General features: G+C 42.6%; 3 protein-coding genes and 1 long non-coding RNA gene across 10 annotated transcripts; 1 reads left to right on the forward strand and 3 right to left on the reverse strand.

Moving 5' to 3' along the window:
* Nucleotides 1-4364: 4364 nt before the first annotated feature.
* Nucleotides 4365-29105, reverse strand: NCMAP (non-compact myelin associated protein). 2 transcript variants are annotated; one of them, XM_032227120.1, is made up of 4 exons: nt 28938-29105; nt 9621-9716; nt 7962-8046; nt 4365-4625 (listed from the first exon to the last, which is right to left on the reverse strand). In XM_032227120.1, the coding sequence occupies exons 2-4, from the start codon at nt 9703-9705 to the stop codon at nt 4478-4480; spliced, it is 318 nt and encodes a 105-aa protein (XP_032083011.1). In that variant the 5' UTR covers nt 9706-9716; nt 28938-29105; the 3' UTR covers nt 4365-4477. The 2 variants fall into 2 exon arrangements, with proteins under 2 accessions (XP_032083011.1, XP_032083012.1); XM_032227121.1 differs by lacking the exon at nt 28938-29105 and adding an exon at nt 10357-11057.
* A 3319-nt stretch (nt 29106-32424) lies between these two features.
* On the forward strand, nt 32425-33032 carry LOC116515877. The gene is made up of 2 exons (XR_004256282.1): nt 32425-32716; nt 32956-33032. It is a non-coding gene; the product is annotated as an uncharacterized LOC116515877 (long non-coding RNA).
* Nucleotides 33033-37288: 4256 nt separating this feature from the next.
* RCAN3 (RCAN family member 3) lies at nt 37289-65143 on the reverse strand. The gene is made up of 5 exons (XM_032228213.1): nt 64897-65143; nt 53082-53328; nt 42386-42559; nt 40458-40629; nt 37289-38869 (listed from the first exon to the last, which is right to left on the reverse strand). The coding sequence occupies exons 1-5, from the start codon at nt 65121-65123 to the stop codon at nt 38661-38663; spliced, it is 1029 nt and encodes a 342-aa protein (XP_032084104.1). The 5' UTR covers nt 65124-65143; the 3' UTR covers nt 37289-38660.
* Nucleotides 65144-74859: 9716 nt separating this feature from the next.
* On the reverse strand, nt 74860-100403 carry NIPAL3 (NIPA like domain containing 3). Of its 6 annotated transcripts, none has more exons than XM_032227910.1 (13): nt 100267-100403; nt 99771-100101; nt 92565-92774; nt 90621-90689; nt 89836-90007; nt 87318-87377; nt 84764-84885; nt 80375-80471; nt 79342-79477; nt 78447-78535; nt 77130-77193; nt 76451-76545; nt 74860-75274 (listed from the first exon to the last, which is right to left on the reverse strand). In XM_032227910.1, exons 3-13 carry the CDS (start codon nt 92655-92657, stop codon nt 75096-75098), a joined length of 1176 nt encoding a protein of 391 aa, XP_032083801.1. In that variant the 5' UTR covers nt 92658-92774; nt 99771-100101; nt 100267-100403; the 3' UTR covers nt 74860-75095. The 6 variants fall into 6 exon arrangements, with proteins under 6 accessions (XP_032083801.1, XP_032083799.1, XP_032083796.1 ...); XM_032227908.1 differs by having other exon boundaries at nt 84764-84909; nt 99809-100101; nt 100267-100402; XM_032227905.1 differs by having other exon boundaries at nt 84764-84909; nt 100267-100402.
* Between the last annotated feature and the right edge of the window lie 13982 nt (nt 100404-114385).

Here is a 114385-nt window from a genome sequence, read left to right on the forward strand (position 1 = left end):
TACAGCCCTGTGCGCAGACTCGCACATACAAACACAAATAGAGTTACAACAGTGGATTACATGGGCAGCCCAGAGTTGAATTATGGAATTCATGGTGTTTCCTGCAAACATTTCTTGCAAACAATTCATTCCCAAACTAGATAAAATCTCAGTACTCTTACATGGTTTGTTGGCTGGCTACATTGGGATGGATGGTTGTGTGGGTGGGTGAATGGAGCTTGTTCTGCTAGCCTTGTGTAGGTTTTGGACAGAATATGTGGAATGAGGCTACTGTCTGGAGCTTATGGTGGTGATCAGTGGTGGTTTTTGCTCATCTGGGTGTTGGTTAAAAGATGTGGGACCTTTGGTTGCTGCTTCTGGATACTTCATAAATAAAGTTAATTTCTATATGCTACTGATGGCTAAAATTTGGCAATGTAACAAGCTTCTAGAAATTCCCTTGCATTCTTAGATTAAAATCTCTACAGCTTCCCAGTTGAAATGGTGATTGAACCTGACAAAGATCTGTGCAGAACACGTGCAAAATCCTCGTTACGCCCCAACACAAACATGGCAAAACTGCAAAACATTTTTTGCTAGTTAATTCATTTTGGAAACCAAGATTAGGGTTAGGTTGGTTTGGCAGAAGGATTTTTCAGATTCTATTATGGAAAACAGAACAGAAAGTCTGGAGTAGTTCTCCCAATTTCTGTTTTGACAATGCAACTTTGGAGATATTTTTAAACTAAGGGAATAACCAGTTTCTTTTCAGTTATTCTCTTAGAAAGAAGGAAAGGAAACCAACCACATTATATATTAAAGGAAGAATTGGATCCCAAAAAATCAGAAGTCTTCCTATTTCCACAGCATATCCCAGTGGAAAAATCTAGGAAATATCTATCCAACAAATATTTTGCAGAATCCTTCCCCTGCCATGCCCATCAAGCCACACCCATCAAGCCACAACACACCCACCAAGCCATGCCCACAGAACCAGTAGGGAAAAAAATGAATTTCACCACTGATCTAAAGAATACTGTATTTATAATTGTTTTTATTGCACTTGAATGCCTTTGCAAACTGCTTTGGACATTTGGTTGAAGGACCGGGTTGGATTCTGGGAAATATGGTCAAAACTTTTTACCACGTCTTCAGATTTGTTTGGGTCCCACAACTCCCTCTACGTGAGTCCCTCAGCCTAGAGAAGAACAATTAATGACACAACATAAGGGACAATGCCACCACTGTGCACTTTGTGAAAAGAATTGAGTTGGATTATTGCACACCCACTCCTGTAATACCAAACATGTGTAGTCTGCCAACATAGTTCCTATTTTCTGAGTTTGTTGTGCAAAGAAGAGCTTTTTTAATGAGCTTTTTTTCTTTTCCTAAGAGCAATGAACGTAGTTGTAGTAGTTATGAAAATCACTTTTCAGCTTTTTACCAGCTGGTTTGGACACATTACACCATCTGCAATACGGTGAGTGAACCTAAAACAGAAGTGGATATTGCCTTGAATCTTACAAATTACTTTATGCCATACCATTTTGCCTGCCCAGGAGATACAATTTTGTACTGCAATCAGAATTAGAATTGAGCTGGAAGGGACCTTGGAGGTCTTCTAGTCCAGCCCTCTGCTTAAGCAGGAGATCATATACCATTTCAGACAAGTGACTGTCCAGTCTCTTCTTAAAAACCTCCAGTGATGAAGCACCTACAACTTCTGAAGGCAAGCTGTTCCACTGGTTAATTGTCCTGTTAGGAAGTTTCTCTTTAATTCCAAGTTGCTTCTTTCCTTGACTAGTGTCCATCCATTGTTTCTTGTTCTACCCTCTGATGCTTTGGAAAATATATTGACCCCCCCCCCTCTTCTTTGTGGCAGCCGCTCAAATACTTGAATATTGGTACCATGTTCTCCCTCCCAGTCCTACCCATTTCTTCTTCATCATCATATTTTTTTCATCAAAAGCTGCTTCAAAAGAGTGAGAAGAACAGAGCACATAACATTAAAAAAAATCAATTGAAGGTGTCTGAAGAATCAGGCAACTTCATCAGAGCAGTTAAAACCACCAGGGTGGAGAGTTTCCTAAGGGGGAATTAAGCTGGTAATTAAATCATCTCCTTCAATTCAGACTGTCACCCTAAACCTGCTTATCAGGTAGTGAATTCCATTGAATTTGAATAGGGATGTGATACCTGCATAAATTCGGCTATGATTGAGCTATGAGGTGGGACAATGCTTTCCTGTGCATTTCTGTGGCTTTTTTTAGGTACAAGGATTTTGTGCTGCTTGAAAAACACGTGGCTTTCTTGAGTCATCTGGTATTTCAGTTCTGAAATTTTGATGAACATCCCATCTTTTGCCATTGTATAACTGCATTTTGGGCATTCAGCAACTGGCTCACATTTACACAACCGTATAAACAGTGACTGTGTTTTACACTTTCGCCCAAACCCAGCATGGAAATGGTTACTGGACTAACCATCTTCCTCCTGTGTTTCCTGTTCCCGCTCCGCCTATCTTTTAATTCATATTACAGTATTGCAAATTTATTGATTATTGTCATTGCTTCATTGCTTTGTTCTTGTTATGTTTGCATTTAATCTTTTTTTTTCTTCTGTTTTACTCTTGTGAACCATCCAGAGTAACCCTAGGACAAGATGGGCAGCAAATAAATTTAACAAATAATTAAATAAATTTACTTTCGGATTTTCTGGAAAAGTGGCCTTTAATGAACAATTAGTTCACTTAATGTACACTGTAAAAAAGGTCATAAAATTAGATCAGTCAGGAGACAATTCATTTTACAACTTTCATGACTTACAACCTTAATGGGCAGGCTCCATTATAGTCATGAGTCTAGGATAGCTTATATGAAATACTACTATCATATTACATTGATATAATAAAATCTTGATATTTTATTACTGTATTTTGAAAAAATTAACATTTTCTCATAGAAAGCTACTAATATTCTGGTCGGGTTAGAAACTGTACTATAATCAAATGCTGGATACTTAATTTGAATTTTTATCAATGGTGATTTGTTCTTGTTGCTTTTGCAACTTTTACCAAATTTCTAAAAATTGTCTTTGGAATAGAGCCGTGATGGCGAACCTATGGCACATGTGTCAGAGGTGGCATACAATGCCCTCTCTGTGGGCACACGGGCCGTCATCCCAGCTCAGCTCTGCCACGCATGCGCTCATGCCTCCCGGTGGCCAGCTGATCTTTGGGTCTCTGATGCGCAGGGGCAGGGCACATGCAGGGGTGCACATGCACATGCATGTAGGGTGTGGGGGCGTGCATGCATGGGAGATGGAGCACATGTGCAGGACCACATGCATTGTAGTTTGGGGGTTGAGGCATGCACTTGCACTTTGGGCACTCGGTCTGGAGAAGGTTAGCCATCACTGTCCTAGTGGTCTCCATCTATCTTCTGTCCTGACAAGGCAGCCTAAAATTCTATCTTTGATCCATTTAATGTTATCAACTCATTTGTCACTTAGGTGAAGATTGGACTTGGAGAATACACACTCATTCTCAAAAAAAAAAAAAAATGAGGCTGGTTAAAATCAACCTTAACAAAACATGATTGTCGAAATCCAGTTCTTTGCTTGCCTGGGTAAACTGTTTCTCAATTTGAGCAAATTTAAGAGGTTTAAGACTTCAGCTTCCAGAAATATCCAGCCAGCACATCTTAAAGCAGCCGAAGTTGAGAAATACTGCCCTAAACTATGGAAAGACAGCAACTCTGCCAACAAAAAAAGGAACTCCTAACTTTGAAAGTTGACCATTGGTAGAAGAGGGTTGCAATTGGTGATAATGGTTGCTTCTGCTTTTTTAGAACGCAAAAATGAAAGAATATTGATCCTTTATTATCTGCTACCAACCAAGATGAAGACTAAGTCCTCTGACGTCTTCAGCACCTTCATCCAGCAGAAGGTTCATTTTCATTTACAGGACAATAGGAAGCGGGCCTAAATTAAAGAGCAAGAAAATATGAAGGACACGATTGATTCCAAGAATGATGGTAGCTGTGCTTCTCACCATCCCTTCTGATAAGCAGTTGGAAAGTTTATCTATATATTATTTCTACAACCTGGTTGCCCCTAGAGGTCAGAGCCAAGGTGGTGCAGTGGTTAAATGCAGCACTGCAGGCTACTGCTAGATCAGCAGTTCAGCGGTTCAAATCTCACCGGCTCAGGGTTGACTCAGCCTTCCATCCTTCCGAGGTGGGTAAAATGAGGACCCAGATTGTTGGGGGCAATATGCTGACTCTCTGTAAACCGCTTAGAGAGGCCTGAAAGGCCTATGAAGCGGTATATAAGTCTACTGCTATTGCTATTGCTATTGCTAGAGGTCATCTTTTGTCTTCTATGAAGAAAAAAATTGGTGACCAGCAGACCACTGAAACATGGACGATGGGAGCCACTCCATTCCTCACGAATCTGCAGAGTTCACTTCTTGCTGATTATTCCTCCCCTTGCTGCCTCTTCAGAGTCTTCTTTGGGGCGTGTGAATGTCTATAGGGAGAAAAGTGACTGCACTGTTCCTGGCAGAGGTGCTACTGTCCTGTCCAAAAACGGGGGGGATGTTGGTTTTTGCATTCTTGGGCTCCAGCTCTCGTTTGGTCCTCATGTGCCTACAAAAAAATCAAGCCGACTTTGTGTTAGTGTGCTTGTGGTAGAAAAGACAAAAAGCTGTGGCCCCTGAAAGCTAAACCCCCCTGTTGTAGAGAAGTGTTTGCAAATCGCAGTCCTGATGCACAAGCCATTCTCTATTCAGGAGAATATTCCTGAAATTATTTTTTGGGGGGAATACACTTTACAATGTTCAAAATCAAATTAAACGAGACAAGGTAGGGGAAGGGGGATTGTAGGACATTTCCTATCTCTTACATGCATTCCTCCCCAAATTCTCCGCAGGTCTAAAAATATATAGGTACTTCTCTCAACTTACATCCATAATTGGGATCAAAATTTCTGTTGCTAAGCAAAATGGATTTTACAACTTTTTTTTTGTGCCAAGGTGATTAAGCAAACCACTGTACTTAAGTGAATCATATGGTTGTTAAAGACATTTGGTTTCTTCCATTGACTTTGCTTGTTGGAAGCCAGCTGGGAAGGTTGCAAATGTGATCACGTGACACCCCCCTCCCCCCCGAGGATGCTGCAACCATTGCAAATACACGACAGTTGCCAAGCGCCTGAATTTTGATCGTGTGACCATGGAGATGCTGTGTGAACCAGACATAAGTCACTTTTTATAGTGCTCTTGTAACTTCGAACGGTCATTAAATGAACAATTGCGAATTGAGGACTGTACAGTAAGAATGCACAGGAGGTCCTGACGTTGCTACTTTAATTTATTAGTTTCTTTTAAATTTGGGGTGGTGGCTCAGTGGCTAAGACGCTCAGTGGCTAAGAAAGGTCAGCAGTTCGGTGATTTGAATCCCTAGTGCCGTGTAATGGAGTGAGCTCCCGTTACTTGTCCCAGCTTCTGCCAACCTAGCAGTTCGAAAGCACGTAAAAATGCAAGTAGAAAAATAGGAACCACCTTTGGTGGGAAGGTAACAGCGCTCCGTGCGCCTTCGGCATTTAGTTATGCCGGTCACATGATCACAGAGATGTCTTCGGAGCTAGGGGACGGTGCTTCAGAGCACCGTCCCCTAGAGTCACAAACGACTAGCACATATGTGCAAGGCAGTGGTGGGATTCAGCCAGTTCGCACCTATTCAGGAGAACCGGTTGTTAATTTTCTAAGCAGTTCGGAGAACCGGTTGTTGGAAGAAATCTCCTTTTGTCCCCCCCCCCCCCTTTACAGGGCTAATCCTGTAAGGAAGGGCAGGAAGGAAACATTCTGGTGTTGCTTCTAGCCTAATATTTATTGCCCTGCTTACAGAAACTGCCTCTTCGGTTAAGCCTTATTACATTGCAACAGCTAAGGCAAAGCGCCCATCGATGTAAGTGATGTTGAGTTGACCACGCCTACCCAGTCACATGACCACCAAGTCCTGCCTACTCAGCTGGTCATTAGGGCACAGATTCAAATTATTTGAATCCCAGCACTGGTGCAAGGGGAATCTTTACCTTACCTTACAATATTAAGAAACAGATTATAAAAAAGAATTTGGGATGGAGCACTATATTAGAAACAGACTATAAATAGCAATTAACAACATGTCAGAGTTTGAGTAATTGTCAGAGATTAATTGTTGCTAGAAGTGCTCATGGTTTATTTAATCAATCAATTGGATTTATGTACAGGGCTTTTAGTCTGCTTTGGTCAGAAGCAACTCTTGGCCGGCTTCTCTCTCTACAGGTAGCCCTTGACTTATAACAGTTGATTTAATGACTGGACCATTTGAAGTGATGACCGTTTTTCACACTTGGGACCACTGCAGCATTCCCATAGTTATATGATCAAAATTTGGATACTTGGCAACCGGCATGTATTTATGATGGTTGCAATGTCCCAGGGTCGTGTGATCACCTTTTGCAATCTTCTAACAAGCAAATCAATGGAGAAGCTTAACAAATTAAATTATTCCCTTAACAGCTGTGTTACTAACTTAACGATTGTAGCGATTCACTTAACTACTGAGGCAAGAAAAGTCATATAATGGGGTAAAATTCACTTAATGTCTCACTGAAGAATAGAAATTTTGGACTCAAATGTGGTTGTTAGTTGAGGGTGACCTCCATTTGTGTTTTTAATAAACAAAAATGGCACCTGAGCTTGCAACCTCCCACAAAAAGAAAACGGCAGAGAGACCTTGAATGTAAAAATGTGACAATAGCAGAATTTATGAGGTAAAAAAAAACCGTTCACAGAACACATAACCAGAGTAGCAGCTTTCCTCAGACCCAACGGCCTCAAAATAAGTACATTCACCTCAAGATGTCATTTGTGTAATGATGTCATTACATATGTGATGTCACTGCTCCCCCTCCCCCCACAGCTCAGCAGCCTATGAACGGCATGATTGCCTCTGAGTAGGTATTCAGCTAGTTCGGACCAGTTCTGGAGAACCGGTAGCGGAAATTTTGAGTAGTTTGGAGAACCAGTAAATATCACCTCTGACTGGCCCCGCCCCCATCTATTATCTGCCTCCCAAGTCCCAGCTGATCGGGAGGGAATGGGGATTTTGTAGTATCCTTCCCCTGGAGTGGAGAGGGAATGGGTATTTTGCGTGACCCGACAAATGCACGCACGACGAAAGCCCGCCGACAAAACCGCGGTGCGAAAACCACAATGTCATCAACGCGCCGACAACAGCACGCCAACAGAAGCACGATTTAAGTTAAGGTAAGAGTTAGGGTCAGGGTCAGGGTTAGGGTCAGGGTTAGGGTCAGGGTTAGGTTTAGGGTTAGGTTTAAGGTTAGGTTTAGGGTTAGGCTTAGAGCGCGCTTCTGTCGGCGCGCTGTTGTCGGTGCGCTTCAGCGCTCATTCGTCAGCGCAGTTTAGAACTCACAGTTTTGTCACCGCGGTTTCGTCGGGCGCCCTTTTGTCGGGTGCCCTTTTGTCGGTGAAACGGTATTTTGCAGTATCCTTCCCCTAGAGTCGGAAGGCAATGGGGATTTTGCAGTATCCTTCCCCTGGAGTGGGGATGGAATGGAGATTTTACAGTATCCTTCCCCTGGAGTGGGGAGTGGGGATTTTGCAGTGTCCTTTCCCTGGAGTGGGGTGGGAATGGAGATTTTACAGTATCCTTTCCCTGAAGTAGTTGGGCTATGGGGATTTTGCAGTATCCTTCTCCTGGAGTTGGGAGGGAATGGAGATTTTGCAGTGTCCTTCCCCTGGAGTAGGGAGGGAATGGAGATTTTACAGTATCCTTCACCTGCCATGCCCACCAAGGCACACCCACAGAACCGGTAGTACAATTTTTGAATCCCCCCACTGGATTGCCTCCAGTCAGTAGCTTGTTCTCCTAAAGAATGAAAGGAATTGGAAAGAAAAGAAAAATCAAATGACTAACCTGTTATACGTTTTAAGGATGAGCAGAACTGTTGTAAATATTACTATGATGCCCACGACAATCGCTGCTACTATTGCTCCAGAGCCTAATGAGGAGAAAGAAAGAAAAACAGCAACATGTATGTGCAGGCTTTTAAATACACTTCAATTGCCAGCTTAGAATAAAATATAACTCCCATGTTCTAGGATATGTACAAAAATATCCCTAAATTTTATCTTATTCTTAGCTGTTTTCTTAGAAGCATTAGCATTATTTATTATAGGTTCAATTAAGAGCCAAGTAGTCCTCGATTTATGACCATTCATTTAATTAGTGTAATTAAGGCAGTGATGGCCTTAAAGGTTTTTTGGGGGAGAAGGGCCAGGGGAGAATGTCCTTGTGTCACCCATGGAAGACCTCCTTTTACAACTTTTTAGTAATTTTATTTATTTGTGCCTTTGAGTCAATGTCAATTCATGCCAACTGCCAGACTAACTCCTGCAAATATTTGGCAATATTTTGGAAGCAATTTGCCATTGCTTCCTTCTTAGGGCCGAGAGGCAGGCATTGCTCAAGGTCACCCAGCTGGCTTTGTGCCTAAGACAGGACTAGAACTCTCGGTCTTCAGGTTTGTAGCCTTAACCACTACACCCAAGTGTCTTTTTCCTGATAAATCAGTAACTTATCAGTTCGGACATATCTGATTTTGTTTTTTTAATGCCTGGTCTAATGACAATTCAGATATTGTGTATTATGATAACTGTACTTTTGAGGGTTTTGTTATGGATTTAAAAATGTATCATAAAAGGAAAGCAAACAAAAAGGGTTAAATTTTATTCCTCACTGTATCGCTTAATTCCATTTTTATACACCACCATCTGACACCATAAACTAAAACTTATGGATATACTTTACTGAAATGAAACCTTTAACTCAGGGGTGGGATTCAAAATTTTTAACAACCGGTTCTCTCCCCGGTTGCTGGGTGGGCGTTGCCATGGTGGGCGTGGCCTACTCAGCCTCCTGCACCACAGCGAGGCCCTCCAGAGGCCCGAAACGGGGCCCTTTCCTAACTTCTGGAACTGGAGGCCCATTTTTCATTCCCCTCCCCCCGGAGCCTTCATACGGGCCCTGCACTTACCTGCCATCAAAACAGGCTGCGTGAAGACTCCTGGGAGGGTGGGGCGGGAGGCCGGCTAGTCCTTGCAACTACTGGTTCAGTGAACCAGATGTAAAATTAGCATCTGCTTCGCCCAAACCAATCAGAACCGGCTGAATCTCACCCCTGCTTTAACTCCTTTAGGATTAAAAATATGTTCTAACTCCTACCAATACTCCCATATACACTGACAGGGTGAGCCACCTGTATATAAACAGAGAGCAAACCCGACTCCCTTCTAGCATTGATGTTCCTTAGTTGGGTAATGAAACATCTGCAAGAAAACAACCAAGCTCAGAGAACCCCAAGGATCCCACATGCATATTTCCAATTAAGTTTCCAGTTGAAAGAATTTCTAATCCAGCTCTTCAGATCCCGTCATCTCTGCAGCAACTGGGACTTTGTCAGAGCAAATCCAGAGCTGTGTCATTCAGAGCCTGAAGATGTTTCTTTTTGGCCATTCACACCTTAGTGGTGAAAAGCCCATAAAATCTCCCAATGCCACCTTTGCCCTTTCTTACTCTGATAAAGGATTTGCTCTCGAGACTTTGTGGTCACATTCTTCCAAGGCAGGGAATATTCAGGCGTTGGGGCAGCTGTAGTCATCTTGATTCCAACTAGGCGCAAAAACAAAACAACATTAGAATCAGGGGTGGGCTGCTATGGGAGAACCCGTAGCTAATGTTATGTCTGGTTCAGAGAACCTCCAAATCCCATCCCTGGCTCGCCAAGTGCTTATTTCGGGGGTCAAAAGAAAATAAGGCCCTGTCTTATTTTCAGGGAAACACGGTAGTAGTAGTATAGTATAGCCTTTATAGTAATTGTACATGATGTATACAACAAAATTGGTTTTAGCCTCACTGGTGCAATACATGGCAAAAAATACAAACAACATAAATAGTATAAAGAATAATCCCTATGAAGGTACCATATTTTTCGGAGTATAAGACGCACCCAGTTTTCTAGCCTCTTTTTTGAGGGAAAATGATGCGTCTTATACTCTGAAAAATACAGTAATTAGGAAAAAGAAAAAAAGAAAGAAAAAGAATCAATTGTGGTTCTACCCCCACAAAACCCTTTGCCAAGGTTTACCAGGGGCAAAAATGGAATAAGTGATCATGATATATAGATAATAAACAGCAAGTGCTTTTTCAAACATGTTAGTTATCTAAAAACAACTTTATTCTCTATTTCCAGCTTCTGTGTTGTAATTGCAGGAAATTCATGCCAATTAGCAAACGTTGTCACATTTCCTACCTTAAATAGACAGGAGAGGTCTTGTTTAAAACTTGAAAATAAAAACAGCGGTTATCTGGCTCTTCCCATGGCTGAAGAAATGGTTAGAAAAATCACTGCTGGCTGTAAAGGCTGGTGAATGGAGCCCAGCACCTACTATGCATGTAATACGGAAACTTATAACTCTGCTCCATAATGCAACTTTGCTAAATGAAATTTCGGTAGCACAAGTAAAAACTAACAGGGAACTTGAGCTCATTGCTGGCAACATGCCTCCCCCACCACCACCACTGCCCCTTGCCCCACTGGTGTCTCTTGAGAGTTTTGCCCCAAGCTTTCAATGCTTTGAATTGCAAAGTTGTTTGCACTGTGTACTGCGGTCTCAGAGTTTCCAGCCAAAACGGGCAGCAGCAAACATGAAAATAACTCTGGATCTGAACCTATAACGGCCGTCATTCTCCTCCAAGTGAATGGTGCCTTTGTGGACCCAACGATGACCTACTTTTGTAACCCAATCATCTAATGTGGTCAGGGATCCTCTTTCTCCAACTTCTCCTTTTTTTTTTGGTTGAAAGAATCTTGTTCCAAAGTTCTCCTTTGCAGCTCAACCAGCCCCTCCCTCCCTCTCTGTCTCTCAGCTGGCTATCAATTTCTAATGCAGGATCCTTTCACCATCCTAGGCATCATATCCATGCCCCCTAAAGGCCTCCATGGAACATCTCACTGCCGTTTCATGAGGCTATGAACGGTCAAAATGGAGTGGGGTGGGTGGGTTGTCCCTCTTTCGGGAGGGGGGGCAGCAAAGCTGAGTCAATATTGTCTTAAAGCAGGGGTTAAGGGCCAAGCGACACACAAGCTAGAAGACATTTGCATTTTTAGAAGGCGTTTGCCTCTGGCTGATCCTTTCAGCAGGGAGAGATTCTGCTAGCTATTATTTTGTCAACAGTGGCCCAAAAAAACCCTCTCCTCAATATTCTGCCCTTTGAACTGCAACAAAGATTTACAGATTTACAGATTAACAGAGTTGGAAGGGACCTTGTAGGTCATCTAATCCAACCCCCCACCCAAGCAGGAGACCCTACACCATTTCTGACCGATGGCAGTCCAGTCTCTTCTTGAAAGTCTCCAGTGATGAAGCTCCCATCACTTCTGAAAGCAACTTCTGTTCCACTGGATGATTGTTCTCACTGTTAGAAAATTTACCCTTACTTCCAGGTTGAATCTCTTCTTGATCAGCTTCCATTCATTATTCCTTGTCTAGCAAACGGGGTAAAATTCACTTAACAAATGTCTCACTTAATAACAGAAATTTTGGACTCAATTGTGTTCATAAGACAAGGACTACATTTATAGTCTACTCTAATCCAATGTTTTAACAGTTTACAAATTGTGGCCACTCACCCAATATGGCTTGTGGATTAGAGCTACTCAACAACTTTCTTTTTCTCTATGCATATGACTGACCCCTAAACTAGACAAGCTTTGTATAACACACTACACACAAATGAGATTAGCTGGTTGGTCATTCAGGATGACATGCAAAAAGCATCAAAACGTGGCTTTTGAGATTTTTTTAAAAAAATTCATTTCATATTAAAATATTGGACACCGTGCAACCATCCTGATATTATCTCTGCCATACACACTAAAATATAGCACAAATATAATATATACTCATCAAACCTTACTAATTATAAAAAAAATTTCTGCCCATTATACTTATATTTACACATACTACATCACATTTCAGTTCTACAAATCCTGCTTATTTCCTGTTCCAACTTCCACCTCTTAGTTCCACCCACTGGTAAAATCTATTCCATATATCATGTTATTCTGTCTCTCCTTTATTCTTTAATTCTAACGTCAATCTATCCATTTCAGCGCAAATCAATATTTTCTTTATTATCTCTTTTTCTGAAGGTATATTTTCACTTTTCCATACCATTCTTGCTGCTGTTATAATATGTAATATTAAATATGTTGACCCTTTATATGACCTTCTGTTATAATTTCTAATAAAAATAATTCTGGTTTAGATTCTAATCTCTGTCCAACCATTTTTTCTAACCACATCTGAATCCGTCACCATGGCTTTCAAGATTTTGAAAGCGATGGAGATCATTCACAGGTAATCCTTGACATACAACTATTTGTTTAACAACCGTTTGAAGTTACAACAGCATTGGAAAAAAGTGGCTTACGGCTGGTCCTCACACTTACAGCAGTCACAGCATTCCCCATAGTCACATGATCAAAATGCAGGCACTTGGTAACCAGCATGTATTTAGGATAGTTGCAGTATCCTGGAGTCATGTGATCACCATTTGCAACCTTCCCAGCCATCTTTGAACAAGCAAAAATCAGTGGGGGGAAAGCTGGATTTGTTTAATGACTACATGATTCACTTAATGACTGCAGTAATTGGCTGAACCACTATTGCAAAAAAAAAAGGTTATAAAATCAGGCATGACTCATTTAATAACCTCCCTGCTTAACAGTAGACATTCTGATCCCAAATATGGTTGTAAGAGAAGGACCATCTGTACCCTGGAACAATCCTGTTTCGGAGTAGCAGTTTTCCCACTATGTTCCTGCAGCCCAATTAATGTTACTGTTAGGGTTCCAAATTGCATCCAAAATTAAATCAGAGTCTGAGGCAAAGGATTCTCAAAGTTCCAATGTATTAAGAGAGCCATGTTGGCACATCTGGGAAAGCCTGAATCTGAAAGCTTCCCGGTTTTCTCACCCAGGTGAAAGCTCAAGATTTTTCCCCACACCCACGAATGCATCACATGGTCCAATCTTACACTGTCATGCAGGCCGTTCCACCCATCCTGTTCCGGTCAGGTGCAGAGGTGCAAAGACAAAGGATGACCTTGGCTTTCTAGAAAGAATTTTGTTGTGGCTACATATCATCTAACTCCATACAATTCCCCCTCCCATTTTCCCACAATAGAAAATGCAAAGCAGAATAATAGAAAGTGTGGCAGGCCAAAGATCCAAAAGAAAAGATGGCTGCAGGCCTGACAATTACAGGGAGAACAGGAAGAAGTCCAATCCTTGTTTTCAGAGAGAGCCATACCACCCAGCAGCTGCACTCCGTTCTTCCTCACCCTGAATATTAAAGCTCTTTCTTTTTCTCTCTAGGGCTGGGCACATCTGCTTTTCAATCTTGCACCTTTATTTTTGATTGGGGAGGATGGGCAAACAAAAGAGCTTTCTTTCAATGTGCTGGCTGCTGTGTTGGCCAATCTAAAGGGAACAGAGAAGCCACTTCTCTGGGTAGGTGCTGACTCGATCCTTGCTTTCCACAGGATTCTGCTTCTGTGCTGACTTTGCAAAGCCAGGAAGAGTGTTACCAAAACACAAACAGGAAGGCCTCAACTCACCACAGTTCACTTCGCGACCATTCAAAGTTACAGCGGCACTGAAAAAAGTGAGTTCTGACCGTTTTTCATACTTACAACCAGGGGTGAAATGCTACCGGTTCGCCTGAATTGGTTGTAAAAAATGCTACTGGTTTGCCTGAACTGGTAGTAAAAAATGCTACCAGTTCACCTGAATTGGTAGTAAAAAATGCTACCGGTTCGCCCAAACTGGTAGTAAAAAATGCTACCGGTTCGCCTGAATTGGTAGTAAAAAATGCTACTGATTCGCCTAAATTGGCAGTAAAAAAATGCTACCAGTTCACCCGAATTGGTAGTAAAAAATGCTACCGGTTCGCCCAAACTGGTAGTAAAAAAATGCTACCAGTTCAGGCAAACGGTATTTCCGACTATCAACTGTGATGCGCGATTTATATTAGCTAGAATCGTCAGATTTCCTGCTTTCTAGCTAATTTAAATCGCGTGGCACAGTGGATCCCCCCCCCGCTGTTCTATTTACCTTTGCAGACTCAGAAGGCTTCAAAATGTTCCTTTTTAACTGCTGTGCAGGTGCGCCTCAGGCGCACATGCACACAAAGCATGTGCTTGGTAGCAGACTCACCGAACCGGTAGCAGACTTCAGAGGATTTTACCGCTGCATACGACTGTTGCAAATATGCCCATGGTCATGTGATCAAAATTCAGGTGCTTGGCAACTGGTTCACACTTATAACTGTTACAGTCCCCAGTTCATGTGATCACCTTTTGCGACCTTTGGACAAGGAAGATCAATGGAGAAGATGGATTCCCTTAACAACTATTTTATTTACTTATCAACTGCAATGTTTCACTTAACAACTGGGGCAAGAAAGGTCATAAAACGGGCCACAAAGTCCCTATGGGAGTTTTCAATGGCATGGGGGGGGGGATTCAAATCTGGGCTTCTCCGGAGGCAGTCTAACACTTACTGTACACCTCTCCACCACATACGCTCCTCTCCCTCCTCCCTGACTTTTATGGCAGATGACGCACATTCAACAGGGAAGTCTAACTGGTCCAGTTCAAATTCCACATGGAACAGAATGAGTTGACATGTAAAAGCTCATAGGTAAAGGTAAAAGTAAAGATGCCCTTCGCACATATGTGCTAGTTGTTCCTGACTCTAGGGGGTGATGCTCATCTCCATTTCAAAGCTGAAGAGCCAGCGCTGTCCAAAGACGTCTGCATGGTCATGTGGCTGGCATGACTAAATGCTGAAGGCGCACGGAATGCTGTTACCTTCTTACCAAAGGTGGTTCCTATTTTTCTACTTGCATTTTTACATGCTTTCGAACTGCTAGGTTGGCAGAAGCTGGCACAAGTAATGGGAGCTCACTCTGTTACGCAGCGCTAGGGATTTGAACCACCAACCTGCCAACCTTCTGATCGACAAGCTCAGCATCTTAGCAGTGCAAGAACACATGCTACCTACAAGCAGCTACCTGGGAAACAGTGAGAGCATATATAGAAAACCAGATAATTAGGCCATTTCTAAGTTATTTATAATGCTAAATACGGTTGCTTTCTACAGAAAGCATCTCATTGACTCAAGACCTTGACAAAAAGAGCGCGGCTAGAGAGAGAGACACGCTGAGTTTCTAGGGAAAGAAATATTGTGATGGACTGGGAGCAGCTCAGGACATGGATTCAAGCTTGGATCAAGAACACCCAATTTCCCTCCAGCCAAGGGCATCCAGGATTCGTGAGAGTTGGGGTCCAAACTCTAGAAAAGGGGCAAAGAAAGTTATTCCAAATTGGAAGGAAATTTGAACGCTTAGATGGTAACAAGAAGAATCTCACCTTAAAACTCAGAAGATGGACTTGGAGGTGCAATTGCAACTTTTGAGCACCTATTGATTCCAGGTTCTAGCCAGGAGGCACAACTGAATAGCCCCTAGTTGTAAACTGACTCCCAAATAATCTGTTTCTTACCTAAACACAGAACAATTCCCTATTTCTCAAATAGTAGTAGTAGTAGTAGTAGTAGTAGTAGTAGTAGTAGTAGTAGTAGTAGGCAATTTGCTTGTTCAAAGCTGGGATGGCTAGCAACTTTTAATGATCACTAGGAAATTTGTGACCTGTTGGGTCATCCTTAGGGAGAAAGGTAGTACAGTTTGATGTGACTAGAATGAACCTCACGTTTTCTGGAATGATACTGCCATCATTTTGCTTTGAAAATGAGCACAGGCAGGCAAAAAAGCAGCACAAGCGGAAGTGACTTCCGAATTCCTGCAGACTTCCTGCTGAGTTTGCTTGTGGGAAGCTGGCAGGGAGTGTTGGAAATCACAAACACGTGACCACATGGATGCTGGAACAGCCACAACTTTGCAAATAAAACTGGTTTGAACATCATAACAACAAATATACAAGGATGTGCTGGCTGGGGAATTCTGGGAATTGAAGTCACCACATCTTAATGTTGGTGAAGTTGAGAAACACTGCCATAGACCCTGGCTAGATGCTGCACCCTCCATGGTTGCCCTCCTCTCTAAACAGTGGTGGGATTCAATTTTCTTTTACTACCGGTTCTGTTGGCGTGGCTTTGTGGACGTGGCAGGGCAGTGGTGGGTTGCAACTTTTTCCCTACTGGTGCGGGTGCGCTCCCAAGCGTGATGCTTTTGCGCATGCGCAGAAGCATCTGAGCGGGTGGGCAGAGCTTCCTCCTGCTGCTACTACCAGTTTGGCTGAACCGGGAGCAACCCACCACTGTGGCAAGGGAAGGATACTACAAAATCCCTATTCCCTCCCCACTCTCAAAATTTCCGCTACCAGTTTTCCAGAACATGTCAGAACTGGCTGAGTACCACCTCTGTCTCTAAGGCTGGTGATGTGGTGGGCAAGCAGAAAAAAGACATTGTGTAAGGTTGGATCTTTTCAGATAGAGCCTTTTCATGTAAAGAAAATATTAAGTGTTCCATCTCTATGCACATGGAGCAATTCATTTATACAGAGAAGAATAGGATTGGGCAAGAGAGAACTCCGTTTGTGGTGAAATTTTGAATGCTGCAATTTCAAACCGAAGCACGAGCCCAAACATGTCTCAAGTCACAGTTTCCCAAATTTTGCAAGCCAGGACATTTGTTTGAAAGAACAATAGGGAAAAGCCTACATAGAAATATTTTTGTTTATGACACTTATGCAGACACGCATGCCATTCAAACGACTGTTTGCAAAACATGCATAAAGCAGGAAGAGAGCAAACAGAAATCCCTGGGTTTGGAGAACTCATATCAATCCCGTTGCAAGCTTCAAAAGAAGACTCTAAGTTTGGCAATTCAACTTAAGTCATATACAGTAAAGAGAAGGAGGAGCTTAAATTGAAAATGACAAGACCCCACAATTCTCTGATTAGCCCATTTTTACATGTAGATCATATCCTTGCAAAACTTATGGCAGCAGAGTTGGACAGCGAGGAGGTTGGGAAGAAACATGGGCCAGTCCTGGGGGCTGAGGAAAGCTCAGACAAGGGTTCTGTGTCAGAGGCAGAGAGGGAATTAGACAGAAGTGAGGCAGAGGAACAGCTGGAGCCTGTTCCCAGTGTGCCCATGCACAGAGCTGCCAGAAGACAAGAACAATTAAGAAAGCAACGTTGACTTGGGAGTAAAGCCATACCTTGGAGGTGATTGGTCCCTCCCATAGGAAACAGAAGAGGAGTGAAAGGGGAGTGGGCTTTTGCAGGAAACCATTTGTTCATTCGGTCGTTTCAAGAGTGGAAAGGTCTGTTTGTGACTATAAGAGACTCTGTGCCAAGTTTTGTCTTGCCCTGCTTTTGGAAACTAGTTATCTGGCAGCTCTCCAAATGAGATAAGGTGCGTGTAGATAAACATTCCTCTGAAAGACTGTTTGCCAAGCCTTGCTGACTGTGAATGAAAGGAATTCACAGTTGTGTAAATAAAAGAGGTTTTGCTGGGACCAAGACTCGGCTTCATGCTTTTTAAAGAAGCCTGGGTCAGAACAACATGTTCCCCCATTATCGATGAAAAGGCCTTCCTGTTTATGCATAGGATGGCACTTAGACAAGCAAAAAGACTCAACCAGTAGATGTAAATTTTAAAAACCCAGTTTTAAAACACCAGAACAATTCAGTTGCTGAAATTCTTATAACCCTATTGCTATCCTACTGCAATAAATCTTGCTAAAGAAAACTCTGGGGGATTTTGCCAGGAAAGAATCATTTTTGATTTTAAGTATCTGGCAAAGAGGAAGAATTAAATTCCTCCTATCTTTTAACTCAGAAAAGGACCCCAAACAGTCTGTATGTATGTATGTGTGTGTATGTGTGTGTGTGTGTGTGTGTGTGTGTATACATATATACATATATGCATATATGCATATATGCATACATACATACATACATACATACATACATACATACATATGTTTAATGTCAATGTGCAATAAAAATCACGTCCCCTATAAACCTTAAGCAACCAGGCTGAAAAAGGAAGGCCATATTAGGGGCTGTTTCTTTCTCTGTCCACAAATCCCTTTTGCTGTTTTGAAACAGCGGAATTCCACACAATGGACTCCCTACCAGCCTCCAATAATGAAGAAGAGAAGCCATCAGCAAAGGACAAAGAAAAATTTCCTCAAAGAAAAATGAAGAACTCAGCAATTCCTGCAGAGCAAAATGAATTTCCTGAATTAATTCCTCTGCAGGCTTTCCTGAATTCCAAGAAACAATCACCAACTAATGTAACAACCCCCCCCCCTCAACAAATAAATAGCAGCCTTTGACCTGTTTACACTGCTCTGTTTCTTTCCTGTCCAAAGGAGGTGATGGCAGCAAATTCTGATATATCACAGAGAGTGCAGCAGGGGTTTCTCAGTTCCCCCCAATGCTGTAAAAATTGCTGCAGCTATGCCACTGCCACTGGGACAGTGGTGAGATTCACTTACCTTTCCTACCAGTTCGCAAATGTGAGCAGGCGCAGTGCTCGCGCATTATGTCGGGGTGGTGGTGGTAGGCAGAGTCTCCCGCAGCTACCGCTACCGGTTTGCCCAAACCGGAGAGAACCGGCTGAATACCACCTCTGCACTGGGATGAGAACATCTACACATGGAAATGAAAGACATACTTCCAGAGCGAAATGGGACAACTCGCTATGCCCAACCCTTGGTGGCTAACTGGCCACTGTCAACTTGCCAAGGCCAACTCGTCATGGCTAACTCACCATTCAACAATTCAATTTCATTATTTAAAATAATTAAAATAGTATTGTGATTTTTGTCATTCACATTTCATTTTGCCCCTCCTTTCGCATCCTTTCTTTAATGATTCTATTCCACCATTTCTTTGATATTGGTGTAATTCTTGTCCCACGGTGAGTTATCCTGGAGACTCTGGTTGCTGCCTGGAACTCAGCAGCGATGGAGTCTCTTGACCGGATCGCGCCACTACGGCCGCTCCGAGGCAGTGGATTCCGGAGGCCTCCTTGGTTTACCGAGGAGCTCCGGGAGAGGAAGCGCCGGAAGCGACGCCTAGAGCATGCATGGAGGTCCAATAAGTCTGAATCGAACCGAGCACTTTTAACATCTTGCATCAAGGAGTACATCAGGGCAATTAGGACGGCGAAAAGATCTTATATTGCCACCTTGATTGCGTCCGCTGAGTCGCGCCCAGCCGCCCTGTTCAGGATAACCCGCTCCCCTAAATAGGAGGGATACGGGGGACCCCCTGCAGGGTAGGGCTGAGGATTACGTCCAGTTCTTGGCGGACAAAGTTGCTCGGTTTCGGTCGGACTTGGACTCCGATTCTGCAGATCCAGCCGAGGCACAGGGGAATAATCTGATAGACCATCGCTGGGTTGAGTTTCAGGATGTTGCCCCGGACAATGTGGACAAGGCCATGAGAGCTGTGAGTGCCTCCACTTGCGTACTGGACCCGTGTCCCTCCTGGCTGGTTGCTAACAGCAGTGAGGTGACATGGGGCTGGATCCAGGCGGTTATTACCGCCTCCCTTCGGGAGGGGGTCTTTCCCTCCGCACTTAAAGCGGCGGTGGTGAGACCCCTCCTGAAGAAACCATCCTTAGATCCAGCTGTTCTTAATAATTATCGTCCAGTCTCCAACCTCCCCTTTGTGGGGAAGGTTGTTGAGAAGGTGGTGGCCTTCCAGCTCCAGCGGTCCTTGGAGGAAGCTAGTTATCTCGACCCATTCCAGTCCGGCTTCAGGCCTGGTTACAGCACTGAAACCGCTTTGGTCGCATTGACCGATGACCTCTGGAGAGCCAGGGATGGAGGCCACGCCTCCATCCTGGTTCTCCTTGACCTCTCAGCGGCTTTCGATACCATCGACCATGGTATCCTTCTGCGACGACTGCGGGAGGTGGGGGTGGGAGGCACTGTTTTGCAGTGGTTCTCCTCTTACCTCTCGGACAGGTCGCAGTCGGTGTTAGTTGGAGGGCAGAGATCGACCCCTAGGCCCCTAACATATGGGGTGCCGCAGGGTTCGGTCTTATCCCCCCTACTATTTAACATCTACATGAAACCGCTGGGCGAGATCATTCGGTGGCACGGGATAAGATATCATCAATATGCGGACGATACCCAGTTGTATCTATCCGTCCCGTGCCAACTCAATGAAGCGGTGGACGTGATGAACCGGGGCCTTGAAGCTGTTAGGGACTGGATGAGGGCTAACAAGCTTGTGCTCAACCCGGATAAGACCGAGTGGCTGTTGTGTTTCCCTCCCACTAATCTGGCAAGTGTTCCATCTCTCAGGCTGGGGGGTCAAATACTACACCCCTCAGACAGGGTTCGCAACTTGGGAGTCCTCCTGGACCCACAGCTGACCTTTGACCACCATTTGTCAGCTGTGACCAGGGGGGCATTTGCCCAGGTTCACCTGGTGCGCCAGTTGCGACCCTACCTGAACCGGGAGGCCCTCACAACAGTCACTTGTGCCCTTGTGACCTCTAGGCTGGAATACTGCAACGTGCTCTACATGGGGCTGCCCTTGAAGAGCATCCGGCGACTTCAGCTAGTCCAGAATGCGGCCGCGCGAGTGATTGTGGGTGCACCTCGGTTCACCCACATAACACCTATCCTCCGCGAGCTGCGCTGGCTACCTGTCGATCTCCGGGTGCGCTTCAAGGTGCTACTTGCCACCCATAAAGCCCTTCATGGTAGTGGATCTGGATACTTGAGAGACCGCCTCCTGCCAATTACCTCCTCGCGACCAATTAGATCACACAGATTAGGCCTCCTCCGGATTCCATCTGCCAGTCAGTGTCGACTGGCAACCACGCGGAGGAGAGCCTTCTCGGTAGTAGCTCCGACCCTTTGGAACGATCTCCCCGTGGAGATTCGTACCCTCACCACCCTCCAGACCTTCTGCGCAGCCCTTAAAATCTGGCTATCCCGTCAGGCCTGGGGCTAAAGATTGTAATCCATCCCCACCCGAATGGTATGAATGTTGTGTTCTTTTTAATTATGTATTGTGCCTATGTGACATTGTTTGTATCCCCTTTCCCTATGAGTTGTAAGCCGCCCTGAGTCCCCCCAGGGAAAAGGGCGGCCTATAAATAAACTTTTCCAATTCCAATTCCAATTCCTGCAGTGAGTTGACCCACGGCGAATTGCCACAACAAATTGCCTGTGACAAGTTTCTCTATGGCTAGTTCCCTGTGGTGTTGGAAGAAAAATTGAAGTCCAGTTCCAAGCCGGGAATAAAATGGAGGCTGATTGGAAAGTTTATTGATGAACAAAACTGCCACGCATACAGTGTGCAGTTCTGGGACAGCTGACAAAATGGAGTTGAGAGTGGGTGGGTTTTATACAGTGGGTTTCTACCGGTTCTCACCAGTTCAGGGGAACCAGTAGTGGAAATGGCGACTGGGTCGCTGAACCGGTAGGAACAGCAGGCTCACCATGCCCCTGAACCAGTTTCCCGGTCGCCACAGCATGGTTTTTTGTCATTTTTAATGTTCTGCGCATGTGCAGATCTATTTAAAAGCAACTGCACATGTGCGCACCAAACTGGCAGTAACACCAACAGAAACCCATCCCTGGTTTTATTCCTTCTGGATTTCCATGTGATCATGTAGGGGTCATGTCTGGCTCTTAGACAAAAGGGGAAATGAAAATCCTAGGTGTTTGTCTGAGCTAATCTTGTCTTGCCTAATTGCTTATTTGGAATATCCGTCTGACCCAATCTTTCTGAACGGATGACCAAATTTGCATTTCTAAAAGCTGCCCACCTCAGTTTCTGCTTGGGGCAGAAAGACTGGTGCTAATTTCTGCCTCCCTTAATATTTTTTTTCCATTTCTTCTTTAGGGGAAATATTCTATCCTACCTTTTTAATATTCCCCAAAATATTTCATTCTCGGGGGGGGGGGTGCTGACTTTCTACTGTGGTGCATTGGCTGCAGTGAGTTGTCCCAGATTCCTTCCAGAGAGATGCAGATTCTACAGGGACCCACACCAGAGTTGCTGTCAAACAGAAAGAGCCACCTGCATCTGGAGTAGTGGAACAAGGCAGTACTCGAGGTTGAAAACCCAGCTGTACTTCTCACTTTCTGCCTCTGGTGTAGCATCTAAAGAGGTTCTTTCTGTCCTGTCAGGGAAGATTCAACTGCTGATCTGGTGGGTTCCTAATGCTAGGAGGAGGAACAGCTGCCTTGAGCTGGCCAGGAACATCCACTATCTGCAACAGTATTCAAGTGTCACTTCCTACATATATGTAGCAGAGGTGGTATTCAGTCAGTTCTGACAGGTTCTGGAGAACCAGTAGCAGAAATTTTGAGTAGTTCGGAAAACCGGCAAATAGGCTGACCCCGCTCCTGCTGCCTCCCAGCTGATCTTCTTTTGTTGCCCTGAACAGGAGAACGGAGCTGGAAAGCAGGTTAGTGGGATGAGTTGGGAATGGGGATTTTGCAGTATCCTTCCCCTGCCACGCCCACAAAGCCATGCCACGCCCACAAAGCCACTCCCACAGAACCGGTAGTAAAAGAAAATAGAATCTCACCACTGATATGTAGTCTGCAATGTAGGTCAGCAGAGCTGGTCTGGGGACATAGAACATTTGGTAGCTCAGGAATAAAAATAGGTTTTCTGTTCAACCGTTGAAATAGAAGGACAAGCCTTCAGGAGAACTGAGAAGGAGACCTCACAAGAAGGAGGATTAAGGTCTGTTGATGGCGTCATAGGAGGAAGGAAAGCAAAGAAGCAAGGACTCGGAGAAAAGGATAAGATAATTTTTTAAAAGAACAAGGAGAATGAAGAGTATAGAATGAAGTAAAGGGCTCCAACACTCTGTGGCTTAACAATAGGCAGCCTTCAACTTACTATCATTTCTTTAGCAACCATTTGGAGTTACCATGGCACTATAGAAAGTAACTTACAAGCAATTCTTGCACTTGTCCATGGTCAACTACAGATTCGGGAGATTATGAAGGTTGCAACATCCCAGAGTCACATGGTCTTCATTTGTGACCTTCCCAGCTATTTTCCAACAAGCAAAGTCAACGGGAGAAGTTGGATTTGCTTAACAGCCAACTGCATGCTTCACTTAACAACTGCAATGATTTGTATAACAAGCATGGCAAAAAGTATTGTAACATTGGGCACACCACTTACTTAATAACTGTCTCTCTTGGCAATGGAAATTCTAGTCCCAATTGGTTGTAAGTTGAGGACGACCTGTATGGCTTCTCCCCTATAAACAAGGCAACTAGAAGGAAGCGAGGAAATACGTGATGGAAAAACTAGATGTGGCATTTTGTGTGAAGAGATCAAGGGCTAAAAATGTCATTAAGGCCAAAGCTTTTGAAAGGCTGCTCTATGAAACACGCCAAGTATACAGAGAAGAATATTTATCTTCTTCAGCAAAGCAAACACTCAAAGTGTCTGAATGTTGACATTTTCAAAGTATAACTGTCACTTTACATTGATTAAATAGCCCTTAGGCACAGACCTGGCAACAAAAATATGCCCGCTGTTGTTTTTTTACTTGCACCAGGATAAAAAGAAGAACTGAATCAACAATATGAAAAGCAAAAACTTGTAGGAGGAGAGCGGGCAGAACTAGGAGGTGGAGTTAAACATGTCATCAGCATAGAGCAGTGATGGTGCATCTTTTTGGCACTGAGTGCTGAAAAGGGAGCGTGTGAACGCTCGTCTGGGCCGTGACCCAGAAGAGGAGCTGCCCAGGGGGCATGCGCATGCTGGAAAATGAACTTCCAGTTTCCGGTGCACACATTTGCCGGCCAGCAAGTCTTCCAGTTACTGGCGCACATGTTCATATGACAATCAGCTGGCCGGCGCACATGTTCACACCAGAAAACAGAAGACCAGCTCTTCCAGTCTCCAGCACTGCCACAAAGGTCAGCTGATTGTTGCTTGTGCATGCATGCCAGAAACCCGGAAGAGGAACGGGCGACATGGCTCCGCGTGCCACTTCGGGCATATGTGCCATAGGTTCGCCATGACAGTTCTAGGAGACCCTTTTCTGCGCTTGGAGCTTCTGTGCTTGGTTATTTCTTTGCAAATGTTGCATTACCCAACTGTTCTGACCCCCATCACCCCACACCAAAACACACACTCCGAGCCAAAGATAAGTTACGGCATTTAATTAACAGACAGACAGGTCCTTGGCAGCAAACCGGCACAGATAAGGCTTGGCAGCAATCCAGCCTGCCAAGCTCACCATAATGTTCTCCAACATTAGTTCCTGCGTTGACTTCTGCAAAGAGGGCCGTGTGCACAAGGAGTCTTTTTATAGTCTGGAGAGGAGCCTAATGACCACCAGCTGAGTACAATCACATTGCTCCAGTGGTGGGTTGCAGGAGGTATGCTGCAATACAGGCGTACTGGAGTCTGCCGGGGTACCGTTCCGGTAGGGTGCTCCGGAGGGCCCACCCACCCACCCTAGTTCCTTTCCTGTCTTTAAAGTCTTCGGTGTTTCTGAGCACGCACATGGCACGTACAGCTTCTGCGCAACACTGAGCATCTGGAATGTCGCGGAGGCTCACAGAGGCGTCACTGGACAGTAAGACGCCTGTGCGTGCTGTGCGCATCCATGTGGATGATGCCAGGCCGTTTCAACCGTACCGGTTGGACCGGGATCCGGAACCCACCATTGCATTGCTCCTGCCCTCCAGAACATCATGTATCCCCCAGGTGAAATCCAACCCCACCTTCTTGGCCTTGCGAAAGTGTCTGAGCAGCTGGCTCCACCAATTGGTCTGAGGTTCATTCTAGAGGATTAAGATAAGACCCCACCCCCACCTCCTCTCTGTGTGCATTTTGCTCCCTTCCTCCACATCTTTGTCAATTTTTAATCCAACATACTGTGACTATTTTCTGTTTTAGCGTCTTATTGTGCTTTTTATTGATTGTAAGCTGTCTAAAGTCTCTCTAGGCAAGAGAAGAGGGGCAGATAGGTCAAATAAATAAATAAATACACAAATAGCACTTTCCGAAGATGTAGAAGGTACTGAAAAGTGACTGAAGAGAGTTCAGTTGCTCGACGATAAAGGAAAAACACTCCAAGTGTATTTAGAGATCCTCTGTGTCATCATGACAACGTAGAATGGAATTGCTGCCCTAATTCAAACTGACAAGTCATTTTTTCAGAGTGAAGGCGAGGATGTCATAGGCCATTTCCCCGGCAATAAGTTACAGCATCCTCGACTCATCTCCACCACAATCTATCACCAGGAGAGGGATTCTAAATCTCTCTAAATTGCTGAATGAGGTTGTAAATCACCAGTGTGGAAATGACAGTGCTGGGCTGATTGTAAAACAGGAATCTCCAACCTCGGCAACTTTTAAGACTTGTGGACTTCAACTTCCAGTTGAAGCTTTGCTGGCTGAGGAACTCTGGGAGTTGAAGTCCACAAATCTTAAAAGTTGCCGAGTTTGGAGACCCCTGCTCTAAAAGACATAAATGGCCAAATTCTAATTCTGCCGAGATTTCTGCTAGTTGTATCTCCTTCAACTTGGTGCCCAGGAGACGTGTCGCATTCCAGCCAGTTCTTTATTTGCACCACTGTTCCAGCCTGTTTGATCCACGAAAGAGATGGTTTTTTAAAAATAGCTCTCTTTTTTTTAATTCCCCCCTAAAAATTAAGTCATTTCTTTATTTTATTGTGCACACAATTTACCTAACTCAGACCACATTAGATGAAATAGTTCCTTCTACATAGCCACTGAAGGTTTTAGTGACCTGGTCATTTTAATTTATTTAAAAACTATCTTTAAAAAACCCTACAGCTCTCAGGCTTAAAGGAAAAACAAACTGCTTAAGTATCAATTATTAATGTAAATCTTTATTTGGTGTTTCTCTAACCAATTTTGTTCTATACATGATGTACAATGACAATAAAGGCTATACAACTATAACCCCACATTAATCTCACACTATGTAAATGTAAGCCATAGGTACTGATTAATAGTAAGAAAATAATTATTGACACGTCATACAAAGGCTGCCTTAACAATTCAGATTAATATTGATAAAATGCTTTAAACACTGCACCCCCCCCGCCCCATAAAAAGTATACTCTTTCCTAGGTCAGTGGCTGCTGCGCATCTCCCCTTCTTAAATTTAAAATCTGTACTCCGCTTTATTCGGGATATAATTTTCTATATCTTTGCTCACAACTAAGTTGTGGGCCTTATCTGGTTTAGTTACTTAAATCATATCAATACCCACTTGGAAAAGTTCTCAAACAAGGTGACAAAACCCTAACTCCCAAGGAAAGCAATTCTGCCCACTCCAGAAAGGGGTATGTGTGTGGATAATTAACCCAGCCAGCTAGTCAAAAAGTACTTTTGGCTTTCACTTCCTACAGAAATTCCAATTTTTAAATCACCTCCTTCCTTTAAGACTATAAGCCTGTGTTTGTGTGTGCGTGTGTGTGTGTGTGTGTTTGTGTGTGTGTGTGTGTGAGAGAGAGAGAGAGAGAGAGAATGAGAGAAAGAAGAGACTGTGTGTGAGAGAGACTGTGTGTGAGAGAGAGACTGTGTGTGTGTGTGTGAGAGAGAGAGACTGTGTGTGAGAGAGTGTGAGTGAGAAAGACAGTGTGTGTGTGTGTCTGAGAGAGACAGACTGTGTGAGAGAGACAGTGTGTGAGAGAGGGTGTGAGTGAGAAAGACAGTGTGTGTGTGTCTGAGAGAGAGAGAGAGAGAGAGACTGTGTGTGAGAGAGACTGTGAGAGAAAGACAAAGTGTGTTTGTGAGAGAGAGAGAGAGAGAGAATGAGAGAAAGAAGAGACTGTGTGTGAGAGAGACTTTGTGTGTGAGAGAGAGACTGTGTGTGTGTGTGAGAGAGAGAGAGACTGTGTGTGAGAGAGTGTGAGTGAGAAAGACAGTGTGTGTGTGTCTGAGAGAGAGACTGTGTGAGAGAGACTGTGTGTGTGTGACTGTGTGAGAGAGACTGTGTGTGGGAGAGGGTGTGAGTGAGAAAGACAGTGTGTGTGTGTCTGAGAGAGAGAGAGAGAGAGAGAGACTGTGTGTGAGAGAGACTGAGAGAAAGACAAAGTGTGTTTGTGAGAGAGAGAGAGAGAATGAGAGAAAGAAGAGACTGTGTGTGAGAGAGACTTTGTGTGTGAGAGAGAGAGACTGTGTGTGTGTGTGTGAGAGAGAGAGACTGTGTGTGAGAGAGTGTGAGTGAGAAAGACAGTGTGTGTGTGTGTCTGAGAGAGAGAGACTGCGTGAGAGAGACTGTGTGTGAGAGAGGGTGTGAGTGAGAAAGACAGTGTGTGTGTGTCTGAGAGAGAGAGAGAGAGAGAGAGACTGTGTGTGAGAGAGACTGAGAGAAAGACAAAGTGTGTTTGTGAGAGAGAGAGAGAGAAAGAAGAGACTGTGTGTGAGAGAGACTTTGTGTGTGAGAGAGAGAGACTGTGTGTGTGTGTGTGAGAGAGAGACTGTGTGTGAGAGAGTGTGAGTGAGAAAGACAGTGTGTGTGTGTGTCTGAGAGAGAGAGACTGTGTGAGAGAGACTGTGTGTGTGTGACTGCGTGAGAGAGACTGTGTGTGAGAGAGGGTGTGAGTGAGAAAGACAGTGTGTGTGTGTCTGAGAGAGAGAGAGAGAGAGAGAGACTGTGTGTGAGAGAGACTGAGAGAAAGACAAAGTGTGTTTGTGAGAGAGAGAGAGAGAATGAGAGAAAGAAGAGACTGTGTGTGAGAGAGACTTTGTGTGTGAGAGAGAGAGACTGTGTGTGTGTGTGTGAGAGAGAGAGACTGTGTGTGAGAGAGTGTGAGTGAGAAAGACAGTGTGTGTGTGTGTCTGAGAGAGAGAGACTGTGTGAGAGAGACTGTGTGTGTGTGACTGCGTGAGAGAGACTGTGTGTGAGAGAGGGTGTGAGTGAGAAAGACAGTGTGTGTGTGTCTGAGAGAGAGAGAGAGAGAGAGAGAGAGAGAGAGAGAGAGAGAGAGAGAGAGAGAGAGACTGTGTGTGAGAGAGACTGTGAGAGAAAGACAAAGTGTGTGTGTGTGAGAGAGAGAGGGAGGGGGAGTCTTAAGGACGCCGTTGGGCGCTTTAAGGCCACCCCAACCTCTCCGAAAGCCGCGACCTGCACCGAGGGAAGAATTCAGATTCGAAGAAGGAGGAACAGTTTTAATCGGCGCCCAATTTGCCTAATGATTTTGCGCTACGCAAGACCGAGGGAAACCAAAACACTGGCGGAGAACCAACGGGCTCAGCGGAGGGTCTCTTTCGGGGATCCGCTTTCAAAGATTTGGAAAAGCGGGAAAGCGGCGGGGCCTTTATTTATTCCCGGGGTGCCTGGGTGTAGAAGCCTGTGTAAAGCTTTCTTCAGTGGGAGCCTGCAGGTGTTGGGAGTCGCAGTCCAAAGTCCTCCGGGAGTTCCAAATAAGGATCGCAACGTCCTCCGACCCACCTGAGGGACCCAGATGGAGAAGGGCGGCAGCGGGATGTCCGCGCTCCCAGCACCCCTCGCAGAAGGCAGGACCATCGGCCTCGCCAGCCCAGCACCGGGGAGCCTCTCAGGTCCCGCTGCTCCCGCGCCCCTTCTCCGGGAAACCCACCAGCAAAGGGGCGGCGGAGAATGGAAAGGCGTGGAGCCACGTCGGGAGGCAGCTCCACGCGGGCAGCGAGCGGCTGAGCGTTTCGACAACCGCGGTGCCCCTCGGAGGAGGTGGGCGCGCTTCCCGGCGGCGCTGGCCCCTCTGACCCCGCCGTCCTCGGGGATGCCCGGCCCTCCCCTGTCCCGATCCGCGGCGCCCACTCACCTTCTCCCGGACAGGACTCTTAGCGGGGAGCCCTGGAGCGTCTTCTAGCCTTGCTCGCCGCCATCGGTCGCCGTGCTGCTCAGGGTGCGCACGAGCCGGCCGGCCCCTCCCCGGGCGTCCTGCTTCAGGTGATGCGGCGGGCTGGGCTGGCCCAGGCGGGGACAAGCCCGCTTCCTCCTCCGCCCCGGCAGCTGATCGAGGATGAGGCAGCCTCAGCGCCTCCTTTTTCTCCCAAGAGAAGGACGAGGGAGCTGGTCCTGCGCCCCTTTTTATCTTTGGGCCCGGGGGGGGGGGGGGCGTGGTGGACAGGGAAAAGAGCGCTCTGAAGCATGTGCAGAGCGCGCTTCTCTACCTTTCGCTTTGATAGGGCTGCATCAAGGCAGCTTGTGTTTTCCTTCTCCCTCCCCGCCCCTTGGTAGTGTTTAACTCAGTGTTTTTCAACCTTTTTTGTGCAAAGGCACACTTTTTTCATGAAAAAAATCACGAGGCACACCACCATTAGAAAATGTTAAAAAAATTTAACTCTGTGCCTATATTGACTATATATAAAGTGTTTTTCCCACGGCACACCTTACACTATGTCACGGCACACTAGTGTGCCGCGGCACAATGGTTGAAAAACACTGGTTTACCTTACTAAAATGTATCCAGAGCATTTGCTTTTCGAAATTACTAATAGCCTATGTATAGGCAGAGAGACAATAGACCTCACTGTGTAAAAACTGAGTTACACTTCATGAAGCACAAAATACACCTGGTGCCCTGAAGCCTTATCATTTTGGTTTTACCCAAATAGCTTTTTCTGGTGTGTTTTTAAAAAGTATTTTATTTTGCATGTCATCTTGAGGACTAGTCTTGTCAATGACCAGAAAAAATTAAAATACATACATCCACACAAGTAAATTTTCCTTTCCAAATAAGAGAGCCAGTTCTGGAGTGGGTGAAGAGATGAAATGGGACTATAAAAGTATCTATAACAGAGTTAGTTAGGCACTTCTCTGTTGTAGTTTCTGGTGCAGGAGTTCCCAAACATTTGCAGCAGAGGAGATAATAAGTCACTTCCCAGTTTCCCAGATTAACCTGCAAGGAAATAAATCATCTGCTTTGTCCATTGAACAGGTAGAGGAAACGTCCCTCGCTTCCAGTTCAGGTGTGGCTGGAGGCAAAGTTCCTAGATAGCCTTGGAAGTTTGGTTGAGGCTGCACAGTAGTAGTTGGTACCTCAGCTTGGTAGTCACATGCTGAGCTGACTTGATATAACTTAAAGAGAAGCCACATTTCCCACATTTCTCTAGTGGTACCTAGATAAATAGGCACCACTTTTTCCATGTGCCTCAGCATATAATCATAGCAATAGCAGTAGCACTTAGACTTATATACCCCTTCACGGTGCTTTACAGCCCTCTCTAGGTGGTTTACAGAGTCAGCCTTTTGCCCCCAACAACTTGGGTCCTCATTTTACCCTCCTTGGAAGGATGGAAGGCAGAGTCAACCTTGAGCCTGGTGAGATTCGATCTGCCAAACTGCTGGCAGCCGGTGATCAGCAGGAGCCTGCAGTACTGCACTCTAACCACTGCACCACTGTGCTCATGCTGGCCACATGACCACGGAAAGGGTCTTTGGACAATCCTGGCTCCCTCAGCTGACAAATGTAGAGGAGTACTGCCTCCCCACCCCAAATTGGTAACAAGTGGACAGGGGAAATCTTTACTTTTACTCTTATAACCATCTCCAATTTGGTGTCCAGCACTGGCGAGGATGAGGCCTCGTGTCATTCATGGGCGACATTCCTGTTGCTTTTGTGTGTGTGTGGAATGATGTCATTTCACCATTGATGCCATTTCCCTTGGGGAGGCTTTGCCCTCTTGGAAGGGGATTTTAGTAAACGATGTGTTGGCTAAGAATTCCAGGAATTGAAATCAATACATTGGGAAGATATTGGTTCCAGCCCCGATTGTGGGAGGTGGGCTTAAAGAGGTTCCAGCTCACGATCTCTTTGCGTGGTGGGAGACTTCATGTTTTTCTGTTTAGCTTATATTCATGATTTGCAAGTATATGTGCAGGTAGCCTTGACTTATGAACAGAAATAGAGCTTGCTCATAACGTTGCGATGCTTGTGAAGTGGATCATCATGCAAAAGGCTCAATTTTACAACTTTTTGTTGCAGCAGTCATTAAGCGAATGTATTGTTCACTGTGGAACATTTTTACCAAACACGGAAAAACACCGTAATTGCAGAGTCCCCAAAATGCAGTCAAATAACCATGAGGTGGGAGTGGTTGCGGCCATCAGAACTTTGGAACCAATCGTAACTACATTTTCGGGGTGGTGGTCCTGCTCCCTCCTAGAAGTGACCTGTGATGGGCATCCATGTTCTTCTGGTGGCCTTTCAAACATGGCTTCTCTTGGAAATTGACCTTGGTCTTCTTTAACATTTTTTTGGCACTCAAACAAGCAGGACCTTCTCCCCACACCCTGCCCCGTGCCTAAAAGGACAGAATTGGATTTTCTTTCCTTAAAACAATGATTAAAATGCACTTCAAAACACTCATCCTGGCAATTCTTCTGAGAAACTATTGTAATGTAGGACAACTATTGTAATGTAGGACAATATTGTAATGTAGGAGGAGGGAGCAGGTTGGTTTATTTATCCAAACGTTTGAAGGAATCTGCTCCCCCCCCTTTTTCCCCCAGATGGACAAATCTTATTAAAAGCGCAACTTTTGCTTCTGGGTTACTTTCAACATGGGCTCGTTTTGAAGAAAGGAAGGGCTGCAGGGCACGCAATATTAGTTTCTTCGCCTTCTGACTCCCTCCTACACAAGCCGAGTCCTGCACAAGCAGTTTTAACTCTCTGCAGGCTTGCCGCCTTCCTATCAAAGGGTCACTTTCTACATTTACATGAATCGGCCTATTGATTGAGCTTCTCTTCTCTCGGCCTAAAACTGAAGCTGGAGGGACCACATGGCCAAATTCTCTTTTCCTTCATTGCTGAACTAATGGCCCTTCCTGCAGATTTAAAACAAGCATGTTTGCCCACAAGCTATTTTTACTCCCTGCGTAGGGAGCTTTTTCTTTTTCCACACAGGGCTGCATTCCACATACTGTACCATCTCTCCCCCCTCCCCACCCCCCCCCACCCCAAAGGTCATCTAATCCAGCAAAAGCTTTTTAGTTGATTTTGTGGAACATTTATAAAAACAGAATGGGGGTCTGTGTCTCATTTCAGTTTAGTTTTTCATTTTTCTCTTCTTGAATGGAAATGAAAGATCTCCCATAAGTCAAGCTCAAAATCCTATTGTGGGCATGTCAATGATTTTTTAAATTTAAAACAAAAACTAACTGAGATTTTTTTGTTGCTTTTCTGGTCCCCACCCTGAAATTTCCAGTCTACTTTAGTTTCCCGGTAGTCCATGTTAATGTTTTGCAAATTTAGAAACTTTAAAGATGTGTGGACTCCCAGAATTCCCCAGTTGGCACAGCAAACACTGGTAGTCTCTCACATCAAATAACAAATATTGAAACCTATTGAAAAGTTTCCTCGTTGGCATGCAAGTCCAAAGTTTATTTGGAGCTGTGCAGGGATATTCAATTCTGATCCTCCTCCAGGTGGCCTGTGCAGTTCCATTTCACAAAAGACTCTTCCACCTTCTTTATTCTCACAAACATGAATACGGCCATTTATTATTATTTTTAACTGCAGAAGAGGATTAGCAGTTTGCTGGCGAGATAATAGCATTATACCCTGGAAATGCAACAAGAGCTATGCGTGAGTAAACTGTAAGTAAATATTTGCAGTTCTGGAAGAAAGAACTGTCATGGTAAAGTGTGGGAGGGGGAGGCAAAGCTTGTTAAGATTTATATAAGGCAGAATAGGCCTAAATTAGCCCTGTCTGTTTAATGATTCGCAAGACTGCTGCTCCTTATCCCTTTTAATTGAATTGTGTTAACTGGGGAAACAATTACGTTTCACAATGGCAGACTCCACATCTGGATGATTTTGTCATTTGTTCATTCAGATTCTCTTTATATACTCTAATGGCTGTACAATGAAACACTACGAACACACAGAAGCAAAGCTATGCAATATTTTTTTTTAAAATATCCAAAAGCATTTTTTCACAGATTGAACATTTTTCCTGCTGCCACTGTTAAAGACAGAATTTTATTTACCGATATTACCTTATGGAGACTGGATCCCTTCCTTCTATTGACCTTGAAACATGCAAAATACTGGACTAATTAATCAACCACCGCTTCAATAGCACTGATAATTCTGTTTCCTGGTCAGCTTAAATAGAAATAAAAAGATCAGAGAGTTTGTTGAAAGATAATACAGATCACGTCACATCACCTGATGAGAAGAGTAATAGGGATGATGAGGGGACTGGAGGCTAAAACATAGGATGAACGGTTGCGGGAACTGGCCATGGCTAGTCTAGTGAAGAGAAAGACCAGGGGAGACAGGATAGCAGTCTTCCAATATTTGAGAGAGGGGCTGCCACAGAGAGGAGGGGGCCAAGCTATTCTCCAAAGCACTTTTGAAGGCCACACAAGGAATAATGGATGGAAGCTGACCAAGGAGAGATTCAACCTGGAAATAAGGAGGAATTTTCTGACAGTAAGAACAATCAACCAATGGAACAGAAGTTGCTTTCAGAGGTTGTGGGAGCTTCATCCCTGGAGGCTTTCAAGAAGAGATTGGAGATTGTCTGAAATGGTATAGAGTCTGCTTGGTCAGGGGGTTGGACTAGATGACCTCCAAAGTACCTTCCAACTCTGTTAATCTATAATATGTGGCACCTGGCTGCAAATATTACGTAAGGCAAGCCATGGACTATGTTAAGTCCTCACAAAGCATGGGAAGGGCAGACAGAGAATATCCAAAATTGTGTCCAATCAGTCTCAAAGCCAGTTCTGTTTTCAAAATGGCCCATCAGGTGCCTATGAGATTCTAACGAGGCAAATCACAAATTTGGTGCTGTGGGTGGAAAAAAGTATTAAAACATGCCCTTATCTATATAATACTAAAACTCTCATGTGTGTAACCTCAGGTGGGTGAAATGGGGTACCATAGGGAAAAACTTTTCAACCAAGGTACTTCAAATGGGTGAAATTATAGAAATGTGTCCAAATGGAATTGAAGTGGAGCTGGAGGCAGTCTCAGAGAGAGGTTGGGGAGGAACATGGGCCAGTCTGGAGTCTGGAAAAGGCTCTGATGAGGACTTTGTGTAGGAGGCAGAGATGGGGCCAAGATCGTATGCCAGATATCAGCTGCCTTCGGAGTCAAAGGGCAAAAGAACAGCTGGAGCCTATTCCTGATGTGCGCATGCGCAGAGCTATCAGGAGAAGGGAACAGAGTTAAGGAACAAGGGCCAACTCGGGAGTAAAGGCACAGGTGGACAGTGAATGGCCCTTCCCAGAGGGAATGAAGAGGAGCAGAAGGGGAGTGGAGTTTGCAGGAGACAATTTGTTCTTTTAATTAGTGAAGATTTGTTCTTGACTCTCAGAGACTCCTTGCCAAGTATTTTCTTGTATAGGGCTGTGTTTGGAAGTGCTGGAAGCTCTCCAAGCCTGATAAGGTCTGTGGTTGTAAATTCACCCTTGAAAGACTGTTTGGCGGGACTTTGCTGGATGTGAATGAGAGGAATTCACATTAGCTTAACAAAAAGGGGTTTTGTTGGGACAAGGAGTCTGCTTCGTGATTTTGTGAAGCCTAGGTCAGAACACATAATTTCTTTTTATGGATGAATACAAGATGTCATAAAGCATTTTCTGTGATCAGCTCCAGATGTTTGATTGTGCTATGCAGTTCGTCATGAAGGATTGTTGTCAAGTCAGACACATCTTTGAATATCCACCTGAATTTTTAAGAAAATTTCCAGTACATTAGAACAGGAGTCCCCAACCCCAGTCCATGGACCAGTACCTGCCCACAGCCTGCCAGGAACCGTTTCACACAAGCAAGTGAAGCCCCATCCAGCACCCCCACCCACACCCGGTCTGTGGAAAAACAAAACCAGCCCACGGTTCTCCACAAAACCAGCCCACGGTGCCCAAAAGGTGGGGGCCGCTGCATTAGAAGTTCTCCCATTATGAAGGTATTGAGGAATCTGGTAAGGAATTATCTCCAAAATGATGATCCAACTCACTTGTTCTCTAGTACCAATTAACATGTATAAAATAAAAACTGCAGATAAAATTAAACCAAATTTCATACTTGGGTTTGGCTGCGATGATTTTTTCTGCTTACTTTCCTTTTTTGCTGCCCTCAATAGTGTTGAAAGTTCTTTGCCTAAGAGGTGCCACAACCATTTTACAGAGATAACAAGGCAATTCAACGGTCACATACGTATTCTGTTGTCCTCAGAAAGGTTCTGCTGATCACCATCAGTAGGGATAAGCAATCTTCTCTCTCTCTCATACACTGCCAAGGTGTCTATTTTCCTGATGGATGAATAAAAGAGCACACCCAGCATTTTCAGTGTTCTTCAACTGGGACTCCCCACCAGCATTTTGAGAATATAATTGAGAATGTAGGAAGTAATGAAAGGCTGAGACCCCAATCTCCACATTCTACAACAGTGTGCTAGCAAACCTCACAACACAAAGATCATGTGAAGTGTTAATATCACTTTATAATGCCTTGGTAAGGCCACACTTGGAATACTGCATTCAGTTTTGGTTGCCACGATGTAGAAAAGATGTTGAGACTCTAGAAAGAGTGCAGAGAGGAGCAACAAAGATGATTGGGGGACTGGAGGCTGAAACATATGAAGAATGGCTGCAGGAACTGGGTATGACTAGTTTAATGAAAAGAAGGACTAGGGGAGACGTGATAGCAGTGTTCCAATATCTCAGGGGTTGCCACAAAGAAGAGGGAGTCAAACTATTCTCCAAAGCACCAGAGGGTAGAACAAGAAGCAATGGTGGAAACTAATCAGGAAGAGAAACAACTTAGAACTGAGGAGAAATTTCCTGACATTTAGAACAATTAATCAGTGGAGCAGCTTGCCTCCAGAGGTTTTGAATGCCCCAAAACTGGAAATCTTTAAGATGATGTTGGATAGCCATTTGTCTGGAACAGTGTAGGGTTTCCTGCCCAGGCAGGACTAGAAGACCTCCAAGGTCCCTTCCAACTCTGCTATTGTATTGTATTAGAATGAATATGATGGTCAAAAATAACTGTACAATGCTAACACTATTTAAACTGTGAGCTTCTCATCACATTGCTCTATAATCCATCAGCAACAAGAGAAGTAAGCACACAACTTCACCAATGCAGAGGGTTAATGAGATTCCTGGATATCATTTAATGGACTTTAATTTTGCCCAAATGGTGTTTAGTACTCTACAATATACCACTGTAGCAGAGGTGGGTTTCAAATCTCAACATTATCGGTTGCTTGTGCATGGTGCACACCGCTTCTGCGCATGTGCAGAAGCATCCAGGCGGGTGGGCGGAACCTCCTGCTGCTGCCCCTACTAATCCAGGCCAAACTGGGAGCAACCTACCTCTGTACTGTGGCAGGGACAAAGCAGGCTCCTCACATTTATTGTCAATAATTAATAATTTTCTATGGAATAAGTATTCTGAGTTTTGTTTTGACTTCACATCAGAATTAAGTTACATTGCGGGAAACTTCAGCTGGGTTATTGTTCTTAAAATAACAGTAAAAACTAAGGTTTACTCTGGCAGCGTTTAGTCACCTCCTTCTAAATTAATACATTTGCATCAAAAGAGCTTACAGTTGCATAAGTTGTCCAATGATCCTTCAGATTCCCAGATATTAGATGGAGTATTTAACTGCTTCAAGACCACCCAGTAAAATTTAGTGATACAGGAGTTTTAAAATTAGACATTATTGATCTACTACCAATGCGAAATCCTGCTTAAAATTAAATAATACTATCCTGAATCACTATAAGTAGCTAGGCATCATTTGTGATTTCCTCACTTTTCCTTGTGGAAGAAATGAAATTATTCCAAGGGATTTTTTTCCCTGGGAATTGGGCCAAGAAGAGGTTAAAAGATGAGCAGCAGAATTAGAGCTGCTCATCTTTTAATCTAAAATTTTAACTCTGTGATACAAAAATTTAATGAACATTAGAGGCAGCAAAGAGAACAAGAAAACTATATGTGCTGCCATCTGGTGGTCATCTACATTTCGGCTGCCGAAATCTAACAGTTCTAAGAAAAATAGGATAACCATCTCCAACTCTAGGCTGTATCCACAAAAAGAGAGAAGATGAAAAACTGACTCTGCTGCCCTATATTCAATTTGGATCACAAACACATCGGTAGTAATTGATGATTATAGAGATAAAGTAGAACCCAACACTTCCTGTATCTGTTTTTCCATTTATTTCAGCCATAAAAAGTATTTACTTTCAGACATGTAGTATTACATAAATAATTGAATAAAAGTGGTATTTTGCAGAAAGACATTGGGAAGAGAAAGGCAGGCATAGAGAACAATTTGCACAACTGGTCTAACCTTATTTCTCAAGTTTCTGTACCTGAACGGTCACCTTCCTCCTGCACAGCAGAATGCAAGTTATCTTGATGTACCTCTTTCCTTACTTCCTCAGATATAATTAAGCTACATGATTTGATGCCCAGGGAGAAAAAGAAAATCAGGCAATAAACAAGCAATTCAACCAGAAGCTCACTGGGAAATGTTGACTTGCATTCTCTATAAGACATCAGGCTGATTCACATATTGCATAAGACATAATTGCAGCTGGTTTCTTTTTGGCTTAGCTTCATCAATAAACCAGGTTACTATGGCTTGTAGAACAAGCCATGGCTAAACATCTTGACACAGCATGTGTGACCTGATCGTAGAAATGATAAATACATACATAATGGAAAACAGTTACAGTGACGGGAAAGTGAAGATCGAGAGGGCTAATCTACTCGCTTGGCCAACCAGAATATTCTGAAAACGGACAATGAAGAACAAGCTGCAGGAGAAGATACTCCTTGCTTTCGAAATACTGTATCTCATGTAGGACATAACCATAGTAGGTAGAAAACTACAGATCAAAAAGATGTGCTCCAAAGGTAATGAATCCATTCTCCACTGTATCCTTATGGGCATTTCAATTTTTTAAGTTTCCTAATTGCAGTGGGCAGAAAAGAAGTATTACAACTCCCAATTTGTTTTTGTCTTACACCAATTCACAAGAATACCTTGACATTCAACACACACAACTATGGCACCTATAAGAAAAGAAAAGAAAAACCCCAGAAACCACAAAAACAAACTTGCTTGAATATTTGATTCTATCACCTCAAAAACAGTTTGAGATTCTCCTACTCATAACAATGTACATTGTACATTACATGTATAATTTGTCACTAGATTACTTAGAACATCAAGTGAATCAGATTCATGGTATACACCAGCACACAAAAATATGCATGAAAGACTCACATACAAAACCATGTGGTAGCCCATATACAAATGGCAGCAGCCAAGTTCCTTCAGCCTTACAAACACCAAGAGGATGGTAACATAGATTACCAGAAATGGCACTCTCCTAGGATTGGCAGCCTAGCGGATTTGCTACATCTTGGAAGTTGACCTTAAAAATTAAAGTGCTCTTCAAAATGTCTTCTTGATGTGAGATGATAGCAAGAGGAGTCCGTTGCTGCTACACAGGATGCAGCAATGCAAATGGGAGTAATCATCCACTGCCATGATTAAATAGCTTCGAATCAGTAGTGCATCCCACCTCCTACTTCTAGCATACATTCAAGAGTTTTTGTTTCACTTATTAAGGTGGGTGGTGGGTCCGGGCGCCGAGTTTGCACTATCTTCTGCTTGGGATTTTTCACTTCCTCTTCCTCTTCAGTTTCACTTTCACACACATGGACCACAACGCTTGGAGTGGATTCGGTTCCAGCATGAAGCTCGTACTTTTCCCCTAGAGAGTATGACAGACATGGGACATGGTAAGCAACTCTTTATACCAGCGTTCCTCAATCCTGACGACTTTAAGATGTATGGACTTTAAGTCCCAGAATTCTCCAGCCCGCTTGCTGTACACTTGCCATGGTAACCATACATCCCCAAGCTGCCTCTAATTCAGGGGTGGGCTGCTCCTGGTTCGGGCAATCCTCTAACGAAGATTCTGCATGCAGCAAGGAGGCTGGCATAGGGGCAACAGTCCCCTTTGAACTCTTATGTCCAACTTTACAAATAGGGTCTGAAATGCAGTACTCTGTGGTGGAACAGCATCTCTTCCAGCCACCAGAGTCTCACAGGTAACTATAGCCACCCTGTCTTGTCTCCTCTGCCTGGGAGCAAGAGTGGTGCCACAATCAAAACCTGGGTGGGCACATCATCTCAAGCTCTTGAATGATCATACTTATTGTACACCGATTGATAATCTCTGGGGCCCTCCAGAGATATTAGACATCAATGCCCCTTTGCCTGTGCTGTGGGATTTCAAACCCAATACAGTTCAAGGGCACCAGGTTGGGGAAGGATAATCAGGGCTTTTCCTCTCTAATACAGGATTAGGATAAATAAATACCCGAGCAACGCTGGGTTATCAGCTAGTAACCATTAAAGGACTTGAAATATCCTTTAAGTCATAATAAAAGAAACCAATTAATCTTCATTTTATGTGTGTGAGCTCCATGAATTGGCCAATCTGTAACATAATTTGTTAGCCTAGGTGGACCTTGGCCTCTTCCAGCTTCAGAGCTCTTTAAGTTAAAAGCAGTTTTTCATGATAAGCATAGCAAATAGTCCAGCAAATGTCAAATATGACATCTTAGTAGTATAGTCTTTATTGTCATTGTACAAAATAAATACAATAAAATTGGTTGGTTACCATTGAAACATAATGTTATCAGGGAGCGTTTTGAAATATTATATTGGGGGCTTTGGGCTCAATTATATGGCAACTGTTCTGTGAGACCCTATAAAAGTTGTATCTGTACACCTATATTTTGTTGAAAATGTCCAGACCAAACATAATTTCTAATGTTGGATTTTCCCCCTTACCAGAGGGAGCCCCCTTGTGGAGTATTGCGAAGCCATTACCATGGGAACTCCACTGCGCTGTACAGTAGAAGTCATTTTACGTCAGTACAGTAGAAGCCATTTTAAGGCACAACAGACTATATCTTAACAGAACATCCCCTCTCCCGAGGTATATTAGGGGTGTCTTACCCCCACAGTATTTGTTTCCAGAAAGCAAGTGCGTTCCCGAGTTATGCTGGAACACACACAAGTGCGTTCCCGAGTTATGCTGGAACGAACACACACACCCATACACACACACACACATGTATGTATGTATGTATATAACATCCATCAAAGTTCATATTCATTAATAGCCTACAAAGAAGCCTGAGTCTTCTACAAACATGCCCATTTCCCTTCTCAAACTATCTAAAATGGGTCATCCTCATCTTTGACAGAGGTGAATTCCTCAGGACTATACTCTTGAATAGAGACAGGTGCATCAGTACAGAACATGGGAAAAAATAAAACATTCCTACCAGGCCCCAATTTTGAAACAGCGCAAAGCAAGTCATAGTTTATCATAGGAGTAGCATCTTCACTCGGTTTCCATCCTACGGGTGGGGATGCAGGAGGAGAGATCAGGAACTGTTTGACAGGCTTGGGGGGCAAAAGGTAAGACTTGTCTCCCACTTCACTGGGCACCTGAACCTGAAAGAACAAAGGTTGTCAGAACAGTAAGGCACAAAATATTTCAGATTTTTTTTTTTTACAAAGTCTCTCTAGTGCTGCTTTCTCCTTTAATATTTCCACTAAAAATGTTGGGAGTTGTATAATATATTACATCTAGAGGATGCAAAATTGGGAAAGCTGTAAAGATTATTTGGGGTTACATTTCACCGGTTGGACAAGACACTGGATTCTAAGTGCACAGTTAATTTTCTTCTAGCCATTTGAGTTAAACAATTACCAGGGTAGTTAGTAAATAACATATTGCTTGAGCCAAATTAAGGATATATTTAAGTAACCATCCATTAAGTAGCCACTTATTCAGTATTCTAGCAAGAAAGTTCATTCCTATTTTATTTTACAGCTGTGCAAGCTGCTAAAGACTCCCTGCTGAATCAGTGCTAAGATTTTTATCTCCTGCCATGGATGAAGTAGAATTTTTGGTCACCTTCCAATATTTTTAATAGCCTATATAGCCATGTGGACAGGCCTACAGTTTTATGGCAAATGTTGCTGAATTCTGAGCAGATGAGAAGGGTTTGAAAAGAAGGTGGGAAGATTCAGTGTAGGATTCCATACACTGCAGAATTTCTTGCCTATTTGTAGGACTACCACAGTGGAAATAAAGAAGAGAGAAATCCTGCGTAACTGATGCAGGGCACAGAAATCATCATTATCATTTTTTAATGACCCCATAATCCCTTGCGGGGTAGACTCTGGACAACTGAATGGAGCTGAGTGTTTACTGGCTGGATGCCCTTCCTGTCACCAATGCAGAATTTTGTTCAGCAGATATATTCCCATTGAGGGCACAGAAATAATATCCTGTAAAAAAATAATCTTTTTTTTTGCCAAGCCCAGAATACTGTGCGTGGCCTTGTGTGTGTGTGCTTGTAGTATCAAGCTGAGACTTCCTGATTTTCTGACCATTCAGATATAGCACATCACAGCACATCTGCAAAAACATAATGGTCCACATGCAGATGACTTCCCAATAGACAGGATTTTCTCTAGCGACTTTGTTCATCAGCTGTCCTGACGAGTTATTCATGAAGGATGCATTTACAGTATTTTTCGGAGTATAAGACGTATCAGAGTATAAGACACACCAAGATTTCGAAGAGGCAAATAAAAAGAAACATTTTTGCACTCTGCAGACCTCCCCAAAACAGCCCATTTTTGTCAAAAAAAAAAGGGGGGGGGTATGCATAGCCTTTAGGAGGCTTATAGAGTGCTCCTGAGGACTGGGGGGCAAAAATGAGCAAAAAACAGCCTGTTTTTCTCTCATTTTTGCCTTCCCCAGCCCTTAGGAGCATTCTGGAAGCCTCCTAAAGGCTATGCACGGCCATTTTTGCGAAGTGTGGTGGGGTTTCGGGAGGCCAAAAATGCTGTATTCAATGTATAAGACGCACCCAGATTTTCACTCTCTTTTTTGAGGGAAAAGGGTACGTCTTATACTCTGAAAAATACGGTAACTTCTCCAAGCCTGTTTTTGTGGTGAAAGGACTACAGGTACCCTATGAAAGCAGCTTCTTTTGCCTCAGGAGCATCACAAGGTAGGCAGGGTTTGCCAGTAAGGATTTCAAATGGACATTTAAAAGGCAAGATAATTATGCTAACTAACTAACATAAAAACTGTTGTACTAGTAGACGATATGGAGCAGAGATGAGGAGGGTCCCTGGGAACTATTTCTGTTTTTAATAGAAAGCTGGGGAGTCAATTAAGAAACATGTATACCTGGGCAAAATATAGCTTCAATTTCTTCCCATTGAAATCTCTCTCGTGGATTTCTATCCGTGCTCTGGCTGCCGCTTCTGGATTGCTAAAGTTTATCCTTACTCTTCGGAAGCTTTTAAATAACTGGAACGTAACATGAGCATCGTAGATTGTGAAAAGTGCTTCAAATCTTTCCTAAGGATAGGAGAAAAAAATACATAACAAAGGTATCTCAAAGCTTACTTCAATACACAAACTTACCTAGAATGTTGCTTAGTTGGTTTTTCTTTTTACTTTTTATTGCAATATCTACAGGAAAAACACAGGCTCATGTAATTAGGTTTTCTTGCATTTAAATAACCTGTATTCAAAAGAGCATATAATGCTATGTTCATACTGCCATCTAGTGGTTGCTATTATCATTATTATTGTTTCTAGAGTAAAATATATACAGTAATTGAATAATGTCATCAAGTCGAAATTGACTCCTAGCAAACACACAGATAGACCTTCTCCAGGATGATCAGTCTCGACCTGACCCTTCAGACCAACCAATAATGCACCCACTATAATCTGCAAGAAGTATGATGAGCATCCATCAGATTTTCATTAAACAACTAACTGTTATGGCAATTCACACTTTGAAAGCCTTTTAATTCACTATGAATTTAACATGGTTGCAGATGAATCATGCATATAGAGAAATTTTATCTGAGAATGCTTTACAGCAGGGGTGCCAAACTCAAGACCCTTGGATCCATGGCCTGCAGGGTGCTTAGATCTGGCCTGTGGGCCTGGCCTGCAAACAGCGAAAGTGGTGCTCTATCAGCAAAAACAGAGCTCCTGGGCTCCGCTTTCACTGGCAGAGAGCTGCAGGAGGCCATTGTGGCCAAAACAAGAGTCTTGATGAGTGATGTCAAACTGGCCACGCCCCCTGGCCAAACCCCCCCCCCAAAGTCAAACACAACCCTGATGCGTCCCTCAATGAAATCGAGTTTGACACCCCTGCTTTACAGTGTTGTCACAATCATAGGAATCCCATGAAATAAAACATTGGAGTCGAGATATTATAGATTTTAAATGTAATCCAGTGACATTAGCACAACAGGCATTTGAACCCAAGTTTCAGATTTGCAAAACTAAGAGTTACTTGGACCAGGCTGAATCTGTAACATGAAAAATGCCCTTTTTGTTTGCTTCAAGGCAAGTAGTTGGCTGCTCTCACAGATGACTGGTTTGTACAAGGCATTAAGCTCATTTAATTTTCATATCTGTACATATTGCACTTAAGTTGGATATTCCACGAAGCCCATGATTTTCACACCATGTGCCAAGGTGCCTCGGGCTACCACAATTAACTCACAGGAGCAATGGAAAATAACACAGACTTCTAATGGATACTGCACAAACTTCCAGGAGTGTCATGAAAAAATTACTGAGACACTAAGGGCAGGACGAACCAAGAAAGTTTGAGGACTTCCGCATTAAAAATGATGAATTTCAGCATATAACAGCGGAGTTCACATAACTTGCCTATGGTTGCAATCTTGCCTTTCCAAGATTAGTGAAACCTTTCAATGACTACCTTGGTATAAAAATTGCTTCTCATCATCACAGTTTCTCTCTTCCAGCATTCCAAATTTAGAATTGATGATCCTTCACAGGCAGATAAGAATCACGGTGTAAGCAGAATTTAGTAAGAATTCCTCAGCGTTTATTATTTCTCTAAGTCAGAAAAAAAGAAACGGCCTTCATCCTATTACCTTCCAGATACAGTACCATATGCTGCTTCATCCAGATAATGAGTATTAATGTTGTTTTCCCAACAAACAGCCACACTGCATGCATTTTAGACTGATCCCTGAGTAGTAAGGGCAATCAGAATTGTACTGTATTTCCAATGTTGACCTGCTAAGCTGAGCATTTTGGCAACCCTAAAAGCAAGATCATATTGGCCATGAGAAAAATAAATGTAATACAGTATGTGCATGAAGGCGACTCCTTTCTTAAACCAAGGAAGATTTACTGAAGAATTAAAAAAGGCATGTTCTCCATGTCCAATATAGCTGTACATCTTACTGACTAATGGAAGGTTTTTTATTTATACAGATTTTTTTATTTCCAAAAATGAGGGATTAACAATTATTTTCTTTCTTTCCTGTTTTCTGAAACAATAAATTAATCAGTGAACCTTAGTGCTAGCTTCCTCTCTCAGCCTACATCTATCCTATAGTCTGGGATATCCTAGTTTCCCATTCAGGTACTAACCAGGTTTGATCCTGCTTGGCTTTTTCTCCCCTTGAAAAGTCAAGGACAGCTTAGTGCTGCTACCTGCTACCATTAAATATGGTCAATATTTGCATAAAGGTAAAGGTTCCCCTTGTACATATGTGCTTGTTGTTCCCAACTCTAGGGGGAGGTGCTCATCTCCATTTCAAAGCCGAAGAACCAGTGCTGTCCGAGGACGTCTCCGTGCTCATGTGGCCGGCATGACTAAAGGCCGAAGGTGCATGGAACGTTGTTATCTTCCCACCAAAGGTGGTCCCTATTTTTCTACTTGCATTTTTACATGCTTTCGAACTGCTAGGTTGGCAGAAGCTGGGACAAGTAATGGGAGCTTACTCTGTTTTGCGGCCCTAGGGATTTGAACCGCCAAATTTTCTGATCAAAAAGCTGGGGGTCTTAGACACTGAGCCACCACGTCCTCCTTAATATTTGCATATCTACCATTCTTTCTTTACTAACATGCTGGAGGCATCCCTAAAATAATGGCATTGTGGTCATTTTCATACATATATGGTTACAGGCAATCCCAAAAATCTTGTTAATTCTCTGTCTAATGTTTCCTATATCCAATGTACAAACTTAGTTGAACAGAACAGTGGCAGAACTCACCAGAACCCAGACTGATGAGCTCTATCAAGTCAACTGCCTGTCCTCTGCATAAGCCAAGTCTGCTAACCTACCATGTATTGGGGTTCCTTTTCATTATCATGTAATTTTGAGAGTTAGGAAAGTACAGAGTAGTCTGGCTGTCAGCAGTGGACAATCCTGAATAAGATTCGCACCTCATATTGCGTTTGTCAGGACACTTTGTATAAATGGGGCATAGTATCCTCCCCTCAGGATGACTACAGGGTCTTATATCAAACTGAAGATCACATCGTGATTGGCTATAAGCTGAGGACATATACCGGCCCAGTATCTGATTTTTTTAAAAAATATAAACAATGTTGTGCTTCAGTGGTTAGCTGGCTTAGATGTTGGTATTTGAACATAGATCTTTTTAACACTTATATTTTATTGTGTTTTGTCTAATCTAGGTGAAATGTTAATACATGTTGCTAGTCTGTGTATGATATATCATATGCTAAATAAATACTGTATTTTTCAAAATATAAGACACACCTTTTCCCCCCAAAAAGAGGGTAAAAATCTGGGTGCATCTTATACACTGAATACAGCATTTCTGGCCTACCAAAATCCCGCCCCCTTTGCAAAAATGGACGTGCAGAAGGTTTATAAAAGCACTCCGGTGCATCTTATAGTCCGAAAAATACGGTAAATAAACTAGTTTGCCTTGTTAACCATGCAGCACAATCTACATTTAGAATTTCCCAGTCAGCAGAACTGGAATGCTGGGAGTTGAAGTCCACACATCTTGAAGTTGCTCAGGATGAGAAAAACTGGTCTAAATTCTTAACATTTCCATTTCATGAATCACCAGCATTGAACACATCTGCCTGACTCATTGTTACTAGAGGTTTATTTTTTCACACATAGGGCTAAATATGAAGTTTCTAGAAAAAGGGGGGGTAGGGGGTAGGGGGTAGGAGTATCTGGTATAATCATTCTTCCATTAGTGGCAAGAGATGGAAATGGCTGTATTAATGCCCTTTTAGGTGACTATTGGAGCATGTTTAACCCCATACTAACATCACAAATGCAGGTCACATAGATCTCTGGAAATCTCTCTGCCCACAGAGCTTCACGAGAAAGAGGACCTGTTTTTCGATTACAGAAATGATGCAGCGAGAAAACATTAAATTTGTAATGTTTATAGTTGATCAACTCCTATAACTCATTTTACAGCCATTACAATATTACCTATTACTGAACAGAAATACTGGACTATCCCACTTCTGCAGAAAAGAAGCCTTTTAAAGCCGAGGTCTGCTTCACTCACGCAGACCCCAGCCCACTCCACGGACAGAACAAATACAAGCCAGCCTGTTACATTTCATGATTTCCCAGCCAGTCAACCAGCCGCCGCCTGGCATGTTATTACATCAGCTATTACATAATTCCCCTCTTCCATCTAAAAGCTGTTAAGCCAACTGCTTTAAAAAGTGTACATATATCTGATTTATGGCCACATGTTATCAGTCTTTTTCCCAGAGCGCTGGGCGGACTCTTGGGCTTTTTCCCCGCTCTCCCCCTCGTCTATTCTGGAGGTCAGCAAGCTAAACAGCCACCTATTATTACATGTGTCCTTGGCAGAATCACTGAGGCAAAGAAATTCTCATTTATGGATGCCCAGGGCGATGTGCAGCCAAAAATAAATGCCACCTTCTTTCTCCATTCACCCTCTTCCCTTTTGGCCCTAGTGCAAGAGGGCTCTCCCCGCCCTACTGCCAAGGTCAGGGGAGTGGGCCTATGAATTAAAAGAAGGAAGGAGCCCTTGCAAAAAAAAAAAAAAAAGGAAGTTCTCTAGCACTGCATCATCTCTAGCTAGGTATGCTTGACCAAGACGACCTTGTGCACCCTGTTTTTTGGAACACCGGAGGGAGTATCCTGCAGAGGTAGCCAAGTGAATAAATCAGAATTACGGGGAGAACAAAAGGGTTGCAGGGAACCAGATCAGCATAATCAAAGCAGGTTAATTTTCGCCATGAAACATTCCCATGATTGGTTGTTGCCTCTTTGCTCCATGCAATGAACGAGGAAAAAAATAACTGTACGAGTGTCGAAAGAGAAATGTGCTACACAGGATACAAAATCAAAATCGGTATTCTTATGATGGGGGAGGGGGCATCATTCCAGGTATGTATAAATAATATTAGAGTAAGGTAGAAACCTTAAACATGGCTATTTCATTTTTAAAAACCAAGTTAGCAGAAAGCACCAGTCAGACAAGATATTTTTTTTAATGTATCTTTTCCTCAAACTTAGAAATAAAGCAGATCAGAGGCCACTGATCCCAGAATAATTTGATAGGATGTAGGCAAGGCTGGTTTCAGATGGTGGAAGATCAAATCAGATCAAATTCTATTTCTGTCATTGACTATGTACAAAAAGCAAAAAGATGAACACATGCAACAAGACAATGTATCACATAAGGAAACATCAAATGCTACCATCAATGACCACTATTTGAGAAGTGCAATGCTGTATGTTTTCAAGAGAAACCTGGCATCTCTCAAGGATATTTCGTAACTTCGAACAGATATATGCTAATTATCATAAAATGCATTAGACAGAGATATTTTGTTACAGAAGGAAAGGCTAGATTCCACTTCATCAGATGATGAAAGAATACTTTTAGTAGCTGGCTCCCTTCCTACCCTCAGAGTGTGATTATTGCACAGTCCAACTTTTATTATCGGTCTGGGGGACTTTGGGCCAGCCCCTCTCTCTCTGAACCCAAACCACCTCACAGGGTTATTGTGGGGGAAACAGGAGGTGGGAGCATTTTGCACACTGGCCTGAGTTGAACAAATAAAGGCAGAATATAGGTAGTCCTCAACTTGTAACAGTTCATTTAATGACCATTCAAAGTTACAACGGCACTGAAAAAAGTTTGAAATATGCTTGACATATTTATGACTGTTCCAATGCCCCAGGGTCATCTGATCAACTTTTGAGACTTTCTTATAAGCAAAGTCAATGGGGGAAGCTAGATTCACTTAATTGTGTTACTAATTTAACAACTGCAGTGGTTCACTTAACAACAGTGGCAAGAAAGGTCGTAAAACGGGATAACATTCACTTAACAAATGTACATGCATTTAATAAATATACATACATACATACATACATATATTATATACATTACATATACAGTACCTACATACACACACACATAAACTTCCAGTATTTGGATTTTTATTCTGCTCAGTCTAAAGAGGCTCTGAGTGGGTTATTACACAAGCTTTTCAAATTCATCTCCTCTATCCCAATTCCATATTTTTATCCCATCTCAGGAACAGAGAGTGTTGTCCTGGATCCTAACCCAGTGCAAGGAAACAGACTGCTGTGTCAAAAGCACTTGGCCTCTATCCCACTCCATTGCCAGGCTCTTGGGTCCCACATGTTAAAGCAGCCTTCTCTACTTGGGTTGGGATTGCCGGCCAGCCAGTAATTCTGGAAACCACACCCCAGCCCACTGGGCAATCTCTGGATGGAAACAGGTGTTCTAAAAACACAGAACATGTCTTTACATCGGAATCCTTCCCTAATAATGTTATCCCTTCTGCTGCTTCTGGGTAAAACCTCCCCCATATCAAGCCACTCCTTTTATTCTTTCACTCTGGATCTAGTTTCCATTCCTCACCCCCCCCACTCCCTTCTGTTCAATCGTGTCCAATTCTTTTTTAAAAAAATATATTTTTATTATTTGCATATAAGTATATCGAACACAGTGTGACTGTCCTGGTGTTTCATCCGCCATAGAAACCAAAGTGAAAAACAAATAACATACATACTACGACAATCATGTCCAATTCTTGAAGAGTGCCTGGACAAGTCTCTGTGGTTTTCTTGGCAAGGTTTTTCGGGTTTTCCATTGTCTCCTTCCTAGGGCTAAGGGAAAGTGACTGGCCCAAGGTTCACCCAGCTGGCTTTGTGCCTAATGCAGGACTAGATATCTCGGCCTCCCAGTTTCTATTCTGATGCCTTTATATCAAACTGGCCTAGTCCATTCCTTTCCAGAGGGAAATATCTAATAGAACTATCTTTGCTATTCTGTTTCCAACACTGTATTTAATGTAGTTCCTAAAAGGGCCAGATTCATTTCCTACACCATTGCCTATCTCAGGGGTTCCCAACCTTATTTTGGCCATGCCCCACGTAAAAGGCCATTAACTTGGTTTAAACGAGGTCCAAATTTCCCCCATTATAAACCAAATTTCCCATGTTGGGAACCGCTGGCCTAGCTCTTCTATAAATATCTAAGAAATAACCTGCATTTTATTCAATGAATCCACTTCTAGGTAAACATGCACAGAACTACATTCTGAGAGCAATCCGCTCCATAGTCCAGTATTTATCTGCCTGTCTTTCTTTCTGATGTAAAAAAAGCCCCAAATGGCCATAACTATTTAGTAAAGTTATAGCATGATCAAACAATGTAACTACAATCTCTGGCCCAGCAGGCTGGCTCAGGAATTCTGGGAGTTGAAGTCTACAAGTCATAATAAGGCCACGATTCCCCACCCTGATTTAAAGTATAGTCCTTGGATCTGTGAAAGCTAAATGAGTTTAAGAGTAAAGTCCACTATCTAGTGAGGATTCAACCAGTTCTTTCTGGATCCAGTCCAACTTTCCAACTAGTGAATATGACTATTCCCTATTCAGTTAATAATGCCTATCCTAAGCAACAGCCTTTAAAGCAATCTATATTGCAATGAATCATATTTTTAAAAGACTTTAAATAAGATGTTGGAAAAGTTTATTCCGCTTTCTAAATTTCTTTCATGAATATAAATGAGCACACAGAGCTCCTTTAAAACTGTATTTCACACCGCACTTGAAAAAAGGAAGAAAAAAACATGTTTTGTCACCAAAGTATAATAGACAATTAAGTCCCAGTTTCTTCAGAAACAAATTCAGCCTCAACTAGAGCTGTCATGGAAACATGCCTGCCTACGCGTGATTAACCTTGCTTTATGACTGTCAGGACAATGAAAAGTAATAAGTGTGTTCCATTTGGCGGTTCAGTCTCTCTCTGTTTCAACAAAAACTTAAATAGTTTAGAGAAAAGTATACGGAGATAGGGAAAAAAACCCTGCCTCGCGATATTTAAATTTCTTAAATTTTGAGAATTATGATATGCTTTGGTTCTATGAAAGAGGGAGATTTGTTAATAAATAATATGTTTCTTTGAAAAACTGAATTCCAAATGAAAAGTTTTGATGCTAAGCATGGCCTCAAGGCAGCTTTCATCCAATAACTGAATCAGGCTTTGAAGTATGATATGGAAGTTAATCTATCTGGATTCTAAGACATACAAGAAATTCCTGCAAGAGAGGCCAGTTTACAGCATCCATCCCGTACATAGGAAAATAGCTGTAGGGTGCTGGATCAGATTTGTGTGTGTCGTAGGTGGAAGGAAGATTGGGCAAATGTGCCTTAACTGGGAGAAGGGAAAGAGCCAAGGTGCGCAGTGGTTAGAGTGCAGCACTGCAAGCTACTTCAGTTGACTGCTAGCTGCAGTTTGGCAGTTCAAATCTCACCAGCTCAAGGTTGGCTCAGCCTTGCATCCTTCCGAGGTCAATAAAATGAGAACCCAGATTGTTGGGGGCAATAGGCTGACTCTGTAAACCACCTAGAGAGGGCTATAAAAGCACTATGAAGCGGTATATAAGTCTAAGTACTATTGTGATAAGAGTGATGGCAGAGGGAAGTAGGGGTGGGGACATGGGGCCACAGCTTCAAATCAGTTGACTGTCCAGCCCTTGGCTTCCATCCAGTTCTACTGTATCCTCACTGGCCCTGGGCTCCAGCTGCTGACCATGAATGCCAGGTTGGGATGCAACAAAGCTGCCTTCATTCATGATCTTACTATGGATGGATGCTGACCTGGCTTGTTTGACCGATGCCTGGTTTGGTCTGGGGCCGGGGGGGGGGGGATCCCCTCCGAGAATTGTACCCAACCAGGTTTTGCACCAGTTGAGACCCCAAGAAGGGAGGAGGGTGTTTTTTTTTTAATCTGAGAGCAGGCGGCAGGTGTGCCCAGGAAGATAGTTGCACAACTTCCTCTAGTGTACCAGTTGTGCTCTTTCCTGGACTGGGAAGCCCTTCAGGCAGTCACTGGAGTCCCAGTGCAATGGTATGTTGGAATGACCTTGGGAGACAGCAGTCTGGGGAGTGCTGTAATAAAAAGCTGGCAAAAGTAATGGCAACATGGCAAATGTCTCAGAAGGGACCCACCCTAGTTTCTTGAGCTGCAAAGGTGACAAGGGAGGAATGTACTTTCAGACTTGCAAGATTCTGTTGAAATAACATTACAATAAAGTATATTTATTTCATCTGGGCATGTTCCCTGAATGGACTACCTCACAAGGCTAACACCTCCTCACTTCACATCTCAACTTCTGCATGCAATTCAAGGTGCTGGTTATAACCTATAAAGCCCAACAATAGTTATTGGAGGGACCACTTACTCCATGCTCAGCCCAGCCACTTCAATCTGACAAATTTAGCATGTTCCATGTGCCTTCCTCCTAATTAACAATAATGTCATCAATAGGGACCTAAGAAGAGTGCCCTTTTTGTCATGGCATCTGCCCTCTAGAATGATATCCCACTTGATATCTGTCTGGCTACCAGCCTACTGGCATTCCAAAAAGTCTTAAAAGACCTGGCAAACCTCACAAGACCTTGGGTTATGAGGTTGAAGCCCCTGCTGGATTGGGTAGTGTTACCAGTTCTGCCATTGGGGTTTTTTTGTCGGTTGTTGTTTTATTCTCTTATAATTATTGTATTCTGTTTTTATGTTGTTGTTTCATTTTATGGGACCAGGTGGAATCAGGTGGTGTTTCAATTGAATAAACTAAACTACTAGAAAAGTGTCTACTGAGTGCCCTAATTTTTTAAAAAAATCACAATTAGGAGCTTCCCAATTTGCTTGGAACTGAAAATAATGAATTAGGTTCTCATCGTGCGAAGTCATGGTTCCCTTCATCATGATCAATTGTATACCTGATTGGTTCACTTATAACTTCTGTGGGAATGCAAAACCGTTTAAAAAGAAGAAATGGGAATGACTAGCCTCCTACTGCCATTAAAGTAAAACAAAATTGAAAAAGGCCAAAAATCTTCAATCCTTCCCTTTCTGGGTGATGTTATCATAAGCCTCCAGTGGTCCATCAGCTGGGAAGAGAGCAAGTTGAAATTTCTGATCCAGAAAAATTTGCCTGTGGCCATCCTTAAATTTCACCCATTTTACCATGCCAGCACCAAACCACACAATGACTACACAACATTTGTGAATCTTTGTAAAATGAACTGTTTTTGTTTACATACAACTGATTACATTGAGCTATACGCTCTGTACTCGGTGGCAGTGATTTCAAAGAGGAATCGGTTTTTATTAGGTATCTCTAAAATATCAAGAAGTGAACCTGGATTTTTGCTTACAAAGCAGATACTCCACAAAGAACTGAAAGTTTACAACACTTGTTTAAAATATATCTGAGGATGCATGCAGTAATCTACTTCTAAGTAGAGTTACAACTCAATACTGGATCCCAAAGCAATATTCTAGACTGCGGTTAGGAGCAGAAATCAGAATTTTTGGTTTTTTTATATGCTATCTAATTATATAATTCACCCATTTGTATAATAAAATAACTAGTATTAATCTTTTACCCTATGGTAAAAGAAGCATACATTGTTTGAATAAAGCCCCATATTTGATTTTCAATAAATTTTACATTAATTTTAATAAACTGGAACTACATTTGCCAACAGCACTATTGTTCTTAAAACTCTTTACCTTTTGCTCTTGAACTTCGAATACTGCTTCATGAACACTGCAAGCAAAGAGTGAGGTAGGAAGATCACTTAAATCCATCATCTCTTCCAAGTCTTCTTCGTTTTCTCCAAAAATCATTTCTTCCTCTTCTTCTAGGTCACTGCTATAAAGGTCTGACTGACTATCACTCCAGGCCTTCATTGTATCATTAATCACTGTCCATTCAAAGCTTCTTTCTGCCTCTGTATTCTGCGCTTGTAGGAAGAGTCTTTCAAATGAGCCAAGAGAGAAGGGGAGAGAGAGAACAAAAACAGTAAGGGAGATATTTTTCTATCATTTCTTATTTTTGGCTGTTTTTAATGGTTTAGTCATTATGTGCAGAAATAAAGTCTGATCTTAGAGTAGTAACCCTGGCTCTTTTTACAATTCGTTGACTCCTAGTGTAGGAAGGAGTCACTGCTTATTCAGATATGAATAATAAGCTTGATGCAATTGTAGGGAGTTAGCACCCACCCGGCTCCTAGAAAAAAGGAATATTTTAGGAAATATTAAAAGGGCAGAATATTTCCCCTAAAAGGGAGGCAGAAACTCAAACCCCCCTCCACTTTGGTAATGGGCCATTAAGGCCTGGGGCAGTCTATTCTACATAACAAAGATCTACCTCCTTCAGGCAGAGCCATAGTAAGAATGGCCCAAAGCCTTTTCATTACATCATCACCCAGCAAGGCTCAAACTTGGGACTCAAAACACAACCTACAAAGTTACTCCGGCATGGCCCCATGGGAGTCTGATAACCAATCGGAATACAAGCTCAAATTTAAAAGCCCAGAGAGGGCATAAAACCCAGGCTCTCTTCCCTTTTTTGCCCAGGACCTCAAACCATGTGATCCTGTCTTCCATTAAAACCATCTTTCCCAACAGCCACCATTGTTTCCAGTGTCTTTCTCTTCACTTGGAACTGGACCCAGATGGACATTTCTTCCAACAAAATACTCAGTGTTTTATCGTGAGACAGGCCTAAATAAGACTCCCATGCACTGGGCTGCATCCAAAGACTTAAAACACATTTCCTGTTCCCCAAAAAATCCATTCTGGAAACAGACAAACCACCTCTGGAAGTGCACGTTCTGAAAGAGTAAATTAAGCCTTCCAGGGAACACATGAAGGTTCTAGGAACAGATTGTACAATCTGATCTCAGTGCATCCAAGAAACAGTAGATCAGTAGATCACCCCCTTTTCCATGGGGAGGAGAAGGACAACTCATTAGAGCTCATCCTGTGCTCTAGGGGCAGAAATATCTGCTACTTTTCTGATGATGGGAGGGATGGGGGGCGTCAAGGAGTAAATGTGGATCAGATTAAAGAATATCTCTGATCCACCAAACAAAGCTCTTCTGAGTTTCCAACTTTCCTTCAGGAAGAAATGACAATTAAGACAGCACGTATGACACAGAGGGGGGGGAAATATTAGGAATTCTTTTCTCCCCTAACTTTTTGCTTTGCTAGCAGGAATCTGACATATATCATAGATTCTCCCCAATGTCACATGACTCAGTCAATTACATCCAACCAATGTATTTCAAATTTATTTTTGTTTTGTCTCCAAAATAATTTTAGAGATGAGCAACTAAATTTTCCAGGAAATGACACATGCTCATTTACAAGAAACTGATACTGGACAAAGGAAGACGTCTCCTCTCTTTCTTTCCCATACATACAAGATTATTACCACCAGCTAGCTTCTGGAAAGGATCTAGAAGCTTCTTGCTTTTTTCTTTTCTTTTTAAAGTATTGTTTCTTATTTGTTTATATGCTTTGCATGATGCTTTTGGAAATTATCTTGAAAAACTGCATCTAAAAATTATAATAAATCCAAATGGGATTTGCAGAAGATCCTGATGACACCTAATAGGTCCTGAATTCAGAAGCAAACAGACTTTAATACAGTTAAACTTTAATACAGTTTTATCAATTTTACCAACTTTAAGATATGTAGACCGCAAGTCCCATAATTCTTCAGCCAGCCTAGAAGACGAAGTCCACATGTCTTAAAGTTGCCAATGTTGAGAAACATTGCTCTAACCTGTTGACTTTCTATATGGAATCAGCCTTTGTCTAAGACAGGACATGACATGCAATCTGCTGGAATCCAGAAACCCTAAGACATTCCAAGATTAGATGGAGGCCTGTGTAGTCAGGTTGATGTTGTAGCATCAGAAATAGGTACTACATCATGATAGGCAAATTGGCAAGCATCCTGTCATTCTTTTATTTCTATTTTTTTTTCTTATTTTATTTTTCTTTATCTTTATTTTATCTTTTTTTTCTTTTCTTTTTTTTATATTAAATGTTTTATTCATTTTCATTTTCAATTTTGTACATTCACTTATATACTGGATATTTGCAATAATAATAATATAATAGTAAGAAAAAAAAAAAACCCCAACCTAAACACAACTCATAAACCCAACCTATCGCTTTCATACACCCCTTCTTCTCCCCCTCCAACTTTCCTTTCTCCCTCCAACGATCACCCCTCCTACTTCCCTTTCCCCTCCTATCTTCCTTTCTCGCCTTCCTCACCCTCCTTCCCCTCTCATCCTCCTTACATTCCCCTCTTCCTCCCTCCTTACTTCTCCTTCTTCCTTTCCTCTACTTCTCACTATGGTGCATTTCTCTATTCCTTACGCCAAAAAGAAAAAAGAAAGGAAAAAAGCAATAAGAAAAAAAAAGAGAAAAATAAAAAGAAAAGATAAGGAACAACAGTATACAAGTGTATTCTTCTTATTCTATATATTGAAACTATATCTCCACCCACCCACCCACCCCCAATGAACCCCCCTCCCTAACCCCCTCCGACTTCCCAGGTCACACACCCGGCACAGTTCAGTACCATTCACCTTCAAAATATCTTATTAACAATAATAATGAAAATAAAATAAAAAGAACACTCCGAAAAAGAAAAAAAAGAAAAACAAAAAAGTAAATAAAAAAAAAAATTTGAAAAATCTTTTGCATTATGCTCAGCCTCCCATCATTCTTAAAATTTAAACAGTGTGAATCATTCCATTTATATTTTGTCCTCGTCCCTTACTTCTTTGATATTTACCCCCATCTTCCTGTAGACTCTCCAGATAGCCTTTCTTAACCTTATATTCAAATATTAGTTTATACAAAAATCAATTTATCTTCATACTTTCGCTACTCATCTTCCTATCCTTCGTTTCACGTCTCCATTCCTCCCAAGCCCAAATTGCATAAGATTAGGATCTCGCTCTTCACTTTAAAATCCTGAGCTTTTTATGTTATACTTCAAACATGTAAATTCGTAAAATGTGTGCCCAAAATCCATACCAGTTCGTTCAATCCCAAGATCCCTTCATCAATATCCCGCTCCACCTTCCTTTCTGCCCCACTCTTCCCAACTCCATTCATCCCAAACCGCAATTCAAATAAATCTTAGTCCCCGCTTTCCTCACAGAAAACACTTCATGCGCAGTTTGGATTGAAATTCAAATAAGTCTTGTAAAAGTCCCGTATAATATCTGTCTAGAATAAGCAATGCTTCTTTCCATTCCTCATCAGTACACAGCTTTACCATTTCATACCAAACAGAAATCCTAAAGTTTTAATCAGTCCAAAAGCTTAGAAAGTATTTTAAAGACGTCGCTGGGTCTATATTCTTTACTCTTCTGCCCTTCCGGAAAGAAAAGGCAACCCTCTGCCTTATAACCACGTGTCCCGCTGCTTTGAAAATATAACTGAATCCTCAGTTTCCGCTCTTCTGCCTCTCCAGTAGGGGGAGAACAACTCCCTCCTTCTTGTAACCAAGTGACTTGCTGCTTGTCTTTCCTTCACCTTGTCCTTCCGCGTTTCCGAGTGAGTCAAGAAGCCCCGCCTTCAGAGTTTTATAATAAAAGTCCCGAGCTTCCGAAACAGAATTAATACGAAATCTTTGATTTTCAAATGTAACTGTGATTCCAACTGGAGCTTCCCATTTATACTTTATTTGACGATTTCTAAGTTCTTGGGTTAAAAAAGTATAGCCTCTCCTTGCTTGCAGCATCTGAAGCGGGATATCTTTAAAGACGAACAAATCGTGGCCATCGATTCGGAGCCTGCTATTATAAAACTTTTGTGAGATCGCATTTCTGGATTCTCTTGTGAAAAAATATATAATTATGTCTCTTGGAAGCTGTCGTTGCTCTGCTACATGCGAATTTTGGCGATAGATTTTTCGAATATTCCAATCAAAATTAAGTCCCGGACCTCCCACCACTTGGCTGAAAGCTTCTACAAAAGTCTGTTTCAAATTTTCTCCTTTCTTTTCAGGCAGTCCTCTGACTCTTATTGCAAACGCCTTTCTGTTATAATTTATCATTGTAAGTTGTGTTTGATTATTAATAATCTCTTGTTGTAAAGCTTGAATATTAGAAGTCAAATTAAAATTAGCCCCCTCCAAAGTTTCCAATTTCGTCTCCATTTCTTCAATATAATCTGTTAAAGTAGACGTGACTTCAAACATATTCGCATTTATCTGGGCAATTTTGGTCTGTATTTTATCGCATAAATCCAACACAAATTCTTTAATTTCTTTTCTAAAGTCATTAATTATTTGAAAGAGAAGCTCCTGTGTCAAAGAATCTCCAGTAGATGGCGTAGGAGACAAAGGCAGCGATTTGGTAACAAGTTCTTTAAGCACGAGGGGGGAGGATTTTTTTGCCTGTTTAGACCTGGGAGACATTATAGATAAAATCTGAGAATAGACAGATAAACAGTGTCTTCAGCTGGTCAGTTCTCAATAAATTATTTGTAGATTTTGCTCATTAATGAGTAGCGGTCTCCGGGGAAATAAAGCCAGTTAATTACGTCATCAATCACCAACACAGTAAAAACGCCATTTTGTATCCCAATTGCGCAGAGAAGTTCAAAGGAAGAACAAGGCTGGTGTTTAGATAGTTAAAAAAAAAAACACATCACAGAAGTGAGACCCGCTCGTATTATCTTAAAAACAATTTATCATTGTCCTGAGTGTGGGAGTCGGCTGTCTAGGGCTGCAAAAAGGCAGCTGCGAAGAACTGGCTGGAGATAAGAGCTCAGTTACGCTGGATCTATTCTCTGTTCGCAGCCCCAAAAAAAAGGAAAAGGGCTGTGAACTACGAATAAATCCTAACACCTGAGCTTCTGCCTGTCCCTTTCTGCCAGAAAGGGATGATATCTATTGATCTTAATTAGATATACAGACCAGAACTCTAAGAGGGGCTCCGTTGAGCTCCTCGGCGACAGGCTCCTCCAGCATCCTGTCATTCTTGACTATGAGACAAAAGCAAATAGAACCATGGCCTGAAAATTTATAGATCACCAAATATAATAAGCTACAGAATACTTTTTTAACAGGACCCAGTATCTGATATTTAAACATTAAATTCCTTTGCAATCTGAATGTTAATAAAAGCTTAATAAAAGGTGCATAATGGATACCAGTTAAATAGCTTTCAGAAACAGTCAACTTGATTTTCACACAATCCATTGCTCTTAAAATACCATATTTTCTATTTACTACTCAGATGTTCACTAATGATTTAATTATCAGAAATTAACCAGTTCTATGAACTTTTTATTTTAAAGCCCCTCAGATATCGTGTTTCCCCAAAAATAAGACTTATATTCTTTTGACCCCTGAAATAAGCACTTGGCCTTATTTTCGGGGAGGTCTTATTATTTTTGAGGTGCAGGAGGCGACGAGTGTGGTCACCTCATGGCTGCTGGTGTGTTGCAATATTTTCAGGGGCTTAGTTATTATTTTCAGGGGAGGGCTTATTTTCAGGGGAGGTCTTATTTTAGTGCATGCGCTCAAAAGCCCGATTGGGCTATTATCAGGGGAGGTCTTATTTTCAAGGAAACAGGGTATGACACCTGTGCCACTGTGCATAAAAATTAATAACAAGCACTGTGGTTCACTATGTGCTTGAAGAGCATTTAAAGACAAGGGTTGGCTGGCCCAACAGAGTGGATACAATTTACTTAAGTGCCTGTCTACTACATGTACCAGACGGAAAGGAGAACAGACCTGGCAAAGGGTTCCTCTCCGTCCCTCTGCCTGCCCATTGGAATGCATGGTCTCCATAATGATGGCATTTGATTTGTGCTCGGGAAGGAAGGTTACAACCTGTTCATTTTTAGTTCCAGAATATTAATATTGGCCTACCATGCTTTTCACATGCCCTTCAAGGAAAGTCACAACTGGATAACAATAGAAGTTTAGTTATATTACTTTAAAGAACGGGTGTAAAACTCCATCGCATCACGTGACATATCGTGATGTCTTTTGCCTCTGCGGGGCCAGGGTGGGCGTGGCCTGTGATGCATCTGGCCCGTGGGCCACCAGTTTGACAGGCCTGCTTAAAAGACATATTTAAAAATAGCCTCAAAAAGAAATACTACATTAAAACCAATAACATTAGAGCCGAGGTGGCACAGTGCTTAGAGTGCAGTACTGTAGGCTACTTCAGCTGACTGCTAGCTGCAGTTCAGCAGTTCGAATCTCACCAGGCTCAAGGTGGACTCAGCCTTCCATCCTTCCGAGGTGGGTAAAATGAGGGCCCAGATTGTTGGGGAAAATATGCTGACTCTGTAAGCTGCTTAGAGAGGGCTGTAAAATCACTATGAAGCGGTACATAAATCTAAGTGCTATTGCTATTGCGATTACATAACAATTTAGGAGAAAAGTAAAAAAAAACACAATAAAAGTTAAAATTGCTACAGATGGAACACCTAGGTAGGGTAACAAAACTTTAGAAGTAAACAAAAGATGAAAATGTGTAAGTTCAAGAAAGGTCCTGCTTGTTAAACAAGACATTTACATCAGACTTAATAAGACACAAACTGTAACTGAGCAAGGAGGGCATTCAGCAATCAAAGTATCTGTATTGAGACAGTTCATTTCTGCACAATGTCTCAAGTATCACATTTGAGGGACTTTTAATAAATACAATTTATTATAGGCATCTTTGCTAATTTCCAATATTCAATCCATTATGCAATCATAAACAACAATCATTTATTAAATTTATATGTGGCCCAACTCCCAGTGACTTTGTGCAATTTATGAATTGTTAAATATATTTAAAAACAAGGAGGCAAAAAAAAGATGGCAGAAATGAAACTGGATGGGAGCAAAGGAAAAAAAGGGTTTGCAAACAGCCTCATCAAAGGGTGAGCTAGTTCTTCAGGGCCCCTGAAACGCTAATAGGATGGAGGCTCTTTGAATGTGGGGAGGGGCCCTCATTCCAGAGAGATGGCATAAGGCAGAAACCAAACATGTTGAGTTTTAAAACATCAGAGCAACCTCTGAATTTGGCGTGGATCAAATTCAGGGTGCTGCTTGCTCAGAACAGACATACGTAATATGTTCCCAACAGGCTGTTCCTTTTAGCAAACTAACCAGATGACGGTGCTACTACCCATATTTCAGATTCTGGGCCAGCCTCTAACAGTTTCATTGGAGGACAATCACAGCATAATCTGAGTTGCAGGTTATCAGGGCCTGGAGCATGACTGATACCTGGTAAACCAGGTCAGTCTGAGATGGAGGCTCCTGGAGTGCTTCTACTGACAGCAAAGGATCTGGAGGAATTGCCAAATGATGACCTTGGGTGTTGCCTAGATGCCAAAATTAGGAAAGCAGGTGGGTGGAAGGAGAAAAACATATATATACAAAGAAATATTCAGCAATGTTAAAAATGAAGTTAAAAATCTTCAGAGAACATTGGGGCAGTCTGTATTTCTGAAGAAAGAATGAAAAGTAACTTGCAGCTATGATCACATTGCGAATTTGATGACTCACAATTCCAAAATATTTCAACTTATAATACCCCAGCATTAAGGTTTTCCGAGTGTTCAGTAGCCATAGGAGAAAGATTCTATAGTCAAAGTAATTACTGCAAATTAGGCTATTCCTCTTTACACAGAGATGCCTGAGAAGCCCAGTTGTTAACTGAGTGTTTTAATGTGAATTTCTATATTATAACTCCCTAAAAGTGCATTACATTTTCTCTGAGTGGGAAGGACATTTAAAAAGAGAAGAACATAGAGAACTGAATTAATTTGGTAAACAGATTAAGGCCTTGATTAAAGAGCCATATTTCAACAATCTCCCTTAACAAAAAGGGGAATGCAAAGTGATTTTTCTACTATAAAGATCGTTAACAGAAATAAAATGTTGATTTACCAAGAAATCTACAATGCAAACAAAACATAGTGAATTAGTAGATGAAAAGTGCTGTGTTCAGTCCAGAATGCTGGATTCTTGCTTTGAGGAATTACCCAACTGAGATGACATAAGCCAGCTCCAATAGCTTCTGTTTCAGTTTTTGCATTTGCAAAGAGATTAACATATACCAACAACTGCAAGAGAACCAGAAAGCTTAATAGAATTTAAATTCACTCATGACTGGTCTATTTTAATAAATGAATAAAATGACTAATATATTTGATCAGAAGATAGGGATTTTATAAATTTATAGATTCCTTGTGTTGAGCAGGTCCCTCAATGGAAAAATTAAGTTAATGTTTTTACCTACTAGAATTATCAATCAGTCATGTAAAACTATTAACTATGCATATTTTTTCATATTAAAAACCCTACTTTTCCCCTAGTATCCTTTTCCAGCAAACATATACCAGTAGCACTGTTACCGTTAATGTAGACTACCGATCATCATGGATTCCAAAGAAAACTATGTTATACGTATATTCTTGTATTCTCCTGAGATTTTGTTTTTCAGTGTTATGCAACAGAAGAAACAAGAAGCTAATAAAAAAATCTGCTAGAATCAATCTGCTATGCTAGGAAAAGTTGCTGAAAGTAACAGAAGAAACTTATGTTTTAGCAAAACAAACCTTGTCAAAGTAGAGTTTATCGGTTTCAACCCCTAGGTGGTAGCATCTAGCTAAAGTTGCTTATTGTCCAAAACTTAAGCAGTGGTGGGCCTGGTAGCCTTTGGATGATAGACCAACAAGAGATTCCAGAGTTCAAGGTTAGATGGGAAGTTGGAAAAAAAAAAATCTCCGAAAAATAGAATTGAGCTCAACTTGAAGAATTCTAAATTAGAAAGGCACATGCAGAGGAATCAATTGCCTAGCACATTCTTCAATATGGCTGAGGATAGATCTCAATTTGTGGGTTGAAAATTGACTCTGAACATCCTTGATTCTGTGGCAAACTCTGACTCTGTGATATGGTTGGGCACATGATTGTGACTACTACTGTAATCCAATAGAATTATCCAATATTCATGAATCTGAGAAACTAGTAAAGGGATGAAACTGAACAATGTAAAATATAATTTCTATGCTAATAAACAGAAGTTTATCAAAGCCTTAAACTCAGGGACATGTGACTGTACAGAGTTTGATATAAAAGGTAAACTATTTACCTTCTCAAGCCTCAAAATTTGAGGATTAAAGCATTTTAAAAATCACCATCTGTGTGACGTACTTGCTTGTGCCGTCAGCCCTCCACACTCATGAATAAGGAAATTATACATTCTGACTAAGGCAGGGCAAGCACTTAATTTTTTCCTAATAGAAGGACTGTTTATTTTCCCTAGTGCACTGTTTCCTCCTTCACCAAAGCTGCTTCGAAAGAGAATACTAAAGTGTTATTCTGTCAGATGCCCACTACACAGTGGATAAGTCTCACTCTTCCCACATGGCAGGAAAGAAAAACAAATCAACCACTTTATGGTAAGTAAGGTCAGTGGATCATCCGAACATTTCCCTCCAGAAAGTAGGGGCTTCAGATTGCTCATTCACATTGTATGAAATCAGTTTCCTGTTTTAATTAAATCAGGCCAATCAATAGATGGGGTAAAAAGTGAAGAATTAAGTCCAACAATTATTATAAAAAGAAGAAAGCTATAAAAATAAATTGGCAATAAACTTGTATCCGTGTGGCAGTGGAAGCATCAAAAATAAAGGAAAATCTCCTTCAAATGATAAACAGCCCCTCACCCCTAAAAAGACTAGTTGTGTCTGAAAAGCAGAAGGACATAAACAAGCAATGTAGACTAGAAACTGGAGATAGCAAATATAATAAAGAATTAATGTAGTTCTCATATAGCAACTTTTTGCAGATATGGATATCTTTCCTAAGGGGAAAAAGGAACCTGGCAACCCATCCTCACATTTTCCACCTTCACAGATCTGCAAAAGAAAGGAAAGCCGAAGTAAAGCATCAGAAACACGGGCTGGTTTCGCTTAATGACCCTTCACTTAAGAACTGAGTAAATCATCACAATAAATGGTTGCTAAATAGGAACTACCTGTTGTAGCTAGAGCCAGCAACACTTGGCTTTAGGAGCGGAGAGCATGGAAAAGTAAGACATGCCAAGCAGAACAAGAGGAAACAGACATTACACACAAAAAAAGAATGAGAAAGAGGAGCAACCCCATACCGACCCCCAAATACTGAAAGAGCAAAAGGAAAGAGAGAGATGAACAAGAACCCCTAAGAGTAAAGGTAAAGGTTCCCCTCGCACATATGTGCTAGTTGTTCCCAACTCAAGGGGGAGGTCCTCATCGTTTCAAAGCCGAAGAGCCAGCGTTGTCCGAAGACATCTCCGTGGTCATGTGGCCAGCATGACTAAACGCCGAAGGCACACAGAACGCTTTTCCCTTCCCACCAAAAGTGGTCCCTATTTTTCTACTTGCATTTTTACATGCTTTCAAACTGCTAGGTTGGCAGAAGTTGGGACAAGAAACAGGAGCTCACTCCGTTACGCGCCACTAGGGATTCAAACCGCTGAGCTTTCTGATCCACAAGCTCAGCATCTTAGCCGCTGAGCCACCGCGTCCTGGAGCAACCCCACCCCACCACCTCCAAATACTGAAAGAGCAAGGGGGGTGGGGGGGTGGGGAAAGAGATGAACAAGAGCCCCTAGAAGTAAGAGATTTCCTCATTATGGGACAGTAGAAGGGCTCAACCTCCTGGTCATATTGGAGAGGGGTTGGTGACTCACAAAAGAGCAGCTCTCTCTCTCCCCACCCCCCACCCGTTCAGCTTTTACCGAAGAAATAAACCCTGGGGTTGAAAAGAGACATTCCCTGGGTTAGCGTCCTATGCAATTCCAAGAGCTAAACTGAAAACTGAAGAAAGGGGAACACAGAGCCTAAGGTTTGGTTGGGGCAGGAATTCAAGTGAGTCCCAGAGTCACCCCCAGGAGCCCCTCTTCCATCCTTGGGCCTTCAGGAAGAAGCCCCAGAGCAGGGCTTTTCTTAACAATTAACAGAGTTGGAAGGTAGCTTGGAGGTCATCTAGTCCAACCCCCTGCTCACTTCTGCGTGAACAGGGGGTTGGACTAGATGACCTCCAAGGTCCCTTCCAACTCTGTTACTGTTGATAAAAACCAGGTGAGGAGGAGGTATACTACTCCTGCCCATGGAGGCTCCCTCGCAACGGGGACTGATGCGCTAGGAAGACAGGACTGGAAAGGCGGCTGGAGTTGTCCTAAAAGACCCCCGTTGGGCTAGCTAGTCGTTCTCCACAGTTTCGGCCCACCTCGCGGGATTGTTGTGGGGACGATGACAAGAGGAGGAGAGACACCCCCCCCCCGCGCCCAAACCTGCAGCGGGAAGGCGGGAGAGGAAAGCAGCCGGTCCTCAGGGAGGGAGGGAGGGAGAGAGAGAAGCCGGCCGCCGCCCCTCCCCCCCCCAGCCAAGGGGAGGGGGGGGAAGGAGAAGCCCGGGAGGCGCCACGGGCCGCCCAGGAACGGCGGGGGTCGCGAAGGGCAAAGCTGGCGGGGTCACCGGGCTGCCTCCCTCCCTCCTCGCTCACCTTCGCGGAGCGGCGGCGGCGGCGGCCACCTTCTCCCGGCCAAGTCGTGGCAGCGCGAGCGCCTCAAGAACTGCCTCAGCTTTCTCCGCCTCTGCGGCCGCCCGGCCGACTCGTCTGCCTGCCTTTCCCTCCTTCCCTGCGGGGCTGACGGAGGACTCGGCGCGCGCGCCCGAGGCAGCCCATCCGCGCCCGCGCGCGCAGGCGCGTTCGCCTCCCTCGTCCCCCATGGCAACCGCCGACGCCCCTCTCCCTCTTTTGGTCGCGAGCCGGCTATAATGGGTATCTAACCCGGAAGTGCCTCTCTCGAGCGCAGAAGGAATGAGCGGGGGGGCGGGGCGGGGGAGGCGGCTCATTATTCAATTGGAAGGATGGCGTCTCGGGCTGTGTAAAAACCTAACACGACCTCTAGGTGGCAGCAATAAGAGCTGGGCAGCTCTATTTAACTTAAGCGGCGGTGGCTAATTTGGCACTGTGCATAGGCTTGAGGAGAGGGGGTTTCAGCCGGTACATTGTTCTGGGACTTATAAAGCTCAAAGGGGGCCCATGAAGGGGAATACATAAATAAAAAATTATTACAAAACCAAATTTTGGAAAGAAAAATAATATTGGATACATACTTCATACTCTGTACTTTGTGTGTACAGAGTAAAACCTCCTTCGCGCCTTGTTTGACATAACCTTTATTAAACTGAAACTCAGTGAACAGTTATTTATGTAATTTATTGAATTTTTATTTCATTATTAATTTAAGTTTGCAAATTTAGTTTCATTTCACAAGGCTATGGTTTTTTATTATTATTTATGAATGTAGTCAAGGCTCTGGTTTTCCCAGTTGCAATGGATGGCTGTGAAGGTTGGACCACAAGGAAGGTTGAGCGCCAAAGAATGGAGGCCTTTGAATATGGTGCTGGAGAAGACTCCTGTGAGTCTCTTGGACTGCAAGGCGATCAAACCAGTCAGTCCCGGAGATAAACCCTGACTGCTCTTTAGAAGGCCAGAGCCTGAAGAGGAAATACTTTGGCCACCTAATGAGAAGGAAGGATTCACTGGAGAAGAGCCTCATGCTGGGAACGATGGAAGGCAAAAGAAGAAAGGGATGGCGGAGAATGAGGTGGCTGGATGGAGTCACCGAAGCAGTAGGCAAGAGCTTAAATGGACTCCAGAGGATGGTAGAGGACAGGAAAGCCTGGAGGAACATTGTCCATGAGGTTGGACATGACTTCGCAACTAACAACAAATTTATGGAATTATTGATCAAAATGAGCCAAAGTGACATACATGACTTGAAAAAGCAGCTTTCCTTTCAGTACCTGGGGTGCCTCCTTGGCCAACAACTGCCGCTAAATATTTCCAATAACCATTGATCACTCCTGTCCATCAGCCAAGAGGAATTTGAGCCTCGTTCTTCTTTGCAGATCAGCTTCAACGCAATGATGTTGATGGGGTCCCTGACTTAAACTGTCTGCTTCTGCTCTGTCCACATTTGTGTACGATTAAGATCAGGATTTCAACTTGTCAATTCCAGAACGTTACTTTTCCTCTGCTCAAAGCATTCGTGCATGTTTTGGGTCATTTGACTTGTTGCATGACCCACTTTCCCTTGAGCTTCAGTTCAGGGCAGATATTGACATGCTGGCTGGGGAATTCTGGGAGTTGAATGCCACCCATCTGAAAAATGCCTAGCTTGAGACACACTGTGTTAGTGCATTGGACTGAGAATAGGGAGCCTCAGGTTCCCTGTCAACTATTGGGAACTAGAAACCTCCTTCCCAGTCCAAAAACCTGTATGTGTACACCAGAACTAGACACAAGAACAGTTTTCCCCCAAACGCCCTCACTCTGCTAAACAAATAATTCCCTCACCACTGTCAAACTATTTACTAAGTCTGCATTACTATTAATCTTCTCATCATTCCTATCACTCATCTCCTCCCACTTATGAGTGTATGACTGTAACTTTGTTGTTTGTGTTCTTACGATTTATATTGATTGTTTTCTAGTATGATTTGATTGCTTATTTGTACCCCATGACTATCATTAAGTGCTATACCTTATGATTCTTGACGAATGTATCTTTTTTTAATGTACATTGAGAGCATATGCACCAAAGACAAATTCCTTGTGTGTCCAATCACATTTGGCATTTGGCCAATAAAGAATTATATTCTGTTCTATTGGCTTAGGGGCAGGGAGGCCTAAGTACTAGTCCTCACTCAGCCACAAAAGCTTGCAGCCCAACCTTCCTCTCACAGTTCTAGTGGGGGGGGGGGGAATAGGGAAGCTGCTCCTGGAAAGATGGGATACGAAGGTAATAAATAAATAAAGGAAGCTACATTTGCATGCAGAAGATAATACATCCGGCTCCTAAGGAGGATAAACTTAACCCACAACCTTTTAATTGGATTACCAGATCTATTGTAGCAATCCCAGTGCTGCTTTTCATGACTGTCAGCTCTAAATATGATTTGATCCAATGGATTCCTATTCACAAGGGTTGGGCTTTCAATTTTCTAGGATAGCTCAGCATGCACCAGTCTTTGTTCAACAAACCATGAACAGACTGTTTTCCCTCTGTGCATGAAAATAGCTAAATTAATCTGCAGGCCGTGTTATTTTTCTGGGTAGGTTTTTTTGGGGGTGGGGGTGTAATTTGTACAATTTGTAACAAGCGTAATTGACGTTACACGTTTTAATGTAGAAAGATATTGGTCTCTACACGTGCCCTATTTTACAGGTCCTACAATAATTTCTTCTCCGATTCCTGTATTTTTCCATTCATATCCAGCTCGTTGCCTCTCTCAGCAAATCAAGCCCATAATCAGACAGTTGGCTTCCGCTGCCTTTTTTTAAAATTTCCTGACTGGTAATTCAGTACCCAAATATAAATGTTCTCAAAGTTAATTTCTATTTGCTTCCATGGAATAAAATCCATAGAATGTTAATTACGTTGGCAAGTATTTCACTGGCAGATTCGAGTCAACAGCTCAACTGCATTAAAAATATTAGCTGTAAGCCTTCCAATGTGTATGCTTTAATGTTGAACAAGACGGACCTGACAAAACTTCTATTTTAAAAATCTCCCTTAACAACTGCTTAACTCAAGCATCTGTCATTACCACCCTCAGTTTCATTAACATGTCAGCCACACCTTATATTTTGCATTCATTCAGAGGATGAAGGCTTAGCATGTTTCCAAACCTGTATTTGCTATGATAAGATGATTAGAAATGCAAGACAGTGCATTCAATAAATCTTGATTTAATAAACTGTGTTCAGGTTTGCCATCTAAATTAGCTAACAACCAGTTCTGGAGTAGGAGGCAGAATGAACATGCCCCATGTGTTCTACCCATTGCTTAGACTACCCTTCCTCTGTATATATAAATACATATATAAAATGTATATTTTGGGTGGGAGTAGCCAGCGCGCGTCCACTCCCTTCCCCTGAAAATGCCAGGTGCCTTTAGCAGGGCAGAGAAACTGCCCCGCTATCTTTATGCAGGGTGTTGATTGCCACCTATAGGCAAAAAGAGACATAGCCCATCCTTTGTGGGAAATGGATGAAGATTCTGTACTTCCTCCTTATAGGCCCATGATGGCGAACCTATGACACGCTTGCGAGAGGTGGCACGCAGGCTCCTCTCTGTGGGCATGTGCACCAACGCCAGCTGCTCTTCTGGTTTCCAGCATGTGTGTGCGTGCCGGCCAGCTGGTCTTTGCGGGCAAAATGTCCCCAAAATGTCCTGCAAAAAGGCCTGAAAAGGCCCAGAAAACAGCCTGAAAACGCCCCGAAAATGTCCCCAAAACAAGCATGTGTAAGGTGACCAGATTTTCAGATTGGTAAAGAGGGACACCTTTGACCGGGGGGCGGGGGGCAGGGGCTTGATTAAAAATTTTATACGGAGCAACAAAAATTTTCATACAACGCAAAAATAGTATTGTAATGTTTTTTTTATTTCAACATAACTACAATTTACAAATATAAATTGTAACTGTTGCCAAACATCCAAATTTTGATCACGTGACCATGAGGATGCTGCAACGGTCGCTAAGTGTGAAAATGGTCGCTAAGTGTGAAAAATGGTCATCAGTCACTTTTTTCAATGCCATTGTAACTTTGGTCACTAAGCCCATTATACCACCTTTCTTGCCACAGTGCTTAAGTGAATAAATGCAGCTGATAAGTTAGTAACATAAGTGAATCTGGTTTCCCCATTTGACTTTGTCAAAAGGATATGACCCCAGGACACTGAAACCATCATAAATACGAATCTGTTGCCAAACATCAAAATTTTGATCGCGTGACCATGAGGATGCTGCAACAGTCGCTAAGTGTGAAAATGGTCGCTAAGTGTGAAAAACGGTCATCAGTCACTTTTTTCAATGCCATTGTCACTTTGGTCACTATACCACCTTTCTTGCCACAGTTCTTAAGTGAATCTTAAGTGAAGATGTTATATCTTAAGTGAATCTTAAGTCTTAAGTGAAGATGTTATACAGTAGAACCTCTGGTCACGAATGCTTCTGACCAAAATATTCACATTCTCCCCGCTGCTAATTTCCCCTTCTGCACCATTTTTTTTGTAAGCGCCACATTTCCAAAATTAGGTTTGATTCATGACCAAATCAGTTTGCGACCAAAGTTATGGAACGAATTATGGTTGTGACCAGAGATTCTACTGTATTCATGCCTTTACATACTCTATATCACCTCAAAATGTTGCACAGCCTTCATAAGTTTCTAATACAGATAAAATAAAATACAACATCAAAACCATAAAAAAGTAAAATTAACCTGGCTAGAAAATCCTATGCCTGTCTTGCTATTATTACTGACACACTTGCTGCAGTATTTGATGACTAAAAGAAAAAAAAATTGTTAAAGTGTGTATTATGTTCACTCCCATGTCTTGTCTGCTGCGTTGATTTTGAATTTATTAAAAGAGCGTATTTTACATCAAATCCCTCTCATATTATTCTCCTATGTTCAATAAACCCTAAGAGACAGCATACTATACATGAAATTCCTGTAACTATATATTTAGTAAATTGTGGATCTGAGTTTATCCAATTAACTCAGTTTTTGGACTTGAGTAATTACATACAATAAAGGAAATAAAACTATTTAGAATGAAGTGTAGTTGGCTATTTGTGATTAAGGGTGTCATGCAGAAACAATTATAGTTTTGATCAGAAAAATACCCTAAAAAAACCTTTTGTTCTTTCAGGGTTTTTTTAATGATTTTTCCATGGCCCATCAGAGTGTTACACATATTGTTTTGAATAAAAAAACAGCAGCTGCACATTTTTAAAAACCTACATTATTTTAAAATGCATTAAAAAATAAAAGAAAAAAACCCAGCACACTTACCAGCAGGCAGAAACTCCAAGTCAATCCAAAATGATATAGATGTTAATACAAAGAACTGAGCAAATTGAAACTTTCCCACCATATTGGAGCAGCCCTCCAACCTCCGTGCCCCTCCCCTCCGGAAAATCCAAGAAATAACACTGGCAACCTCTCTAGCCGTTTCCTGCAGCTCTATGGTACTAGATCATTTTTTTCTTATAAAATGAGGTAAACGCAACGTGGCGTGGGGGGGATCCGTTTTGTTGCTTTAACGTTTTAATATCTTCAATGAAAGTACTGAGACAGAGAGAGAGAGGGATTAGACAGGGTGTCTTTTGTCTTGCCCCGGTTAGGATTTCTTAAGCAAATCCACTGGGCTTTCAACATGAAGCCAGAAAATCGGGACTTTTTTAAAAGGCAGAGGGACGCGGGAAAAATTGTTATAAAGTGTGCTTGTCATGCTGAAATCAGTATGTCTGGTCACCCTAGGCATGTGCATGACGGCCAGCTGGTCTTCAGGCATCCGGCAGTCGCACATGCATGGACGCACATACCGATTTAGGCACTTGGTGCTCAAAAGGTTCACCATCACAGTGATATGCTGTAATAGATATTTGATCTGTACTCTGGATTTGTTTCATGCAAGCAGCCTGGATAAGATCTTTGGTGTTCTTGACTAGGATCATATCCTCCGAGTATGAGTTACAATGAGCCCTACGCAGTCAAGTAAATGTTCAAAATTCCTTCCATCTCAAGGTTGTGTGTGTCAAAATTACAAATATGGAGTACAACACTCCTATGTTGACCTGCTTCCACTAAGCAGCAGGGCTGTCAAACTGGTGGGCTGCGGGCCAGATGTGTCAAGCACAGGCCACACTAGGGGTGGTATTGTACTGATTCGGACTGGTTCACCTGAACTGGTAGTGGAAATCGCGGGTCCCCCCCCCCCCCCCGCCCCAGCTCTTTAGCATGGCATTTAGGCCCTTTTTTAAGCAAAGCTCATGCGTGGAAGGTGGAGCCTATGTGCGGATGTGGCACATGCGTGCTCCCATTTGCGAACCAGTAGGGAAGGTAAGTGATTACCATCCCTGGGCCACACCCACCCCAGCTTTGCGAAGGGGAAAAATGTCACTATATGTCACGTGATGGCAACGTGCACTAAGGTATCACTAAGCTTCAGCAAAAATCTCCCCCTTTGCTTGCTTTTATTACAGGTAGTCCTTGAGTTACAACTTTTTGTTTAGTGACTGTTCGAAGTTACAACGGCACTAAAAAAACGACTTATGATGAATCCTCACATTTATATCCTGTGCAGCATCCCCCCCCTCCCTCGCTCACATGACCAAAATTTGGATGCTTGGCTCCCAGCATGCATTTATGATGGCTTCAGGGTCTCAGGGTCTTATGATCACCCTTTCTGACCTTCCCACCCAGCTTCCGACAAGTTGTCAAATGAGGAAAGCCAGATTCATTTAATGACCGCACGATTCACTTAGCGGCAATGGCAAAAAAGTTGTTAAAATCTGGTGCAACTTCCTTAAGAGCCACCTTGATCAGCGATGGAAATTCTGGATCCAGTTGTGGTTTCAGGTTGAGGCCTAGTTATTTCCTTAAATACCTGTAAGTCTGCCTTTCTACCCATACGGTCTTCAAAGTGGCTTCTTATTCAATTTATTTCCCTCAATGTGGCACAGTGGTTAAAGTGCAGTACTGCAGGCTACTTCTGCTGGCTGCCAGCTGACTGCAATTTGGCAGTTCAAATCCCACCAGGATCAAGGTTGACTCAGTCTTCCATCCTCCCGCGGTGGGTAAAATGAGGACCCAAATTGTTGGGGGCAAGAGGCTGACTCTGTAAACCGCTTAGAAAAGGCTGAAAAACACTGTGAATCGGTATATAAGTCTAAGTGCTATTGCTATCTACCGGACGCAAGACTTCCTTTGAACAAAAGATGCCATTCTCCATCTTTGTGTTATAAAGCTTTGTTTATTTACACACACCATGGTGAAGACAGTACACTCAGTCAACAGATATGGTTGACATCCTAGAAATCAGTGAGACAAGAACATTGGTTAGCATTCTGAAAAGGACCTTGACTGTCTCCACAAGAAGAATTTAAGAGAAATTCCCAAACAATCTATGCTTGAAAAATGATTCCCAGATCAATAACCCAGGAAGTTTCCCCCCCTTCCAATTATGATGAAATATTTGTTGGATATTAGGGAAGATGTAATGGCATGGGAAGAAATGTGATTTCCTACAGGTCCTCCAAGAAGATATCAAAGCAGTCATCAAAAAGAAAACTGAATATTTTGAAGAGAGGTGCTTTTCAAACTTGGGAATCTTAAGATGTGTGGCCTTCAACTCCCAGAATTCTCTAACCAGCTGGGGAATCCTGGGAGTTGAAGGCCATACATCTTCAAGCTGCCAAGGTTGAGAAACACTGCTTTATTTCATATTGTCCATGGATCGTCATGGATCTTAAGTGCAAATCACTCTGGGAAAGTGGGCCAAAATACCTGAGTATCCTCCATTTAGACTCCATAGGGCCATTGAAAACTGCAGCAAGGTTTACATTCATGTTAATTCTTCCACAAAACCAGGGTTAAAATCTATTCATTTCTACTGGCAACCACCAGAAACCTGAAAAGGATATGGTAAAGGTAAAGGTTCCCCTTGCACATATGTGTTAGTCGTTCCCGACTCTAGGGGGCAGTGCTCATCTCCTTTTCAAAGCTGAAGAGCCAGCACTGTCCAAAGATGTCTCCGTGGGCATGTGGAATGGCTAAATGCCAAAGGTGTATGGAGCGCTGTTACCTTCCCACAAAGGTGGTCCTTATTTTTCTACTTGCATTTTTACATGCTTTCGAACTGCTTTGTTGGCAGAAGCTGGGACAAATAACGGGAGCTCACCCCGTTACACAGTGCTAGGGATTCGAACTGCTGACCTTTCTGATCGACAAGGTCAGCGTCTTAGCCACTGAGCTCTGAAACGGGTAGGGACGGTATTTTCTGAGATGCTTTTACATTTCCTAGTACACCCTACAACTGGGGATTTTCCAGTTGGTCATCCATCCTCAATGGATAGGTGGTCCATCCATTGAGGATGGTCAATGCATGAACCATCCGTTGGGTCATCCATCCTCAATACAAACCACATCTAACAGAGCTTAGCTTTTTAAGATCAGCCAAGGTTGTCTAAGTGTTGTCATCTGCTGGGGAGCAGCAGAACCCTGATAAAGTACAAATTAAAAACAAAAATGTGCAGGAAATCAATGTCTATGCCTACGGGCACCAGAGATAGCAAAAAGAGGTTGCAGTATTGCAGACTGAAAGTTGAAGCACCAGGATATTTTCAAGTGCTCCTCCATTTAAATAATCCTTGCACATTTAAACATAAATATCACACACAGGAAAAGAAGGAAGGTGGTTTTGGTCACAACTCAATGACATCTGCAGAAGCTGTCTTTCTTTCTATTTGCAAGGAAGTATTTTTAATCCACACAAAAAGCATTCAATTGCAGTCTCCAACCATTACTATGAAACAAACGCAATTCATCCTGTATTACCCAAACTCGCTAAATAGGAAGACCCGGCCTAACGCAAAGGACATTACAATCAAAAATTCCATTTCCGGGACAATGATTAAAAGCACAAATGTTATGATTTCAAGATGGCGGTCTTTGGGTTAGTAGCAAAACACGTGTCCTCACATTCTCAACACCTGGGATTGCAGAACAACGTTGGACTCTTAACTAAATCATGGTGTGTTGATCTGAAAGGTACGAGTTCTCGCTGGTGAGATGCCTTCAATGGCGTAGTCTTCATGAGGAAAAACGTCAACCTGTTGACGAAACTCTTTGACCAGGGGAACAAAATACTATCCTGTATCCTGCCTCCCAATTCCCAGGTTTGGGAGAACAAGATATACTAAGTAGAACAGAGGACATACTAGTGAACTGTATCAATGCATCTCTGGTTAGCCATGCCAACAAAAGAAGGGGAAATAATTAGTTTTCAGTATGGGGAATTCCTAATACTGTGATGGCGAAACTATGGCATGTGTGCCGGAAGTGGCACGCAGAGCCATCTCTCCGGGAATGTGAGCTCTCGCCGGTTGCTCTTCTGGGTTCCAGCATGCTGGCCAGCTGGTCTTCATGCACATGGGAGCATCGTAAACCAGAAGAGCAGCTGCCTGGTGGGCATGTGCATGCCGGGAAGATAATATTCTGGTTTCTGGCGTGCACATGTACACAGGATAGCTGCTCTTCCAGTTTCTGGTGCTCCCACGTGCATGAAGAGCTCGTGTGTGCATGCGCATCAAAAACTGGAAGACCAGGTGGCATACATGCACCAAAAATTGGAAGATCATCTTCCAAGCACGGGCATGTGCACTGGGTGGCTGCTCTTCCAGTTTCTGGGACATGCATGCGTGCACTCTCATTTCAGCACTCGGTGCCAAAAAGGTTCGCCAACACTGCCCTAATACATATCTGTTGGAGAATGCTATTCTTCCAGTTTTTAAAAGACACACAATCCCTGGTTATCCCAAGAAAACCTCTGCTTCTGTTATAACAGAGCGTCTGTAGTCACTTACGTACAGTCCATTTTTGCTACTCAAATGCCTTCTGTGTTTTCAATGTTGGAGCTGTTCGGATTCCAATGCAATTCAGCTTACGGTGGAATACTTTTGTATCTGCAGGTACGTGATCCTTAATCAGTATTTGTTTTTTAGAATTATTATGTGAGTTCATCCCTACTTCAGCTGTCTTCTGGGCTCAATGAGTGAAATAACAGAAAGGGAGGGGTAATAAATAGATAACCACACCTACAGCAATTCTCCAAAGAGCATTCACTCGCTTTTGTTGTGTGACTTGATCCGACAAGAAGCATGTTCTTCCTGGACAATGGTTAATGTAGCAGGAGTATAGATTTCGGAGATGCTATCATTGCTTTCCAGGGCACCGTAGGAAAAAGAAGTCTTCAGTTCAGGTTGAACTGCAGTTCCGTTGTCGTGCAGATTCTGCATGCCTGAAGGTCGAGGACAAAGGTGGAGGGATTTGAAATGTAGGGGTTTGAAAACAGAAAAATTCAATTACTGTCTTTTTAACTTGTCACTTCTGTTAACCCAACCAAACTCTTAATTTCATCTTCAAAGGAGGGCTGACTGGGGAATTCTGGGAGATGAAGTCCACCCATCTGAAAGCTACCAAGATTGAGAAACACTGTTCTAAATTTTTAATCCCAAAGCCTACATTCTGAGACTTTGCTAGTCTGGGAACCCGAGTTGCATCAAATTGGATGGCAGTAAGATTGGATTACTTAGGACGGTGTTTCTCAGCCTTGGACATTTGAAGACACAGAATTCTGCGAGTTGAAGTCTGCATGTCTTCAAGTGACCGAGGAACACTGTTATTGAAATATCCAAGATATGGACCCCTTTCTCAAGTTGGAATTCTACATTTGGTCCTCAGTGCCACATTTGCAATTCTAGGACTGAACTGGTATTTACATGATATAGTGTGTGAGATGGTCAACAAATATAATAAATCAATCAATAAAATTAAATTATTATTCATTAAACGTGAAACTCAGTCAACTGAACATTTAAAAATGTGTCACAAATACCATTGATATAAATACCATTATATCATCATCATCATCATCATCATCATCATCATCATCATCATCATCATCTCCACATTGAATGGGGACCATGTCTAAATCTTTGAGGTTTTTCAAGGTTCTTGAAGAGTGACTTAATGTTTTAATCCTCTACAAGACCTAAAGGAAATTTCTGCCCCTTCAATTTCTCCCTCAGTACTCCAAAATTAAATCTAAAATGGATGAAAATGGACTCTGAAAAATTACTTATTTAATACACTCATTTCTAGGCTGCCCATCTCAATACATGAGACTCTGGGCAGCTGTTAAATAGGAGAAAAACAGAATAAACCAGGCAAGCGATCAACATTAGAAATAACATAAACAGAAGTCAAGAACATTCATGACATTACACGTTCAATATAACCATGATCAAGATACGGGGTCTTCCATGTTGCTTAAATGCCCCGATTTTGTGCCCGACCTACAGCAAGTGGTACAACCAAATAATAAAGTGGGGTGAAGTGTTGGGATAGACTAATTTTTCCAAAAGCTTGTGAGTTTTTACCAGCTTATCAAAAAGGTACTAGATTTTAAGATTACCTGGCATGGCGTCCATGGAAATGTAAGGCTCAAAAAAGACGCACTTCCTCTTGTTTCTAGTGATCAAAAAGACACCTAAAAAGGCAATGAGGCATCTGAAAGAGATTTTAAAAGAACAAGATAAAAGAAGTTTGAAACATATGCAAGAGAAAACGTGGCTGACAGCTAGAAGTCTTAGCTACACATTTGACCTCACAGAAAGTGAGACATCAGTCTACATCTATGGCATGCATGTCAGAAGTGGCACGCAGAGCCATCTCTCTGGGCACGCCACCTGTCACCCATCGCTCTTCTGGGTTCTGGCGCATTCATGTGCACCAGCCAGCTGATCTTTGTGCATGCGGAAGCGCTGGAAACCAGAAGAGCAGCTCCCTGGCGCGCATGCGTGCGCCGGGAAGCTGAGCTTCTGCTTTCCGGCACACCACTTGGTCTTCGCGTGCGCATGTGCACCAGAAACCAAAGACCAGGTGACCAGCACGCATGCTCTTCCAGTTTTGGCTGCTCCCCTGTGCGCATGCATACACTCCTGTTTTGGCACTTTCCCGTTTCTTCTGAAGTAGAAGATGCTCCAATAGCCATCGTACATTAAAAAGAACAAACCTGCCAAGCAGAGAAAAAGGAAATGCGAGAGACACAGGGTACCCAAAGCCAACGAGTTGGATCTGTATTGTAAACTTACCCCAAGCAAAACAGACAAATATGGAGAACGTCCTCTGCTATAAAGTCCAAATAAAAAGTTGCACCTGAAAAAAAAGGAAGCCTTTTCAAATAGAAAAACAGTTTCTAAAGGGAGCCACAGAATCTTGTTATCGATGCAGGCGATTTCATTTTTAAGCATTAAAATATATATTTCAAGGTAAGCATTAGGTTGGGGATTCTCTCCCAGGGATGGGAAAGAAGGCAAAATCCATTTCAGGTTATTTGCTGATCAGCTCCTTTCATCATTTCCTCCCCCAAGTTTTATTTGTTTTATTTATATTCCATTTCCACCAAACAGTTTGAGATCTGGGTTTTAAACAATCAAAATCCACGTATTTGTTATAATATTCATCACAATACTATTAATAATGTAACTATATATCAATACAATTACAATAGTACATAACATCTTCATCATCAAATTCTCTCCACATTAACATTTCCTCCCACATGAAGAAATATTCTGTTTCTACTTCATCCCTAATAATGAGCATTAATCTGTCCATTTCTGCACATTCTAATATTTTCTTAATTACACTCTCATCTGACAGCATTTCATCATTTTCCCATTGTTGCGCAAATACAATTCTAGCTGCAGTTAATATATGTAAGACCAGATACAGTCTTTTTGTCATGTTTTTCCGCTAGGATGCCCAACAAAAATATCCCAGGTTTCAAGTCAATATGCTGCTTTATCATCTTTTCCAACCAAGTAGGTATTTTCTTTCAATTTTTTTGGGCTTTTGGGCAAGTCCACCACATGTGATAGTATGAGCCTGGTGATTGATTACATTTTCAACATTTAGCAAATCTGTTCTTATACATTTTGGCCAATCTTGCTGGTGCAAAGTGCCATCTATAAAACATTTTTTACAAATTTTCTTTATATGCAGTTGACAAAGTCAGTTTAACATTTCTATCCCACAGTTTCTGCCACTTATCTAGAATAGAATAGAATAACAGAATTGGAAGGGATCATGGAGGTTTTCGAGTCCACTCCCCTGCTCAGGCAGGAAACCCTACACCACTTCAGACAAATGGTTATCCAACATCTTCTTAAAAACTTCCAGTGTTGGAGCATTCACAATCTCTGGAGGCAAGTTGTTCCCCACATTAATTGATCTAACTGTCAGGAAATTTCTCCTTAGTTCTAAGTTGCTTAGCTCCTTGGTTAGTTTCCACCCATTGCTTCTTGTCCTACTCTATCTATTTCTATTGCATATCCAAAGTTTTTGGCCTAGGCAATCACTGTCTCCTTAGCTCCTTTCATCATTTTAATGCACCGATATACACTTACCTGCTGTAATTCCTATCACAGTAGACAGGATATAACCCACACTGGTGATCTGGGATACATCATACAAGTGGGAAGCCTGGGTTAAAAACCTAGGAGAAAAATAAATACAGTGGGAGGGTGGGGGGAAATCAGACAACACTGCCCATAAATAAATAACAAAACATTTCAGGAAAAGCCAAAGATGTTTCAGCACAAAAAAAGGCAAACTTACAAATCATGAACCAAAACCAGGATCACCAGTCTGAGATTCAGCTGTTGATCTGAGTGGCAAAACAAGCAGATTTGCCGGGCAAAATTTCAGCTCATTCCAAAATGTCTAAGTAATGTTTTACAACCAGGGGTCCTTGGTGCTCTCTGAACTTGGATTTTTTTTGTAGATGCTTCATTACTCAAACTATATAACATCATCAGTGCTGCTGGTGTTGCCAAATCACTATGGCTATTACTGAGAATCTTGTGGTTGTTAATTGAATCGGGCGTCCCCCACTGACTTTGCTTGAAAAAAAAGTCTCTTCTTATATATATAAAAAGGAAGGATGCTCTGCACCTTCATCTCTCTGAACACACTTCCAGCAATCCACGCAAGATGTAACGAGTGCGGGAAGCTGGCATTTAGCTGAGTGTTCCCAAATGACAAATCTCCCACCCACCCCCAAGTCTCTTTAGAACAGGAAATTATTCAAATTGTTACTAAAAGGCCCATCTCCGGGTCAGAAACAGCACGAAGAATCCAATTACCTTGTTTCCAGTACTACCTGCCACACAGGCTCTATTTTTGATCTATAATTCATTTTAATTAAATTTGAATTACCTTGACATTTGGTGGCAAGCTGCGGGAAGAAAATACACATTTGGGGAGAAAGGAAGGGAGGGAGGAAGCTGGGGCTCCACTTACTCTGCCTGAAAGGCTGTGGTTGCCACCATGCACACCACCATGATGTAGAAGATGGGGTAACCCAGCTGCATGTTCCCCCGAATGGAAACTGCTATCATGCCCGCCACGGCTTTGACGGTAACAACAGTCATGGAACCTGGGGGAAAAAACCCACCAAGGTTAACAACCCTCGTTTTGCTCAAGAGCAACGACTAAGAACGGCAAGCGAAAACCAGTACAGGTAGTCCTTGAGTTATGGCCACAATGGAGGTCAAAATTTCTGTGCCTAAATGAGATTCCTCTGGGGGAGCTTGGATCAGGATTTCTGGAAAATGCAAATCAGAAAACATCTATAGTATTTTTCAGAGTATAAGATGCACCTTTTTCCCTCAAAAAAGAGGGTGAAAATCTGGGTGCATCTTATACACCGAATACAGCATTTTTGGCCTCCCAAAAACCTGGCCCCTTTGCAAAAATGGCCGTGCATAGCCTTTAGGAGGCTTCCAGAGTGCTCCTGCGGGCTGGGGAGGGCAAAAATGAGTGAACAACGGGCTGTTTTTTGCTCGGTTTTGACCCTGCCCATCCCCAGCCTCCTGGAATACCCTATAAGCCTCCTAAAGGCTATGCATGCCCTTTTTTTTAACAAAAAACAAGCCAGTTTGTGCAAAAAAGCAGGCCGTTTTGGAGAGATCTGTAGAGTGCAAAAACTTTTTTTTTAATATGCCTCTTCAAAATCTTGGTGTGTCTTATATTCAGGTGCGTCTTATACTCTAAAAATACGTAGGACAGGGCTCTCCAACCTTGGCAAGGTTAAGCCTGGTGGACTTCGACTCCCAGAATTCTGGGATTTGAAGTCCGCCAGGCTTAACGTTGCCAAGGTTGGAGAGAGTCCTGATCTAAGAAGGAACCATCTTTGGGAAAGCTGAACAGAGATTAAACCTCACGCCCAGACCGCAAACACGGACTTGCTTCTTTGCTAATCGTAGGCTGAGGTTTTAACAATCCAACTTGTGAAACCGACCTCACGTAAAGAGGAAGAGGAGGAGAAACTTACCCAGGAGGGCTACCAGAAGCAGAATCACCACCACGTAGTTTGCTTTCCTCTCCTTGTAGAAATATAAAAGCAGGCAGAACAGAATGATCTCCACCAGCTGAAGAGAGAGAACAGAGAAATGACACTGGGTTAGAAATAAGGCTGGAATTCCAGGTTTCCCACCCACTCACCTTCTTGCCCTTGCAGGCTGAAGAGAGAGACACCTCCCCCTTTTGGAAATGAAGGAGCGGGGTCCCTCTTGCCTTAGTTCCCCAGAAATCTGGGAGCTGGAGTTTGCATTCCAAGGACACGGAGTCCTCGAATTACAACTGTCAGGCCTTGAAGCCATCTTTTAGTTTGGACTTTCAGGCCTGCCACATTTAGTGCTGTGGGAAACTGGGATTATATGGCGTAGGGGAGAGATATAGTCAAAATAACATTCCTTTCTCAGAGAGTCAAGGATATCTTGTCCTGTACCTGGAGGGGTGTGACTGGGAGGCATCTCCAATTGGGATGGTGCATGTGATGGACAGGTGGGTGCTGGGCAAGGGCTTGGACTTTCTTTTGGGTGGGGAAAACCTGGAAGCTTTCAAATTCGGGTTTTCTCAGATGTGCCAATATGACATCTCTAATAAAATAGAACTTTGAGGAACTTTGAGCCTTGGATTCTTATTGCGTTGCGGGTGTTACTTGGAACTCTGACAACAACCATATTGGAAGATGCCTATTAGGGTCACAAGTTCTAATGGTGGTAAAATGACTTTACATTTTTGTGACAGGCATTAAGTGAACACGGTGGTCCTAAGTGTAAACCATTGTTCACCATGGGGTGGAAGTGCCCGTGTTTAGCAAAACTGCAGACAAAAGGCGCTCATGTGACTACAGGCCACTGCAAATGCCGTAAATACAGGTAGTCCTCAACTTACGACCACAATTGAGCCCCAGATTTATGTTGCTAAGTGAGGTAGTTGTTAAGTGAATTTTGCTCCATTTTACAACCTTTCTTGCCACAGTTGCTAAGTTAATAACACGGTTGTTAAGTGAATCGGGCTTCCATGTTGACTCTGCTTCTTAAAAGGTCACTAAAGATGTTGACATGACCCCCTCCCCGACAATGCAACCGTCATAATATGAGTCAGTGGCCAAGCATCTGAATTTTTATCACATGGCCATAGGGATGCTGCAACGGTGATAAGTGCGAAAAAAAGGTCATAAGTCACTTTTTTTCACTGATGTTGTAACTTTGAATGGTCACTAAATGAACTGTTGTAAGTCTAGGACTACCTGTACATGTTGCCAAGTGCCCAAAATGCAGTCACGTGACTGTGGAGACTGTTCAAAGTTACAACCTACCTGAAAAAGAGGACTTATGATCCAGCTCTGAAGGGGGAATTCCCCCAATGACCATTAGGACTTCAGATCTGGGTCATAAGTCCCCCTTTTCAAATAGGCCATAACTTTGAACAGCTACTATATGTAACAGCTTAAAGATAAAGGTTCCCTTGCACATATGTGCTAGTCATTCCTGACTCTAGGGGGCGGTGCTCATCTGTTTCAAAGCCGAAGAGCTAGCGCTATCTGAAGATGTCTCTGTGGTCCTATGGTCGGCATGACAAAACGCCGAAGGCACACAGAACACTGTTACCTTCCCAACAGTGGTGGGATTCAAATAATTTAACAACCGGTTCTCTGCCCTAATGACCACCTGGGTAGGCGTGGCTCGGCGGTCATGTGACTGGGTGGGCGTGGCCAACTCAATGTCGATGGGCCTTAGATGTTACAATGTACTAAGGGTTAACTGGAGAGGCAGTTTCTGTAAGCAGGGCAATAAAGATGAGGCTAGAAACAACACCAGAGTGTTTCCTTCCTGCCTTCCTTACAGGATTAGCCCTGTAAAGTGGTGGTGGTGGGGAACAAAAGGAGATTTCTTCCAACAACCGGTTCTCCCTACTGCTTAGAAAATTAACAATCGGTTCTCCCAAATAGGTGAGAACTGGCTGAATCCCACCACTGCTTCCCACCAAAGGTGGTTCCTATTTTTCTACTTGCATTTTTACATGCTTTTGAACTGCTAGGTTGGCAGAAGTTGGGACAGGTAATGGGAGCTCACTCTGTTATGTGGTGCTAGGGATTCGAACTGCCAACCTTTCTGATCGACATGCTCAGCGTCTTAGACATTGAACCACCATGTCGCCCTTGTAACACCTTAGGAGAACTGAATCAAAGATTAGGTTTCACAAGTTGCACTAAGCATGGCTGGCTGAGGAATTCTGGGAGTTGACATTCACAAGTCTTAAAGTTGCCAAGATTGGACCCCACTGGCTTAGGTGGAATGCAGGTTTTTTAAATCTATTTGTTAAAAGCTGATCCTGCCTCTTCTGCGGGAACTCAGGGCCACACAGACAACACTCCCTGAGTCAACCTTCACCCACCAAAACAGGACAATGAAATAGTCTGGGCTGAAGGGAAAGGATGGGCCCAGAGCCACCCAGGGAGCTCTCATGGCCGAGAGTTGCTTTGAACCTGCGATTGTTGCCCTGAAACAGAGGAAGTGGGGAGCATGTCTGGGCAGGAATTGCTGTTTTCACCATCTTGCTCACAAACAAACAAACAGAACCCTGTAGCAAACATAATCCTGTAAGCTATTAGGCAGTGCCTCAGCTCCTGAGCAATTATTATTTTAAGTATATGCTTATAACCGTGTGTAATTATTATTTTAATTACATTATCATCTTGTGCAATTGTTATTTTAGCATTATATACTTTGTTTACGGAGGTTTTATTACATTGAGGTTTGGTTAAAACTGTTTACACAAAATGGAGGATCATACACATTTTAAAAATAAATCAGCAAAATCTTCTGGGGCTGCGCCTATTTGCTAAACTTCTTTTTTCCTCATTTTTGGCTGTTTTGCTCAGAAAGTGAATAGCCTCCCCACTAAACCAGCTTCTCTCAATAACACAAGACCTGATCCTCTGTAGTTTGTAAACCCTAGATTATTACAATGAGTTGGCCAACTTGGCTTGTTTAGCGCACAAGAGCCGGGCTGTCAAACTTCCAGTCCATGGGCCAGGTGCATCACGTGCTGGCCATGCCCGGTCTAGTGAAGGGGGGGGGGGGAAGTCCTGATATTCACATGATGCCGCCGTGACGACGTGAGTTTGACACCCCTGCATTAGCGCTACCGGTAAAATAACCCAAGAGCTTATGTTTAAACACAACCATCTAGGCTGGATATGGAGTAAGGATAGCAATAGCCATAGAACTTAGACTTATATACCGCTTCACAGTGCTTTACAGCCCTGTGTAAGCGGTTTACAGAGTCAGCATACTGCCCCCAACGATCTGGGTCCTCATTTTACCAACCGCAGAAGGATGGGAGTCTGAGTCAACCTTGGGCCGGTCAGGGTTATCTAGTAAGGACATCTAGGGATTGAGAGGTGGTATTCAGCCAGTTCTGACAGGTTCTAGAGAACCTGTAGCAAAAATTTTGAGAGTGGGGAGGGAATGGAGATTTTGCAGTATTCTTCCCCTGCCATGCCCACAGAACTGGTAGTAAAAAAATTTGAATCGTACCACTGTTAAATCATGATGTTTCCTAATTGGTTTGACTTAATGCAATGTATTAATACATCATTGTGATTTGCAAATCATGGCTTATGGCAAGGGGGCAGTCAACTCTTTGATGCCTAAGAAACACTCATAAGAAACCTGGAGCATTTTGGGGAAGGTTGTTTGTTTCCTTAAAGAATTGGGGCAGATTCTTGATTATTTTTAATGACAATCATCCTGTTTCAGAATTTATCTTTCTGAAGATAAGAAACCTGGTTTTTTGCCAGCACCAGACTGCATACAGCTCTGAGACTGCCCATCCGTGCTTTATGGATCAACTTGATATATTACAATTTATTGTTTCCAAGCATGATTTGATTGCTTATTTGTACTAAGTGTTGTACCTTATGATTCTTGACAAATATATCTTTTCTTTTTATGTACACTGAGACATATGCACCAAAGACAAATTCCTTGTGTGTCCAATCACACTTGGCTAAAAAGAATTCTATCCTATTCTATCCTATCCCTATCCCTATTCTATGAACTCAGCTTTCATGACCCACTCAACAAACCAGTTAAAAGTAAAGCATTAGATCAGCATTTTTCAAGCTTGACAACTGTAAGATGTGTGGAAGCCTGCTCCCAAATTCCCCAGGCAGCGAGCAAGTCTGAGAATCAAAAGCCCACGCCTCTTCAAGTTGTCAAGATTTGAGAAAGCCCGATCTAGATCAAGGAAGCAACATAAAATAACCACAGAGTAAGCAGAAAAAATCGCTTATTGGCTTAGGCCTCTAAATGAAATGAAGCTAAAGAGGAAGATCACAGATTAGACTTGATTAAATGCATCACTTTACCATGTACAGAAGGAATGGCCAGCTGACCAAGTGCTTTCTGATGTTCTCCCCTGTCATGACTTCGTGATTGTTCGGCCCAAAAGTGATTAGCAGGTACGTCCCAACAATGGCTAAGGCGCAGCCTATGAAGGACAAAACATAACGCCCTTTGGCAGGATGAAGACAGGAAAAGCTGTGTTAGTGCATTAGTTTGGAGGCCTACAGCAGCTCTCTGAGTTATACACATGCATATTTACAAAAATGAGACGGAGAAGGTAGCACCGGGTACCCTTTTAGATGGCTTGGAATCAGGGGTGAAATTCAGCAGGTTCTGATAGGTTCTGGAGAACTGGTAGCAGACATTTTGAGTGGTTTGGAGAACGGGTAGTGGAAATTTTGAGTAGTTCAGATAACTGGCAAATGCCACTTTTGGCTGGCCCCAGAGTTGGGTGGGAATGGGGATTTTGCAGTATCCTTCCCCTGGAGGAGGAGGGAATGGAGATTTTGCAGTATCTTTCCCCCAGGAGTGGGGAGGGAATGGAGATTTTGCAGTATCCTTCCCCCAGGAGTGGGGAGGGAATGGAGATTTTGCAGTATCCTTCCCCTGGAGTGGGAAGGGAATGGGGATTTTGCAGTATTATTCCCCTGGAGGACGAGGGAATGGAGATTTTGCAGTATCCTTCCCCTGGAGGAGGAGGGAATGGAGATTTTGCAGTATCCTTCCCCTGGAGGAGGAGGGAATGGAGATTTTGCAGTATCCTTCCCCTGGAGTGGGAAGGGAATGGGGATTTTGCAGTATTATTCCCCTGGAGGAGGAGGGAATGGGGATTTTGCAGTATCCTTCCCCCAGGAGTGGAGAGGGAATGGAGATTTTGCAGTATCTTTCCCCCAGGAGTGGGGAGGGAATGGAGATTTTGCAGTATCCTTCCCCCAGGAGTGGGGAGGGAATGGAGATTTTGCAGTATCCTTCCCCTGGAGTGTGGTGGAAATGGAGATTTTGCAGTATCCTTCCCCTGGAGGAGGAGGGAATGGAGATTTTGCAGTATCCTTCCCCTGCTATGCCCACCAAGCCATGCCCACAGAACCAGTAGTAAAAAAAATTGAATTAAACCACTGCTTGGAATACAACTCCATGCTGGGAATACACTTGCACGGCAGGTAGAGCTAAGCAGGAGCTGGCTGATTTAAAGTGGGCATCCTATTTTTTCCTGACAAATAAAGAGACTTAGAAATGACAGACACAGGACAGGGAAATATCTTAAAATTAACACCATGTAAGAAGAGGGACAGGTAGCCCTCAACCTATGACCACTTTTTGCCTTACATTTCCATTGCTGAGCAACACAGTTATTGAGTTTTACCCCATTTAACAACCTTTCTTGCCACAGCTGTTAAGTGACTCACTTCAGTGGTTACTGTATTTTTGTAGTATACAATGCATTTCCCTCCTCCCCCAAAAGAGGCTGAAAATTTGGGTGCGTCTTACACCCCGAATGTAGCTTTCTTGAAGCTTTTTTTCAGCCCTAATGAGGCTATAATGAGTGAAGGGATCTTCTGTGCTTTGCCTGCTTTTCTCATTGCTGCCCCCTCCTACGATCAGCTGTGCTTTTGAAGCTGTTTTTTATCCCCAACCAGGAGATAAAAAGTGCCTGCATGCACGCTCAAAACCAGCAAACGTATGTGCTGAAGCTGAACAGGCTAAGGGCGCTAGCCAGATGAATACCTGGTAGGTGGAATTCCCCCCCCCCCTGCAAATTTTCCTCCCCAAAAACTAAGATGCATCTTATACTCTGGTGCATCTTATACGCCGAAAAATACAGTAGTAAAACAGTTGTTAGCTTCCTCGTTGAATTTGCTTATCAGAAGGTCGCAAAACGGGATCGTCCCGGGGCAATGCAACGTGGCTGAATTTTGATCGAGTGACCATGCAACGATCGTTAAGTTCAAAAAACTGTACTATGTCACTGTTTTCAGTGTTGCTGTAACTACAATCAGTCACTAAGCAAATGGTTGTAACTTGAGGGCTACCTGTGTGTTATAATTAAAGCAATTAGCAAAAACAGAAACGAAAAGGAAAAAGGAAGAAGGAATGCAACCCAGGGATCTGGATGTAAATTAACAGGGACAGTCCTATCCACTTTTCTTCTGGACATCCAAGATGAGAAACCAAATAAGCAGGGGTTATATTTACTTACTTTCCCTAACGGTTCGCAAATGTGATCAAGCACACCATGCATGCACTCAGCCTTCGGCGCATACGCTTTGATGACGTGCGTGGCTTGCATACATGCACGTGGCTTGGAAACATGCCAAAATAGGACAACATAGAGCCGGGACGGTTTCCACTACTGGCGAACCGGTCCAAACTGAATACCACCTCTGCAATTAACCCTTCAACCCACCTTTCTGAAATAATGAAAAAGTAGCCAGCTCCCTCCAAGCCGGTCCTAACAAATTAGCAGGTACAAAAAAGCTACAAATAATAATAATTGCAATTTTAAGAGAGAGGGGGGGGAGGGGGGGAGATGGATGTGCTGAAGACGGGCAGTTCTGAAAAATGCATCCAGCCACTTACTCATGAAGTCTTTAGGTTTCCATTTTTCCCGGATGAATATGACTCCAATGATTGCACTTGCTGAATGAGAAAATACAAGCAATGAGCTTTGCCAATGCTAGAGACAGTTTAAGCTGGGGTAAGCAGGTATTTTCACTTGTGGAAATGTTTGATTGAATATAAGGATTCCACTCCCCTTTTATTTTTGAATAAATCAGCATAATTGGAGAACATCTGGCTTAAATATCAAAGCTATCTGGATCTGGGAGGATGTAAGACTATGGATCTTGCTAGGATCTTGAAGATTTGCTACATGCCCCCTAACCTTGGTTACATAGGAGGCAATTTTATATGGATTGTCAACTATTTCAGTTTTTGAGATATTTCTGATATTAGAAATTTCAATAAAGGAGAATATTTGTAGCTCAGGGCTGAAATGAGGGGTCTTTGATGCTCTCTGAGCTTGCTTGTTTTCTTGCAGATGTTTCATTATCCTAACTAGGTAACATGATGAGGGTTAGTAAGGTCTGCTGTTTAATTTCACAACATATTATAGACAGATTTAACCATAGTTTCAATTGAGAAAATGTGACAATCATAGACCAGGCCAAGTCCAAAAATCCCAGGGAATTTCTAGAAGCTTGGCACTCTGACAAATCAGCCATCAACAGACACATAGACCTTAACAACATCTATAGACTATGCAAAAGAGACAATCAACCAGCCTTAGCTGTTCCCTTCGTCTGGCAACTCTGCGCATGCGCACACTGGGAACAGGCTCCAGCTGTTCATCTGCCTCATTGATGTCTGACTCTGAAGGCAGAAGGCAGCTGATAACTGGCATACGGCTCTGGCCCCCTCTCTGCCTCCGACACAGAGCCCACATCAGAGATTTCCCCAGACTCCACAACTGGCCATGTTCTTCCCCAACCTCCTCACTGCCCAAATCTGCTACCAGCTCTGCTGGCGGGCCACAACACAGGGCTTTTATCTGAATATCATAAGTATGAGGACTGGTGATAAGTTCCTTCTTTCAATGCCATTATGACAATTAACTAGCCCTAGCTGTTCCCTTCGTCTGGCAACTCTGCACATGCGCACACTGGGAACAGGCTCCAGCTGTTCTTCTGCCTCACTGATGTCTGACTCTGAAGGCAGCTGATAACTGTCATATGGCTCTGTCCCCCTCTCTGCCTCTGATAGAGCCCTCGTCAGAGCCTTCCCCAGACTCCAGGACTGGCCCATGTGCCTCCCCAACCTCCTCACTGTCCGAATCTGCTGCCAGCTCTGCTGGCGGGCCACAACACTCATAAGTCTGAGGACTGGTGTAGTCTATAATCTAGAGCCAGAATTGTAACTTGAGGTAAATATCTCAGACAAGCCCTCCCTAGTTCTCCTGAAGATAAAGGAAAGGAAGGGAAAGGCACATTCAGCCTTCCAAGACACGTGTGACTATAACTTTGTAATTAAATTTGGCTGAACTGCTAGTTATTGTACACCTTGTCCTCTTCCCTCAAGTTTTAATTGTTTCAATTGGTTTTTTTTAATGGTTTTAATTTTAATTGCTCATTTGTAATCACAGGTAGTCCTCCTCTTACCACCGTTCATTTAGTGACCATTCAAAGTCACAATGGCACTAAAAAAAGGGATTTACGACCTTTTTTTCACACTTGAGACTGCTGCAGCAGCCCAATAGTCACGTGATCAAAATTCAGATGCTTGGCAACTGACTCATATTTTTGACGGTTGCAGTAGCTTAGGCTTACGCGATCCCCTTTTGCCACCTTCTGACAAGCAAAGTCTATGGGGAATCCAGATTCACTTAACAACCGTGTGACTAACTTAACGACTGACACAGCAAGAAAGGTTGTAAAATGGGGCAAAATTCACTTAACAAATGTTTCATTTAGCCACAAAAAATTTGGGCTTAACTGTGGTCGTAAGTCAAGGACTACCTGTATTTATTATTTGTTTTAATTGTCAGTCACTTAAGAGTCATAAATGCTAAATGGGTGGCTAGATACCATATTTTTCAGAATATAAGATGCACCAAGATTTTGAAGAGGCAAATTTAAAAAAAAGTTTTTGCACTCTGCAGACCTCCCAAAAACAGCCCATTTTTTGTGAAAACGGGCCTGTTTTTTGTCCAAAAAAAAGGCATGCATAGCCTTTAGGCTGCTTATAGAGTGGTCACTGGGGCTGGGAGGGGGAAAACGAGCAAAAATCAGCCCGTTTATCGCTCATTTGTGCCGTTCCCCAGCCCCCAGGAGCACTCTGGAAGCCTCCTAAAGGCTATGCACAGCCATTTTTGCAAAAGGGGTGAGGTTTCGGGAGGTAAGAAATTCTGTATTCAGTATATAAGATGCACCCAGATTTTCACCCTCTTTTTTGAGGGAAAAAGGTGCGTCTTCCACTCTGAAAAATACGGTAAATTGAATTAACCGAATAAGCAAATAAAATGAAAGTCCTATCAGCACTGATGTCCTTGGTTTCCTAGCCTGCTCTGCCATGAAGTGCTGACATGTATTGAGGGACTTACCTATGACAGAGACGGCCCCCAGAGGCACAATCAGAGACACGGGTGCAAAAGCATAGGCGGAGAAGACCCCCAATTCTCCCAGGCAGAGAAGGAACAAACCGCACCACCATGTCTTGGTCCTAAAATAAGCCTTTGTCTCTTTGCAACTCACCAACCGGATATGACTGTATTTCTAAAAGGAAGAGGAAGGAGAATGAAAATATTTGTTCAGTTCAGTTCAGTTCACTTTATTTGTATGCCGCCCTTTTCCCTGGGGGGACTCAGGGTGGCTCACAGTTCAAAAGGGGTGGGGGAAGGACAAACAATTTACAACAGTCATACAATTCGAGTAGGGGTTAGAATCTTTAACCCCAGGCCAGCCGGGATAGCCAGATTTTAAGTGCGACGCGGAAGGTCTGGAGGGTGGTGAGGGTCCGGATCTCCATGGGGAGTTCGTTCCAGAGGGTCGGAGCAGCCACCGAGAAGGCTCTCCTCCGAGTAGTTGCCAGTCTACACTGGCTGGCTGATGGAATTCGGAGGAGGCCTAATCTATGCGATCTTATCGGTCTAGTGGAGGTGATTGGCAGTAGGCGGTCTCTCAAGTACCCAGATCCAATACCATGAAGGGCTTTGTAGGTGACAAGTAGCACCTTGAAGCGCACCCAGAGATCAACAGGCAGCCAGTGCAGCTCGCGGAGGATAGGTGTTACGTGGGTGAATCGAGGTGCACCCACGATCGCTCGCGCGGCTGCATTGTTGGGGTTTCTCTGGCTCTGGAATCCTTTTTTCCCCTTCTCTCAGCTCACCTGGAGGTTGAGAGCAATGCTGATCGTCAGGTGCCCAAAAATAGCCAGCAAGGCACCAATCAGATTTTCCTGCAAAGGAAAAAGGAAAAAGCACAGGTATTAATCTTTGCGGCTTATTTTGTGAATGCAAGACGGACCTAGAGGTAGTCCTTGACTTACAACCTTTCATTTAGCAATGGATCGCACATTATAATGGCATTGAAAGAAGGGACTTATCACCAGCCCTCAGACTTATGATATTCAGATAAAAGCCCTGTGTTGTGTTTCGCCAGCAGTCAGCGGAGCTGGCAGCAGATTTGGACAGTGAGGAGGTTAGGGAGGAACATGGGCCAGTCCTGGACTCTGGGGAAGGCTCTGATGAGGGCTCTGTGTCAGAGGCAGAGAGGAGGCCAGAGCCGTATGCCAGTTATCAGCTGCCTTCAGTCAGACATCAGTGAGGCAGATGAACAGCTGGAGCCTGTTCCCAGTGTGCGCATGCACAGAGTTGCTGGACAAGTGGAAGAGCTAAAGAACAGGGGTTGGCTTTGGAGTGAAGCCACAGGTGGACGATGAGTGGCCCCTCCCAGGGGGAATAAAAGAGGAGCAATAGGGGAGTGGAGTTTGCAGGAGACAATTAGTTCACTTAATTGGTTCGTGACTCTCAAAGGCTCCTTGCCAGGTTTTGCAGATATCATCCTGTCAGCTCTCCAAGCCACACAAGATCTGTGACTGTCAATCCTCCCTCGAAAGACTTTGCTGGATGTGAGCGAGCAGAATTCACAGTAAATTAATAAAAGGGTTTTTTGTCAGGGCAAGGAGTTTGCTTTATGCTCTTGGGAAGCCTCGGTCAGAACACTTTGCAAGGAGCATATATTTGTCCAGGCAAATATAAAATCCATGTCTGCTATCTCCAAACTGATGCTCTCAAAAGATACATTGAATGGGCCTGAACCGAATTCATCCCCAAGTTGAACACTACAAAGGTCCCTGTATGAAGAGGAATCTGGTCCATTGCAATTCCAAACTCATTCGTGCAAGAATTTTAAGGCCGAAAGCACCCCTGGACAGGTCATCCTTGACTTACAACCATTCAGGAATGATTTATGACTGGTCTGATTGTTGCAATGCCACCACAGTCAAATGATCAAAAGTTTGGATACTTGACAGCCAGCATGTATTTCTGACAGTTGCTGGGTCTCAGGATTGTGTGATCACCATTTGCAACCTTTCCAGCTTTTCTTCCAACAAGCAAAATCAATGGGAGAAGTGGATGTGCTTAACAACCGTGTGATTCACTTAACAACCGTACTAGTGATTCTCTTAACACCTGGGGCATAAAAAGTCGTAAAATCAGGCACGTCTCACTTGCTTTCTGACCTTCCAAAACGTTATGGGAGGTTATTTGGCAATGTTATAACATTATCAGAAAGGCAGCTCAGAAAAGCAATTCTACAGGAAAATCAGAATTATATTTTATTGAGCTTGGCTATAATAACCACATCTGTTTGAACGGTACCTCCCCTTCTTACGCTGCAGTAAATAGGGGAGTGACTGCTTGAGCCACTTCTGAATGCAGAGAGTTGTGTACTCAAATTTACAACCTCTTTTGCCCTGGTTGTCAAAAAGAATCACTGCAGTTCTTAAGTGAGACATGCAAGACTGTGTTTATGTATTTATATGGTCACCTGTTTCATAATCATAGTCCTTTCTCCAGCCACTGGTCCCCAAGTCCATGTTTCTGAGCTACCCTTTATATTTTTGGAGCACTTTATTCATACAGTTTTAGTTTTTTTTAAAAAAAAAATATAATAAACCCGCCCAGAGTTAACCTATGGTAAGATGGGTAGCCCATAAATTTAATAAATATTAAAAATATATATTATTAAAACATTTTCCTCATTTTGTGCTACCTCGGAGCACTCTGGCGAATCTCGGAAATTAAAACTTTAGGATGAAAGACATTACCTTGTAAGAGAAGGCATCCTCGTGGGCTGTCAGAGGGACTGGCTGGGTCACCAGCTGTTCTAGTTGCAAGCTGGGGCTGTTTGCTTTCTCCATTTTAGGTTATCTGTACATTTCCAGTGTTTAAGCTCAGCACCACTTTAAATCCAGGAGGTGGCCAGACGGTCTCCCCAGTTCCTTCCCCATCTGCCTCCTCTGGAGTATAGCCGTAATCTGAATGAGCATAGAAAGCAGATTGATTGTTTACTGCTCTCCTGAGTAAAGTTAAACAGAAGAGGAGAAACCAGAGGACGTATACTGGAGGGAGGGATAGAGGAAGGGAGGGGGATAGAGAGGGAGAGAATAGAATAGAATAGAAAAAATAGATTGTAGAATAGAACAGAATAATAATAGAATAGAACCGGGATGGCAAACCTATGGCATGCCTGCCACAGGTGGCACACGGAGCCATTTGTCAGGGCACGCGAGGCATTGCCCTGTCAGCTGGCCAGTGCACATGCACGTGCTGGCCAGCTGAGTTCAGCCTTTTTTAAAGCTATTTTTCGTCTTCCCCAGGCTCCAGAGGCTTTATAGAAGCCTGGGGAGGGCGAAAAGAGCCTTCCCACCCTGGAGGCCCTCTGGAGGCTTCAGGAGCTTCCCTGAAGCCTCCGGAGTGCAAAAAAACGGCCCTAATGGCAAACAAGAAGTTCAGGAACGGACTTCCGGTTTGCTCGTAGGGTCTGTTTAAGCCCTCCAGAGGCTTCAGGGACCTTCAGGAGGCTTCCCTGAAACCTCTGGAGGACTAAAAACCACCCTACAGGGTTCTTTTTAATCCTCCTGGGGGGTCGCGAATTGCATTATGGGTGTGGCACGCCAACGCATGACCCCCCTGCGTTCCCCCCCTTATGGCACGCGAGCCAAAAAAGGTTCGCCATAGTTGGAGTAGAATAATAGAATAGAATAGAAAAGAATAGAACAGAATTCTTTATTGGCCAAGTGTGATTTGATACACAAGGAATTTGTCTTTGCATATGCTCTCAGTGTTCATAAGGAGAATAAAAATACATTCATCAAAAATAATAAGAAAGGTTAAGGCATTCTGGATAAAAATATGGTGGGTTATGCAAAATATCTTTAAAAGAAGGATAAAGTTTACTCCTCAGTTATTTTTACTAGGTATATGTACGGATTTTACAGTGGTAGAGACTAACTTGATTCTGCACTTAATAACGGCAGCAAGACTGTTGGTGGCGCAATACTGGAAGAAGGAAGACTTGCCTACAATCCAAGAATGGACATTGAAAGTCACAAACTTAGCCGAGATGGCTAAAATATCGCCATATCTTAAAGATCACTCAAATGAGAGATATAAATGAGACTGGAAAAAATGGATTGACTATATACAAAATAAATACGGGACCAAGAAATTCCAGTTAGCCTATGCTTAAGATCAGAAATGATTTAAATTGTTTAAAATTAGTTCAGCAAGAAGAAGCTAAGCTCAATGTAGAATGTCATTAATTTCTTTATTTCTTTTTCTTTTTTTCAATAGATTTTAGACTGTGTTTGTTAAAAATCCATACCGTGTACGGGTTCTGGGAAGCCGGGGAGGGGGGGAAGGAGGGGGGTAGGGGGAGTGGAGGGAGGGAGGGGCACAAAGACAAAAAAAATTGTACTTCAATGTTTTAATGATTGACGAATGATGAATTATTTGTGTTTTAAAAGAAATAAAACCTTTGAAAAAAATATGAAAACAAAAATAATAAGGCAAAACACTTATTGATAGTCAAGGTTATTAATAAGCTATCAAATTATACTAGGAAACAAAACAATATAAATTTTAAAGATACAAGCAACATGGTTATAGTCATAAGTGGGAATAGATAGGCACTAGGAAGAAAGAGAAGAATAATAGTAATATAGTCTTAGTAGATAATTTGACAGTGGTGAAGGGATTATTTGTTTAGCAGAGTGATGGCATTCGGGGAAAAACTGTCCTTGTGTCTAGCTGTTTTGGTGTGCAGTGTCCTATGGCATCGTTTTGAGGACTGAAGTCGAAACAATTTATGGCCGGTCACTTTTTTCAGTGCTGTTGTAACTTTGAATAATCACTAAACAAACAGTTGTAACTTGAGGATTGACTATCTGTATCTTGTTGTCGCCTTTATAGCGTGAGAAACTAGGGAAGGTCTCTTCTGCGCCACTTGCTCTGTTCATTATGTAGCCCTGTCCCATGCTGCCTCATATCTGACCATTCCCTAGGCATCATCTCTTTGCTGTCTCCCCCCCCCCCCCCGGGCCCTATCTCACTCACACATATGTTTAAATGAAAATATACTTTTAGCAGCCATGGATGCCAGAGGGAAGTTGTGTCTTCTCTTTATCTTTCACCACAGCTCTTTCTCAATTTTAGCAATGCAACAGGTGTGGACTGCAAGATAAACAGGTGTTTGGTCCTTCCCTGGAGCTTCTGTTGCTACCTTGTAATCCCACTAGATCAAAGCAGCACTGTGTACACTCCTATTAAACATCCTCTTTCAAAGGCTACGCTTGTCTCTAATTGTCTCTGTAAGGCTGTCCTGAGTTACTCTGTGGTAAGATAGGTGGAGATCCTGAAGAGGAGAAGGAAGGACTCCTTGGAGAAGAGCCTGATGCTAGGAAAGATGGAGGGCAAAGGAAGAAGGGAAGGACAGAGAATGAGGTGGCTGGATGGAGTCACTGAAGCAGTAGGCGTGAGATTAAATGGATTCCGGAGGATGGTAGAGGACAGGAAGGCCTGGAGGAACATTGTCCATGAGGTTGTGATGGGTCAGACACGACTTCACAACCAACAACAAGATAGGTGGCCAATAAATTTAATAAAATAACAATAAAATAAAAAATAAAACAAAGAATAAAACAAAATAAAAAAATAAAAAAATTAAAAATTAAAAAAATTAAAAAATAAAAATAAAATAAAAAATAAAATAAAATACAAATATTGCTGAACTGCAACTTTCATTATAGGTGGTCCTCAATTTATGACTATAATTTGGATCAGAAAAGTCACTGTTAAGCAGTATGGTCATTAAATGAGACATCACCTCGACTGCACCTGATTTTAAAAACTTTTTTGTCCTGGTCATTAAGCAAATCATCCTGCCCCTAAGCAAGTCCTCACACGATCACCATTTGTAACATTCCCTTCTCCATCGACCGACTTTATCAAAAACTGGCCGGGAAGATCACAAATTACCATCACCGGATCGTAAGACATGGCAACTCTCATAAATGTGAGTTGGTTGTCAAGTGTCAACTATGTGACTCTGTGGGTTGTTGTAACTTTGAGGACTGGTTGTAAATCACATTTTCTAGCAGTCTTGTAACTTTGAACCATCATTTAACCCAGGGTCCCCCGATCTTTTGGGCACCAGGGACTGTTTCTCTAGAAATAGGTTTTTCCACAGATGGGAGGGGGCATGGATTCACGTGATACCTCCTCCTGTGCAGTGGTGAAATTCAATTTTTTTACTACCAGTTCTGTGGGCGTGGCTTGGTGGGCGTGGCAGGGGAAGGATACTGCAAAATCCCCATTCCCATTACACTCCTGAGGGAAGCATATTGCAAAATCTCCATTCCCTCCCCACTCCTGGGGAAGGATACTGCAAAATCTCCATTCCCTCCGCACTCCAGAGGGAAGGATATTGCAAAATCTCCATTCCCTCCTCCTCCAGGGGAAGGATACTGCAAAATCTCCATTCCCTCCCAACTTCTGGGGAAGGATACTGCAAAATCTCCATTCCCTCCGGACTCCAGGGGGAAGGATATTGCAAAATCTCCATTCCCTCCTCCTCCAGGGGAAGGATACTGCAAAATCTCCATTCCCTCCGCACTCCTGGGGAAGGATACTGCAAAATCTCCCTTCCCTCCCAACTCCTGGGGAAGGATACTGCAAAATCTCCATTCCCTCCACACTCCCGGGGAAGGATACTGCAAAATCTCCATTCCCTCCCCACTCCTGGGGGAAGGATACTGCAAAATCTCCATTCCCTCCCCACTCTGGGGCCAGCCAGAGGTGATATTTGCCAGTTCTCTGAACTACTCAAAATTTCCACTACCAGTTGTCCAGAACCTGTCAGAACATGCTGAATGGGGGCTTCACTTGTTTGTGCGGCCCAGTTTCTGGCATGCTGCGGCTCAGTGCCAGTCCACAGACCAGGAGTTGGGGACCCCCTGGTTTAACCAATGGTCATAAGTCAAGGAATATCTGTATTGCTCACCACAGGCATGCTTCGAGAGAAGAAGGCCAGGACAAATTAAGTGCGGAGAAAGAGAGATCTTCTCTCAAAGAACCAGGGGAGAAAAAATGTGGAAAACATGTTATTTATTTTTTTCCTTCTCTTGAAGCCACTGTTGGAAAAATAATGTCCATCTGGGTTCAGTTCCAAGTGGGGAGAAAGTCACTGGAAACATGGTGGCTGCTTGAAAAGATGGTTTTAATGGTGGACAGGACCACATGGGGTTTTTTGGTCCTGGGGGGAAAAGGGCACATGGGTGAGAGAGAGATATAGATAGAGAGTTATACTCTCTGTTGGGCTTTGAATTTGAGCTTGTATTCTGATAGGTTGTCAGACTCCCATGGGGCCATGCAGGGGCATCTCTGTAGGCTGTCCTGAGTCCCAGGCTTGGTTGACTCTTGCTGGGTGATGATGCAATGAAAGGGCTTTGAGATTCCTAGTATGGCTCTGCCTGAAGGAGGTAGATCTTTGTTATGTAGAATAGACTGGCCCAGGCCTTAAGATGGGGGAGGGGGAGTTTCTACCTTCCGTTCATGGGAAATATTGTGCCCTTTTAAAATTTCCTAAAATATTTCATTTTTCTAGGAGAGGGATGGGTGCTATCTTCCTACACCACCCAATTCAGTTTCCACCTCAATTTCCCTTTGAAAGGGCAAGAATTTAAGCCAGCCAACTAACCCAGGATCATAAAAGAAGCATTAGGATTTTAGTATAACCAGCACAGATCAAATCCTAAGGACTTGAAATCCTATGGGTAAACCGGGGTCTCTAGAGTGGCTGAATCTTATCCATCTGTACAGTGATTGGAGTCAGAAACTTCCAGTTTCTGTTCTTGGCATCTACCTTGTCTAGAACGCACTGGTTAAACCAGAAGAGGAGATGGTTGAGAAGATTGCATCGCTATCTCGAAACTTCCACAGAGTGGTCATGCTAAAAACAGAGATTTGTTTGTTTTGCTCCAGAGGACAGTCCCAGGGTCAGGAGACAAAAACAGTAGGGAAACAGGTTTTGGAGACAAACATCTTAAGAGTAAACATAATTTGGTAAGAACAGGTGTGTTTTTCTTCTCTGGAGGTGCTTAGGCAGCAGCATACAGATAATCCTTGACTTATGATCACAATTGAGACTCTAATTTCTGTTGCTAAGTGAGTCATTTGTTAAGTGAAATTTGCCCCATGTTGTGGCCGTTTTTGCCACACTTGTTAAATGAATCACTGTGGTTCTTAAGTTAGTAACATTTCATGGTCCAAATTTTACCAATTTTTGAATGATTTCCAGCAAAAATAACCGGTAAGAATACATTGATTTGCTTAACATCAGAGTTAGATTCAGATAGTGGTTATTGTTATTGTTCACTTAACGACACTTATTTAATGACCACAGCAAAAAAGTCATAAAATCCCATCCAGTCATGTAGGTGCCTTGACTTACGTCCGTTATGACTTACGGTGGAAATTCCAGACTCTATTACAATCATAAATTAGGATACCTGTATGTTTACTTATTTCTAAAATTTATTAACAAATAAAAGACCAAGAGAAAAAGACAAAGTTCCAAAAAGAAAGAAAAATAGAAATAGGATGATTTCTGACTTTCTTTGAGATATAGTTATATACCTCAAACTCTTACTCTGATTATTTGTCTACATTATTTCTATAACCCCATATAATTAATACAATAACAGAGTTAGAAGGGACCTTTGGAGGTCTTCTAGTCCAACCCGTTGCTCAAGCTGGAGACCCTATACCATTTCAGACAAATGGCTATAATACTAACCATCACACTCCAAAATAACATTTCATTTCTTTCCCTTTCTCTCAAAAGTCCTGTAAGCGGTTTCCAAGTAAAAATAAAATCAGTCACAAATCTTTTCTTTAATCAAAGTTGTCAAAGTTATCAGTTTTGCCACCTCTGCCAATTCTATATTACTACAGTACCTAACTTTCAACTCTGCAGTTCCCATTCCTGGGGGGGGGGGGTTGTCTGTGAATAAACAAACATCTTAACATTTTTCAGGTTTAAATTCTAACACATCACACATGAACAGATAAAACCCACACAATCTCTTTAGGTTCCTCAATCATTTTTAGACCGTAAAGTGTGTGTGTGGGGGGGAGAGACCAAAATGTTTGAAAACTGCAGTTTTAGAATTTACAAAATCACAATGCATCGAATTTAAGAAACTCCACCCAACCTCCCTTCTTCTCAGCTTTTCCATTCTAAGAATCAGGGTTAAAACAAATCACTAAACCAAATAACAAAGATGATTAGGAGACTGGAGACTAAAACATAGGAAGAACAAAGAACGTTTGCAGGAGCTGGGCATGGCTAGTCTAGGGAAGAAAAGGACCAGGGGAGACATGATAGCAGTCTTCCAATATTTGAGGGGCTGCCACAGAGAGGAGGGGCTCAAGCTATCCTCCAAAGCACCTGAAGGACAAACAAGGAATAATGGATAGAAACTGATTGAGGAGAGATTCAGCCTGGAAATAAGGAGGAACTTTCTGACAGTGAGAACAATCAACCAATGGAACAGAAGTTGCCTTCAAAAGTTGTGGGAGCTTCATCCCTCCCAAGAAGAGACTGGACTGCCATCTGTCAGAAATGATGTAGGGTCTGCTGCGGGAGTGATGGCAGTGGACTAGATGACCTATAAGGTCCCTTCCAACTCTGTTAATCTGTTAACCAATTTAGCTGTATACATGATGTACAATAACAATAAAAGGTATACTATCTGATTTCCCTTCTTGGGCACCCACAATTTTTATTTTTCCTCCTCTACCCCTCTTTTCTCTTTCCAACTTTTGGTTGGTCCTTTTGTAGTTTATATATAAAAACGCAACCCTCCCTTTTGTCGTCCCTGCAATCCCTTTAATTCGAGGTCCTTTTGAAGTTCCCGTGCAGGTATAAACAACAACAAACCTTTCTTCATTTACAAACGCGCTTGCCTCACCTGAATCCCACGTCCGGGGTGCTCCTTTCGCAACCCACCTGGCACGCCAAGGCTGTGGCGTCCTTTTAGGAAAACTTCAAAGCCAAAGCCGAAGGGAATCAGGGACCGGCCGGTCAAGTTTCCTACGAGGATTTCCCTCTGCGTTATCCCGAGGACTTTTCCTACCGCATCAGCCGAGGGGCGGGGGATCTGTGTTTACAGCACGGCGGTTGAATCCCTAGTACAGGTCTCCTGCGTGAGCAGGGGGTTGGACTAGATGACCTCCAAGGTCCCTTCCAACTCTGTTACTTTCTACCTCTGCCGGTTCGCAGGTCAACGGCTGGGTCCAATCCTAAATAAATGCAGCAACCTAAATAAATGCAGCAACCTAAATAGATGCACTTCCTGGCTGTGGGGCTGCTAGATCAGCACATAATCCACCCCTCCACCCACTCTGCCCAACTGAAGAACATCAAGTCTTCACTCCGGTCGTCTAAAAAAAACCCCTAGCACTCACCTGCTTCCGCTTTCCAGCTGCTGCTGCTGCTTTTGCAACCCAAGGGGAGAAAAGAGGCAGCGGTTTCTGGCTCTGCCCAAGCAAAACAAGCCTCCCGATTGGATCCGGAAGCCGCCACTCCCCGCCCCGGATATCTTCGCCTCTGCAAAAGGGCAGGTTGGTCTGGGGGTGTGCCGGATGGGAGGTATGGCTTGGTCAACAGATGCAAAGAGCAAAGATTGCCTTTTCCCTCCCAAGTTTTTAATTTTTTAAAATAAACATGTCAAATCAATGCGTGAACAGCGTGGCTCCTGGCTGCCGTGCATCCCAATACAAACAGAACTAATCAGATTAAACAGATGCAAAGACCAAAGATTGCCTTTTCCCTCCAAGTTTTTAATTTTTTATCAAAATGTCAATGTGTGCATCTCAATACAAGCAAAACTCATCACATTAAACCTTATTATTACATTCAATCAGCTTGTGGAGTTCCCATAACAATACACTATACTAGGTTACAGTCTATCATTATTCAATTATTCCACCTATTTCTCATTATTTTCTTTCATTTTATCAAATAAAAATGCAGTGCATTTAATCTTTCCTTTTTTCTATCTCTTACTCTAGCTTTTAATCATATCACCCTACATTAAAAAAAAACTTTTTCTTTCTTTCCTATCTAACTTCTAATCTGATTATGTCATCTGCCTACAAAAAGAGGGGGGGGGGAGAAAAAGGAGAAAAGAGAGGGAGAGATAGGGAGAGACAATTCAGAACCACAACACGGAGCAGGAATCATCCTTCCCATCATCTCTTGCCTGCTTTATACTTTAGTTGCTATGCTTTAAAGAAAAGAGGATTAAAAGGAAAAACAAATCAAAACAACAATAAAGAAAAAAAGATAATATATATCATCTACCCATCATCTCTTGTACTCATTGCCTTTTAGATTACGTGTTTAACCAGCTGAACACAGATGCCCCCCTCTACTAGAGAGGAAGCTCCAAAAACATAACAGTTTTGTATATTTATTCCTTTCCTTACACTCCACCCAGCAAGGCTGGCACATCAGAGATATAGGAATCACTCAGAAAGTCTGGCACATAGTAGATAAGATACCAAGATGTTCTTATTATAGTTAACTAAGGGTTATTTACATTTTTCTCTCCTCTTCTCTCCACAAATGCAAAAAAGCAACAATCTCTGAACAACAATCTATTAAGAAAATGACCATTTAAAATCTAAGACAATATAAAGAGAAAAGAAAGAAATATTGACATTTCTAATTAATAACCACCAAAGTATATGCCAACCTTCCCATTTGTTTTTATAGTTGAAAAACAGGGAGAAAAAAAAAGTTGTTTGCCAATTCTACTCCAAGTTCAGAATTCTAGTTGAAAATCTCCAAGATATACATTAACATTCCCTTTCATTGTTATAATTAGAAAAAGACAGAGAAGGAAAGAAAAAAAAGAAAACAGTTGTTTGCTATTTACATCACATCACCTCTTATTCTAATCCAAATTATTTATAGCTTCATAAGAAGGTCTAAAGCACACATTTATGGGTTTTATCATTCCACCAGATCTCAGTTGCAATTTGTGGCCTGGTTATTTATCCTAATTAAGGTTATCCTTTCATTGTTAATATCATGATATATTACATGTTAGTGACTAAAACATTCAATAATAATCTATAAGAGTCTACAAAATACTAACATCACTACTAATTAACCATCAAAAGTTAACTAATTTTTATGATCAATTTGGCATTATCAACCAGTGTCCTTCCAGTAGCAAAATGAATCTTTCTCTCTCGGCAGCAGCTTTGTCATCTCTCTTATTAAAATCTTTTCAGAATTTATCATTTCTTGCCGCACTCTGAAACTTAAAGGATCTCTCATGTAATTTCATAGCTCTTTAATTTTTATTAACGTAGGCTTAACGTTGGTTATCAAACTTGTTTCTGGATATATATGTCTTCTTAGTTCCATTTTTTCCACTCTTTTTTTCGCTCCTGCATCTTGAAGTTGAAAGAAAGGTTTCAGGTTGTCAAAAACACTTTTCCAGCTTCCCTTCTTTTCACTTTTGCTCGTATTTAGTCCATTAATAGATTCATCTGATATCTTGTCTTTATTTTCTATGTTTCCATTCTCTTCTTTAATCTCTGGGGCTCCAACCCCCTCCTCTTTAACTGTGGCACCCCATAGATAGTCCCACTTCTTGTCAAATCTCTTGTCCTTCTGCAATATTTTGAAGTCCATCCAGGATGTTTTGGATTATTAAATTTTCTGCTTCTGAATATTGGTCCATTTTTCAAACTGCAAAAAAATATAAAGGAGAAAAAATAGGAAGAGGACTGCCATTCTAGTCCGTCAAAATTTTAAGAAATGTGTCTGTATTTATTTTGAATCTTGAACACCAGGTCTTTCAGGGTTTTTTAAAATAGGAGGGTTTTTATTCTTGCTTATCTTTTTCCTTCTTTTGCCAAAATATTTACCAGAAGCACTAACAAAAACAGGTTTCGTGCTTTCCACTTTTTCCAAACCCTTCCATTGCAAGGTCAGTGATACCAAGTGAAGCAGAACAAAAGATACATTGTAACCAAAACAGAAACAAAGTTCAGACTTTGGCTTCCAGGTGGCAGATTCAACAATCAATGGTCTTAACCAATATAAGAAAAAAAAATGTTGAAGTAAGAAAGTAAGTTTAATTTAGCCAACAAAAAAAATTAGGGCAGTGAAAAGGAAAAAAGTAGAAAGAAAGAAATCAGTGCATAGACTACAAGCAGGGGAACAGGAAATGTTGCAATTACTTCAATCCACAAAACATCATTACTAACAAGAGCAGGAAATCTTCTAATAAACTGTCCAATAAGTGTCAAAATTGCCACTTTATTCTTACTTTGGGGACTGGATGTTTTTTTTTTTTTTAAAGTTTCTTAGCATGGATCTTCTAAAATTGAAAAAAGGAAAAATAAAATCTCACCAGATGGAACACTTTCACTTAGTTTCTTCCTTTAGGAGCGGTCTCCGACTATGCCAGCCTAGGGGCTGTCTGTTTGTCTTCAGATGGAGGCGCTACCCTTGGGTCAAACAGGGACTTTGCGATATCCCTGTGACCAGCAAGGCTTTGGCTGCCCTGTCGCCCTCTCTTCGGGACGGTTTAGGTCCTACCGGACTATCCAAAGACAAAAGTTTCATCGACAGACCCGGACTGTCTGGTCCCTGCTTAGAGATTAGATTAGTTTAGTTTGATTTGGTTTAGTTGTCAACATGTATAAGGTAATTGTCTATTAGTATAGACATGGACATTATCACATGAGATTGGTACAAATAAATGGATATAAATAAGTATAACATGGCCATGAACACATAAAATTAGTACATATCAATGCGGACAGTAGATACACTGGTGCACTTATGCATGCCCCATTTATGGACCTCTTAGGAAACATGTGAGGTCCACAGAAGGCAGTTTAAGGTTAAAGGTATGGGGGTTTGAGGAACTAACAACGGAATCAGGTAGAGTGTTCCAGGTGTTGTATGTACAGTGTAGCACCTGTAAATACCCATTCTCCAGGTTCTCCCCTGAGTTAGGGTCAACGCTGGAGAAGGAGAAGGAAAGCAAAGCAGGTAGAAGCTGGCATAGCTCCTCTGTCATCGGTGCAGCTGGTGGTGCAGCCGGCTGGGAGAGGGTGAGATGCTGGGGGGAATGAGGGGTAGACGCAGGTAGCGCCTTTCTTTCCATTGGGCGGCCTCTAGTAGCCACGGTGGCAAATGTCCAGTGGCAGGCGGCCAAACTTGAGTGAGGTTTAGCAGTAGGGTCTTTGGTTCTATAACAGAGCAGGAAAGGACCTTGGAGGTCTTCTAGTCCAACCCCCTGCTCAAGGAGGAGACCAGGGGTGGGTTTCAACCGGTTCGCGGCGGTCCCTGCGATCCGGTTGGTCGCCGAACCCGGAAGTAAGTAACTTCCGGGAACGGCGAAGCCCCCCCCCGTGCCCGCGCGCCCGCGCGCGCCAGCTCCCGCTCCTTACCCGGTTTTGCCGAATTCTGCGCTTCCACGCATGCGCAGGACGCATACAGCGCCTGCGCGATCCTCCAGGAGCAGCTGGAGCATCGCACAGACGCTAGTACACATGCGTGCGCCACGCGCGTGCGTGAGGACGCCACCGGCCTTGTTCCAACCGAACCGGTTGGAACGGGGCAAAAAACCCACCCCTGGAGGAGACCCTATGCTGTTTCAGACAAATGGCTGTCCAGTCTCTACTTAAAAACCTCCAGTGATAGAGCACTCTTAACTTCTGAAAGCAAGCCGTTCCACTGATGGATTGTTCTAGTTCCATAAGATTTGAGGATCAAATTCACATGATTAAAAAACAAAATAGGAAACCACTGTTTTATTGGGATCGGTAGGATTGTACTGTTTTTTGCAGAGGCAACATAAATACCTATTAAGATGAATGGATGCTTAAAGGGCCAGACAGAAGAACATGGAAGCTGCAGTGTGGAATGTGACAATAAATAAAACAAAATATGGTATGATATATGATATGATATATGATGAACCTTGGTGGCGCAATGGTTAAAGTGCAGTACTACAGACTACCTCTGCTGCCTGCAAGTTGTTCAAATCTCAGTAACACCGGCAGCAATCCACCCCTGCACCAGACTCAAGGTTGACTCAGCCTTCCAGTGGATAAGGTGGATAAAATGAGGACTCAGATTGTTTGGGGCAATAGGCTGACTCTGTAAACCACTTAGAGAGCGCTGTAAAGCACTGTGAAGTGGTATATAAGTCTAAATGCTAATGCTAAATGATGTATCATATACAGCATTAGCATTTAGACTTATAAATATATATCATATATCATATATTATATATCATATATTATATACAATACAATAAAATAAAATACAATAGCAGAGTTGGAAGGGCCCTTGGAGGTCTTCTAGTCCAACCCCCTGCCTAGGCAGGAAACCCTATATCATATATCATATATCATATATCATATATCATATATCAATCATATATCATATATCATATATCATATATCATATATCATATATCATATATCATATATCATATATCATATATCATATATCATATATCATATATCATATATCATATATCATATATCATATATATCATATATCATATATCATATATCATATATCATATATCATATATCATATATCATATATCATATATCATATATCATATATCATATATCATATATATATATATATATATATATATCATATATCATATATCATATATCATATATCATATATCATATATCATATATCATATATCATATATCATATATCATATATCATATATCATATATCATATATCATATATCATATATCATATATATCAGTGATAGCGAACCTATGACACACGTGCCACAGATGGCATGCAGAGCCATTTGTCAGGGCTCGCGAGTTCACCCTTTTTTAAAGACATTTTTCGCCCTCCCCAGGCCAGGCTCCAGAGGCTTTATAGGAGCTTGGGGAGGGTGAAAAGAGCCTCCCCCGCCCCTCAGAGTCCCTCCAGAGGCTTCATGAGCTTCTGTGAAGCCTCCGGAGCGCAAAAAACTGGCCCTACGGGCAAACTGGAAGTTTGGGAATGGACTTCCGGTTTGCTCGGAGGATTGCTCTGACTGCTCCAGAGGCTTCAGGGAAGTCTCCTGAATGTCCCTGAAGCCTTCGGAGCGCTTAAAACGACCTTCAAAAGGTCCAACCAGGGGTGGGATTCAGCCGGTTCAGACTGGTTTGAGTGAACTGGATGCTAACTTTACATCTGGTTCACCAAACCGGTAGTTGAAAGGACTGGGTGGCCCCGTCCACCCCGCACCTCCCCTCCCAGGAGTCTCCACACGGCCCGTTTTGGAATTTGGAAGCCAGGTAAGTGCAGGGTCTATGCAGAGGCTCTGGGAGGGTAAAAAATGGCCCTCCCAAAAGTCCAGAAATGGGCTCGTTTCCAGCCTCCAGAGCCCAGGGGAGGCCATTTTCGCCCTCCAGGAGGCTCAACAAAACATCCCCTCCATGGTGCAGGAAACCGAGTAGGCCACACCCACCCAGCAACCAGGCAGAGAACCGGTTGCTAAAAGTTTTCAATCCCACCCCTGAGTCCAACCCATTAGCCCACTTTAGCAGGCTGTGTGAAGGAAGCCTCTGTGTTACAAGATGCATTTTCTATTGCTAGGGGACTCTAAGAAAGTCAAACCGCTCAGTCTCCCAGGCCTAATTCTTAACCATATAACATGAGGAGCAAACCAATCATTTTTCTAATTGTGCCATAGGGCTTTAGTGTCAACTTGTAAAGCGTTTCCATGACTATTATCAAGTTGACATAAAAAAGAGAGAAAAGGGGGAGAATGCCATGCATACCTTTGGCCAGAGTCAGGTCTCATATTTCTACAGCTAGTGTGTAAAATGCGCACGTTCATAGCCTGCCACAGCATCTTGTTGGTGGATGTGATTTATGACACAGACAGAACGGAGGGGATACAGGGGTAAAGTTCAGACACCATAAAGCGGGAATCAGTTTCGGCTCCACAGAAGAACATGCCAAAATGTTGATCCTAATAAATGAATGGATTTCTTTTGAACTTTGTCTCGAGGCTCGTAAATTAATTAGGTCATCTTTTGGAAACTTCACATTTAGCTTGTCAGTGAGATGGCCTAATCTGAGAATGAGTGTCTGAGCCTGTCATATTTGGGCATCTGCTAAGACTCACTCCAGGAGAGGTTTCAGATCTCCTAAATTCTGTTCCTTCTCATCTACGGAGATTCCCAGTCATCCAAGTCATGGTTGTCCAAAGACAACTGGACTTTCTTGGGTTTTTTTCTTTTCCTCCCTTGAAAATATTTTGCTTCTCATCCAAGAAGTTTCTTCAGTTCAGAACTTCAGAACTGTTTTCAAGCGGGGAAAGGGAAAAAAAACAACAACCAAGAAAGTCCAGTGACTTTTGAAAAGCACCTTCGGGATGTCTGTATTTCTTAAGATAGGTTTTCCATTTGTGAGTAGAGATTAAGAAGGAAGTTAAAAGAAACTCCTGATCCCTTCATGTTTCTTATTAGGTGGCTTCACAAAACACATAAAATCAGGACAAGCATGGCTTGGTGGGCATAGCTTGGTGGGCGTGGCAGGGGAAGAACACTGTAAAATCTCCATTCCCACACTGCAAAATCACCACTTCCTCCCAATCAGCTGGGACTCGAGAGGCAGAGAATAGATGGGGGTGGAGCCAGTCAGAGGTGGTATTTACCAGTTCCCTGAACTACTCAAAATTTTTGCTACCGGTTCACTGGAACTGGTCAGAACCTGCTCCCTCTGCTCTGATCTAGCAAACATGCTCAGTAGCTTTATATGTGTCATGTAATATTTTTTAGCATGCCTTTATATACTTATACAAGATCATTATATATATATATATATATATATATATATATATATATATATATATATATATATATATATATATATATATATATATATATATATATAAAATGATCTTGTCACCCTCTTATTAAGTAGGTGTGGTTTTCATATTCAACTGAGGCATGATGAGTTTGCAAGTTACTTAATTCAAATCTTTGGACAGTCTGTTTCTTCAGCCACTTTGAAGCAGTTCTTATTAAAATCCACATTCCACAAGGAGAACCTTCTGTGTCACTTCAAAGAACTAGAAACATTAATCAAAGAGACTGAAAACATTACTCAGCAGGCTTCCTCTCTTCTGTTCCCTTCAGCACAATGCTTCTTAAGGTTAACCTGATTAGCACTACTGTAGCTTAGCATGTAGGGAAAACAGCTCATTTGGTTAGCATATGACTGTAAATCTTATATGTATATGTGTATGTATATGTGTATGTGTATGGATGGATGGATGTGTTTGTGTGTGTGTGTGTTTGCATAACTCTGGAACGCCTTGAGCAATTTCAACCAAACTTGGTACACAGATGACTGACTCTCTGGGAAAAAACACTCTGTGGGGTAAAATACCCCAACACCCCTCGGGGGGGGGTGTTCTGTTAAGATACAGCCTGTTGTGCCTTAAAATGGCTTCTATTGTACTGCAGTAAAATGGCTTCTACTGTGCAGTGCAGTGGAGTTGCCATGGTAACAGCTTCACAGCACTCCACAAGGGGGCTCTCTCTGGTAAGGGGGAAAATCCAACATTAGAAATTACCTTTGGCCCGGATATTTTCCCCCTATAAATAAATACGTGGGCAACACCGGGTAATCAGCTAGTAATGTATAAATCAGAACATGGGTGAACTGTATAACCAGGTCAAGTATGTGTTTGTTTGATTCCCAGTTCTAAAACTCTTTGCATGGCTTTTAGCCTGAACCCTTTTCTGAGTGCCGAGAACAAAACATCAGCTAGGATGGGGGTGAGAGGGGTGCTTGTGTGACTTCTGAAGATAATCAGAGGTCCTTTTGATAAAATGGCCTATTTAGTTACATTTAAGACAGGATAGTTTCTTAAGTTTGATACAGCCGGATCAGAGGTAGTGGAACTGGTAGTGGAAATCACAGGTGGCCCTCTCCACCTGCTCCGTCTCTATGTCATCCCATTTAGGCCACCACCACCCCAAAGCACATGCATGGAAGGATGTGCACATGTGCAGAGGTGGCGGAGGTAGGGAAGGCAAGAGAATACCACTCCTGAGCCAGATTATCAGAAAGATAGTGTTGAAAGAAATGTCCTTCTGGGTTCAGCTCCAAGTGGGGAAGAAGACACTGGAGACATGGAGGCTGCTTGGAAAGATGGTTTATTGTTGGACAGGGCCACATGGCTTGAGCCCTGAACAGAAAAGGAGATCATATGCTTCAATGTTGGTGGAGAAGAAGAGAGAAGGCTGAAGGAGGGGCTTGCTAGGCTTTTTATACCCTGTTTAGTCCCACCTCTCTGTTTCCTGTTCCTGTGTAAGAAATGTATTCTGATTGGTTGTCAGACTCCCATGGTGCCATGCAGGGGGCTACTCTCTAGGCTGTGTTTTTGAATCCAAGTGTGGATGAGCTCTCAGATGCCATGTGCTCAGCTGAGTAAAGTTCCAATATTATCATGCCTTTCTGTAGCTGCTGCTGAAGTCTTTATTATGTAAAGTGGGCTAGCCTGGCTAGTCTTAATGGGCCTATTGACAAAGTGGGGGTGGGCAGGAAGCTACAGGCAACTATTCTGTCTTTTAAAACATGCTTCTTTTCACATCCAGAGAAACATTCTGCCTTTTCAATATTTCCTAGGATATTTCATTTTTTCTGGGAGAGGGCTGGATGATAACTTCCCACAATAGTGAGGAGGGAAGCACAGCTTTCTCAGGAAAACAACAACAAACTTCAGATTAGAGTTACAAAAGGTGGTAGGTAGTAAACATACATGAAAATAAAAATCGCAAGGAAATCATTAACATGAAACATGAGAAAACTGTCAGGATAATGGGACAATTTCCATGGGATTGAGGTAAACAGAAAGCAAGGTAATTGCAGACCCTATCAAGCAAGCCCGATGATGGGGCAAAAAGGAAGTAAAAGATCTGAGAGCCAATGATTTATGGCTGTATATGCCTTTAAAGGGACTGTAAGAACTGTACAAAAAATTGAAATGGGCAACATGCTTGATTTGGAAACTATCCCCGAGCATTCTTTGCAAAAGAACAATTGCAAAATAAAGCTTTGCAAAGATCTGTGTGGCGCAACTCAATTGGGCAGAGTACATCGGGCTAAGAAGCCCCAGCATCCCTGGGATAACAATCTTGGAAGAAATCTCTGGCACTGGAAGACAACTTCAGTCACTTGCTGCTCTCAGCTTTTTACAGTCACCAAGATAGCGATCAGCAAACCAAGTAGTGTATTGCTTAGACACTGGATCGCTACCCTTTGACTTGTAAAAGTGAACAAACAAGGCTGGGGTTTGGGCACTTCCTAGAATGGAACATAAGAACTGGACTTTATCATGCATAAATTACCCAATCTCAACCAACCCATAGAACAGAAGTTGCCTTCAGAAGTGGTGGGAGCTCCATCACTGGAAGCTTTCAAGAAGAGACTGGATTGCCATTGGTCAGAAATGGTGTAGGGTCTCCTGCTTGGGCGGTGTGTGTGTGTGTTGGACTAGATGACCTACAAGGTCCCTTCAAACTCTGTTAATCTGTCATCTTAAATTACCTGGCTGAGAAGTATAGTGACCTTCAATCCTTCCCATATGGGAAGAGCATTCTGAGTTGCTTCTCCATACAAGAATTAAACGACTTTTAAACATATGGCAGGGAGCGATGCAAACAAGATAAAGGTAGTCTTGTCTTATGACCACAATGGAGGCCAATATTCCCGTTGCTAAGCAAGTTGTCTTACTGTTACAGTTGATTTACCTATTTGACATGATAATTAAATTGAGTTGCGAATTGAATGAATATGACAATAGAAGGACAGCTAAGCATGGGTCAAAATCTATGAAACATGGACATATATTGAACCTTTAAGATAATGAATAAAGTGAGATGTTTACCCCCTGTTACTTTATATAATACATTAAGGGAAGTGTAATGAACACTGAATAGCAAAGATTGTCATCTAGAGATAATTAAAGGTAATCTAATCCAAGGTATAGAAAAATGGAAAGGGAACATGAAATATACCTACAATGGGAAACTATTGTGATAAAAAGAATCACAAATTGAGGGCATGTAAGGATGTACAACTATATAAAGATAATGATGAGAATAGCTGGGAATTGTAACCAGGTCTACAGCTCGACCAAAATTAGATGCGGGTGGTGGTTAAAAGCACAATCCCTATATATGTATACTTTTCTGTTATAACACTTTTTTTCTACTAAAAAGGAGGAGAAAAATTAAATATGTATATTGAAAAAGAATTATAAATACCAGCAACATAACATGAAGATGAGCACCACCCCCTAGAGTTGGGGACGACTAACACATATGTGCGAGGGGAACCTTTATATGCACATTTTAGTAACCTTTACAACCCACCGAGACTGAGATTATTATCCATGTATAATTAAAACAAAAGGCGAAGGGTTTGCCCAAAGACATCCACGAAGATGAAGGTCACATTGAGATACAAATCAAAAGCAGCTCCTGAAATAAAATCGTGGAGTTCAGAACTTTCTACATCTGTTATATTATGATGCGGTCTGCCAAGAAATATTTATTTCCCGTTGCATTTTTTTTCCAATCTAACTGGGCATCGTGCCTATTAAGTTCAAGTCGAGGACAATTTCTTCTTAAGACTGTGATGTTTTGGTACTTCACGGGACATAGCCGCTGTCTGCTTCACAAGCCTGGAAATAAATCCACGGTCAAAACGATAAGCTTCAGATCGTGTCAAGGGACTCTTGATTTTATCTGTTCAAAAAATTTATACCGTCACCCGGAGAATATAAAACATCTCTAGCAGCCTGAAAACAGACCAAATAACAGCCAGAAAAACAGCCCCCAAACAGCTGTTCTTTGGGTTTCTGGCACTCTGCCACATGGACATGCATGCACGTTCCAATTTGGGCACTCGGTGCTGAAAAGGTTTGCCATCCTTGATATATATCATGTATACCATATGTCATATATCAATCATGTATCATATATCATATATATCGTATTATATATCATATCATAGGAAAGCTGCAATGTATGGGTGCCTTTTAAAAATCGCTGTTTTGCTGCTTTCCCAAGAGAGCAACTGAGTCTGGAACAAAAGATTTCTCCAGAGTCCTGCTCTGTGATTGGTCCAATTGAAAGCTAGCGGAAGTAGGAGTGGAACGAATTGGAGGAGCTGCCTTTGTTCTCCGGTTGCCTAGGGCAACAGGTGGTATACATGCTCCAGTGTCTTGCCTGGAGGCAGCCCTGGGAATCAGGTAAGCAATCGGCAGCAGGGAGGGGACCTTTTCTAGGTAAATCTGTCCATGCAGCCATGATGAGGATATCGTCCACGGCTGCAATCTTAAGACGGGGATGGGCAACCTACAGTCCCACCACCCAAAGCATCCCCCAAAGTCCTTTTGGGCAGAGCTTGCAAAACACTTCTGAGAGTTGCTTGTAGCCCAAACAACCCTCCCCCTCCAAAGCAATTACAGACCAGACACATTCCCCATCCCAAAATCAGGGGAGGAAAGGTGTCATCCCTTCAAGGGAAGCCAGGTCAAGAAAGTGGCGTGGAAAGGATTGACTCACAGTATCTCAGAAAACTTGAGGGATTTTGTCTCTGCCCCGTTCTTGCCTTTAAAACCCAGGCTCCACGTTTGGCGTGGAACTGATAACATTTTTATCTCTGAATTTGGGAGAGAGATTAACTTTGCAAAGATGCTGGGTTGTTGTTGTTTTTTGCCCCTCCTGAAAACAAGAGTTACGAATCTTTCATGCAAGCGAAAAGCTTTATTTAGGTGAGAGGGCGTCAAATCTTTTTATAGGGTTCAGAAATTAACAATACATTTCTTTATTTATTATATTTATATACTGTCCATCTCACTCGCCTATGACACTGAGTGGTTTACATCATTGTAAAATCTAAAGCATTAAATGAAATATTAAAAATAATAGACATTAAATACATTAGATACATTAGATGTGCAGAAAAAACAATTGCTACCAACCTGCCTTCCATTAAGGACCTGTATATTGCACGAGTCAAAAAGAGGGTTGTGAAAATATCTACAGATTTCTCATATCCTGGATATAAATTGTTTCAACTTCCACCCTCAAAAGAATGCTATAAAGCACTGCATACCAGAACAACTAGACACAAGGACAGTTTTCCCCCGAATGCCATCACTCTGCTAAACAACTAATTCCCACAACACTGTTAAATTATGTATTACTATTATTCTCTTCTTTCCTAGTACCTATCTCTTCCCACTTATGACTATAACCATGTATTTGCATCTTTCAATTTATGTTTTATTTGTTTAATAGTACAATTTGATGGCTTATTAGTAACCTTGACTATCACTAAGTGTTGTTATCTTTTTATTCTTGAATGTATTTTATTCTCATTATGCACACTGAGAGCATATGCACCAATGACAAATTCCTTGTGTGTCCAATCACACTTGGCCAATAAAGAATTCTATTGTTTATTCATTATATGTGAAGTTTCTGAAAGCAATACATTGAACAATTTGAGACATTAATTAGATGTGAGAGTTGGACATTGATCTTAGATAACATTGCACAATTGGCAAATTTATGGATTATGTCACCCCCCACCCTTTCTAGTTGAGCTTGTATCTTTCTTAATACTTACAAATGTATTAAAGGAATTCCAGAATATGCTCCCTTTTATTTACTTGCTGAAGTTCTTGCATACCAAAAGAAGAAATTTTTTTTTTTTTTTTGGCTAAAAGGAAAACATGGTATCCTGAACTTCAAAAAAAGGCAGGGATGTCACGCTAAAATGCTAATATCTCCTTTATTAAAAAGCCAATAACGAAATCTAAAATTCCAGGTAATACCATCTTAGGCCAAACAAAATCAAGTGAGGTTATATTGAAAAGTATTCCCTCAGCTGTAGCCCTCACTCCTTTATCTGCCAAGGAAGATAAATTAATAACATATTTTAGAAATGGGTCACGGAAACAAGGGATTGTCCATACTTATCCAGCGCAAGGAAAGCATCTCTGAACAATTTTACAGGTGTGACCATTCAGTTTTCTTAGCTATCATTTCAAAGGCTGTTGTCATCAGGATATTTTTGGGCTTGCAAACAGTTGGGAGACTTCTGAGTGGGCTCTCATCCAAGAACTAACAGGCCCAGCCCTGTTTAGTCCACACAGCTAACATTACCAAGGTTGAAAAACACTGTAATACAGGGGTGGGATTGAAAAATGTCAGCAACCAGTTCTCTGCCCAGTTGCTGGGTGGGTGTGGCCATGGTGGGCGTGGCCTACATGGCCTTCTGCACCGTGTGTGTGCGTGTGTGCATTTTCATCCTCCCCAGGCTCCGGAGGTTTTCCTCGAACGTCCGGGAGGGTGAAAATGGCCTCCCCAGGTCTGGAGGCCTTTCGGATGCCGGAAACAGGCCCATTTTTGGACTTCCGGTAGATCCAGTAGATCCAGTTTTTGCCCTTCCCAGGCTTTTGTCAAGCCTCTGGGAGGCCGAAAATGGTCTCCCTG

This window comes from Thamnophis elegans, chromosome 12 (assembly GCF_009769535.1).
Source record: "Thamnophis elegans isolate rThaEle1 chromosome 12, rThaEle1.pri, whole genome shotgun sequence".
In the NCBI taxonomy this organism is placed as follows: Eukaryota; Metazoa; Chordata; class Lepidosauria; order Squamata; family Colubridae; genus Thamnophis; species Thamnophis elegans.

What these genes read in the sequence shown, in the direction of transcription:
- NCMAP (XM_032227120.1), bottom strand. Translation starts at nt 9,705, where the DNA reads ATGACTACAGCTGCCCCAACGCCTGAATATTCCCTGCCTTGGAAGAAT. An exon ending in AGAGCAAATCCTTTATCAGA is followed by an intron (nt 8,047 to 9,620) that starts GTAAGAAAGGGC and finishes TCTCCTCATTAG; the next exon opens with GCTCTGGAGCAATAGTAGCA. An exon ending in ATCCTTAAAACGTATAACAG is followed by an intron (nt 4,626 to 7,961) that starts GTTAGTCATTTG and finishes ATTTTTTTGTAG; the next exon opens with GCACATGAGGACCAAACGAG.
- RCAN3 (XM_032228213.1), bottom strand. Translation starts at nt 65,123, where the DNA reads ATGGGGGACGAGGGAGGCGAACGCGCCTGCGCGCGCGGGCGCGGATGG. An exon ending in TGAAGCTATATTTTGCCCAG is followed by an intron (nt 40,630 to 42,385) that starts GTATACATGTTT and finishes TTGTTCTTTCAG; the next exon opens with GTTCAGGTGCCCAGTGAAGT. An exon ending in TGTTTCAAAATTGGGGCCTG is followed by an intron (nt 38,870 to 40,457) that starts GTAGGAATGTTT and finishes CATACTCTCTAG; the next exon opens with GGGAAAAGTACGAGCTTCAT.
- NIPAL3 (XM_032227909.1), bottom strand. Translation starts at nt 92,657, where the DNA reads ATGGAGAAAGCAAACAGCCCCAGCTTGCAACTAGAACAGCTGGTGACC. An exon ending in GCATTGCTCTCAACCTCCAG is followed by an intron (nt 90,008 to 90,620) that starts GTGAGCTGAGAG and finishes TCTTCCTTTTAG; the next exon opens with AAATACAGTCATATCCGGTT. An exon ending in GCTTCTGGTAGCCCTCCTGG is followed by an intron (nt 79,478 to 80,374) that starts GTAAGTTTCTCC and finishes TTTTTCCCCCAG; the next exon opens with GTTCCATGACTGTTGTTACC.